We start from the raw sequence: 123,983 nt of genomic DNA, 5'->3' as shown, positions 1-123,983 counted from the left end.
AAAGTTATAGCTAATGGAATAAAAGGGACAGTAGCAACATGGATATGGAATTGGCTGAGCGACAGGAAGCAGAGAGTAATGGTTAATGGATGTTTTTCGAGCTGGAGGAAGGTTTGTAGTGGAGTTCCACAGGGGTCAGTGTTGGGACCCTTGCTTTTCCTGATATATATTAATGACCTAGACCTTGGTGTATGGGGCACAATTTCAAAGTTTGTGAACTGTGAGGAGGAGAGTGTGGAACTTCAAAAGGACATAGACAAGTTGGTGGAATGGGTGGACAGGTGGCAGATGAAATTCAATGTAGAGAAATATGAAGTGATTCATTTTGGTAGGAAGAACATGGAGAGGCAATATAAGATAAAGGGTACAACTCTAAAGGGGGTGCAGGAGGAGAGGACTCTGGGTGTATATGTGCAGAAAGCATTGAAGGTGGCAGGACAGGTTGAGAGAACAGTTAATAAATCATACGGTATCCTGGGCTTTATTAATAAAGGCATAGAGTACAAAAGCAAGGAAGTTATGTTGAATTTGTACAAGTCATTAGTTTGGCCTCAGCTAGAGTATTGCATCCAGTTCTGGGCCCCGCACTTTAGGAAGGATGTGAAGGCATTAAAGAGGGTGCAGAAAAGGTTCACAAGAATGGTTCCAGGGATGGGGAGCTTCAGCTACGAAGATAGATTGGAGAAGTTAGGACTGTTTACCTTGGAGAGAAGAAGATTGAGAGGAGATTTGATCGTGGTATTCAGAATCTTGAGGGTTCTGGACAGAGTAGATAAGGAGAAACTGTTCCCATTGGTGAAATGGTTGAGAATGAGAGGACACAGATTTAAAATAATTAGTAAAAGAAGAAAAAATGATGCGAGGAGAAACTTTTTCACATAGGGAGTAGTTAGAGTCTGGATGCACTGCCTGAGAGTGTGGAGGAGGCAGGTTCAATTGAAGCATTTGAAAGGGAATTAGACTGTTACCCGAAAAGGGAGAATGTCAGGAAGATATAATAATTTTCATAATGTTATTGGAATTGATTAGAAAGTAGAGTAACGGTGGGGTCTGTGTCTATGGGTCTAAGTGTGTGTGTCAGGGGAACTTAACTGAATTAAAGGCAACTCCTCTGAAGGCTTTGATATATCAGAAGATAAGCTGGGTTTGAAATGTTAAGTAGATAAACATGGGGGAAGTTTTAGAACGTGAGGTGTAAAGGGAACATTTACATTTTTAAATAAACCAGATTGGCTTGAATTTAAAAGAGGGGGTGTAATGTTTCACCTGGCCAGGAGAAGTTAAGAAACAGTGTGTTTATTTTTCCCAAAGATTACTGGTAAAATTGGTACTATGATAGATTTTTATTATTAGAGAGGTAAAGTCCAAAGACAGTGAAACAATGGGAATTTGTATTCAAAGGGGAAAATACGTATAAAAGAGAGAAAGCAGTCTGCAAGGGAAGGCATTCTAAGATCTAACCAGTGCGAAAAGCATCCAGCATCTAAGCCTCAAGCTGCCATCTATAGAACCGGAAGTTAAAAAAAATTCACTTTGAATTTGACTGTTCAGTGCATTGTGTCACTCTGCTTGGGTCTTTTAAAATCTATGTGTTTTTACTGTTGCTTTAACGGAGGTGTAACTGGGAGTTAGATTAACTGGGGGAACTAGGAGTTATCATAGTAGTAATTTGTAAACCTATGTATGTGCTTAAAATCATTTTTTATAATTTAATAAAGCTTTAATTTAGATTTTCAAGAGACCTATAAGACTTGGTGGCATTCTTCTTACCGAATTCAAAGCCCCCGTCTCGAAATAAATACAAATTGCAAATAGTTGTGGCAGCTGCTTCAAGTTTCCCTCTGGGATTTGGGCAATTTGGCATCTACCATCCACCTGCCATAACAAAATTGGAGGCTCATCCGGGATATATTTGAAATTCCTTGATTGGCTTGGAGTTGGTGAATCTTAAGGCTACAAGTACGAGAAGCACTTTGAATTCAGGATTTGGTATGAGGTTTTTGTTTGACGTGGTGAGACTGCAATATGGCTTTGGCAGTTGCTAAGACTTGCTTGGGAGTCAAAGTTATAACTTTGGCTGGCTTACAAAAGGCAATTAAAGTTAAGTTAATGGAATTGGCAGATAAATTACGATTGGGATTACCTGCAGGGGTGAGAAAATCAGGCATAATTGAAAGTATAGCACAGCATTTGAAATTGGAAGGAATGCCTGAGAGAACGAGTTCTCTGAGGGGTGGTTCATTGGAATGGGTTCAAAGTCAGTTGCAAATGAAAAAAATTGGAACTAGAGGCAGCAGAAAAAGCAAGGGCAGAAAAAGAAAAAGATAGGGCATTTCAAAGGGAGCAAGCGGAAAGGCAGGAGAGAGAAGGAAAACAGGAAAGGGAATTAAAAATGGCAAGGTTAGAGGAGGACGAGAGAGAAAAAGAGAGAGACGGAGAATTGCAGGCAGCTAAAAAAGAGACACCAGAGGTGAGGAAGGACTTATTTCCAGATCAGACCCCAGTGGAGAGATTTTTAAAATTTGTACAAACTCTTCCAAAGTTTGAGGAAAGAGATGTTGGAGCATTCTTTATTTCATTTGAGAAGATAGCCAAACAGATGAAATGGCCACAGGAAAATTGGACATTGTTGTTACAATCCAGGCTGGTGCACAGAGAACATGACGTTTATGCTTCAATATCAGAAGAAATGTCGGTGAACTATGATGTGGTAAAAAAGGCTATTTTGAGTGCATTTGAGTTGGTTCCTGAAGCATAAAGGCAGAAATTTAGGAATATGAGAAAACAGCCTGGGCAAGCTTTTATTGAGTTTGAGAGAGTAAAACAAAGTAATTTTGACCAGTGGATACGGGCATTAAAGATAGAGGCAATATATGCAGCTCTTAGAGGAGTAATTCTTTTGGAAGAATTTAAATATCCAATTCCTTCGGTAGTGAGAACTCATGTGGAGGAACAGAGGGTTAAAATGGTAAGACAAGCAGCAAAGATAGCTGATGATTATGAGTTAGTTCATAGAGCTAAACCTTTGTTTTCATCACCCTTTTAAATCAGAAAAGGATTGAAAGTGGGAAGGTGAAAGGAAGGTGGGTAGTTAGGGAAGAGACAGAGTAGGTGGAAATTCCCAGGAGGTATTTTCTCAGAATAAAAAGGAAGGTGCTGAGGGTAGAGGTGACTTTCGAAAATTGAGGTGTTTTCATTGTAATAAAGTTGGATACACAAAGTAAATTGCAGGGAAAATCTTTTGGAATTATAGGGGTGCAGAAAAGCACTAGAAGTAAAAGTACTGTGGGTTCTGAGGTTCAGGCGCAGGAAAAACCAATGGTTTATGTACAGGTAAAACAGGAAGAATCGGTGATAGGTAAAGAAATGGGAATGTGTTCACAATTTAGCCAAGACAGTTCTGAGGAGCAGGTTGCAAAAATGTTTAAAGATTTTGGCCTGAAATTTTCAGTCAGCATGCGGGGGCGGGCCCGAAACGCCAGCGCGTAAAATGACGCGCGATGTTTCGTTCGGCTCCACGACTGCCCCCACCCGCTCCCGCCGAGCCCGCCCACCGACTGAAAAATTCAGGCCTTTGTGTGTGAAGAGAAAGTCTTTCCATGTGTATAGGGTGGAATAGGTAAAGGTGTTAAAATGTTAAGAGGCATAGGGGCTAGTCAATCCTTTATGTTGAGGGATAGTGACATTTGTTGTTCAGAGGGAGTATTGCAGGAACAGGTGATAATAAGTGGGGTTCATGGAGATGCTAAACCTATTCCATTATGGAAGGTAAATTTAAAGAGTAAGTGGAAAACAGATGAGGTGATTGTTGGAGCAGTGGAAAATTGCCCATTTTAGGGGTTCCATTTATTTAAGGTAATGATATCATTGGGTCCCAGATGTGGGTGTTGCCTATGGTAGTTGATCAGGCTGTAGTGGTGCTTTCAACAGATGTATTGCAGAGAGAGCATCCTGGATTGTTTCCAGATTGTGTGATAACAAGATCACAGGCTCATAGGTTGAAAGAAGAAGAACAGGAAGTTCAAAGGCAGAGAGATGGTGTGGAAGTCCAATTAGCTGACACTGTGTTTGATAGCATTGTTCAGGAAGAAAGACTAGAAGACAATGCAGCGGAAGTGTTTAACTCAAGGTAGTTAGTGGAGCTACAGAAAAAGGATTTACATATAAGAGATTATATCAGATAGTTTACTTAGAAACAGAAGCAAAATATATTCCAGAATGTTATTACCTTAAGGGTAATGTTTGCTGGAGGGAGGTACATCAGATTGTAATACCATTTGGATATAGAAATGAGATTCTGAGAATGGCTCATGAAATTCCAATGGGCGGACATTTAGGAATTAAAAAGGCACAGGCAAAAGTAGAATTTTTATTGGCCTGGATTGCATAGGGATGTAGTCAAATTTTGTAGAACATGTCATATATGTCAGGTGATATGGAAACCACAAGCAGTGATTAAGCTGCCACCTTTAATTCCAATTCCAGCATTTGAAGAACCTTTTTCTAGGGTCATGATTGATTGTGTAGGACCCCTCCCTAAAACTAAAAGTGGAAATCAGTGCTTACTGATAATAATAGGTGTGTCTATCAGGTTTCCTGAAGCAATACCTTTGAGAAATGTTACAACAAAGAAAATTGTGGAAGAGTTAACTAAATTTTTTACAAGATATGGTTTACATAAATAAATATAATCAGATCAGGGTTCAATTTTCATGTCACAGCATAAGGAAATAATGAACAGTTTGGGGATAAAACAGTTTAAGCTAACAGCATACCATCTTGAGTCACAAGGGGCTTTGGAAAGATGCCATCAAATTCTGAAAACTATGATGAAGGTGTATAGTCAGGCTTATCCACAGGGTTAGCATAGGGGAATTGCATTCTTGTTATTTGCTATTAGGGATGCTCCTAATACATCAACTGGGTTTAGTGTTTTTGAACTAGTTTATGGTCATGAGGTAAGGGGACCACTGAAATTGATTCATGAGAAATTGGGTCAAAATTCAGAAACTACTCTCCTGGATTAAGTATCGAATTTCAGAAAGAGATTGGACAGAACATGTGATGTGTTATCACAGCAAGTAATGAAAGTGAAGGCAGGCAGAAAAGCTACAGCTTGTAGTTTTGCAAACGAGAAAGTGCTAAGATGGGTTAAAAAAATGAGGCCGTCTTTCTAAATTATGATGGTTCATTTTTTTTAATAAGGAGGGGGATGTCAGGGAGATATAATAATTTTCATAATGTTATTGGAATTTATTGTAAAGTAGAATAATAGTGGGGTATGTGTCTATGGGTCTGTGTGTGGCTTAATTGAATTAAAGACAGCTGGTCTGAAAGCTTTGATGTATCAGAAGATAAGCTAGGTTAGAAATGTTAAGTAGATAAAATGGGGGAAGTTTTAGAATGTGAGGTGTAAAGGGAACATTTACATTTTTAAATAAACCAGACTAGCTTGAATTCAAAAGGAGGGTTGAAATGTTTCACCTGGCCAGGAGAAGTTAAGAAACAGTGTGTTTATTTTCCCCAAAGATTACTGGCAAAATTGGTACTATGATAGATTTTTATTATTAGGGAGGTAACGTCCAAAGACATAGTGAAACAATGGGAATTTGCATTCAAAGGGGAAAATATGTACCAAGGGGAAAAGGCTGTATGCAAGGGAAGGCATTCTAAGATGTAACAAGCGTGAAAAGCCTCCAGCATCTAAGCCTCAAGCTGCTGTCTAAAGAAACTGAAGTTTAAAAAAAAACTCACTTTGAATTTGACTCTTCAGTGTATTGTGTTACTTTGCCTGGGTCTTTTAAAATATATGTGTTTTTACTGTTGCCTTAACAGAGATGTAACTGGGAGTTAGATTAACTGGAGGAGCTAGGAATTATCATAGTCGTAATTTGTCAGCCTATGTTTGTGCTTAAAATCATTTTTTATAATTTAATAAAGTTTTAATTTAGTTTTTTAAGAGACCCGTTAAGACTTGGTGGCCTTCTTCTTACTGAATTCAAAGCCCCCGTCTTGAAATAAATACAAATTGCAAATAGTTGTGGCAGCTGCTTCAAGTTTCCCTCTGGGATTTGGGCAGTTTGGCATTTACCGTAGAATCACAGAATCTTAATGGCAGAGAAGGAGGCCATTCAGCCCATCATGTCTGCACCGGCTCTCCAAATGAGCATTATGACCTAGTGCCATTGCCCCGCCTTTTCCCCATACCCTTGCACATTGAATCATCTGCCTGCCATAACAGAGAATGTGCAGGGCTATGGGGGAAGGCAGGGGAATGGTACTACATGAGTTGCTCATGCGGAGAGCCGGTGCAGACAATGGGCCAAATGGCCTCTTTCTCCACTGTAACAATTCTGTGATTCTGAGGTTCCTTCAGACATTTCTTGCCTGAAGTAAACTAAAGTACACTCTCTCCCTCCTTTCCCACTCGGTCTCTCACTCTCTCTCTCCTTTTCCTAATATTTCCTTATGGGGCTCGGTGTCAGTTTTTGTCTGTTTACCCTCCTGTGAAACACCTTCAGCTATTTTGCAATGGTAAAGGCACTCTCAAGTTGTTGTTGGTCTTGTGCTACTCGTGATACCTATCACTCACTAATGACAGTGATAAAGGGCAGCTGTAGCCCTTAAAGGGAACCACTGTACCTGGAGGTGAAATGCCATCTTTGCAATGGAAGCCCATAGTGGAATTTTGTTTTGTTCATCGGGTGTGAGTATCACCAGCAAAGCCAGCATTTGTCACCCGTCCCTAATTGTCTATAGGATGGTAATGGTGAGCTGCCTTCTTGAACCGCTGCAGTCCATGTTGTGTAGGTACACCTACAGTGCTGTTAGGGAGGGAGTTCCAGGATTTTGACCCAGTGACAGTGAAGGAACGGTGATATATTTCCAAGTCAGGATGGTGTGTGACTTGGAGGGGAACTTCCAGGTGGTGGTGTTCCTATGTATCTCCTGCCCTTGTCCTTGGTGGTAGAGGTTACAGGTTTGGAAGGCGCTGTCGAAGGAGTGCAACTTGTGGATGCTACACACTGCTGCCACTGTGCATCGGTGGTGGAGGGAATGAATGTTTAAGGTGGTGGATGGGTTGGTAATCACGTGGGCTGCTTTGTCCTGGATGCTTTCAAGCTTCTCAAGCATTGTTGGAGCTGCACTCATCTGGGCAAATGGGCAGTATTCCATCACACTCCTGACTTGCGCCTTGTCGAATGTGAAAAGGCTTTGGGGAGGCAAATTACTTGCCACAGAATTCCCAGACTCTGGCCCACTGTTGTAACCACAGTATTTATGTGGCTGATCCAGTTATGTTTCTGGTTGATGGAATGTTATTTGCATTGAAAATAATTAAACTCATCATTGTATAACCCCATTCAATGTCCTTGCGATCCATAGCTGCTACAGCTGCTTTGTGCATCATCTTGCCATCGGTTGGAGTGGCCTTGCTAATATTGCGATCATACTGCTGCCCGTCTCCTAAGTACTGCTTCCAACAAAGACAACAAAGCACTAGTGGCTCTCCCTGTGGCATTGCTTGGAGCAGGTTGGAAGATCAGATCTCTCATTTCTACTTGTCTCTGTAGTCTGCATGTGCCATGGTGCCATGCTGCAATCAGAAATGTGCCGTGGAGGGAGGGGCCAACAGATCGTGCACAAGTAGCATGGCAGCATGGGCAATCTTAAAGGGACCACGCAGTGCACACACCTGGACCACGCACAGCCATGGGAAATTAAAGGGAACATTGCTTAATGGTACATTATGCTCAAAATTTCCCTTCTGAAAAGCAACAATATGAACACAAAGAGTTAATTTGATGTAATGGTATACTGCAGTACTGCTGTGATCTTATAGTGTGGACCCAAAGTGGTGTCAAACAGACTCCTGGCAAGGGTCTCACAGCCCATGGCTTTAGTACATATGGCAGCCACCCCCCCCCCACCCCCCCACCCCCCAGCCCCCACCAATCCCCCAAATACTGCTCTTCTTGTATGGATGTGCACCCAAAGCACAATGGCAAGAGCACTCTTCAAGCTGACTACTTGCTTAAACAGTTTAAACAGTATTCTCATTTTCTATAAAATAGATAGATAGATGTACAAAATAGCTTGAGAACAAAAAAACTTAAAAAGCCCCTTTTGGTCACAGATGTTTCACATTGAGACTTGCATTTCTATAGCACCTTTCATGACCTCTGGACCTTCCAAAATACCTTCTGACCAATGAAAATACTATTAAAGTGTAGTCGCTGTTGTCATGTAGGAAATGCAGCAGGCAATTTGCGCACAGCAAAATCCCACACACAGTGAAGTGGTGATGACCAGATGATTTGTTTTTCGTGATGTTGGTTGAAATATTGGCTCAGGGAGTGGGGAAAAACTGCCTGAGAGGGGTGGCAGGTTTAACATCACATCCGATAAATGGCACCCCTGACAATGTAGCACTCCCTCAGGACTGCACTGGAGCTTCCCTTTAAGCTTCAGCCCACATTTACACTTCCCCACTTCTGCCAGCATGTCCCTTCCACATGATGCTCACATCAGCAGCTATGAAGGAATATTGGATTAATGTTGTATGCAGCCTTTGTTCCTCATTCATTCTTTTAATAGTACCTGCTGTGGTTTTCTATGAACCACCATGGCTATTTTCTTCAGATTTCAACGCTATATGTAGTTTCATTTCTACGTAGCAAGGACTGCTGTTTATTTCTATACCACATACAATGTACATTTGGAACAAAGCTGTTGGAGGGATGAACTGATACAGTTGGTAGAACACAAGCCTTTCAAGCCATGTAACTTTGGTTTCAATCTAAGGCACACTGATAGATTAAAGCTTTCTCCATCTGTTGACTTCAAGCTTTGTGGAATAAATTTTGCAGACACAAGGGCCAATTTGAAACCACCCCTCTCCTGCCTGCCTGATGCAAGTGGAAGGGTAGTTGCCCAAAAATGACATTGCTCGCTGGCAACCTGGGCTGGTGCCCTGAGATAAAATATAAAATGCAAATAGTGGTCCAATGGCATAGTTTACCATTCTGAGACAGACGATTTCAGCAATTATCAAAGGCATTCTTTTTATACCAAAAGACATTCTTCTGAAAGATAATTGACCCATTATAGATTTTTCTCGTTACAAACATATGAATTAGGAGCAGGAGGAGACCATTCAGCCCCTCGAGCCTGCTCTGCCATTTAATAAGACCAAGGCTGATGGGAACATCTCAGAATGGATCTTTTCAAGCACAAGAGAAAGGCATTCCTCTTCGTTGTTGACTATTACTCCAGATGGATTGAGGTTAGACGTCTTTATGGAACAACTTCAGTAGAAGCAGTCAACAATTCACTAAGAGAAATTTTTGCCACACTTTGTTATGACCAGTCCCCGGGCAAGGTTCCCCCAACTTGTTATGATCCCAGATGAGATACCCCAAATTGTTATGCTCCCGGGTAGGGAGGAATGAACTTGCTCCCTTTCCTTATTCAGCCCCCTTGGCTGGTCGTAACAAGGTTCAGTTAAAACGGATGCTTTCCCTCATGGATACCTTTTTGCAGCCCAAATGTATTTATGTTTTAAAAAGAGCCAATTTTATCAGGCTGTCGTGTCAGAGTGAGTTTATAAGCTGCTAAAATGCGAGAGAAAAATAATAAAAATACAACACGCATACACACAGATTGGAAATGAGAAGTGAGTCCAGAACCAAAAGTTATAAATATATATGAATCAGTCTTTGGGCTTGTCCGTGAGGAGTAGATAGTGAAATGTTGTGGCTGTTAAGTTGGATGATTCCGGTAGACCTGACTTTGGTTTGGAGATTCTTGGTTCTGCAGGTTAGCTGAAAGGAGTTGTCCTGTTTTCTTTTAGACTGTGGCTTTGCTGACTTATGACTTGCTTCCAACAATCAGAGGGGACCTTTTTTTACCTGAAAGCGCAGGGATTCCTAGCTGATGTTCTTCAGCTGTGATCTTCACAGCACACACTGACACAGCACACACTAGAACAACAGGCTACCACACAGAGACCAGGGTTGCAGTTGGCTTTTAACCCCTTTCCTTGTGTATTCCTGGAGGGGAAAAACAAACTTGTCTTTTGCACAGAAACCACTTTATTTTCAACTTATATCATGTCCACAGTCTGGGATATAACCCAATGGGAGATGGTTTCTGCTGAGATGGTAATCAGCCTCCATTATCTCCACAAGCACTGGAGATTACAGTTCAGTTTGCATTGCATCTCTTCCTTTGAAGCATCTCTATCTGAAGTGGGCTTTGACACCTTTTTGGTGCGCCATTCAAGAGAGAACATGGAGAACTTGAATCCTATACATCCTCTGAGAGAGAAGAGAACAAGGTCAGCGAGATTGGTGAAACCACCACAGCCCTTATCTCTGTGAGCCAGGAATATAGGCAGGGACTTCAGGGGAGATGTAAGAGAATGTAAATGGTAGTTATTAAGTCAGAGTCTTGGGGAGTGGGGTTGAGGGGGGGTGGTGGGCAGGGGGCAGGGGGATGTAGTATAAAGGGTTGATGTTAAATATGTAATTATATAGACTACATCATCAGTGAAGTAAGATCACATGACAACAGAGCATGGAGAGAGAGAATTCTATGTAGAGCCTCATGTGGCGTCTACCTTGTAAATAGTTAGCATACTATTCAATAAAAGATAGCGTTTGCTAACAGTATTGCCTCCAGCATTGTTTATAAGTATAGATCCACATCTACCACTTATAAGACCAAAAACAACAATAACAGAGTCTCATGGACAGGATGAACTCTGAGATGACATAAAGGGACATAGGAGAGAAACCAGAAAAAGGAATAAGTTCAGGGTTAGGGTGGTGGGGAGCCTTGCGGGTAGCCTGGTCCAGTGGCTAGTGGAATGGGGGTAAGTGGCAGGGACAGCTGAATCATAGTCTTAACCTTCGCAAGAATGTCTGTGAGCTCCTCTCATTTGTCGTTGGAGGTGAAGGAGACAGGGGAGAGGGGCTTTTAAGAGAAACAGTTTGCAGTGGAGAAGAGAAGCCAGGGGCCATCTTTCTATTCCAGGGTGATCCTGGAGATAATAGTTTTAGCAGTAGAGTGCAGGATGCTTAAGTGCTTTATGTGGTGCAGCCAGATCTGCTGATGAATGGCTAAACATGTTGATATCTGTTTTTCAAATCTAAGTCCCTTGGACTTAAAAGAGTAGAGATGAGGTCTATTGTGAGGAAACAACCAGGGTGAAAGAAAGTACTCATATTAATAGGTACTAGGGTATTAAGATAGGAGGTCTTGTAGTGCAGTGGTAATATCCCTGCTTCTGGGACAGAAGCTCCAGTTTCAAGTCCCACTTCAGGACTTGATGGCCACAGAGGGTGCATCCATAACTTGGCAAAACAGGTTAATTATTGAGGGCAGCAGATACATGGGAATACCACTGCCTGGAAATTCCCTTCCAAGCCACTCACCATCCTGACTTGGAAATATATTGCTGTTCCTTCACTGCTGTTGGGTCAAAATCCTGGAACTCCCTTCCTAACAGCACTACAGGTGTACCTACACCACATAGATTGCAGTGATTTAAGAAGGCAGCGCCTTCTCATGGGCAATTAGGGATGGGCAATAAATGCTGGTCCAGCTAGCAACGCCCACATCACGAGTGAACTAAAAAAAAGTCAATGGCAAAATGCTACAGTACTTTGCCAAGCATAATCATAGAGCAATCCAATGGAAGGCCATAGTTGTCTATGCCCTCTTGGGGCAGGGTACCAGGAGGAGGATATTAAGGTGGAGTTGAGAATGTGGTTGAGAAGATTGGTAGCTGCAGAAATGGTGAAGGGTGGGGCCTAAGGCTAGGCAGTTGGGAATTCTAAAGTGCAGTTGTAAGTGACTTGGGGCTGTCACAGGATGAAGTGGAACAAAAATAGAAAATGCTGGAAAAACTCAGCAGGCCTAGCAGCATCTGGGGAGAGGGAATCAGAGTTAACGTTTCGAGTCCATATGACCCTTCTTCAGAATGAAGTGGGCTGGGGGGGTGGGAGAAGAGCAGTGTGGATGGAGAGTGATGCAAGGAGCTGATCAGAGATGGCCACAGCGATATTCTTGACACACCAATGGGAGTGGAGAGAGACCATGTGAGATGGCAACACTGGTCGAGTGGCCATGATTGTGGGCAGAGGAGTTAATATGGAGGGGAGAGATGAATGGAGGATAGGCGGCCAATGAACACAATGGAGAGAAAGCATGATGAGTTGAGATGGAGCTTGAAGTCGCCAGACCTGAGAAGTGGCTTAATGCAGAAGTCTGGCACAGAAAACAGTGAAGATACCTCAGTGAGAAATGTGGTGTGGTACTTGGGTGGGAGGTGGAGAAGGAATGAAATAGAAAGAACTTGCATTTGTTTAGGGGTTATGACTTTGGGATATACCAAAGCAGACAAATTAATTCTTTGACAAAGCATAAGAAGGGGTAGACAGAGGTAATGTAGTTGATGTAATATATTTGGATATCAAAAGACCATTGATAGGTACTGCATTGTAGACTCATACTCAAGGTCAGAGTATGTGGAGTCATGGGACAATCAGCAGGATGGATAGCAAGCTAGCTAAAAAACAGGGAGAGTAGCGGTTAAGGGTGGTGACTCAGACTGGTCAAAGGTGGGAAATGATGTTTCACAGGGATCGATGAGGGTCCACAGCTATTAACCACATACATCAACAATTTCAGTTCAGGAAATGGAATCGCAATTTGAAAGCTTGTGGACAACACCAGACTTGGGGCAGTGGGGGTGGGGGCGGTGTTGGGGGGTTTGGGGGGTTAGTGCGATGCAGTTAACCCAGGAGGGATGTGACAAAATCCAGGAAGACAAATACAGAAACTTGCAGGATGGGCAAATCATTGACAAATAAATTTCAGTCTCAAGTGTGAGCTGGCGCATTTTGACTGGGGGAATAAGGGTGCCTCACACAGTATAAACAGTGATGGTGGAGCTTTAACCTGGATGTGCGGTGAGCTTGGGTATGGGTGGGGTTGGTGAAATCCAGCAAAATGTGAGTGTGCCAGGAAGCTGGGACCAAGCCGCTGACTTCCATGTGTAAGTTGAGCGAGTGAGAGTGATTCCATGCAAACGCCCCCATGGGGAGAGGCAGATTGCCCATCAGCTTACAGAAATCAAACAACTGGAGTGAAATCTCAGCACGCTTGTGGATTTAAACATCACTGAGGGAGCTGAATCACGCTCGGGGGAATACTGTCATAAACATTTAGTACCCACTTTCCAGTCATGAGAAAGAGTTTGTTCACACTATTTTAGCTGAGATGTTTACTTGCTACATTTTGAAGATTTTGTGGATCAAATCGGGATGGATTTGCCAGCTGGTCAGCCCAGAGGATTCTCGCTTAGAGATTTGCATTGTGCGAGCATGCAAGAGGTCATGGGTTCAAATCCCAGACAAGCCCTTCCGTCTTCTGGAGTTGAGATGAACGAGGTGCAATCTCATTGAAACCCACAAGGTTCTGAGGGGGTTTGATAGGGTGGACACTGAGAGATTGTTTCTGCTGGTCGGGGAATCTAAAACACGGGGGCAGAGTCTCAGGATAAGGGGCCGATCTTTTAGGACTGAGATGAGGAGAAATTACTTCACTCAAAGGGTTGCGAATCTTTGGAATTCTCTACCCCAGAGGGTTGTGGATGCTCCATCGCTGAATACATTTAAAGCTGGGATAGACAGATTTTTGGTCTGTCAGGAAATTAAGGGATATGGGGAGCAGACGGGAAAATGGAGTTGAAGCCCAAGATCAGCCATGATCGTATTGACTGGCGGGGCAGTCTCGATGGGCTGTGTGGTCTACTCCTGCTCCTATTTCTTATGCTCTTGTGATTGTGCTTTGGGCGTCTTAGATTGGGCTCAGATGATGAGCAATATGAGCATGAGCAGAGCCTGCTATTGAAAGCCCTGTAACCGAACATCAGAGAGTGGCACAGCAAAGGCAGAGTAGCTCATGGGAACGTTAACACCCAGGCATTGGTGGACCAATAACAAATGTAGGTCAGTGGGTACAGGAGTGACGGATGACCGGGATGGATGGAAGGTTTCAGGTGGAAGATCACCCAGGAGAACATTAGAATAGCCAAGGCTGGAGGTAACAAAAGCATGGGTGAGGGTTTCAGCAGCAGAAGAGTTGAAGCAGGGGAGGTGATGGGCGATGTTATGGATGTAGGGGTGGCAGTTTTCGGCGATGGGAGAGGGTATGAGCGTCGAAAGCTGAGTTCAGATTGCAAACAGTTTTTCTGCACCTGGACAGTGGCCAGGGAGGGCTGGAGTTGGTGGTGGTGGGGGGGTGGCGGGGCGGGGCGGAGGAGGCCTGGTGTTTAACTAGAGAGCCCTGCTCGTGCCTGAGCTCCCTGCACTCGCTGTTTGGAAGGTGAGGGTGGAGGGGACAGGGCTCATGCAGGAATCAAGCTCAGTTCAGTGGGTGATCCTTGGGGAGGAGGGGTGAGAAAGGGTTTCAGCAAGGACTAGGTTATCAAAGGTGGAGGCAAGAGAGCGGTTGGACAGATGGAAGGCCGCAGAAGGTAGTTGGGGAGCTGTTAGGTGCAGTTGTTCGGTGAGCGGGGCACAGCGTGGTGCCACTCACTGGCACAGCCTGGCAGCTGACTGAATAACTAAACAAATAGACCTCACCACAATGAACAGCTCAAGACAAGGCTGCCTGCACACTGGGCAGGAATACTCTAGACAATCACCATCCAGCGGGTATTCAGGATGCAGTTCCGTTAATTATGCAAAGTAGATCTGCAGGCGTTTTTGGAAAATCCATTTATTGGTTTTTTAAATTCAATACAGACGATTCAAATTTGGATGCAGCAAACCGTATGAAAAAAACATTTCTTAAAGAACAATTGACATGGACTACTTCATTGTATGAACGTTCACTAGAAATATATATTACAAAGCTTTGTGGTTTTCAATACAAGATAGGCACAAATTCACAGGAGCTTGGTGACAAAGTGTGACTGTTTCGCCCGAGGAAGGCTGAGGCTCTCACTGGGATGGCAGGACCTCGCTGAGACCAGTGCCAGGGCAGAGAGCTGGCACTGGCACTGGCACAGTCACTTCACGTTACAGGGTGGGCGGGCGGGATTGGGAAGGGTGGTGAGAATGCATGAACCCAGCGGGTGACAAGTTTGATTCAAGAGAACGGTCGTAAGCGCTGGCTACAGAGCCCTGGCACTCGGCGCTGGTGATGTAGTTACGGCAGGTCCGCAGCACCAGTGCAGACCCAGTGCCCGACTGAGCGCCCAAGCAAGGCTCACTCCGGGCCTGCGGCTTGGGCAGGCTGTGCGAGCTGGTGCGGGCTCAGTTTTCATTCGGTGAGTACAGGGGCCAATACAAAGTCGCCGTGCACTAAAAGAAAAATGAAACAGCCAAGAGGCCAGCAGGCCCGTGGGAGATCTGCCAGCGTCTGAAACGGATACTGATTTAGGGGCAATTTTTCAGTGGAACAGCAGCCCTGAGGGGGGGAGGTCACAGCTGGAACTTTAACCCCAGAGTTCTCTTTCAGCTGCCCGCTGACTTGATGTGCACTTTCCCTTTCTCACCCTGAGATTTCAAACTTTCACGAGCCGTTTTTCCGAAAAGAAGAAACATGTGTTTGAATCTCTTTTAACTGAGCTTAAAAGTGCAGGTGATGCAAGCGTCTTGGAACACACTTGTGCAACACCACCACCTGCTGGCAAGAGGGGAGCATGTCATGGCAATCTCCCCACAGCCGCCTCTCCCCCACCCAAAAATAACCGATGGCAAAAGAAAATGGCCTCCTTCAAAAGTGTAAACTTGGGGATTCAGATCAATTGCTAAGTTTAGGGATGGGCTTCCATTCTCTCCCCTTTTACTTGCCCAGTCCCACCCCAGTAAACGATTATGTGCGCGATTTGCCCACTATACCTGACGGCTGGTGTAATGTGGAAGTGCTGTTACGGTACTCTACGGTACAACATGAATATTGTAGATCATAAATAAACTATACAAGATTGCAAGCTACGCAAATAACTTTATTAAAACTGCAGTCAATGCTCAGGACAAACCCACACGGGGGGGGTGGGGGGGGAGGTGGCGGTTAAGAGGGTTTATGTACACAAAGTGTAAGTGCACCTTAATGAGGTGTGATTTGGGTTGTCACATTCAGTGTGAACTGATCGGTAAACCCGGTTGAAACCGATGTTAATGCGAAGTTTAATGGTCGTCGCTTTTTGGTTGATGTTAAGTGACTGCCTGTTTTAAACACAAAACGCTTTCAGTCGTGGGGACTCTACCCTCTTTCTCAGGCCAGGCCACATTGCTTTTGGGGCGCACATGGGCAGCGTTAACGATTAAGAGCCAAATCCCTTTCTTGGTCAGGGATTTGGGGGCGGTGGGGGTTGCGGTGGTGGGATAAGACACTGGGTTTTGGTGTTGTGTGTCCCATGTGTGTTTTGTAAGGATGGGGTTAATCAGGAAAAGGAGGAAGGACAACAGTCAGATGCTGAAGCAGGTTAGATGGCACGTGAAGAGCAAAACAGATTTAATGTTTAAGGTCGATGACCTTTTTGTTGGTTATCGGCCTGACACATCAACTGTTTCTCCCTCCATGGGCGCTGACCGGCCTGTTGAGTATATCCAGCACTTTCTGCCTCAGTTTTAGATTTCCAGCATCTGCAGTACTTTGCTTTTGTGGTAAGATGCCGGGGCCTACCTGGAGCATTAGCCCTTTATCGCAGCAACCCCCCGTGGTTGGTGGAGGGGCAGGAAGTTTTAATCTGAGGTGCTTGCCTCGGTGTCAAGTGATGCTCCCTTGGATCTTCTAGAAAACTTCGAGCTCCGCGGCTTGTGAAAAAATAAAATGATAAGTCCACACTTTGAAATGATGCCGCTTACAAAACATTACAAGAAACAAAATGGCTGAGGCAGTGCTAGCCTTAGCACAAGAGAAAGGAAGTGTGTGATCGTCTGGCAAGCTGTCGGGTTGCCAACACTGCGGGATTATCATGAAACTTCCCAAGAACTCGAGATTTACATTCCAGTGACCCGGGGAAAAAAATATTCTAGTGGCATTAGTTGTGTTTTTTTTTTAAAAAATGAAAATGATCTTCGAGCATCTTCCATTGCTAGTTGGAGATTTGAAAAATCAACATTTGACTGACAACCGAGTATCAGCCAATCACGTCATGAGTTATCTGCTCACTTTTCTAATTGGCGGGGAGGGCGGTGGCCTACGGGGATGGACAGGTTGCCTGCCAATCGGGTTGAGAGTTTGGCAGGAGTGGGCGGGTCCATCTGATGAAGCAGCCAGGGGCCTGTCCAAGCAGAATGTGGGCAACCCGAGCAGGTTTTCTCCTGGGGCCTAGCAAGCTTGAAATGCATAAATGGAAAATAAAAAGACAATGGTAAAAAATAATCGATATATATATTTAAAAAAAGCACCTTGTTTTACCCTTTTCCTGAATAACATAAAACTACGAACAGAAAGATATTCGGGGATCGACTTTATGTGAATTGCTCAGGGGAGAGCAGAATGCCGGATTTGAAGTCCTTAACAGATCCACTTGTAAAATCTGTTGAAGAAGCTGGTCTGCAGGATGTGGGAGTAGTCTGCGGCTCGATAGATGGCCGCCCTCTCCCCTAACCCTATCTGCAGCAGGATGTCCATGTCTACTTCTGGCCCCACGGCAATCACCGTGGGCACAACGTTGTACTTGCGCATGGAGTCTACCGCCTCACCGAGGCTCTTGTTGCCACTGGTGCCGTCAGTGACGAAGACAAAGGAGAGCTCGGCCCCTCGCCGGGCATCCTGGACCAGGTTGCGGATGCCATAGATGATGGCGGAGCCCACGCTGGAGGACGAGTCCAGGTAGCTCATGGTGGCCAGGGGGTTGAGGATGGCGGTCAGGTTGTGGCTGAGTCCAAAGACCAGCTGCTGCTCATCCTCGCTGCCGTATTGCAGGACGGCGATGCGGGCACGCATGGCATCACTGTTGCTCTGGGCCAGGGGCATGGTGGTTGCCACCTTCTCGACGAATTCCCGCACGTGCCGGAAGTTGGTGGCGCCCATTCTCTCCGAGCCATCGATCATGAAGACCAGTTCCACTGGGCGCTGCATGCACGGAGCCACTGCAAGTTCTGGAAAAGACACCAAGAGCACATTTTATCCGGCTCCGTCTATCTGAGCTCCTCCTCCCCCCCTACCCCTGCCTCCCCCAACCAGGGGAAAACCATAGAAATCCAACTGAGCTCCCTTGGGCCCTAGTGAGAAGAAAGAAAGAACTCACATTTATACATCGCCTTTCACCATCTCAGGATATCCCAAAGTGGTTTGCAACCAATGCAGTACTTTCCTGAATCGTAAAACATGGCAGCCAATTTGTACACAGCAAGCTCCCACAAAGGACAACGACCAGATGATCTACCTTGGTGTCCTAGCTCCAACCTTAAGATGATGTTTCCTTGTTTTTAAGCCTCCTCACCAGAGGAAATGGTTTCTCCATATCTAAACGGTCAAGGCCAGCACCGATATAATGTGTGACCCATTGATCCCAAAGCTTTTGTACATGCCAAAAATAAATTCTCCTCCTCCTCCTCCTGTCAGCTCGCCATGGTCTGGTCTCATTTCCCGGCCTAGCACCAATCTATCACTCTGTTCTTAAATTTTCAATTGACCTTCGACCTCATTGGGTTTTATGAGGGAGAGTGTTTCAAATTTCTACTACCCTTTGTGTGGAGACGTGCTTCCTGACATCACCCCTGAACGGGTTAATTCTAATTTTCACATAATGCCTCCTTGTTCTGGACTCCCCAACCAGAGCAAACCCTATTAATTCCTCCCAAAATCCCGATAGGCCTCAATCAAATCATCCCTAAACCTTCTATATTCCAGGGACTACAAGCCTAGTTTATTGTGACCTCGCCTCATAAACTAATTCTTTGGAGACCTGGTAACGTTCTGGTGAATCTGCACTGTACTCCTTCCAAGGTCAATATATCCTAAAATGCAGTGTCCAGAACTGTAGACAATACTCCAGATGTGGTCTAATCAGGGCTTTGTATAGATGGAACAAAACTTCCTCTCCTTTATATTCTACCGCTGCAGTTATAATTACGCTAACATTTCACTTGCCTTTTTAATTTTTGTTGTATCTGACCACTACTATTTTAGTGATCAGTGTACATGGACCCCTGAATCCCTTTGGACCTCCAATGCTCCTAGCCTTTTACCAATTAAATAATACTTGGATCATTTCATTTTTCATCCAAAACAGATGAACTCACACTTACCTGCATCGTTATCCATCTGCCACAGCTTTTGTCCACTCACTTAATCTATCAATGTCTCGTTGTGATGTTATGCTCTGGCCTACACTATTTCCCATGTCACCTCTCTCTGTTTATCAGCAAGCTCAGATATACTGTATGATTCCTTATCATGTTATCTAAGTCATTAATTAATATAGTGAATAGCTGAGGCCCCAACTCAGATCCTTGTGAACACTACTAGTCACTTCCTTCTCATTTAGTTGGGAGACGGTGGCATGGTGGGAGCGTCATTGAACTAGTAATCCAGAGGCCCAGGCTAATGTTCAAATCCCACCACGGCAGCTGGTGGAATTTAAATTCAGTTAATGAATCTGGAATTAAAAGCTAGTCCCAGGACCACAAAACCATTATCGATTGTCGTAAAAACCCATCTGGTTCACTAATGTCCTTTGCGGGAGGAAATCAGCCATCCTTACCAGGTCTGGCCTCCATGTGACTCCAGACCCACAGCAATGTGGTTCACTCTTAACTAGCAAGCCACTCAGTTGATGGGCAACAAATATTGGCCTTGCCAGTGACACCCACATCTCATGAAAGAATAAAGAAGAAAAAGAATCAAGCATTTATCCCTCACCTCTGTCTTCTACTGACCCCTAACCAGGGTAATAAGTTGCCATCAATTCCATGAGTTTTAATTATAGCCAACTGTCTCTTTTGTGGAACCTTATCTAATGCCTTCTGGACATCCATATAAACTGCATTCGTAGGCATTCCCCTGTCTGTTACTTTCACTACTTCCTCAAAAATTTCAATTAGGTTTGTTTAAGTGACCTGCCCACTTCAAATCCACCTTGGCTCTCTTGGATCAGCTTAAAATTTTCTGTTAGTTAATCCTTCATTAGAGATTCCGAGAACTTCCTTGCATCAGATGTTAAACTAATAGGTCTACAATTTTCTGATTTCTCTCCTTCCCCTTTCTTAAATAACGGAGTCACATTTGCAACTTCCCAATCTAAAGCGGGGCAATTCTTGAATCGAGAGAACCTTCGGAAGATTTTGGCTGACCGAACTGCCATTTGCTCACCTACTTCCTTTCAAACGCTGGTGCTGACCAGTAAGGAGAAGCTGACAGGTTGTAATCTATTCTCCTTTATAACAATGGAGTAATGGGAAGGAAGGTATGAATGTCCACACAGGCCAAACATGAGGTCTAAGGAACATCTGGAAAATAGGCATTGGCTTCAATTGGATTGCATTATGAGCAGTCCAGCTATTTCTACTTCGCAAACTGAGACACATCACCCAGGATTTGGAAGAAACAGATGTGCTCTCTCAAGGCATCTATACCATAGTTAATGTAATCCACTCATTACCCAGTCAGCGGCAACAGATTTAATCCCGAACAACACAGGCCATGGAATCGCCCTGTTTAACATTAAATTCGGGAATTTCACTTCCATTGGGAGAGTAGACAAGCCCTTCAGTGACTTCCCGACAATGACCACTTTGCTCCACCTCTTCCCCTCATGAGTGAAGGGCAGGGAGCAGTGAGAATGTGTTGGAATGCCTCCTCCCCTCAGGTTCACACAGGATGTCCATGGTTGGGCTCCAGTTGATTGCAGGGTGGTTTAAGAAATAAGGAGGGAGCTTTCCTTGCCCATGGTTGTTGGTTACCTGTTGCTCTCATTATAAAACAGAATGGATGAAACCAAGAAAGGTTCCAGTTGAATCCATAAACAGGTCCGTGGCTGTAGAAATAATCCCAAACAGGATCATCTCGCCACTCAGCGTCTCTAGAATCGTGCCCAGTCTCGAATGGCTCCGATTGTGTCTATTCAATACAACCCAACCCATTTCAGGTCCAAGCTTCTGAGCCTCAGGTTTTCTGCTCTTGATTGGGAGCTCTGTCACAGCATTATTGAAACGGAAACCTTTCACCTCCGCTATCCTCCTCCTTTCCGCTCATAGTGTGCCACTAGCCTTTTAACAAGGCCAGCTGGAGAACCAAGAAGACCCAAACATGGGTGGCAGGAATGCCATTGGTGGGAAATTCGCCAACTGAACCAACTAATCTGCGAGGCTGGAGAGCCAAGGAGATCCATGTCACACCAAGCCACCCGCCTCCTCCAGTGACATAGTATTCAGGCTCTTGAAGCCTGAGCAACTTATTGAACACTGGTTTGTCCTGTCTGAATTTTGTGGCGCGATTTGGGAAGAGGGCTCCTCCCCAGCACCACAGTCTCGCTGCTAGGTCAATCCTAGATCAGAACGCCAAGGTCGATTAATACCAGCAACATCAGGTATATGTACATCAGCAGGAACTTGGATTTAAACCAACTTGGATCTGAGCCTCTCCCCCAGGTTCCATGTACACTATAGGCCCCAAAAGCCTACACCACCCCACCCCTACACCCCCCAAACTCCACTCCTCGATGTACAACAAATGGAGTTGGGGCTGAGTTCAGTACAATATGAATCAAGAAACAAACTCAAAGCCTCTCGGAATACATGGCAGGTCTAACAGCATCACAAAAGGCGCAAGAGCGAAGGCAGGTTGACCGGCCTGTGTCAGAAAGGTGCCGATTCATCCTGACAAAACTCTGTGCATCAATGGCCAGCTGCTCATTCCCAGGGGCTGACCTGCCATGTATTTCCACCACAGTTTGTTTTATGTTTAGACTGTTTCGCAGTGCAGATTAACGAACCAACGGTTTCTGTAAACTTCACAAGTGCCCATCCCCCAACACAGAACTGGGATTGGGTTTACACGTGCGATATCATCGAGCACCAGTTCTTGGAGGGGAGGGGTTTGGAGTCTCGGTCACTAAGATCCTTGAATGAAAGCGTTTCCAAGCTGTGCAGGTGTGGATGGATTCACTAATGTCCGTGCGGGGCTATAGTCTAAAACCTGTTGCCTGGGTAAATGGGACGTCTACCAAATGGCCTGCCCCAAAACCATCCTGACTCTTAACCTGTGGCTCAGCGGGAGCACCTTTGTCTCTGAGTCACAAGTTGTGAGTTCAAGTCCCTCTTAAGCACATAATTTAGGCTGGCACTCCAGTGCAGCACTAAGGAAGTACTGCACTGTCAGAGGACCAACCTTCAGAATGAGATTTTAAACGAAAGCGCTGTCTGCCCTCTCAGGTGGACATAAAATATCTCATGTCATTATTGAGAGGAACAGAGGGGAGTTCCTCCTGATGTTTTGGTCCAATATTTATCCCTCCACTAACCTCACTCAGAACAGATTATCTGGTTGTTACCATATTGCTGTTTGTGGGATCTTGCCGTGTGCAAAATTGGCTGCTAGGTTTGCTACATTACAACAGTGACCACACTTGAAAAGTACTTCATTGGCTGGGCAGTGCTTTTTGATGTCCTGAGGTTAGGAAAGGTGCTATATGAATGCAAGTTTGTTCCTTCTTCTTTTCTATTAAAACATCAGCCAGCATCCGAGAATGAAATGAAACTTTTATTAAGTGATACATGTACATGTTTAAAAACGCATTAGAATGGCAGAAGTGTGCGTCACCTAGACAACATAGCAGCAGATGCAGGCTCCTCCTCTTAACAACAGCTGCTGAAGTTGGCGGAGAGATGGGAGGGGCATGGAGAAAGCCGGAAATCTGAAAACATAATCAGGAAATGCTGGGAACACAACAGGGGCCATCGGCATCCAGAGAAGAGGAATGCCAGGGGAACATTCCTGGGAATTTCCCTCATCCAAACTCAGCATCAATTAGGGTTGCCAAGCCTCCTGCTAAGACTAAAGATTAAGCTCCAGGACACTGATGTAAGCCACCAGGGGAAGAGAGTCATATAGAGTCATTACAAAAATTGTGTGGGTTTGTTCTTGTAAACTTTCTTTGAATAATTATAAAAATATTAGAGGTGAGATGAAAAGGGCTCTTTGCCTGAATGTCAAGCATCATCCAATGGGATACTCAAGAGCCTGCTTCCCAATTGGCTGGGAAGGTAGAGTGCAGGCTGGGAAGATGGACAAGTCTGGCAACCAATGGCAGGAGCCTGGAGGCAGGGCAGTTGGATGCAGGAGGCCAGATGGATGAAATCTCCAGGAATCCATCCAGAATTGGCAACCCCAATGTCAATTTGGAGGATTGCCAGTCGGCCTCTTCAGATACCGTGAGGTCTACTCAGTACTTCCAGCAATTTCTGCTTTTAGGAACAGGCTTTGCTTCACAGCCAGGCCAAGGCAAGTTTAGATTTCTGTTTCGCACCTCCACCCCATCTCTCTGATTTAATCGAAATGGACTGTTGTTTGGCCTAGTTTCCAAGAGATCCATCAGACAGCTCCTGTGGCCTTTAGGCTGCTAAATCTCATTCCCCTATCCCAAGCAGCAGATTCATGGATCCAGGTTTTATCTTTTGTGTGTGGTTTGGATCACACAATTCTATTGCAGGGGCTAAGTGAGCTGGATTAAGGAGTGCAAAAGGCCCCGGGAACGTCTCCTGGGACCCGAGCTAAACAAGCGGCAGTCTCAACGCAGCTGCACAAACCTCTGCATCCGAAGGGCCTTTCCTGACCCTTTGACACCCTCTAGCTTGCCCTGTTGACCAGCTGCAAATGGCCCCTGGTGACAGGATTCAAGGCTCAGGACAAGAAGCTGCGAGGCAAGCTGGCTTTTCATCGCCCATCGATAGCATGGGGTTGGTAGGAATCGGTGTGTTCCGTGGAGCATTAGCCACCACGGAGGCAGCACTCAGCCAATTCTCCTAGCACAACCCCATGGCCTTCTCAACATCCCCCGTTATATCGCTGTAGACCATTTTAAAAGAATCTATGAATAAGTCTGTCCAATTTTTTCGCTCGTCTCCGGTGGAGAACTTGGCCATCCCTGCGGTGTAAGCCATGGTCGCTACCAGTTTGGAGTAGGTGTCTGGGTTCTGAGCAGTTTGCATGGCTGATCTAAATTCCTGGATTGAGTGAAACCAGTTACCAGGGTAGGTCCCAGGCACAGGGAAGGGTGGGATAACTGGGTTTGCATCGTTACTGTTTAAGATATCTGAAAACGATTAAAAAGAAGAGTTTTAGGCTCGCTGACACTGGCTGGCAGAGTATACCATTCACTCAGTAACTAGCTAACCGGCCTAGTCTCCCTCAAAATTCTTTGCAGCCAGAACTGCACTTCTACAGCTAAATGAGGCCTTGGAACAGCATTGGAGCTTTTATAAATAGGAGCACAGAATACCAGAGCGGATCCCACTGTAGAAAGGACAAGAAAACAAGCAAGCAAACCTTGCATTTATACATTTTCCATCGCCTCAGAAATTCAGTGGCTTAGTGGTAATGTCACTGAATTAGTGATCCAGAGGCCCAGGCTGATGCTGGTCACTGAGCCACAGCTGACGCTGTACTTGTACTGAAGCAGAGAAGGCTAAGAGGAGATTTAATTGAGTTTTTTTTTAAATTACAAAAGGTTTTAAATAGAGTGAATGGGGAAAACCCATTTCCACTGGCTGGGGAGTCATTGATAGGCCATCAGTTTAAGATTGCCACTAAGGAGATTCAGCAGAGAGGTGAGGGCTGGAGTCAGAATAGAAAAAAAATTCTGATTATGGCTTTGCAGTAGCTGTGCATGCACAAGATTCTTTTGAAAACCACACTAGCTGCTTCTGAATAACTTTCCACACTCGGATCTTGTGTATTTGCAGTTGCTCCTATGTTGCCACATCCACCCCAGGGTTAATAAATTTGGCCTCACTACAGAGTCATTTCCATTAGAAATGGTTCTATAATATAAATTGGGTGCTCGTCAGGAAAGGTCCTTCAGCATAGTAGACTGCAGACCTCCCCTCCTACTTCATGTAATGCACACTTTGGCCCAGACATCACCTTTTTACATTGTGCTTGCTCGTGTCCACGCAGCACACTCCTCTAGTGCTGAATGGGTAGTCAGCTCCATGCACTTCCTTTTCACATAATGCCGAACACATCTTTCCATTCCTACAGTGCTCTCAGCTTGTTAAGTGTTTCTGTTTGCTCAGGGATTTGGTATGGGACTGATTCATCAATGCCACCCCAACTCTGTGCTGGTTAGTCAGGCTAACACATTGTCCTGACAACCATTCCCTCTGTGTCCACATGTCTAATATCATGGGCTCATCTGTCCATTCCAATAATGCTCCAAAAGCTATGTCTATCCATGTTGTCCCATTCACTGACAGTATGAAAGCCCAAATCTATCCTTGATGTCCACTCCACTGAAGGTTCAAGCGGTCATATCGATTCCATTAAAGGGTGTTGAAGATCTGCCATCACCACCCCCTCCCATTTGTGTTCAAAGCAAAACAGCAGTCAGGCCTTTGTGACCCCCATCATCATCTAGCAATATCCTACAGCCTGTGGCCAATCAACATTCAGAATTTGGACCAAATGAAATATTGGGAAGACCAAAGCCATCATTTCCAGTCCCTGCTACAACATTCATTCCACAGCCACTGTTTCCAGCTCTCTCCCTGGTAAACTGTGTGAACTGAACCAGACTGTTCACAACTTAGTGCCATATTTCACCCCAAGTTGAGCTTCTGACCACATATCCATGCCATCTCTGAGACCGCCTGTTTCCACCTCAGCCACATCGCCCGACTTTGCCCCTGCTTCAACTCAGCTGCCGCTGAAACCTGCATCCCTGCCCTTGTTACAGCCAGATTTGACTATTCCACCACACTTCTGGCCAACCTCCCACTTTCTACCCTCTGTGACCCTGAGGCCATCCAAAATTCCACTGCCTGTCTCCAAACTCTCATCAAGTCCCATTTACTAACCACTCCAGTGCTCGCTGACATACATTAGCTTCCTGTTAAGCAATGCCTCAACTTTAAAATGTTCATCCTTGTTTTCAAATACTCCCATGGCTTCACCCCTGTAATCTCCTCCAGTCCTACAACCCTCTGAAATATCTATACTCCTCTAATTCTGGTCTCTCGAGCATCCCCGATTTTAATCCACCAGTGGTGGTTGTGCCTTCAGCTACATAGGCCCCAAGCTGCTGAACTTGCTCCATAAACCTCTCTGTGTCTTTACCTCCCACTCCTTCCTTAACACACTTTTTATAACCTACTTCTTTGACCAAGCTTTTGGTTGCCTATCCTCATATTTCCTTACATGGCTCAGTGTTGTGCTTTGGGATATTTTATTACATTAGAGGTACTGTATGAATACAAGCAGTTGTTGTTGATCACACTATCCAGTGATAGCTCCCAATTCTACTATGGAAGGGCAAATATTGTGTACAAGGGTTTGGTCTGGACCAGCCAGTATTTCGGCAGCTACCAACAAGTGATGGCTCCTTAACTTTGACCACAGTTGTCTAGCGTTAACAGGCCAATGGCTTCAGAAAAAGTGGTTGGTCTTCTTACTGCCCGGTCAACACCGGTGACATGGCTGCACCATTTTGAAAGGGGCCTTCCACCATGTGGCAAAAACCCCTACCTCTTTTAATATGGGGTCCGAGAATCTACGATGCAAATCAGACTCGGATTTCTGTATCAGGTTGAAACTGTTTGAAGCCTGTGCCATTTACACTCTGCTGACCAGTTCCACGGGCAATGGAAGAGAAGAGGCCCAGCAGAGGTAAGAGGCAAATTATTTTTCTAGGCCCTTCAGGAGCAGGAGCATTCCCCCAGGGGCCCCAAAAATAACCTGGGCTGCAAATTGATAATTGCGGCCTACTTGAAGGCTTTCCGCCTGCCCACAAGGGCGCCTTTAGGAGCTTCTATTCTGCGGGGTTCAGGGGCAGACTGCAGCACCAACCTGTTTTTTTAATTTCTGGCTGAATCTTGTGATTAGATACCCAGAAACATGGAAGTGGGATCAGAGAAGGCCCCACCCCCTACCTCAATCACACGGCTCTGGCAAGTGCCACCCCGAGATCTCGGAAATATCCCCCGCTGGCTGATTGGGATAAACGTTGCTTTACATGAAGGAAGTTGGTGTTTCGGCACAATTGATGGCCCTCCCCCACTGGAATTGGCATGTTCAACTGCTCAGGGCTCCTGTACTTCTGTTCGTGACTCCTTTGTGACGCAGAAAGGCACAACTCAGAACAAAAAAAAACAGTGAAAACTGGGAAATAAGAGTACTAGTCCAAACTGTTTTATCTTATTGGGAATCATGACCTCATTTTTATTTCGCTTAAAAAAAAAAAGAATTTCAGTCTAAGCTTCTCTACACTTCCCTATCGGAAAGGGACCTCGATGTTTCTATTCCTAGAGTATTCTATTTTTTCCACCAAAGTGATTTAAAGTAGTTCCGTCAGGACAAGGCGCAGCTGTAAAGAGAGAGGCTTGGGGTACAGAAAGGCATTCCGTTATATTTACTTCCAGCAACAGTCTTAAACTTTATGTACAATCTACATCTGGTCTGCAACATATGGTCTAAATACATTCTCTATATGGTCTTAGGTACAGTGTATGCGGTGTGAATCTGGTCTGCCCATTGTCCATGTATAATGAATCAGCTCTCTGAGTGAGTCACCCGTGCAATGTGTTTTAGTGTGTTTGGAACTTACCTGTTTTACAGGGGAGATCAGGACAGATAATCTCAGGGTCTGAAAGGAAAAAAGAAGATATAAAAACGTTTCCGCTTGTAGTAAGAATCTATAAATAAATTGGAAGAGACAATAACTCATATCCTTAGTTAAGGTCATTTGATCCCTGCTTCTGACTCTCCTCTGAAAACCTGGAATGCTCCATTTCCTAACCAGGAAGACACAAAGTGATGGCCTGTTCCCACACTCCACACTTTATGAAGGTGTCTAGACAGGAAATTTGAACTGGTACCAAGATAGTTGTCATTTGACAATATTCCCGTCGTAGACTTGCACCATGTCCTGCAGTGCAGCTTTAAGATCATTGGGAATGATCCGCCATTTCCCGTTAGTTGTACTTACCGGGGCACAGCAGTTCCTCCATCTGGTCAATGAACTCTTCGGCCACCAGGTCTGCAAAGAGGTTCATCCTCTGCACCCGTCCGTCCTGCTCGCAGGCGATCGACTTCAGCGTTTCATCGTCCTGTTCCCTTTCAAACATGTCCCCGATGCCAATGGCATTGACGATGACATCGCCCTTGCACAGGGACTTGAGCAATGCGTCATCATCCCGTGGGTCGTGCCGGCCGTCCGTGATCACCACAGCGAAGACCTTCGCCCTATCGCGCTTGTTGGCTTTAATCAGCGTGTCGTACGCAAATTTGAGGGCAGAGGGGGTCCAGGTGCCGCCTGCTATCCACTCCAGCTTCTTCACTGCCTCTTTGAAGGTCGAGAGCGAGTTGATTTTTGGATCGTTCAGTTGCACAGCTTCAAATGTTCCATCGTGACTGTACTGGACTACGCCAACACGGGCTCCTGCAATTCACAAGTTAAATGCAAACCACAGTCAACTGGTCATTCCACTGGGAGCTTTACAGAGCAACACATACCACACTTGTAGGACTGGAGATATACGCAGTACAAGGTAAGAGAGGTATTTATAGTCTACCTGCAGGAGCTCATCAAATCCCTTTTATAGTGTTCACATTTGAGAGGGCGTCACTAAAAGGAAGGTTAGGAGACTAATAGCTCTCAAAAGAAGGGCTGTTATAGGCTGACCAATCACAGAGGGAGGGAGTGCTGCTGGAACTGGAGGGAGTGGGAGTTGGCCGTGGGGCATGAGTGTGAGCAATTAACATGATTGATTAACATGGGGTCAAACCGGGGTGCAAAGATCCACAATGGTTTCAGAGTGAGCTCATAGGAGTGTGCGTGGACGTGTTACTGGCTGTCGAGTGTTGATCCCCATTGTAGAATCTGAGTGCACATACAACCAAGAGTGAGTTTGTTAGGTGCAACTATTGTTTCAGCATGTTTAAGGTGAGGGTCGGTTTATGATAGGCTGTGGTGTGATTGTTAACAGATTCGAGGCTGTACCATGGCCGACATCCCTGCTCGGTGTGGAGAAGGGACAGTCATTCCAAAATAAAAAAAAAAATTGTGAACATGAGTCATGTCAAAAAAATAAACCTAACTGTGCACAGTGAGCTTCTGTATCTGGTCACCATCTTGAATCTGAGGGTAGTAATGGCTGCTAGTGTCAAACCTAGAGTTGCCAGGCAACTGTTACCTTAGTTACACCTCCTTCAGCTCCAGGCCTCACCGGTTCAAAAGTACATTATTTAAAATTTTGAAAGAAAATGCTCCAGCTGCATGCATTCAAAATTAAACATAAAAAAAGGTGATTAGAAAAGTCAATTTACATCCAAATTTTGGAGAAGACTTTCCTTTTCAAGACAGTTTTAGTGAAGAAAGTTTCCCATAACGCGGAATGGGAAGGAAGGTCATATAAGAGGGGCGACCTTTCCCTGAATTGCTGACCTGTATTGGATTTGGGATCCTTGGCTAACATGCCCAATCGGCTAACAGTATTGATGACAAAATTCTTTTCCAGGGTAAAGTTGGTCAGCCCAATACTCTCTGAGCTGTCAATCACGAATACAATATCCAGCGGCCCACACTGCTTTTCACAGTCTGAAACAAAGGAGAAAATGAGGAAAAAGGGAAGGGAATGGAAAATAAAGGATGTTAAATTGTACTCATCAACACTGTTCAGTTTTATACATCGCATGAGGAATCCTGTGGAGCGCTTTGATGGGCTTCAAGGATGCCAGCTAATACAAAGCCCAGACTGATTCAACATTAATTAGGCCACTTAGTAGAACAACAAAGGAACATAGGTACGTAAAAATTTCTGGATGAGAACAAATAGGGTTCATCTTGTTGGCCTTCTACCATCCTGCTAGTCGTAGGATAAAATAATATTGGAATTGACCAATCATGGCAATCAATCTCGATCGATTAGTTAACAACAGACCCAGATATGAGGAAAATCATCAGTGGTGGAAAGCTTGGTGAATCACAAGTCCAAAGTTACCCGTCCCTCCCAAGCTACACGTACCATATATTGTGACTACCCTTTGGGAGGCAGGGAAGGCTGAAAGGGGTTTCCTCGGTGTTGTTTCAACTCTAAGCTGACAAACCCGAAGGTTTGAAAAGGCGGGGGATAATCTGTCACCAGCTCAGTAATCCAATACCAGTTTCCACAGTTCTGGAGGGTGCCATTGATAATTGGCCACCAGATTTCTTCTTTCATGGGATCTGGGAGGCTGCGTCAGCCATTGGCAGCTGGGATTCATCTCAAATGGCTCCAGGAAAAGAAACAAGCCAATGGTCTGAGTTTCAGACAGGAAACCAACCAGTAATATATGCTAATGAGGTACATTCCGTGATGCCTCTAACTAGGAGGTTCCTAACCTATGATGTCAGAAATTAGATGAGTGGGTGTGCTTTTCCAGGAAAAGGATGTGAAAACAGACTGCTGCACACTCCTCGTGATTTACTGATATATGCTCCTATTGGGCATGGTTCCCTGCTGATATTTTTACTTTGTACTCAACAAGACCTCTGAGTGAAGGCCTCTACTTTGACATAAACAAATGAACTTACCACAACATCCACACGTCTCCCTGACATAACTCATCACATCACAGTCCTATAGAAAATGAAAATCCGGAGAAATTAGAGAGGAGGGAGACATCGCCCTTACCCTGAGGCCTTACCCAGCAATTCAACAAAGAAACAGCGGGAGAGAGCACACCATGAGGACTACTAAGAATTTGGGCATTCAGGATCCAGTTGATGGAGACAGTGAAGATGGCTCATTGACACTTTTTATTGCATCTGCCATCTGCAGCTGAAGGTGCGGACTCCAGGGCTGCCAACTCCAGTTGGCCGTATCTCTGGAAGTTCCATCACATGAAACTACCGCCACCCCTCCCCCCGCCACCACCAACCAAACCTTCATCCTTCCTTCAGGCAGACCGTCTTCCCACAGCCAATCAGAAAGGAAAGAGACTCTTTGCTACCCAATTGGATTGGTCTTGACTGTTAGTGAAACAGCACTTCCTCCATCTCTAATATTTTTAATACCCAATAGTTGAAAGGGTTCAAAGGAAATGAAAAAAAAAACACAAGCTTTTTCAATGACTATATGATTTTGTGTCCCAGTTGCTCACAGCAATGTCCAGCAGATTTTCTTTTTTTAATTCCTATCCTAGATGGTTGGGAATGTCTTAGATCCTGACCCAGGATAATTCTGATGACTTTTAAGTTAGACATGGCTCTGTATTAACACACTGGCACTACTGAGTTGACCAGTTAGTGTCCCGGGATCTTGAGTATGCACTTAAACAGAATGTGGCAACCGATTTCCCCCCTTCCCCACAGTTGCCCCATCTTCCCAGCTTGGCTAGTCACTCCTGAGCCTGCTTCCAGAGTCTTAGAGGCCTGTTCCTCCACCCTGCTCCCCTGGGGAGCTGCCTGCTACCGTCTGCAGTTCCCCCATGGTAATGGTGTGGTAATAAGGCTGAGCCTCAATATCGGGTGCACCTTGACCCTCATTGTTCAGGTAAGGAGTAGGGTTGCCAACCCTCCTGGAATGTCCCGAAATCTTCAGCAATTAAAGATTGATCTCGTGGACACTGCAGTGAGCAAAAAAAAAGAACTCCGGGAGAAATATCAGAGGGGCATTTAAAAATTAGTATTTTTCTTTCATTTCCTTTGGACAATTTTGTTTCTCACATTGCAAAAATATTGGAGTTGGGGAAAAATGGCAGCTCGACTTGACAGTCAAGAATCATCCAATCAGAGAAGAGGCTGATCGTTATGTAGTGTGGGAAGGCGGGACGCTCCAAAGATGGATGTGTTGGATGACCAATGGAGAGAGGATGAGGCGTCACTGGTAGCAGGGGATCAGGGACTGAACGCTCCTGGAATATGGACACCCAGAGTTGGTGATCCTCGTACGACCTCACCCGCCCTGGGCCAAGAAACAAGCTTGACAGACGATACTTACTGTTAGGCCAGCATCTCCTGGAGGTCCATTAGTACCCTGAAACCAAATAAAAAGAAACATAACTAGTTCAAAATAAAGATAAAAATCACCTGATCTGATAGAGTGCTCCTCATTTGCCATTACTAGATACTCTCCTAAAGATACCATTTGACTGGTCTAACTAGCCTTGAATAATGCACCCCCAGCCAACTCACTCCCCAGGTGACTGGAGCAATGACTTGGAGCTGTGGGGCTCTTGAGGGAAAGTAAACTTGTTCAATGATGTTTGGTAGCAAACTCGATTAGACCCTTGCTAAATTTGGAGGCTGAGTACATCCATCTATTTTCCTCATGCTCAGCAGGGGAGGGGCCTGACCCACCATATCCTACTTGGTAAATATGGAGAGAAAGCCTGAAGGCCAGAGCCTTCTGGCCAATGGCTGGTTTACTGAATAAGGGCCCCACTGAGCTTAGCCGGTTAGATGTTGAGAACTTTCCTATGTAGCTTCCGTCCATTATGACCCTAATCCTTAGGGATCCAGGCCTGAAGGATCCTGTGAGAACCACCTGGAGGTCTATGTGAGATCTGGATGACTGATTTTCTCTCTGTTCCCGGAACTTCTGGATCTACTACACTGAGACTTTGGCCAACTTGCACAAAAGGCCTCTTTTTGGGGAGAGTATTAAGGGATATGGAGCCAAGGCAGGTGGATGGAGTTAAGATGCCGGTCAGCCATAATCTAATTGAATGTCGGAATAAGCTTGATGGGTGAATGGCCTCCTTTGTTCTGAAGTTCCTAACAAGCATGCAAAGTGCTGAGTGGATCGTAGTTCATATCACTGTCCACTGTATATAAATTGTATATTCGGAGTCCAACAATATTCCAACAAATTTGTTACAATTTTCGTTCTCCTAACATCTTTGGAGAATTCTTAGTCCCCATTATCCACAGATGGTTAGGAATGTAGCTCAGGTTTTCTCATCTGCAGTTACCCTGCTCAGAGTGAGGACCATGGAACTGACCCCCAGACATCTGCAAATTGTTTTAATTGGTGGAGGGAGCATGATCATATTTCTTGTCACTATGGTTACGATTTCCATTTGCTGAATGTTTCACATTTGCACTGCAGATCTCAGCAGCTGTTTCCTGCAAATATTCAGGATACAATGGTGACATTTTTCTGGGCTGAGGGCCAACCATTTGAGCTGCTAAAAGGACCTCGAGAGAAGATATTACATCTTCAACTCAACAACCCAGGACCCAGCTCTCTTGATGGATGCGGATGCCTCTTCAGTGAGTGCTAGAGCCTTACACAGTCAGAAAAGTCCCAGGTTTGATCCCTGGCCTGTGCTGAGGCAGCTGACCTCAGCTCATGCAGTGGTGTGTGGATCAAATGTGGCCTTAGTTCTTTTGGGGTAGTGTGAGCCTTTGTTTTAGTGGTAGGATTCCCACCACCTCCGAGTCAGGAGGTATAAGGTTCACACTTACCCCTGACAGCCCAGATGAGTGGTCTTTGCGAATGCTGAACTGCAACATGACTGATCTATGATGTTCCCTCTTAGCTTGTTTTGCAGCCAGTTTGCTGCTTTGAACATCAGTGACACAACACGTGGCACTCTACAGAATACAGGCTGGAGAACTTTCAGCCCTTAGTTGGGTGTCAGACAAGCACTTACCTCCCTGCCTGGGTCTCCGGGGGGCCCTCTCTCTCCTGGCTCACCAATTGGTCCAGGATCACCCTAGAGGGAAGGAAAGGAGCAAGGAAAGGTGTAAGGATGGTTGGGTAAGTCATTACGTTGTCTGGAAGGGAATTGTTACAACACTGGTCATCACTTGATTGGATTCTGAGAAATGAGATTAAGTAATGAGAATAAGGAGAATACTTACTGGTTCACCAGGGATGCCCTTAACACCCTGCTCTCCTTTGTATCCCATTTCCCCTTTGATGCCCTGTTGAGAAAAGGACAATGTTAATATTGGACTAATTGAACTTTGCTCTTCATTAAACGGCTATTCTTCGTCCCAGCTTCCAACACAAAAGACTCTGGACACTTTCATCAAGCAAAAACATTCCAACAATCTGGTCGTTAGCACACTGCTGCTCATGGGAGCTCCCTCTGTGCAAATTGGCTGCTGCATTTCCTGCATCACAACAGTGACTACACTTTAGTTTCATAGACCTGTGCTCGTTTGAATTTCAAAGATGAAGGGGTAATCGTTTTGAGGCATTTAGGATGATTGAAGAATTGATAGTTTTCTCTATCTGCCCCAGTTCTTCTGGTGGGGAGGGGTCTAAAACAAGGGGACATGCCTTACAATGAGAGCCAGGCTATTCAGAGGTGATGTCAGGAAGCACTTTTTTCACACAAAGCAAGTGGGAAATCTGGAACTCTCTCCCCATTTAAAACTATCAAGGCTGTGAATCGATTGCAAATAACAAAGCTGAGACCGATAGATATTTATTGGGGAGAGTATTAAGGGATATGGAGCCAAGGCAGGTGGATGGAGTTAAGATGCCGGTCAGCCATAATCTAATTGAATGTCGGAATAAGCTTGATGGGTGAACGGCCTCCTCTGTTCTGAAGTTCCTAACAAGCATGCAAAGTGCTGAATGGATCGTAGTTCATATCATTGTCCACCCATAGATATCTTTAAGGACAGGGCTGAATGTTGTAGTTTCATTAAGCTGCATAGTTTCATTTTAACCTTGAGAAATGACCCATTTTGAAATGGACTATCTAAATATTCTGCTGCTAACAATCAGTTGTTGCCTTGTTAACCTGAAGGTAATGATGTATTTAGCTTTGCCATCACTGGTATTGGTAACACATAATTCCTCAACAGCTAAAGAAAGAATTTGCATTGTCCTGCACTTTTTATGGGATCAAGACATCCCAAAAAATGACTGTCAATTAATTACTTTTGACATGTAGCAATTGGTATATAGGCAAATTCAGGAGCTAACCTGCGCACAGCAAGGCCCCAGCTCCAAAAAGCAATGAAATAAATAGCCAGTTAATCTGTTTTAATGATGTTAGTTGAAAGATAAAGTTTGGCCAGGATTCTGGTCAAACTCTTTTGCTCTTCAAAATAGTGCCATGGGGCCTTTTGCATTCACCCGAGAAGGCAGACATGGCCCTGGTTTAATATGGCTCATCTGAAAGACGGCACCTCCGACAGTGCAGTATTCCCTCAGCACTGCACCAAAGTGTCAGTCTAGATGATGTGCTCAAGAACAACAGCCACTAGAATTGTACATTAATCAAAACTCTGATGAGAGGTCATTGGTATAAAGTGTTAAGTCTGTTACACGCTCCACAGTTGCTGCCTGACCTCCTGAATACTTATAGCACTTTCCCTTCTCACTCCAGATTTCCACATCTGCAGTATTTTGCCTCTCATATAAGAGTAGTTGTGGGTACAGTAGCATAGTGGTTATGTTACTGGACTTGTAACCCAGCGGTCTGGACTAATGATCTGAAGGCTTGGGTTCAATCCCACCACAGTATCTAGGGAATTTAAATTCTGTTAATGAAATAAATTATTAGCAGCAATGCTGACTATGAAACTGCCAGATTGTTGTGAAAATACATCTGGTTCACTGGTGAAAATCTGCTATCCTTCCTCAGTCTGGCTTATGTACAACTCCGGACCCACACCAATGTGGTCAACTCCGAAATGGCCTAGCAAGGTGTATAGCGATGGGCAACAAATGCTGGCATTTCCTGCAAAAGCTCACATCCTGTGAGTGAATAAAAAGGGAGCAAATAAACATCTCTAAGTTCAAATAACCTGCTCCTTTGTCATCGATCAAACCAGCTACTCATCTTCTCAGTATACCCCTTAATCTCCTGCCTCTCACCTGTACATGTTCTGCTCCTATTCTCTCCAAGTCTGGGTGGGGGAGAGGACCAAAGGGAATTCGGAGTAAAACTACATCAATCACTAAAAGTTGCAACTAAGGCTAGCAAGCCCATTTAAAGAAAGTAAACAAAGTGCTAGGCTTTGTAGCTAGAGGGATAGAATTGAAAAGTAGGGAAGTTATACTAAATCTGTACTGTACTTGGTTAGACCACATTTAAAAAGAGTACTGTGTACAGGTCTGATGGCCATATTATAAAAAGGATTTTTAAAAAATACGTTCATGGGATGTGGGCATCGTTGGTTAGGCCAGCATTTATTGCCCATCCCTAATTGCCCTTGAACTGAGTGACTTGCTATGTCATTTCAGTGGCCATTTAATAATCAACCACATTATAGAGGCACTGGAGAGGGTTCGGAGAAGACTTACAAGGATGATACAAGAAATATGTGGGTATAAATATCAGCAGATAAATAGGCTCAGTCTCTCCCCTCTTCAAAAATGAACGCTGAGGGTTAACCTAATAGAGGTCTTTAAAATGATGAAAGGTTTTGATAGAGTGGATACAGAGAGAATGTTTCCTCTTGTGGGGAAGAGCATAACTAGAGGCCATCAATATAAGATAGTAATCAGAAAGCTCTTAACCGAGCGGAAAGAACATGGAACTCGCTACTATAGGGAGTGGTTGAAGTGAATAGACTAGATGCATCTCAGGGGAAACTACGCAAATATATGAAGGAAGGAAACAGATGGTTACAATGATAGATTTAGATAAAAAAAGATGGGAGAAGGCTTGAGTAAAATGTAAACACCGGCATTGACTGGTTGGGTTGATTGGTCTGTTTGATGTAATAATACTATTACTTTAGCTCCTTCCTGAAAAAATTTAATTATGTTCGTTAGGCATGACCTACCCTTTACAAAACCATCTTGAGTCTCTCTGATCAGCTTAAATTGCTTGAAGTATTCCCCACTGCAGTTTTTAAACTAACAGGCTTATAATGCTATTTCTCTCACTTTTCTTAAATAGTAGAGTTGCGCTCGAAACTTTCCAATTGAAAAAGTCAATTCCTGAATCAAGAGTGCATTGGAAGATGAAAAACATTTGTGCCAGACAAGTGCCGGGCAATTACCATCTCCAACAAGAGAGAATCCAACTATCTCCCCTTGGCATTCAACGGCATTATCATCGCTGAATCCTCCACAATCAACCGGTGGGTGGAGAGTGGGTGGTTACCACTGAGCAGAATCTTAACTGGACCAACCATGTAAATGCTATAACGACAAGACCAGGTCAGAGGCTAGGAATTCTACAGCTAGTAATTCACCTCCTGACTCTCCAAAGCCTGCCCACCATCTACATGGCACAAGTCAGGAGTGTGATGGAATACTCCCCACTTGCCTGGATGAGTGCAGCTCCCACAACACTCAAGAAGCTTGACACCGTCCAGGACAAAGCAACCCAATTGATCAGCGCCCCATCCAGCACCTTAAACATTCACTCCCTCCACCACCACCGCTGCACAGTAGCAGCAATGTGTACCATCGACAAGATGCACTGTAGGAATTCACCAAGGCTCCTTTGACAGTACCTTCCACACCCAAAGTCTCTACCACCTAGACGGACAAGGGCAGCAGACACATGGGAACACCACCACCTGCAAATTCCCCTCCAAGCCACACACCATCCAGCCTTGGAAATACATCGCCATTCCTTCACTGTCACTGGGTCAAAATCCTGGAACTCCCTCCCTAACAGCACTGTGGGTATACCTACACCACATGGACTGCAGCGGTTCGAGAAGGCAGCTCACCACCAGCTTCTCAAAGGAATCAGGGATGAGAAATAATGCTGACCCAGCCAGTGATGAAAGCCCCTGAATGAACGAACGAAAAAACAAAATTCTGGAAACACTCAGCAAGTCTGGCAGCATTTTTTTTATTCATTCATGGGATGGGAGTGTTGCTGGCCAGGCCAGTATTTATTGCTCATCCCTAAAAGCCTTGAGAAGGTGCTGGTGTGCTGTCTTCTTGTTTTAGGTGAATGACCTTTTGTAAGACCTGAAACGTTAACTCTGTTCCTCTTGCCACAGATGCTTCCTGACCTGCGGAGCATTTCCAGCACTTTCTGTTTTTCTTTCAGATTTCCAGCATCCGCAGTATTTTGTTTTTGAGCTTTGGAATATTATGGCTAAAGCAATGGCGACTTCCCCACCTACTTCCTCCAAAACCCTAATATTTCTTGCAGTGCTGAGAGGAGAATGGGGCCGAGAATCGCCAGTGGGGCTGGGTTGCTATGGTGATGAGTTGAGGGGTTGGGACTGTAAAGACCACACCTCCTCCTCGTGTCTCAACATTGAGGTAAATTACTTGCTTTCTATCTTGTAGGCTGGCACAGGGCAAATCAGTCTTATAAGAAGGGGCCTCAAGCTGGTGTTTAGGGCCTAACATCTGCTTTAGGTGTGGGTAAAGGATGTTTTCCATTTGGCCTTACCCCAGATGGTGGGCAGCACACTTCTGGGTGGAAATATGCACAGGCTTTCTGTCTACCTTACAGAGGCCTTTGTGGTATGAGCTCCACGGCCAAAATTCTAAGTAAAAGTGCTTTAATGGGTGCTAGAATCTTGCAATGTCAATCTGAGTGCGGCAGGTCACAAACTTCTGTCTGAACAAGCTCTGAAGAAAGAGTTGAAATCTTCCCTGTCAATGGCTCCAATGAACTTACACTGTAGTTTCAATTTTACCAGATTATAACACCTCTTCCAAAATAAGATCAGCCAGAATGTTCGTCATAACAATGGTAACTTCCTGAACTTTTCTCATACCGTGTTTCACACTGGACCGCACAGCACTAATATATATTAACTCACGCACTGCTTTGAATTAACAGAGGCCTCACTCACCACATATCCATTTGGTCCTTCCACTCCCTCATCCCCCTGAAAAGCAAAGAGACACACAGTAATGCCCTTTTGTTCTGCCAGAGGTCACAGAGGTATTCACTGAGTGAAGAAACACATTGGAAGCCAAAGCTAATAGATTCAAATCAACTAAGAACAGAAACGGATTTGATTACTAAGCAGTCACGATGCTCAATCACTAAGAAAATTGATGCAATTGGTTGTTTAGAAATAAGAAAGCAATGGATTTCATTGGTCAGGAGCAATGGATTTCAATGGATTCATGACCATTGTAAGAAAAAATTGTAGCATTCTAAAAAGGACAGAAAGAGTAAGGGGAAAGCTGGGACCCAAATCAAATCCTCAGGAGAATTGATGTTAAATGTGTTGAAGTCTTGGGGCAGAATTTTCACCTCGGCAGGTGGGTGGGTGCCCAAGCTGCTCGAGCATGAAATGACGCACGACGACATCGGGCAAGCATCCCGGCATCAATGCGCAGTCGCGTGATAGTTCGGTCGGTGGGCACGCGTGGGAATTGGCAGCGCACCCGATGACAATTTGAAGGCCTATTAAGTCCTTAATTAAGTATTAATTAACTCAAGTTTTGCTGCCCATCCAACCTTATGGTTGCATTTTGCCTTTGCATTTTTTAGGAAGCCTCATCCACGGGCGGGATGAGGTTTCCAACATCAAATAAAAATGAAATAAAATTTTTTAAATTTCATTTATGACACGTCCCTATTCGCGTGACAGATTCACATGAGGGGACATGCTTTATATCGTTTTTAAAATCTTTATTTCTGATTTTTAAAACTCTTCATCTCTCCGAGACATCTCTGTGTCTCAGGGAGATTTACAAGCGCTCACCCGCGCGCATGCGCGAAATTCGTGCTCGCCCGCCTCCCCCCCACCACACAGGCAGCGCTGAGCACTGCCGCTCGTGTTTCACACTGGGCGGGCCTTAATTGTGAAATCACACTCCGGCCCCGAGTACCCCTGCCCCCGCCAAACCCACCTGACAAGGGCAAAATCCTGCCCTTGGTGTGTGATATTAATATCAAGCGATCAACATAGTTGTATGAAGTTCTGATTTCAATGTAAGTGATCAATGCCTTTGTTAAACTAACAATTTCAACTAGATCGGTCAACATGGTTGTTATTAATATCATAGACCAGATCTGCATCATTCTACTGATGGGCCTAGGTTCACTTGTTGCCTTGTAGGCCATTCTGAAACTGGGTTATTTAACCGTGAATGACTATTAAAGAGCCTCCATATGGTATGGAAGCAGCTGATGGGTCCAATCGGTAAACAGCATCTCCTAGTTTTGCACCAACTTTAAATGTGCAAATCAAGTTTAAATCACACCCTTGCCGAATTAGTTGATCTCAGTCAGGATTCCCTGCCTCCGAAAAACGTAAGGCCAGAGGAGCAGGAGTAATTGATAGCTCTTTCAAGGAGATATGACACAGGCATGATGGGTTGGATGTCATCCTTCTGTGCTACCTCATTCTATGAAGAAGGAGGGATTGCCAAGAAGAAGCCCTATTGGTCTACTGTCGGTTTCGTCACAGCAGAGACATTAATCCATTTGCAATGAAAAGATTAAAAGTTTTCACACTTAGGATGAATGCAACTCGTGTTCACACAGCATAATTAGACAGCGGAATTTCAAACCTTTAAATGTGCATTGCACGTGTTGTTAAAAAGCCCTTGGAGCTCCACCACTTGGTTTGTACTTGGTCCTATTTCAAAGTCAAGGGGCTTTCTGTTAGAAATGATTTTGTTCCATGTGCTTCAAGTGCTCCAGCCCCAGGCTGAATAAGCAGCTTTCAAACATTTTCAAAGTCTTATTTGTGAAAACAGGCAGAATAACATAAATGAGATGGGATGAAAATAAAACAAATGAGGAGTAAGATTGTGTACCTGCTCTCCTCTGGGTCCAGGGAAGCTGAATCCTTGCCTTCCTTTGTCACCCTTAAAATAAATTCAAGAAGGAAGTTACATCGACACCACAAAGCTATACATATGAAAGACGGAAAAACTGGTGTTTATAAAGCATCTTTTTGACCTCAGGACAATGAAATTGTTAAGGAAACATGGAGTCCATGAGGTCTAACTATAAAGGGACCGCTGGAAACCACCACCAAAAAGGTATGTTTTAAAACATTTACTTATCTGAATGTTGAGCTGGAAGGATCAGGCGTGTATCTTCCAGCTTCCTTGTAGTACTGAACACCAAAAGTCAGCCCCACTCGGCCCCCTCCCATCACTCCCCCTGCCTCCTGATCACTTTCTCTGTCTCCTAATTGATCGTCTCTTTCCTAATCACTCATCCCTCCCAGTATCATCCTCTCCCTTCAGATGCTTCCCCTCCTCTCCTGATCGCACCCCACCCCCCTCCCTGATTACCTCCTCTCTCCTTATCATCTTTACTTTCCTGAATATTTGACCCTTCTCCTGAGCTTCCACTCTCTACTGAAGAATCCGCCATATCCCGTCTACCTCCCCATCTCGACTGTCCTTCTCAATCACATTCTCCCCTCTCCTGGGACACACCTGAGGGCTACGGTCAAAAATTGAAATCCTCTCCATTAACGAGCAGCCTGCGGAGATCCAGTGCACATTAACAGCTCACCAGTCTCATGCAAGTGAGGCCTGCGGCCCAATACTGGGTGGGCCTTGTTTCCACCTGATCGAGTGCAGGGCCCATTCCTTATCCCCAATGTACAATGGCCTCTTGGTGTGAACCAGTTTCAAGGCAGATGTTATAACAACATGGTGGGGAAAAGGCCAATTGGGCTATCATGCTGGCTAACTGATAGATCAGTCTAAACATTCATCGCCCTTTGAGAAAGGAAATATTTCTGCAATTTGTGATCACCAATTTAATTTGCCTCTATAGTCTCGCTGGTCTGATATTTTCTTTAATCGTTCCTTATAGCTCATCTTCTTGATTATTGAAGTCATACCTCGCACAAAGGAAGGCGGTTGTGGTTGTTGGGGCAAGTCATCTGCCTCAGGACGTCACTGCAGTAGTTCCTCAGGGTAGTGTCCTAGGCTCAACCATCTTCAGCCGCTTCATCAATGACCTTCCCTCCAACATAAGGTAGGAAGTGGGGATACGCAGTGCCCAGTTTCACTTGCAACTCCTCAGATACTGAAGAAGTCCAAACCCACATGCAGAAAGGCCTGGGCTGGTAAGTGGCAAGTAACATTCACGCCACACAAATGCCAGGCAACGATCATCTCCAACAAGAGAGAATCAAACCAACTACCCATGACATTCAATGGTATTGCCATTGCTGAATTCCTCGCCATCAACAGTCTCGGGGTTACCATGGACCAGCCACATAATTACTGTGGCTACAAGAGTAGGTCAGAGGCTCGGTGTTCTTTGACAAACAACTCACCTCCTGACTCCCCCAAGTCTTTCCACCATCTACAAGGCACAAGTCAGGAGTGTGATGGAATATCCCCCAGTTGCCTGGACGAGTGCAGCTTCTACAACACTGAAGAAGCTTGACATCATCCAGGACAAAGCTTGAGTGGCACCACATTCACAAACATTCACTCCCTCCACCACTGATGCACTGCAGCAGCAGTGTGTACCATCTACAAGATGCACTGCAGGAATTCACCAAGGCTCCTTCAACAGCACCTTCCAAACCCACGACCACTACCACCTAGAAGGACAGGGGCAGCAGATAGATGGGAACATCACCTCCTGGAAGTTCCCCTCCAAGTCACTCATCATCCTGACTTGGAAATATATCGCCGTTCCTTCCCTGTCACTGGGTCAAAATCCTGGAACTCCCTCCCTAACAGCACCGTGGGTGTACCTATACTGCATGGACCGCAGCGGTTCAAGGCGGCAGCTTAAAGACGGGCAATAAATGCTGGCTTAGCCAGTGATACCCACATCCCATGAACAAATATATCAGAAAATAAATTGGGATCAGTCTGAAGAAGAGTCTTACAGACTCCAAACGTTAACTCTGTTTCTCTCTCCACAGATGCTGTCAGACCTGCTGAGCTTTTCCAGAATTTTCTATTTTTGTTTCAGATTTCCAGCATCCGCAGTACTTTGCTTTTATCTTGGGATCAGTCTTGCTCTTCTCCTCTCTAATACACACCCAGATGGGATATGAAACCAAGAGATTGATGGGGAGAAATATAACCAAAAAAAAAAAATTCCCTGAAGAAGGCTTCTTTGCCTCTTGTAATATAAACATTGAGGGCTCCTACCTTCCTCTTTGTGCTTTTGGCCAAATATAGCATTGCAAGAGTTGGCCACATGCATAGTCTCTTTTTAGCCATCTTACTTTTCAGTCAGTCATGGCTTTGAGCATGGTGCCCTGCACCATGTTACGATTCACTCTGACTTTCTTTAATTAGAGTCCGTATCTGTAAATTGACGATAGCAGCTTGCCTACCTTAGGACCTAGTGGTCCGGTATCACCCCTTGGTCCAACCTCACCCGCATCTCCTCGCGATCCCTGAGGAAGAGGAAAAGCAGATTTTAAACAAGTTGGAACTACAGGACGCCCGCCTGACACTCATTTGCCGGATGAGTTATCTCACTGGCAGAGAGCAGACGGCAGCCCGGGTGAGGTGAGACAATACGGAAAAGGCAGGCTCGGAAAGTTTCCCTTTGTTGTCACGGGCAAGCAGTGTCAGTTAAAGCAGGGCACCAAGGCGGTGTAGATACCTCCTCTGCCTCACTGCGTGCCTCACCTTCAGAAAGGATAACTCACCACCTTGTCAGTGTAACATTCCCATTTCTCAGTCCATGTGTCGGGTGATCCTTTTAAGTAACAGTTCCACGCATGTTATTGTTACTATATGGTTCATCTGTTCTGTACTTCGTGAATACTGGGTTAATGGGCATGGAAGGCCATGAGTTGGCATGGGGGCTACAAGGGGCCACAGGGGTCGGTGGGGGACATAAGTTGGCATGGCGAGCAGGTGGGTTGGGGGAGGGGTGGGGGTGAGAGCTCGAGGTCCTAAAAATGTCACAACTGAGATGAAGTCTCAGAGCTCCAAAGTGGACCTTTTAATCAGCCCGGCTTGGCATTGGCTGCACTGTAGCCACCAATGCTCAGCTTGGCCTGTCTAAGAGGTGGGAGCAACAAGCCAGGAAATTTCCCAACTCCAGCTACCCGCCTTGATAGCAAAGATATCCGGGCCATGGAGTCAAGAATGTTAACATCCTGACACAGGAACACTTGATGATAGTTCTGTTTAGAACTGAAGTACACCACCAAATGAGCAACCCCCAAATACCATGGCCTCAGTGAACTTCAGTTCTGGTGCCATACCAGTAAAAGGATTAGGTAATTTGTAAAACAAGTGCTCCCAAACCCTACTTGTAATGGCCAGACTTCGTTTAAACATGACAAAAAGGACACCTGAATTTCCGGCTCTCTGCTAGCCTTGTGCATTAACAAGGTTAGGGTAGCCAACCTTCCAGCATTATCCTGGAATCTTCAGGAATTCATTTCATGGACTATGGGCTGGATTTTCCGACTCCGCCAGTGTGGGCATCGCCATGGGCGGGGTGGGAAAATTTGGAGAGCCATTGGCTTTTAACAGCTCTCCATGTGTTTCCATTCTGCCCGTGATGATGCTGGCTGCTGGTGGGGTCAGAAAATCCCAGCCAATGTCGCGACAACTGAGGAGAAAAATCATAGGAATATTGAAAAATGTAGGAGCCTGTTCCCCGATTTCCTTTGGAAACTTCTGTTTATCAGTTGTAGGAATATTGGAGGTGAGGTAAAGAGCAGAGTGGGAGGGAGTGGGGGCTGGGGGGGGGGGTGCAGGCGGAGGTCATGCGATGAAACCACCGTGAAATGTCCAATCAGAGTTGGCGACCCTAAGTTGGTGCTCACTGCTTGTAGGGTCATAAATGGCAACTTACGTTCAAGCCTGCTCCTCCTGACAAGCCTGGGGCTCCTCTTGGCCCTGGGAGGCCGAAATCTCCCTGTGAACAAAGTGAAGATTTCAATGAGTGAGCAAGAAATGGAAGGGTTTCCTGCACTGACCAACATAAAACTCAGGACTGCCAGTGGAGTGACCACCAGTTCCAGTGTCAGCCAAAAAGAGAGGAAGGAGGCTTCCTTCCTCTTTAGGCCAAGGTCTCTATGACTGATCTTCAGTTTGGCATGGCAACACCATTAATAAAAAAAAACATTACATTCCAAGATAAACCCCAATTATTATAGTAAAATCAGGAGTAGCTTCCATTCATAGTAACAGGAGGTGGCCATTCAGCCCCTTGAGCCAGTTGCGCCATTCAGTTACATCATGGTTGATCTATAGCTCAACTCTATTTACTCATCTAGGTTCCATATCACTGAATACACTGGACTATAAAAAAAGTAAATCACCCACCCATCCCCCTTGATCCACCCACCTCCTCGCCAACCTCAACAGTTTTTTAGGGCGAGAATTCCGGATTTCCACTGACCTTTGTCAGGAAGAAGTGCTTCCTGACATCAACCCTGAAAGCCTGGCTCTAACGAGATCCCTTGATCTTCTATACTCAAGGGAATACAAGCCCAGTCTACATAACCTGGCCTTATAATTTAACCCTTTTGGCCCTGCTATCATTTTGGTGAATCTGCGCTGCACCCCACCCCCACCCTTAGGCCTGAGGTGCGGTGCCCAGAACTGAATGCAGGACTCCAGATGGGATCGAACCAAAGCTCTTTATAGCTGTCACTAAACTTATATTCCTGCTGCCTGAGATAAAGGCGAACATTCTATTCACCTTTCAAATTATTTTTTGTACATATCCTGTTTGGTGATTCTGCACTTTGATCCCCTAAATCTCCCTGCTCATCCAGAGCTCCCAACCATTTAGAAAATATTTATGAGATTAGTTATTAAATTATCATTACACTCATTCTCTGACATCACAAGATAGTCCATTACCTTTTCACCTTTCAATCCAGCTTCACCTGGCAATCCTCGCACACCTTCATTTCCAACATCTCCCTTTAAATGGGACAAGAACATGGTTAATAAGTCAAAAGGCATCAGGTTTTGGCAGTGCTTGCCACGATTGTAGTTATACCGTCACGCATGGGCTACTTCTGAGTCAGACATCTGCAACAGCAAAACCACCCTGTTCAATTCCCTTCCCAAATTCTGTGTTTATGCCCATTCATGTGCCAGGGCTGGCAAAACAGATTGGCTTCAACCCCGCTAAGTCCTGCCTTACAACCTTGGGTTGCGAACTCTGGGTGGATATATTCCTGGATGTCTTATCACATGACCGTCCGCCTTCAAATCCAATCCCCAATCCTCCTTCCACCTGCCCCTTCCACCAATCCCCCTTCCACCAGCCCCCCTTCCACCAGCCCCTTCCACCAATCCCCCTTCCATCAGCCCCTTCCACCAATCCCCCTTCCACCAGCCCCTTCCACCAATCCACCTTCCACCAGCCCCTTCCACCAATCCCCCTTCCACCAGCTCCTTTCTCCTATATTTCTAGAAGTGACAGAAGCGATCAAAGAAAATGGAAAAGAAAGATAATTGGTTTTCATGCCCCTATGACCTTTTCCTCCCTGGTGGCTTGCAGCAATATCAAGGAGAGTCCAGGGCAATATTGGAACATTGGGAGTTCTACAATAACCTTGCCTGGCGCGATGCCCATCAGCTACATTACATTGTAGCACTGGTTCTGGGTTTGTGGGGGTAGCTGCAACATCAGTGGGGAAGAACTGCCTGTGTCTGAGAAATACCACATTAAAGGGGCCAACACCACGAGCTGCCAAATATAAAGATTGCTGCCAATGGCAACAATGCCAATTATTCTGGTACAGCCTTGTTAAATCAATCGGTGATTCTGCCAATGGAAGTTTCCACGCTCCTGGGACAGGTTCGCTGGAGTTAATAGGGAATGTGGCTGCTGAACTCTCCTCGTGCAGGAAAACACCTCGAGATTTTACCTCCTTTTCTTTAAGCTCCTCTGCACGTTTCACTTACGTGTTGACAAGAAAGCTTTAGAAAAAAGTAACTCATGCTCACCTTTTCTCCCGGATTTCCTTTGGGTCCAGGATTGCCTTTGGATCCAAGGTCACCTCTGCGACCCTAATGTTCAGAACGAAGCAAAAAGTAAAGCAAGCTTAGAGCTTCCCACTGCATGGGACATGATGAGGCATGTGTCAGCCGAACAAGAGGCCTGACAGTACTGTGCATATGGGCTAATCCATCTTCCTTTTAATCCCAGTATCTGTCTGTGTGTGTGTATGTCAATATAGGGTGTGATTTTAGCTCGAAGTGAATGGGTTTTGAGTGAGATAAAATTGGGCCCATGGTATATATCTGCATGAGCCCAGGATCTCTCATTGACGCATATAAGACTCATGCATACACATGTGAGATATTTTATGCATTAGCATCACTGCTGTGCCTCTGTATGAGTAAACAATGTCAAGTGATGCTCTGTAAGCGTCTTAGCTTTTAGCTGCATTTCTAAAGTACATCTGGTGGTTTACTGGAAATAAACTACATAAATTTTACAAAGAGAATAAAAATTACCAGGTCTCCTTTGGGCCCAGGAGGTCCTTTGCCACCCTGTTGAACAGAGAATAAAGAAGACAACATCAGTTTGTAAGAAGCCAATGAATGACAGCTGATTGTTATTTATTTTATCCAATCCATTGTATTCTAGCCCCTACTCATGATACATTTCCTTCTATATTGGGAAAACAAACTGCAGCTAGGTTGAGCCATTTGTCCCATCCTTTCCCATCTGTTGTCTTACTTTTCCATCTTCAACCAAGTTTGACACAAGCTTAAGGAACAGTACCTTACCTTCCTGAGCACTGCGCAGGCCTCTGGTCTGAACACTGGGATTCAAAGTTCAAGGGTCACCGCCAGAACAAGCAGCAGAGCGCCACTCCTGGCCTCCCACTACCATGGATGCCAATCCCAACCCAAATACCGTGGACGGGGTCATTAACCTGTCTGGAGCAGATGCATTTCGCACCTTTGGAAGACACATCACCAACACCAGCCCCCAATTAGCAGGTTAAAGGAGGAATAGCACACAACTTCCACCCCACTTGAAGCATCTGGACCAGAGGAAAAAACGACTGCAGGGTTCACTGGCTCTAATGGCGTAGTAACCCTGCTACACAGTGAGGTGAGAAGCCTTCCACAATTAGTTGCCTTATTTTTGACAGGTCTGGGTCTTTTCTGGAGCTTCAGTGAGTCACATTGGCTCTTAGCTGGCCTAAGTTCCACTGAGGGCCTTCTGAAGGCATCAAAGGGAGGAATTCCTGGAGTACTTCAGGAAATGTTGGACATCCCTGCGTTGATGTGGTGGGTTTGGGCAGAATTTCCACCCAAGGCAAAATGGCTAGAACACAAAAGAAAATAAAATGGGATGGATTTCCTGGTCCCTCGCAGCTGGACCGCTGGCTGGAGATCTGCCCCAGTTGTGTCCTTGCCTGAACTGAAATGCGGGGACCATTGGGGTAAAATATTCCCCCTGCTTAGATTCAACCCATGAAGAAAGGTGACATGGGTTTTAATGGAAAGGGAAGCTGGGATGGAAAGTAGAACAAGCAGAGGATTCAAAAGCCCTAGCCCAGGATTTTACGTCCTGCGGGTGAGGACACGCCCGACCCGAACGGGCGTAAAATCGCACGAGATGATGTCATGCGAGCATCCTGACATCATCACGCACTGGCGCGATATTTTGTGATATATTATGCTACCGAACGGGAATACAGAGTGTAACAAAGGGGAGGTAGGGAGACAGAAAGAGAGAAGCAAATAGGAAGAGATTGGGAGGGAGAAAGAGAGGAATGAAATACAAAGGAAAAGGAAGAAACAATGAAAACAGGAAGACTACAGACTCTCGTCTGGATCTGGAAAAATTTATTAATTTTGCTTCCAATTTCCACCCCTCCATCATTTTCACGTGGTCCATCACTGACACTTCCCTTCCCTTCCTTGACCCCTCTGTCTCAATTTCTGGTGATAGACTGTCCACCAATATTCATTACAAGCCTACCGACTCCCACAGCTACCTCGACTACAGCTCCTCACACCCCGCTTCCTGTAAGGACTCCATCCCATTCTCTCAGTTCCTTCGCCTCCGTCACATCTGTTCTGATGATGCCATTTTCAAAAACAGTTCCTCTGACATGTCTTCCTTCTTCCTTAACTGAGGTTTTCCACCCACAGTGGTTGACAGGGCCCTCAGTCGTGTCCGGCCCATCTCCCGTGCATCTGCCCTCACACCTTCCTCTCCCCCCCAGAACCATGATAGGGTCCCCCTTGTCCTCACTTATCACTCCACCAGCCTCCGCATTCAAAGGATCATCCTCCGCCATTTCTGCCAACTCCAGCATGATGACACCACCAAACACATCTTCCCTTCACCCCCCTGGTGGCATTCCGCAGGGATTGTTCCCTCCGGGACACCCTGGTCCACTTCTCCATCACCCCCTACACCTCAACCCCCTCCCATGGCACCTTCCCATGCAACTGCAGAAGGTGCAACACCTGCCCCTTTACTTCCCCTCTCCTCACCGTCCAAGGGCCTAAACACTCCTTTCAAGTGAAGCAGCATTTCACTTGCACTTTCCTCAATTTAGTCTATTGCATTCGTTGCTCCCAATGCGGCTTCCTCTACATTGGAGAGACCAAACGCAGACTGGGTGGCTGCTTTTCGGAACACCTTCGGTCTGTCCGCAAGCATTACCCAGACCTCCCTGTCGCTTGCCATTTCAACACTCCACCCTGCTTTCATGGCCACATGTCCGTCCTTGGCCTGCTGCATTGTTCCAGTGAAGCTCAACGCAAACTGGAGGAACAGCACCTCGTCTTCCAACTAGACACTTTACAGCCTTCCAGACTGAATATTGAGTTCAACAACTTCAGATCATGAACACTCTCCTCCATCTCCAACACCCCCCCACCACCGCCACTTTCCGATCCCTCCTTTTCCAATAATTTATAATTCTTTTGCAAATATATTTTTCTTTCCCCTCCTATTTTTAAATTTATTTTGATCTATTGTTTCATCTCCACCTTTTAGCCCATTTCGATCCCTTCCCCCCACCCCACCCGCACTAGGGCCATCTGCCACTTGCTCGTCCTGCTTTCTACCCTTAATGTCCCCATTTGCACATCCTTCAGATAATATCACCACCATCAACACCCTTGTCCTTTTGTCTATGACATCTTTGGCAGTCTCTTCTTGGCCTCCACTTATCACCGGCCCCCTATCGAGCTCTACCTGTCCCACCCAGCCCCCTCTACCAGCTTATATTTCAACTCATTTCTACATGTCTTAGTTCTGATGAAGGGTCATACGGACTCGAAACGTCAACTGTATCCCTCTCCGCAGATGCTGTCGGACCTGCTGAGTTTTTCCAGGTATTTTTGCTTTTGTCCTAGATTTCCAGCATCCACAGTATTTTGCTTTTATATAAGACTACAGACTGAAAGGTTCAGAAAGTAAATAAGATAGAATACTACAGCTATATTCAGTTTTTGAGTGAAGTTCAAAGAGACAGAAACAAGACAATAAAGAGCAGTAAGAGAGAGTCAGGATCAGTTTGTGAGAATAGAAGAGAATCGAGCAATTAATAAATTAGAATGGAGAATAAAATGATCATAAATGTTGTACTACAGAATATCTCCACAAACACTCTAACAGCCTTTATTGTGACAAGGGATAGCTTCCTCCTACCTATCTGGACTGCCTGAACCCAGGGTCTAAGGTTCAACCACCAGTGTTGGAAGATGGTGCATAACCCAGATCCCACTGAACTAGTTTTGGTTTGGAATGTATAAAATTACCTTTGCACCCTTCTGACCCATTAGCCCTGGACGTCCAGCAGGTCCCAATGGCCCCTAAGAAAGAAGAAAAGAAAATTAATAAAAGCACATGACAGTTCTTCAATGTGATATCTACTGTAGCAATATAAATTGTACTTATACATAATTACATGTAACTCCAGTACGCAATCTACTCTATCAGGTATCAATCTATCACCCAGGCTGCAAAGCTTAAAATGACCCTCTCTTTAGGATGATCCTATTGTTTCCTGATTGATTGACACTTAGCTAAACACATTTCTGCAACAAAAGAATGACCAATCGTGTTACACCCAGATACTTTACACACAATAGTCATTAATGCTTTGGCCCTCTGTGATATCCCACCCTGACCTACCAGCAGAGGAGATCAGATAACGCTGTTTCAAGGTGCTCAAGTTCAGCAGCTCAGAGTGGAAGCTGAAGGATTGTGGACATATGATGCAAAACACAATGGATGGACAATGTAAAAGGAACATAGCAATAGAAGGAGGCCATTCAGTTCCACGATCCCATTGCACCATTCAACTATACCATGGCCGATTTGTACCCCAACTCTATTTAGCTGCCTTTGATCCATCTCCCTTGATACTCATACCGGACAAAATGTCTGATCAACTAGGTTAATATCAAGTGGTGCAGAAATGACATGAAATAATCAGATTATTTGAAGTCCAATCAGATTATAATGGAGTCCAACCTTGGGCAACAGGACTTCTTCACGCAGCATTCGACTTCCGACTCCGTTGGATTATAAGAGCTGCATATTACACCCTAAATTATCAGCAGATATTTGCTGTATGCAGCCATTGCCACATTCCCCCTGCACAGCAGTGGATATATGGAACACTCCACTCTAAGTCAGCCAATTCTATTCTAAACCATTGAAGTGTAACTGGGTGGTCCATCACTTATGAAAGAGACTGAAGGTTTACATAGGGAAAGGGAAGGGCCGCCAAACGCTTTGTGGAATATTATGCATGCCGTTTGTGCAGGACTCCAGGAATATCTTCTTAGCTATGTGATTAACACTAGACATCAGGATGAACTTTGAGAGCTGTTCACTTCTGTTCCATGTGATCAATAAATTTATACAGGAGAGTAAGAAGTTTTACAGTTTGATCCACCAGCGGTGGGAATTTCCTTGCATTGCCTCTGTCTCTCTCTCTCTCTCTCTCCTAAACCGTAACATTGACTGAAGACCCATTTACAAACAGAAAAGGGATTTTTGCCTGAACCAGTCATTCCCAGGTCAGGTCAGGTGAGGTCTAGAAATGTTAGATGCAGAGGTGCTGAGTGCCTTTACCCCAACCCGAACCCCCTGACTGCAAGGGTGACAATTTTTACACGTCTCACACAGTAGCTGTGCACCATAGCTTGAGCAAAACTAGCAACTTTAATGTCAATTTGCTCTTTGTACGTCATTAATTCAGAGCCATTAAGAGAGAGGATGAGACTCCTCAAACTCAATTGAGCACAAGACCTAGAGGGAGGAAACCGGTACTCCAAAGTTTTGGGTTGAAGCTAAACCCAGATCCCAAAGGCTGAAAGCCAATGTTTTATCAGACCAACTCATTCCAAGGACTCCTCTTCTCGCAGATTCCTGTGATGGTGTTGATTCTTTCAGGAGATTTGTAACTTACTAGGGAAAATCCACAACCTTGCAAGTGACATCTAATGGGCCAAGTGACCTTTCCGTGCTCCATTTCTTTGTTAGCTAATCCCTGCAGTTTCCCCAAAAACAAAGCCTGAATGGGTTAAAGTCACAACATGAAGCCTCTCCTCTTGTAGTGAGCACTTTAATTCATCAGCCTTTCTTCTGAAAGGGACCAAAAAGCTACCCCAGCACCTCATCCCCTGTGTCCTGAGCCAATACTTGTACAATGCTGCCTTCAGCATCTATAATAATCATCTGACATGTTATGTTAGGGGAGATGTTGCCATAATGGTAACATCACTGGACAGGTAATCCAGAGACACAGGCTAATGTTCTGGAGACAAGGGTTCAAATCCCACCAACGGCAGATGGTGGAATTTAAATTCATTTAATAGTATGGAATTGAGAAGCTAGTCTCAGTAATGGTGAACATGAAAGCATTGTCGATTGTTGTAAAAAACCAACCCATCTGGTTCACTAATGCCCCTTTAGGGAAGGAAATCTGCCGTCCTTACCTGGTCTGGCCTACACGTGACTCCAGACCCATAGCAATGTGGTTAAATCTTAACTGCCCTCTGAAATGGCTGAGCAAGCCACTCAGTTCAAGGGCAATTAGGGACGGGCAGCAAATGTTGGCCTTGCCAGGGACGCCCACAGAAAGAATAAAACAAACAATTCTGTCACACTCACTTTAGAACCATTGTCTCCTTGACTGCCGGGAGGTCCACTTCTTCCTGGTCTCCCAACATCTCCCTGAAAGAAAATACAGCATTATTTCAAAATTCTTCCACTGGGAAGATCCAGCTGGGCCTGATGGATCAGCTAGTGTTACATGGCTAGAAGATTGAATTGGCTCAATAGATTCTATATAAATAGTTCTTCCAGTGTGAAAGGGGCACCGAATTACATTTGTCAGAAACTGAACTGGACTAGCCACTTAAAAACTGTGGCTACAAGAGTAGGTCATAGGCTGGGAATTCTATCACGGGTAATTCACTTCCTGACTCCCCAAAGCCTGTCCACCATCTACAAGGCAAGTCAAGAGTGTGGTGGAATACTCTCCACTTGCCTGGATGAGTGCAGCTCGACATCATGCAAGACAAAGCAGCCCACTTGATTGGCACCCCATCCACCACTGGCGCACAGTAGCAGCAGTGTGTATCATCTACAAGACGCACTGCAGAAACTCACCAAGGCTCCTTCAACAGCACCTTCCAAACCCATGACCATTACCACCATGAAGGACAAGGGCAGCAGATAGATGGGAACACCACCACCAGGAAGTTCCCCTCCAAGCCACTCGCCATCCTGACTTGGAAATATATCATCGTTCCTTCACTGATGCTGGGTTAAGATCCTGGAACTCCCTTCCTAACAGCACTGTAGGTGTACCTACATCACATGGACTGCAGTGGTCCCAAAAAGCGACTTATTACCACCATCTCAAGGACAATTAGGGATGAGCTACAAATGTTGGTCTTGCCAGCAATGCTCATGAGCGAATAAAAAAACATAGAATTACATAGAATTCACAATATAGAAACAGACCATTTGACCAAACTGGTCTATGTATGGTGTTTCTGCTCCACACAAGCCTCCTCCCATTCTACTTCGTTTAACCCTGTCTGTATATCCTTCCAGGGTCTCCCGGTGCAACATGGTGTCTGTGGCTGTAAACATGGTCAGACAAATTTCCACTCTAAAGGAACCATAGCTTAAACAGTATTGGGCAGGATGCCCAAAGATACCGTCAGTTAGCTCAATTTCATTCTTGAGTCTTTATGGTGCTCAACAAGGTAAAGGGATTGCTTTGCTGAGAAACAATGGGAATCTCTATTATGGGTGAAAAACAGGGTGCAATGAGACCCAATTTTGGGGCATTAAAAAAATCCTCTTACCCAAGAACGCTTGATAAATGTCTGACCTGAAATTGGGTTAAGTTACTTTTCAGGCATATCTGGAGGCTGCCTAAAACATACATTTTGGCACCTTCCACACATAAATGCCTAATGCCCATTTCCCTCACAGAAAGTGGACATCGACAAGCAGGCCAGACAATGATGCCTTAATCGCTTGGGATTTTTCAGTGACCATTACAGCTCGAGAAGCAAAAGCATTTCCCAGTCTCCACAATGTTGCGGTTGATTCCATCCCCGCCCCGCACCAAACTTATGACCTGTACCAACCCCCTCTTCAGGAATTAACTTCAGTCTGACGCCAGCAAGGTGAACGGCCTGACCTTTGACATTTTCAGTTCGCAGGTTGCCACTGTGAAGGCCCAACAGGTAAGTGTTAGAGGCCCAAGGCCTAATTTCATGCTAGCCTCCAACCTCCTATTTGGGGCAAATGGTACTTATGAAGTTTGGGGTCTTAGGCCCAAAACCAGGCCCAGACAACAACGTGGTTTTGCTTTCTAACATCAGCATCAATTTTTCTCCTGGTCTAAGAGCAGCTGTGATGTGAGGTCACTGTAGGTTTCGACTGGAGAGTGAACCAAGCAGTTTTCGCCATCTGATCTTATCTTTGTGAGGTACTTGGAGCATGGTTGGACATAGAGTGGAGCTCCAATATTTCCGTATCTTAACTCTAGCCTCAGGAGAGCAACATCTACTGCTAAAATGGGAACTTTTCTATCAGCCATAGCAGCAGGCCTTCAACTTTGATGTTAGACAGCCAACTAAAACATGAGCCACATGTTTAGCACCTGTTGGTGGTGAATCAGGCTCCTCCTCCTGTGTGAATGCTCAATGGATAACTTAAGAATAAAACAGTTTGATTTTAAGCATGCACACACACCAACCTTAGGCCCAGGGTCACCAGAAAATCCTCGCTCGCCAGCTTCTCCAGGATAACCAGGGGCTCCCTATGAGCAACAGAATCACAGCCTCATTAAGACACAGCATACAGGGTAATGAATTACAAGCAGCAACTCTCTCAGTGCTAACTTTTTCGAGGAGCTGGTTAGAAATTCACAGCTGTTTGCTAAATCCTCGGCTACCAGTCAGCTGGGTGACATTTTGAAATGATCGGTGGTCGTCCAGCCATATCTTTTATTAAATATGATTGTTAACCTATTGGGGCCGTGAGGTTCTGAGCCCAGAGCCATTTGTTAGCCGTGTGCTGAAAGGCTTCTATTTCAATATCATCTTTCATGCCCTCAGCATGTCTTAAAGCTTCATGGCCGATTACTTTTGAAGCATAGTCACTGTTGTAATGTAGGAAATGCAGCAATCAACTTATGCATAGCAAGCTCCCACAAACAGCATTGAGATACTACCAGATAACCTGCTTTTTACTGGTGTTAGTAAAGGAATAAATATTGGTCAGGATACCAGGAAACCCCCTGCTCTTCTTCAAAATAGTGCCATGGGATCTTGAGAGTGCAGCTGATGTGGTCTTCACTTAACATCCCATCCAAAAGATGGCGCCTTTGACAGCGCAGCACTCCATCACTTGAGGAGTGTCAGCCTAGACATTTGTGCTCCAGGTTCTAGAGGGCAACTTGGAAACCCAACCTTCTGACTCAGAGACGAGTGTGCTACCTAGTGAGCCACAAGTGAAAAGGTGTCGTTTGCATCGGAGAGCTTGAGATTTGAGCGACAACAGCTACCGTGTTAAAGATTTTGATCTCCGAGGTTGGGGGTGGTGGGGGGGTGCCAGAGCTGTTTATGGGAGTCTGTGACCTGCTGTGTAAGAAGCTAGTTGAATGCTGGTGACCAGACCGATGTTAGTGGGCGGGGATTTTGAGCAGGATTTAGAAACTAGAGCACCTGCTCCTGCTGAATGATTGATGGTACCCAGGGGACTTTGGCTGCTGACAGCTAGAGGACTCATGAAGGCCTCCACCAGGTCTCAAATAATAGTTGCACACAACAAACTCCCACAAACAGCATTGAAATAATGACCAGATAATCTGTGTTAGTCGTGTTGGATGAGGGATAAATCATTTGGTTTACTCAAATTTACTCACCTTTCAGATACATGTTCACAACACACATATTCGCACGAGGAACAACAACAACTTGCATTTATATAGTGCCTTTAACATTTTAAAACGCCCAAAATGCTTCACAGGAGGGCAATCAGACAAAATATTGATTCCAAGCCAAATGAAACGTTAGAACGGTTGGCTAAAACCTCGTCAAAGAGGTAAATTTTCAAAGGAGCACCTGAAAGGAGGATAGAGAAATAGGAGGTGTAGAGAGGTTTGGGGAGGAAATGAGAGAGATTAGGACATGAATGGCTGAAGGAATAGCCACCAATGATGGCAGGAAGAGAGTAGGGGGGTTGTACCAGAGGCCAGAACTGGAGGAATACAGGATTTTTACAGGGTTGGAATGCTGGAGGAGGTTACAGAGGTAAGAAGGCATGAGGCAATGGAAGCATTCGGACACAAGGATGAGTATTTTTAACTTGAACAAATTGATAGACTGGGAATCATTGTAGATCAGTGTGCGTGGGCGTGATGGGTGGACAGGATACGTGTTAGGATACAAATGAGTCGAAAGTGAGAGATGGCAGTAGATCGAGGACAGGCCAGGAGAGAAACGGGATCGATGAATCCGTAGATAAAAAAGCATGGATGAGGATTTCAGTGACAGATGGACTAACACAGGGGCAGAGGTGGGAGATACTACAGAGGTGAAACTCTTGGTGATGGAGAGGACAAGGGGTCAAAAGCTCAGCTCAGGGTCAAATAAGACAATAAGGTTTCGAACAGTTCAGACTGAGACAAAAGCCAGGGGAGGGGGGATAGAATCGGTGGCGAGGAAATGGCGACTGTGGCAGGGGCTGAAGACAATGGATTTGGTTTGGCCAATGTTTAACTGGAGGAAATTGTGTCAGTGGCGTAGATGTGGAACTTGCCATCAGGTCTTCAGATCACATCCTCGAGAGGCAGCGTACAGATGAGTATGTCAAATGCATTCCAAATCCTTTTTGGCTTTAGTACCCTACAATTTTACCACATTAAAGACACTATATAATTGCAAAGTTCAATCAACAATGTTGAAAAGAGTAAAAGAGAAGTAGTAAATCAGGAAATAATGATTATAAAGTCAGATAACTGCTTCAAAGGAGAATGCCATGTAAAAGTAAGCTGGATTGGGATCTTACTGTGATGAACCTTGATTTCACCTCAGCAAGGAGACATTGGGGAACAAGTTAAACTGCCATTTAGAAGGCAGGAGAGGATAATTTGCAAAGTAGTGGTGCCCAAAGAGGATTTGGCAAGTCATTTTTGTCCTATCCTGGAATGTGAGAAAAATGTCAGATATGGAAAAGTGACCTGATGTTGGACTGGGTTGGGCTTACTAGAGACTGAAGAGTTGGTGAGAAGCATTTGGCATGGACAGGGAAACCAAACAAAAACAAAAATTGCTGGAAAAACTCAGCAGGTCTGACAGCGTCTGTGGAGAGAGAAACAGAGTTAACGTTTTGAGTCGGTATGACTCTTCTTTAGAACTAAAGAGAAGTAGAAATGTGGTGAAATATATACTGTTTAAGGGGAGTGGGACAGGTGAAGCTGGATAGAAGGCCAGTGATAGGTGGAGGCAAAGGAGAGATTGCGGAAGATGTCATAAACAAAAGGTCGAAGGGGTGTTGATGGTGGTGTTACTGGCTAAAGGACATGCTAATGGTAACATTAAGAGTAGAAAGCAGGATGAGCAAGTGACAGATGGCCCTAGTGGGGGTGGGGTGGGGGGGAGGGGACAGTGTGGGAGAAAAGATCAAAATAGGCTAAAATGTGGGGATAAAACAATGAATGGAAATAAGTTTTTAAAATAATAATAGAAATAGGTGGGAAAAAATATATATATAGAAATTTTTTTAAAAATATTTGAAAAACGGGGATCAAAAAGGGGTGAGGATGGAGGAGAGAGTTCATGATCTGAAGTTGTTGAACTCAATGTTAAGTCCGGAAGGCTATAAAGTGCCTAGTCGGAAGATGAGGTGCTGTTCCTCCAGTTTGCGTTGAGCTTCACTGGAACATTGCAGCAAGCCAAGGACGGACATGTGGGCATGAGAGCAAGGTGGTGTGTTGATATGGCAAGCGACAGGAGGGTCTGGGTTATGCTTGCGGACAGACTGAAGGTGTTCCGAAAAGCAGCCACCAGTCTGCGTTTGGTCTCTCCAATGTAGAGGAGACCGCATTAGGAGCAGTGAATGCAGTAGACCAAATTGAGGGAAGTGCAAGTGAAATGCTGCTTCACTTGAAAGGAGTGTTTGGGCCCTTGGACAGTGAGGAGGAGGGAAGTAAAGGGGCAGGTGTTGCACCTTCTGCGGTTGCATGGGAAGGTGCCGTGGGAGGGGGTTGAGGTGTAGGGGGTGATGGAGGGTGTCCCGGAAGGAACAGTCCCTATGGAATGCCGACGGGGGGCGGGGGTTGAAGGGAAGATGTGTTTGGTGGTGGCATCATGCTGGAGTTGGCGGAAATGGCGGAGGATGATCCTTTGAATGCGGAGGCTGGTGGAGTGAAAAGTGAGGACAAGGGGTACCCTATCATGGTTCTGGGAGGGAGAGGAAGGTGTGAGTGCAGAGGCGCGGGAGATGGGCCGGACACGGTTGAAGCCCCTGTCAGCCACCGTGGATGGAAAACCTCGGTTAAGGAAGAAGGAAAACATGTCAGAGGATCTGGTTTTGAAAATGGCATCATCAGAACAGATGCGACGGAGGCGAAGGAACTGAGAGAATGGGATGGAGTCCTTACAGGAAGCAGGGTGTGAGGAGTTGTAGTTGAGGTAGCTGTGGGAGTCGGTGGACTTGTAATGAATATTGGTGGACAGTCCATCACCAGAAATTGAGACAGAGAGGTCAAGGAAGGGAAGGGAAGTGTCGGTGATGGACCATGTGAAAGTGATGGAGGGGTGGAAATTGGAAGCAAAATTAATAAATTTTTCCAGGTCCAGACAAGAGCATGAAGCGGCAGTGAAACAGTCATTGATGCACCGAAGAAAGAGTTGTGGGAGGGAGTCTGAGTAGGACTGGAAGAAGGAATGTTCCACATACCCCATAAAGAGACAGGCATAACTGGGGCCCATTTGGGTACCCATAGCCACACCTTTTATCTGGAGGAGGTGAGAGGAGTTTAAGGAGAAATTGTTCAGTGTCAGAACAAGTTCAGCCAGACGGAGAAGAGTAGTGGTGGATGGGGATTGTTTGGGCCTCTGTTCAAGGAAGAAGCGGAGAGCCCTCAGACCATCCCGGTGGGGGATGGAGGTGTAGAGGGATTGGACGTCCATGGTGAAGAGGAGGCGGTTGGGGCCAGGGAACTGGAAATTGTTGATATGGTGTAGCGCACCGGAGGAATTGCAGATGTAGGTGGGATGAGACTGGACAAGGGGAGAGATAGGAAGATATGAGTTCCGTGGGGCAGGAACAGGCTGACATGATCAGTCTGCTGGGACAATCCTATGTGTGGATTTTGGGGAGGAGGTAGAAGCGGGCTGTCCGAGTTTGGGAAGCTATGAGGTTGGAAGCTGTGGACGGAAGATCTCCAGAGGAGATGAGGTCAATGACAGTCCTGGAAACAATGGCTTGATGTTCAGTGGTGAAGTCATGGTCCAGGGGGAAGTAGGAGGAAGTGTCTGAGAGTTGGCGCTCAGCCTCTGCGAGATAGAGGCCAGTGCGCCAGACAACAACAGCACCACCCTTGTTGGCAGGTTTGATAATAAAGTCTGCGTTGGACCTGAGAGAACGGAGTGCAGCAAGTTCAGAAGGAGACAGGTTAGAGTGGGTGAGAGGAGCAGAGAAATTGAGACGGCCAATGTCACGCCGACAGTTCTCAATGAAAAGATCAAGAGCAGGTACGAGGCCAAAGGGAGGGGTCCAGGTAGAGGGAGAATACTGGAGGTGGGTGAAAGGATCCGTTGAACAGGGGGAGGACTCCTGGCCAAATAAGTGAGCATGGAGACGAAGGTGGCAGAAGAAGAGTTCAGCATCGTGCCGAGCCCAGAATTCATTGAGGTGAGGGCACAAGGGTATGAAAGTGAGTCCTTTGCTGAGTGCTGAACATTCAGAATTAGAGAGGGGAAGGTCAGGGGGTATGGTGAGTACACTGCTGGGATTAGAAGTCAGGGTGGGGCAGGAAGGAGTGGAGGGTCCTGGATAGGCATTGGTATCAATGAGTTGTTGGAGCTTGCGTTCCTTAACACCTGAAAGAAAGAGACAAAAAGACAAAACCAAGCATCTGGGCGACGGATTTAGTGATCAAAGACACATGGGAGTTGACATCAGAGAAGGTATTTATGCCAAACATCAATAGATGAAGAAGGATTAAGGAGAGAGCTCAGAAGGGAAGAGATGATAAAGTTGGTTACACTGGCGAGATATGAAGGGAATGTAATTTGAAGCTAATTCCAAACAGGCTGAAAAGAGATCTTCTTGAATAAAGGGCATAAGGTAAAACCTCGATTTTAACACACTGCATTACTGAAGGTGATGAGAATCAAAATGGTTATCTAACTGTACAATTCTCCAAAATCAATTAATGATTAAGTTACCATGTCACCAGGGTCTCCTTTGCATCCTGGAGGTCCAATACGTCCAAGTTTTCCCTGAATTCATCAACACAAAAAGATAAATGTTTATTCCGATTCCTCTGAATGATCTAATCTTACCAGCAGCATTTATGTTCACTGTGCTACTTGATCTAAATTTAAACCCGATAAACATTTTGTCCTGCATTTTAAAGGTGTAACAACTGAGTACGTTGTATACACCATGCCATATGCTGTGTAGCACAGTTATAATGTATCATATGCACTGGAGATTTTGCATACTGTATAAGAGTTATAATAAGAACAGGAGAACATAAGAATTAGGAGCAGGAGTAGGCCATTTGGCCCTTTAAGCCTGCTCTGCCATTCAATATGCTTATGGCGGATCTTCTACAACTCCACTTCCTGCACTATTCCTTTATCCTTCAATTCCCTTAATACCCAAAAATCTCTTCATCTCAGTCTTGAATATACTCAATGACTGAGCACCCGCAGCCTTCTTGAACAGAGAATTGCAAAGATTCACAACCCTTTGAATGGAGAAATTTCTCCTCAGCTCAGTCCTAAATGGCTGACCCCTTGATCTGAAGCCGTGACCCCGTGTACTAGATTCCCCAGCCAGGGAAAACATCTTCTCAGCATCGACCCAGTCAAGGCCCTTAAGAACTGTGCGTGTTTCAATTAGATCACCTTTTATTTTTTTTAAAATTCCAGGGAATATAGTCCCAGTTTACTCAATGTCTTCCCACAGGACAATCCCTCATCTAAAGAACCAGTCTAGTGAATCTTCATTGCACTCCCTCTAGGGCAAGTAATTCCTTCCTTAGGTGAGGAAACCAAAACTGCACACAACACTCCAAGTGTGGCCTCACCAGTGCTCTGTATAATTTAGTAAGATTCCCTCACTCTAATGCTCCAATCCCTTTGTAACAAAAGCTAACATACCGTTTGCCTTCCTAATTGCTTCCTGTGATTGCATGTTAACTTTGTGATTCATGTAAACAGACACCCAGGTCCCTTGTAAATGGCTGAGGCTCAAGTGCTGATCTTTGCAGTACCCTGCTTGTTACAGCTTGCCAGCCTGAAAATGTCCTGTTTATTCCTTCACTGTTTCCTCTCCAGCAGCTAATCCTCAATCCATGCCACCTATCCCATGCATCTTAATTTTGTGCTATAACTTCTTTTTTTATTTCCCTTTCATAAATCCATGTCGACTCTGCTTAATCATATTATAAGAGAATGGTAGCATGATGGTAATATTACTGGACTAGTAATCCAGAGTCCGGGCTAATGCCTGCGGGACATGGGTTCAAATCCCACCTCGGCAGCTGGTGGAATTTAAATTCAATTCATCAATAAATCTGGAATAAAAAGATAGTCCCAATAATGGTGATTAGGAAGCTACCAGATTGTTGTAAAAACCCATCTGGTTCACTAATGTCCTTCAGGGAAGGAAATCTTCCATCATTACCCAGTCTGACCTACATGTGACTCCAGACCCAAAGCAATGTGATTGACTCTTAACTGCCTGTTAACTCTGCAATGGCCAAGCAAACCACGACAGAAATAACAGCACTGGGTGTACCTACACCAGATGGACTGCAGTGGTTCAAGAAGGCAGCTCACCACCACCTTCTCAAGGGCATGTAGGGATGGGCAACAGATGCTGGCCTTGTCAGTGCCGTTCACATCCCATGAATGAATAATAAAAAAGTTGTTTTTGCACCCTGTTGCAACGATCATTTTGTCCACTACTGATGTTAGGCTAACTGGCCTATAGTTCCCTGTTTTCTCTCTGCTCTTTTTCTTAAATAGAAGGGTTGTATTTGATACCTTTCAACCCTTGGAAACTGTTCTTGTAATATTCCTTAGATTCTAGGTCAAAATCAATGCATCCACTATCACTGCAGCTACCTCTTTTAAAACAATAGGATTCAGCTAGTCAGGCCCAGGGATTTGTTATGCTTAGTTCCATTAAATTCTCTAGTGCTTTTTCTTATCTACTCATACCGATTTCTTTAAGTTTCTCATTGTCACTAGGCCTTTGGTTCCTCATTCTTTCTGGAATGTGTTTTGTGTCTTCCACCATGAAAACAGTTACAAAGAAGTTGTTTAATATCTCTGCCATTTCCTTATCCCCCTGTGTGATTTCCTCTGTCTCTAATGAGCCCATGTTTACTTTCACTAATCTCTTCCTATTGATATACCTATGGAAATGTTTGCAATCTATGTTTATATCTATTGCTAGCCTACACTCATATTCTCTTTCCTTATTAATTTCTGGTCTTCCTTTGCTTAATTCTAAAATTCTCTCAACCTTCAGGCTTACTACTCTTTTTGGCAACATTATAAGCCTCTTCCTTTTATCTGATATTAGTTTTAACTCCCTTTGTTAGTCACAGGTGAACCACTTTTTCTATAGTGTTTTTGTGCCTTAAGGAATGTATCTTTGTTGCAAATTATGCATTAATTCTCTAAATGCTAGTCATTGTTTGTCTACCATCATATCTTTAATGTAGTTTCCCTTAGCTAACTCATCCCTCATACCTATGTAGATTGCTCTGTCTAGATTTAAGCCTCTAGTCATGGATTTAACTAAATCACTTTCAAACTCAATATAAAATTTGATCATATTATGATCACTCTTCCATAGAGTCCCCTTTACTGCAAGTCTGTGAATTAACCCTTTCTCATTGCACAATACAGATCCAAAAAAGTCTGTTCCCTAGTTGGTTCCTCAACATACTGATCTAGAAAACCATCCTGTATGCAGTCCGAGAATCAATCCCATCAATGTTTTCCACCTCTTGCTGCTTCTTAGCTCGATTCTACATCTTGTTTTTCTGAGCTAAAATCCTTTCCCTCTTTTCTCTTTACCTCAGCCTTTATAATCAGGGCTGCCATTCCCCCTTATCAATTTGCCCATCTCTTCCAAAAGCTAAGCATCTGGGAATATTTAATTCCCAGCCCCGGTCACTTTGCAACCATGTCTCTGTAATGGCAATTAGATTAAATTTATAATTTCTAGATGTGCTATTGATTCATCTGATTTGTTGCAAATATTTCACACAGATATAGTGTCTTTAGCTTTAAATTTTCCCTAACATCATCTTAGTCACTAATGCCCTGTTACCTTTGTAAGTCTTTCTGTCTCTTCCTGGCCCACTCTGCCTGTTTTTATCCAAAGTACTGCTCTGCTCTGAAGCCTTTACATTTCTTGTGTTGCTTTTTGAATTTACCCTTTCCTGAATCCACCTACTCTTCCTTTATTAATTCAAAGCCCTGCCTTAGTGCCCTAGTTAATTGGTTCACCAGACACTGGCCCCAGCCTTATTTAAGTGGAACCCCCATCCCACCAGAACAGCTTCTTCTTTTGCCCAATACTAGCACCAGAAGCACATGAAGTGAACCTTGCTTCCCTGACCACTCTTTCAGCCATACATTTAAACTAATCTGTTTCTCCCTCTGCCAATAATACATGGGTGTATTGTATTTATTATTTGTAACATTGATTTCCACTTTTTCAAATTGTTAAATATGGTGGGGAGAGTTCATGTGATTGGTTGACAAAAGTGCTTTTAGGTGTTCTTACCTAGATATACAATTTTCAGTCAGTCAGAGCTCTGGCTTCACAAACACCATTTCTCTACACAAAAAGGGTTTTCTCTGTGGGTGATGGGAAACAAATCTTTCTGAGTTCACTGAGGCGAGAGCTGGTAGTGCTTAGAGGTGGGCCATGTCCCTTTTCGAATCTTTACAAGCTCTCCCTAAGGTGTAGCTCGGTCAGATACATATTAAAGTGCCAAACACTATACCCCTGACCCCTGCACAGAACACCTCATGAACTAATGCAGCAAATAAACATGCCATTTCCTACACCCCATCAACCATCTTGGGTGGTCTCTGAATAAGGTGGCCAATTAAATGGTGAATTGGAGTCCCATTAGAACAGACGGGTGAAGCTGCCGAGATTCATTTCATTCATCTCCTCTACAACTGTCAAGAACACAGGAACAGGAGGAAGCCATTCAGGCCTACAAGCCTGTTTTGCCAATCAATGAGCTCATGTTCATCTGTATCCCAACTCCAATCAACCTACCTTGTCTCCACATTCCCTGATACTCTTAGCTTGGAAAAATGCATCAATCTCAGCTTTAGAATTATTAATTGAGATAGCATCCACTGCTTTTTGTATCAGAGTGTTCCACACTTCCACTGCCCTTTTGTATGACAAAGTTTTCCCCAACCTCTTTCCTGAATGGCCTAGATCTCATTTTAAGGTTATGTCCCCTTCTCCTAGATTCCCTCCCCAGCAGAGAAAAATGTTTCTCTATCCACTCTATCAAGAGAGTTTTGCAACCCATTCTGCTCCTATTAGATTTGAATCTAACCCCCTGATGTGAGAGGTGAGTGCCTACCCCCACTCCCACCCCTTCCTCAGGAGTATTGTATCACTCTATACTGCAAACTATATATTGCAAACAAATGGCTGTTCAGATCCCCCCAGCCCATATGGTTTCGAGGAGCCTACCTTCTGTCCATTAATCCCATCTTGACCTGGCAATCCAGCATTACCCTAAAGGATACAAGAGAAATAAAGGGATAGTGTCAGCGATATGTAGACAACAGCACAATTTAAAAGAGGAAAAATATTAAACTGAACTAATGAGAGAGAAAGAGAAAGTGTAACACAGAAAGAGAGATCTCACCTTCTTTCCTTCAATTCCAATCTCACCCTGTAATCATAAAAGAATCATGTTAATGACAATATTTGTAACATATTTATATTTAAGCCTGAGAAAGTTTCAGGAATGTGGACATGACGTTGCCCCTCCATTCTGCAGTGTTATTAAGGCACCTTTCATTCAATGAAAGTCTGAGGCCAACACATGCATGTGGGAACAACGCGACTACGGACAAGAAACTCCCAATGCTGAACTTTTCCCCAAATTCATTCATTCCAGCAAGTTCGGAACAACTCAGTTTGACCGGCCAGAGTTCAGCTTTGTGATGGGGGTTCTTTTACTTTCCCCTGGAGTTCAGAATTCCTCTGGGTTTCGAGATCCTGCACAACCTCCCGCGTCTTCCAACTGCGTGATGCTCGCTCCCAACGTAGTGAAGAGAAGGTGCCAGCACCAAGGTTTGATGGGACAGGAATCAGTACCAAGACGGTCGGTTGCTAAGGGCCTCAACTGGAGTCGGTTGACCTGATGCTCCATTATCGGCGATCATTCTGCTATTTTGTAATGGTCTGGGCAAGGGCTGAGCCAGATGGTAGGCGTCTTACCTGCACCAACTGGGGCGCGAGTGACATATTAAGACCCCAATTCTAATATTGCCGGACACACAGGCGGATCCTGTATGGACGACCCTTGAGCAGCCCGAGCAGCAGTTCTTAAAGGGCCGCTGCCGTAATGGCCACAACTTTTTTTGACACTACATTTACATATGAATGAGGAGCTGGAGTAGGCCATTTGACCCCTCAAGCCTGCTCTGCTGTTTGATGCAATCATGGCTGATCTGATTGTGGCCTCAACTCCACTTCCCTGCCTTCCCGCTATAAACTTTCACTCCCTTGTCAGTCAAGAATCTATCTAACTGCAAACATACAAATTGGGAGCAGGGGTAGACCGTCTGGACCCTCGAGCCTGCTCTGTCATTTGATATTTGCGGAGCAGCAGACGTGTTCCTCCTACTGCGTGCGGACTGTTGCCAGGTTGGGCTCACCTCACTTCCCTGCTCATCCTGCCCCAGGTCTCACCTGCACACGTCGCTGGCACCAAGGCCGCCTGTACCCCAGGACACAAAACCATTGAGCTGTCGTGAGATGAACATTCGCGTCCCCCCTCCCCCCACCCCCGACCCCCAACAGCTGACCATTTAGACCCAAACAAGACCATGGCCTCAAAATGGCAGCTGCCTTTTCCAACACCGGAACAGGCAGCTTGTCATTGTGCACCGGCACTTGGCCACTGGAAATCTAGCCAAAGGTTCCTGAGTGATCAGGCGTGATAGTCACTCGCTGCCAAAACTTTAAACCAACGGCTGCCCATTTGATACATGGAGCAGGAGGTTGGGCGGCAACATACCTGTTGATCAGGCCTGAAATAGGTGACATGGAACAGGAAATTTAAGACTATGATCTCCCACACCAGGACAGCCAGGAAGTGTGCCTCACCCAAAACTGAACCGGGCAACTCTGAGTCACATGGGGGCCTACCTGACACAGGCCGATTTGGTTGCTCAACTCGGGGCCCTATACCAGGTGTTGGCGTGAAACTGGACAGTTCCCCTAATTCTGGTGGCAGGCGAAAATAGGCCCAAGACCGTTGTGAAAATTTGGAATCTGTGGAGTCAGAAAGAGAAGGAGTGCTCCCCTGGCTGTCCCCACAAGACAATTGCAGGCCACAACCGACGGTCCTGACCTTTCCCCCTCTTCGTATTGTCTTGCCTCGCCCACCCCGCCACCACCAACCCCCTCCCCCCACCCACAACTGTCTCCCCCATTCAAAATCTGCAGGAAATTCAAGTCCCTGCTCCACATTGCTTTGCCATTGGATGGTTGCCTTGGGGTAGGGGGCGGGGGCGGGGGGGGTCCCGTGATGGACCTGCTGGTGATCGGCACCCTTAACACGCCCAACTTGCTCTCCGGATGCCCAGCTGGCATTCGTAGCTTACCCGTGAAATCCAAATCGGGTGCACTGTCACATCTGGTGCAGGCCACGTGCTGCCAAGGCCTGGGGGGAGCGTCTCTGGCTTGCCGCCCATTTTGAAACGGGGTGCAATGTCCCAGCCCAGGTTTCGTTCATCAAATCTTCGAAAACATGTCAACAACACCATCCAACTTCCAACCTCCCAACCCTTGTATCTGAACCTAGAGGTGGAGGTTTAAAAAGATTTCTTACCTTTTCACCCAACATGCCTGGATAACCCTGGGAGAGGGGGGAAAAAAAAGGAAATGACATTAGACCAACCAATCAGAGCAGAGGTTACTGGTATGTCTCAATCGAGTGAGCGTCAAGTGTCTGAGCTACGTATGGAGTTGTCAGAGTGATTTAAAGAACATGCTCATCAAATTAAGAGATGTCATGCTGGGGAATGGAGCACTTTTACTGTTTAGATACCCAGGGACCTGGGCACCAATCGGGCAGAGTGAATCACCCATCCATTGTAGAATCTGCCCAATTTACACCCCATTAAAAACAATGGAATGAAAATTGGGCAAGTTCTTCAACAGGGGTGAAGCCTATTCTGTCAGATTACCATCCTGGCAGTGACAGTGCCAACCTTACCCTCATGCCCAGTGCCAACCTTCACTCCCACCTAGGTCAGATGCAACATGCTGAAATGCCGAGTGTCGGGATTGTCTTCCTTCTCTGCATCTCTGACTGGCACAGCAGACTAAAGCGGTGCGGCTCTCCCAATAGTCATCGGGCCCAATGCTGCAGACACACTCTGGGGAGGGCCTGGTGCTCTATGGAGACTTGTATCCAGCATAAATGCCAGCATAGGGCTGGTGGGCTGAATGGCTTGTTGCTGTGCTGTCCAGCGTGCTCACATGCCAGGACTGGTCCTGCGGGCAGCCTGGCAATCACAGAAGACTAAGGTATTGGATGCTTTGGACAGTATTAACTACTGCCTGCTGCCCCTGCAAAACCCCACATTACCCAGGCTTTGGGGTTCTGCTGTGCAGTGGCAGCGTTGTAGGGGTGCAGATCCTGTGTGTTTGTTTTCTGTCCAGATGACCTTCTCTACTGTACTCGAAGAGTTGAGCAATCGCCAGAATGCAACAAACAGGACAGCTTCCCTTGCCTCAGAGTAGCATTCCCTGCAGTATCCACGTTAATTTTCTCTAACTCTCGAACCAGCCTGTGTCCTCCCTGAGTCAGGTGGTCAGGTTAAGGTGGAACCAGGGCTGTGCGTCATCATCCAGTGGGCTGGGGTTAATTCATATTTACGTATTCCGCCCTTGGGTCACTACACTGGAAATTCAAAGGCCTGGACTGAAAATCTAGGGCTCAAAATCCCAACCATGGCAGTTTGAGAATTTAAATTAAGGTAGGGAGCTATAAAAGTGACTACGAGCAATCAGACTGTTATAAAAACCCAGTTCATTTATGTCCTTTAGGGAAGGAAATTTGTCCTCCTCACCTGGTCTGGCCTATGTCCAATCCCACATCAATGTGGTTGAACTTTTAATGGTTCCAGTATCAAACTGGCTCACCATAAACAGGCAACTAGGGATGGGCAATGAATACTGGTCTTCGAGAGCTACCCGGATCCCGAGAATTGTAAAGAAAACAAAAAGGGGCTGAAATTATGGTGCATGATATTAGTGAAACATTAGCAACTGTGTTCCTTGTGTTCTATTTAAACCCATTGAATAAAAAAGCTGGTCAATTCCTCTGTGAAATTTCATGTACGTACGTATGGTGATCACTAACATATCACAGTGGGATTTCAACTTCAGCATTAGTCATATCTTTAATTGATATGATGCCTGATGCGTATGGCCTTCAACCACTTGGGACTGTCCTATTGCCGCTTCTGTCCACCTGCTCGCACTCCGCCCTCACCCCCTCCTCCTCCACACGTTGAAAAGCAGCCAGAAAGCAGGATAAGGGGCTGAGGCACAGGACGTACCTGTTTGCAGCCAAGAAAAACTCACAGACAGGACAGTTTAATCACTAATGTCCCTGGGATGCGGAGGGATATCAAGTTTGGGCTCCCCTCGGGCCTGCCTGCATTTTGTAGGCTGGGGATTTGAGTTGCTGGAACCCTGGGAGGCCCGACAAGCCCAGTGAAGCAGCCAACGAGCAAATGCATCTCTTACCTTAGGACCAGGGAATCCAATGGGGCCTTCGATACCTGGATCACCCTGCACGAGAAGAAAAAAGAATTTCATTCACAAATGTGAGAAAAAGCTGGTGTTTTAAAAAAAAGAATCTCAATAAAATGACACTTACCGGCCGTCCTTCTGGACCTGGATCACCAGCGTCACCAGTTCTTCCCTTTTCTCCCTGTAAAGACAAAGATTATATGATGTTTCTTCACATATCCATTTTATAAATGCAAGTCTTTCTATCGAATGACAACTCATTCACTTCCTTAGATATGTTCCAGAGAGCTTCATTTACAGGAAATTACTTGGAAGTCAGCTAGGCAAAGAAGTGGCCATTTTGCATTAGCTCTGTTCACACTCTTCACTGATTAACAGCTAGTTAACCTGTTGTCAGTGAAGAGGTGAGTATTGGCTGGGAGACCAATGCGAGCTAGCCTCTCCTTCGAGGAGTGCCTCGAGCTCTATTATCTCCATCCAAGGGGGCAATCAGGGCATGGTTTAACGCCCCATCCGAGGAACGACTCCTCTGACAGTGCAGCACTCCTTCAGTGCTGAAATATCATACATGTGCTCAGTGAGTATTGTCGTAGGGCTTGAGCCCACGACTTAACCTTTTAGGATGATGGGTGGGCCGCCCACAAAACTAAGCTGACAACTACTTTTTTTTTGAAGATTGCTTGTGACCATTAAGCCCTAGCTAATTATCTGTTCTGTTCTGAGCTCTTCTGGGACATTGTCCAGCTGGCCATTTAATACGTGTGAGCTTTGGACAGAGTGTGTCTACAGGCTGTTAATTCATAAGGGCATCACAGCTGAACACAACCTCGCCCACCAGCTACACTCAAAACAAATTGCAGGGTCCTCTTGCTGGCCTGGTAGGAGGGAATGGAGCTCCTCTTGGCCCCAGTGACTTGGCAACTGAGGCTGGGGTAGACTCAGCAGTGAAATGGGGGGGGGGGGGGGTGGGGGGTGTGGTGGCGGGGGGGAGTGGGCAGAAGGAATGCAGCACTATGGAGCTAACTGATGCTTTCTAAAATGCTTAAGCAGTCAACTCTCAGGAGTTCTGATGAAGACTTTCCACCCAGAGTAACAACCTAATATTTCACTACCAGAGGCTGCAGGGCCTAACAGTTGTTTCCAACATTTTTCCGTTGTCTCAGGGGCAAGTGAGGTCAATCTTATTGACACCAGGCACAAGACAGCAGGGGCAGGTGAGAGGGCCAAAGGCTTCCTCCTTCCCTCAGCCTCTCTGGTCCTGCTGACTACAGCCCCGCAGGGTTCACTGGACTGGGGGTCAGACAGAGAGGAAGTCTATTCCCTGCAGTGCACTGTGCCACCCCACGACTGTTCTTCTGGAGCAGGAGAATCTCGGCAAGAGGACTGGTCAGGAATCTCCACAGGTACCACCAAAATCAGGTGGGGTGGGGGGGGGGGAGTCGACTCACAAGACATCGGGTTCCACCCTGCCCTGATGACCAAGGGAGTCAGCGTGCAAATATCCAGCGAGTCGACGACACAAGCTTAAGCTTCTTCGTCTGGAGCCTAAAGTTCCTGTGTTGCTCTCAAGTGAAAAATAACAATGTTTGATTCTACTTACCTTTCGCCCTTTGAATCCCTTCAAGCCAGTGCCACCTGAATATTCCAGACACTTCATTTTATAGCACTGAAAGTCACAAGAGTGTCATGGTTAATGAAGGAAATGGTCCATCACCTGTCAATATTCAAACAAGGCCTAGATTCTTATTGAACAATCATCGCTCAATCACAAAGTGAAACTGAAAGCTCAGGCAAAAAATATTTTAGTCTAACCCGCCTTTGAATAGAAACAGTTACTTTCTACTGAAAAAAAACACTAAAGGGTGCCTCGTATCAACAACATTCAGATCCCCAAGCGCCAGGTCCAGGAAGCAGGGGACAGGTCTCCATTACTTCTGCGTTGCCCTGGGATTGCCCTGGAGGTGGTGGGGTGGGGGGGGCGGGGGGGAGGTGGTGGTGTGGTGTGGAGTTTGGCTGGCACCTGTAGGTCAGCGAGAGATGGTGGCATAATGGTAATGTCACTGGACTAGTAATCCAGATGCTCAGGTTACCACAACAGGTGGGATTTGAATTCAATGAATAAATCTGGATAATGAAAGCTAGGCTCAGTAACGGTGACCATGACAACTATCATCAATTGTTGTAAAAACCCATCTGGTTCCTTTAGGGGAGGAAATCTGCCATCCTTACCTAGTCTGGCCTACATGTGACTCCAGGCCCTCAGTAATGTGATTGATTCTTAACTGCCCTCTGAAATGGCCTAACATGCTGCTCAGTTCAAGGGCAATTAGGTATGGGCAACAAGCTTTGGTTTTGTCATTAATGTGCACATCTCACATTAAAAAAAGTATAGGTCTTCAGAGGCCTGCTCATAAGCATTGAGGGGGCCTCCAGCTCTCTCCCTTCATTCTCCATTTTGACAGCTAGCTGTGTTGCCAACCCTCCAGGATTTCCCTAGAGTCTCCAGGAATTGATAATCAATCTTCAGGAAACTCATTGGGACATTAAACAAAAAAAAAAGTGCTTCTCTTTCCATTTTCTCTAAGCATTTCATTTATAAGTTGTAAAAGTAGTGGAGGTGGGCAAAGGGCTGTTGGGTTGATAGTCAGGATTAATCAAATCAGGTAGGAAAATGTCTGTTGCTTTTACCAATTGGTTGCAAGGAGGCAGTGCGCCTGGAGGATCACCCAATGGCAGAAGTGTGGGGGTGGGGCTGTTTGCGGCAGGAGGTCATGTGATGAAACCTCCAGGAAATACACCCAAGCAGATTTGGCAAGATTAAAGCTGGGTGTCCACAAAACATGGAACTGCTGTTTACACCCAAGGCCCTGGAGGAAACCATAGCAGGAGACTGGAGGTAGCAAGTTCTAACTGCCCTCTTCCACCTCCCCTCCTAGGATGTTGAAGTCTTCCTGGCCTCCAGAAGCTCCCAATCACTGCAGCCCAACAAAAACAAATGTCCTCATTTTCCTGCCTCTTCTGCTGGTGCCAGGCACTGCCTCACAGGCAGCCCAGTAGTGGGGGTAGCCTCGGGCAATGCTTGTGGCCAGGGACAGGAAGGCTCTGTTGGTCTGGGCCTGGACTGGAGTCACACATTCAGTGAGGGAGTGGAAAGCAGGGACATTTTCCTTTAAGCATTTCCTTCATTGGGTCTTTGTCAGTGAGATTGCCAAGCTAGTGGTTATCAGCAGGACATTAGGAACAGTTTTATGACAGGGTCCGAAAGCCGTCGAGAGTTTCAGTGTGATTGGGGGGTGGGTATGAATTTAACTCAAACCATCTGGCATGAAACAGGTGGGATTGGATGAACCACCCAGTCTATTTTCCATAATGGGAGGAGGGGGCGTTAAAAACGGACAGCCAATCCAATCCCGCCAGAGTCCTGTTGGGCTGGTTAATTTAAAATGACTCACCTTTGATCTCATGTCAAAGCCCAACAACAATGGAGGAGCACTGGGTCAGATCTTGCTGCCGTGGTTACACCACGACACTGTGCACCCCCCTCCGCACACGAGTCTCGATTTAAGAAAATGTAAAAAAAAACTCCCACTTTCTCGATGAGCTTTGGGAGTTAAACCAAAACTCCCAAAGTAAATCAATAAAGTAATCACTAAACGCCTCAGCATGGGTGAGCAGTGTCCTATATCACACGGAATAACGTTTAATAGCAGCGCCAAACATGAAGTGTCACATGATCCCAACTTGATAACACTGAGTAGTTCCTTCTGGCTTTCTTTCCCTCTCTTACTCTCTTCTTTCTCCCTCTCCTGATTACTTTATCCCTGTCTGCTCCAGGTTCCATCGACAGCACGTATCTGAACTGTTCTGTTCCTTGGCTCAATTTGATACGCCAGGATTCCAGTCGGCCCATTGCGCTTGTTTTAGTACCAGCTCCACATCAGAACCACCCATGCTAATCCCATTTCCCCTTCCCTTTACTATTCCTTCTGTTAATATTTGTCCAATCCCCTTGTTCCTTGCGAGGAATAAATCATATTGCAAAACTACAGCAGTGTATTTCGAACTCTTACAGGCCAACTTTCCTGACTCCGATGGCTGTGGAGGTATCGTTTTCTTAGTTGGTGGGGGCCGCGGGGGAAGGGGAAGAGTCTGGTGAGCTTCCAGCGCATCCACCAGATGGCAGCGCAAGCCGAGAAAGTCGGTGCCAGAATGGCTGGTACAGTGGGACTTCCCCAGATCCCCAGTGCCCGAAGAGGTGGACAACATCCCCCTGGGGCACCCTGCCTCAGGTGCTGGATGGAACCAGGAACTGAGGTTGTCAAAACCTTTTCCATCCAAGTACGACATTCTGTCCAGTAAGCTACGAGGTAAATGTGGCTTTAAGGGTCACTTCCCTCACTGAATGTGCAAGAATTTACCAGCGCTGATGGACTGGATAGAAACATAGTTTAACTTGAGTAAAACAGCGTTGAACAGAAATGTAGTCACACTCACCTTATTGAAGGACTCTGTTTTCTGTAAAACATAAATTAGAGGAAAACTCAGTCAGCAGAGCTCACAGTAAAACAGCACCACAGACAAACAGGTCAGAGTTGAACATTACATCACCAAAGCATGTGGTCAGCACAATTGGTACTATACATTATAGTGCTAGAGTTGAGATTAGGTACAGTCCCAGCACCCCCCTTCCCCACCACAAACCTAAAAGGCGATGAGTGTTACACATGATACATCAAAATTTGAGTAATATTTTTAGGGCCCGTTGTTTCTATGGAAACGAGCTCCTCTCTGTAAGTGGGGTACTATTTGCTTTTGTTTCAAGCACTGGAAATGTAGGCCGAGGTTTTTCTGATCGGCACTGATGCTGGTCAACAGGAAATGATTTAATTCACTGCCTTATTCACATTCGGAGAGTCACATGGACACCTGTGCTTCCCATTCATGTTAAGCTGCACCTGGGAATGCAGAAGGATCCCAAGTTATTGAGGATTTTCTGCCCCCTCTCTTTCACTCAGTTGTGATCTTCAGTCACATTGTGCTTTCTTGGGCTGAAGAGTGGCTTTAAAATGGGTTAATATTGTACCTTTCAGATACCAAGACATGACTGATGTGTTCCTCACTGAACCACAGTGTTGAGGGGTTGATGCTTCTAAAGTTATGCCAAGTGCCATGAGCCAGACACTCTTGGGAGCTCCACACACAGTCTCAGATCGCCACATCCCTAAATAAAGAAAGAGGACATGCAAAGGCTGGCGGGGGGGGGTGTGCGCGCGGGTGGAGAACAGGTCCATCAACCCAACAGGATTGTCCTGGACTCTCCAGGAAGAGACAACCCCAGAGAGAAAAAGAAATGGCAGTGTTACGTTCTTCTCTTCGTCGTAAACATACCAATCACGTGACAAGGATTGGCGAAACAATAATGTGGGTCCTTTATTTGAAGAGGAGACTATAGACATCTGACTCCTACTGTTGCTGGTTAAAGACTGACAACACGGCATGGAACTAATTCATCACATCCTGTCGAGGTGATAATGAGTGACAGCAGTTTAAGATATGCCTCCTTAAAGGTAATTGTACCTCATATCACAACAGGCAGTATTAAAAAAAAACAAATTATTTCCTTCCTATGCTGTTGTTTATCAGTTAGAAAAGGATTAGGAGGATTAGGAAAGAAGAGGCTCTTTGGCTGATAATTAAGAATCACCTAATTGAATAACAAAGATTCTGTTCGCTTTCCACTTGTTGTGAGTGGCATAACAGCGTGAGAATGGGCATGTTGGACAACTAATGGAGGAAGAAGTTCATGTGGTGAAACCTCCAGGAATGCATCCAACTGGAGTTGGCAACTGTAGTGGATCGAAGAGAAGCCAGGAGTGACTCCATGTGTTAGGGAGGGAGGGGAGAGGGGAGATGAGGGAAGACCAATGGTCCAAAGTCACCACGTCGTGTCTCAAATTTCTCACATGTTTTATCCCCAAAATGCTATTTTCCAGAAGAGATCCATCGAATTTGTATGAGTGAGTCTGAACTAGCTGCTTCTATGGAGCTTGTTCCATCAAACACTTAAGAAGTATAGTCTCAATTTATCTGAGGCAGTGTATGTTAGATTGATCATTAAAAAGTACACAGAACCAAAAGAGAGAATAGGAGGGGCAAAGAGAGAGTATGAGAATGGATTAATGGCCAACATAAAACGGAACCTGAAAGTCTTTTATAAGCGTATAAAAAGCAAAATGGTTGTCAAATGAAGGGTGGAGCTAATTAGGGACAAAAAGGAAATTGTCTTGTGGAGGCAGAGGGCATATGGCTGAGGTACTTTATTCAAATAATAATGCTTGCAATGTCACAGTAGAGGAGGAGAAGGTATTAGAGAAACAGAATAGGGAAAAGATAGTTACAGTGGAGGTTCTTAAAAGCTTGGCAGCATTCAAAAATCTCCCAGTCCAGGTGGGATGTATCTCGGATTGCTAACGAAAGTAAAGGTGGGATAGCAACGGTCATGACCACAATCTTCCAACCCTCTTTAGGTGCTGGAGGACCGGAGTACAAATGTTGCACCCCTGTTCAAATAAAGAAGGAGGTAAAGAATAAACCCAGCATCTACAGGCCAGTGAGCCAGCGGGGAAACTTTGAAAGACAATAGTCCAGGCAAAGTTAATTGACACTGGGGATAAAATAGGTCAATAAATGAAAGCCAGGATGGATTTGTTAAAGGTAAATCATGTTTGACTACCTGACTGAGGGAGTAACGAGAGGGTTGATAAGGACAATGAGGTTGATGTTGTGTATTTAGCGTTTCGCAAAGTATCATATGACGGACTTGTTAGCAAAATTAAAGCCCATGGGATTAAGAGGAATGGCTTTATGGATATGAAACTAGCTAGAGGACAGAGAGGACAGAAAAGAACTGAATGACTGTTTTCTTAGACTAGAGGGAAATGTGTAGTTCCCTAGGATTTGGTATTGGGACCACTGCTCTTTCTGATAAATAGTAGTGACCTGGACTTGAATAATTAGAGCACAATTTCAAAATTTGCAGATGACATGAAATGCAGAACAGTAACAAACAGCATACAGAACCTTAGCTTTATATATATAGGCTTTACAACAAGGAAATTATAATAAACTTTTATAAAACAATGGTTAGGACCCTGCTGGACAATTGTGGCCAATTCTGGAACGTTTTCCAGGGGTGTGACGCTTCAGTTATATGGAGAGACTAGAGCAACTGGAGTTATTCTCCTTAGCTGAGAGAAGGTTAAGGGAAGAATTGATAGAGGTGTTCAAAGTCAGGGAGGGTTTTAGATCAAGCAAATAGGAACTGGTTGCAGTGGCAGAGGGTCAGTAGCAAGACACAGGATAAAGCTAGTTTAAAAAAAAACGGAGCTGGGGGGAATTTTGCTTTTGCACAGCCAGTTGTTATAATCTGAAAGGCTGACGGAAAATGCTTGAACAGGGAAAATTTGGAGGACCACAGAAAAGAGCTGGGGGTGGACTAAGTGCATCATTCTTTCAAATGGCTGGCACCAGCACAATGGGCTGAATGATCTCCTGCGCTGTATCATTCTATGATTCAATGACTCCATGAGAGATATGAAGAGGCATGTGTCACGTTGAACATATACTCAATTCAGTAAATGTCTCTTTCATGCCTGCAAGTTTGTTTGGAACAGGGAAATCTAGATGTCTGAATGAGGGGCACATAATACGTCACTATTCCTTACATCCCATTTCTTCCATCAGATCTTGGAGGTGACAGATACTAACTGGGTTACGGTTCCACACTCTACTCCTAGGTCAGGTATCCTTCAGTGTTGTCAACCCTACACGATTACCCAGGAATCCCCACTGAAACGTACAAGATTCTGAAGGGGCTGGATCCAGAGGGTTGTGGTTGCTCCATCATTAACTATACGTAACCCTGAGACAGACAGGTTTTTGGTCCCTCAGGGGATGAAGGAACATGGGGAGTGGGCATGGAAGCGGCCGAATTGAATGGCGGAGCAGGCTCGATGGGCTGCTTGGTCTACTCCTGCCCTTATTCGTGTGTTCAGGAATTTTAAAATAATCTCCTCGATGCTACTACGAACCTGGCAGACAAAGCACAGGGGCATTAAATAATTGCGTGTTTTTGTCATTTGCCTTGAATACTTTTGCTGAGTAATTATAAAAGTATTGGAGATTTTTTTTTTTTTAAAAAGGCTCCTTTAATGGATTGGGCATTTGACAGAAGAAGGAGGTCATGTGATAGAAACTCCAGAAATATATCCGACCAGGGCTGGGAACTCTGGGTTTAACAATGGTCAACATGTAGACTAAAGGTCGCTCTTCTCTGCCTCAATGTTGCACAATATAATATTATTGTGTCTGTTTTCTCGTCGGAGCAACACAAGTTGAAGCGAGATATGATGAACGTGTTTAAAATAATGAAAGAAAGAAACAGGGTGTATGGTTGCTGATTCCTGTGACTGAAGGCTCAAGACCACGGGACCATAGAAATAGGGCTCAATGGAGAGACTTGGAACGTGGAGCTGGAGGATCTCCTTCACACAGAGAGGGTGGAATTTTATGCCAGTGGGATTTTATGGTCCCGACGAAGTCAATGGGCTTTGGAATGGCTTGCCGCATTTTACAGCCACGTCCCCTCCGCAACGGGACCGTAAAATTCTGCCCAGACTGCGTGAGGTTGTGGAAATCAGTCCCAGGGTGAGCGGTTAAGACAAAAAGATTGTCAATATTCAAGATTAGATTGGATAGGTGAATGAAGGAAGAGATGGAGGACAGGAAGAGGCGAAAAAACATGATCAGAATTATTTGCTCGCGTAAAGAGCAAACGCAGGGAAAAAAGCACTCGAGTGGCATGTCACGGTCCTATATCTTATCTTCTGTGCACTGTCTGTTAGGTTACAAAATTACAAGTCAGTGTGAGGGAGTTTGGTGTTGGAGGTCATTGCGGGGGGAGGGTGGAGGGGGGCGGGGTGGTGTCAGAGGGAAGTCTGAGGTCAGTTTGAGGAGGGGGTTGGTGTCGTACAGAGGTCAGAGGTCAGTGTGAGGGGGGTCGGTGCTGGAGGGAGGTCGGAGGTCAGTGTTTTGGCGGGGGGGAGTTGGTGTCAAAGGGAGGTCGGAGGGGGTGGTCAGTGTCGGAGGGAGGTCGGAGGTCAGTGTGACGGGGGCTTGGTGTCAGAGGTCAGCATGGTCGGGGAGCTGTCGGAGGTCAGTGCAAGGGAGGTCAGTGCGAGGGAAGCCAGTGCGAGGTGTCTGGTGCTAAACAGTGTTATCTACATTTCAGTATAGCCCCTGTGGTTGGTTAAAGTCAGGAATTTCACTTTCATTTGGTCTCAAGTTTGACAGGGTCCCAGAAATAAATTCAGCCTCAATGCTGGTAAGGTTAAATTTAAAACAACATTAAAGGGATGATAATGTCACAGGAACAAGGTTGTGAAACCCTTCTTACTGGCAAAAGGGAATGCTTTGAAGAAATCTTCAACAGGATTCCACCACTAATCCTGTGTAATTATCAGTCAGGATGGAAAAGTCTTTGATCTGAAACATTGACATTCTCTCACAGATGCTGTCTGACCTGCTGAGTATTTCCAGTATTTTCTGTTTTTATCTCAGATTACAAGCATCCATAGCATTTTAGTTTTGTACTCATCTGTGACTTCCCCATCAATCTGCCCGTCCGTGACCCCTCACCCCTCCCCCGGGTCAAACTACCCATCCGTGACCCCTCACCACCCCTCCCCCGGGTCAAACTGCCCATCCGTGACCTCCCTCACCCCCTCCCCCCGGGTCAAACTGCCCGTCCGTGACCCCCCTCACCCCCTCCCCCCGGGTCAAACTGCCCGTCCGTGACCCCCCTCACCCCCTCCCCCCGGGTCAAACTACCCGTCTGTGACCCCTCACCCCCCCTCCCCCCGGGTCAATCTGCCAGTCCGTGACCCCTCACCACCCCTCCCCCCGGGTTAAACTACCCATCCGTGACCCCTCACCCCCTTTCCCCCTGGGTTAAACTGCCCGTCCGTGACCCCTCACCCCCCCCCCCCCCACCCCCCCACCCCCCACCCCCCCCCCCCCCCGGGTCAAACTACCCGTCCGTGACCCCTCACCCCCCTCCCCCGGGTCAAACTACCCGTCCGTGACCCCTCACCCCCCACTTCCCCTGGGTTAAACTGCCCGTCCGTGACCCCTCACCACCCCCCCCCCCCAAACCCCCGGTCAAACTACCCGTCCGTGACCCCTCACCCCCCCTTCCCCTGGGTTAAACTGTCCATCTGTGACCCCTCACCCCCCTCTGCGGGTCAAGCTGCCCGTCCGTGACCCCCCTCCCCAACCCCTCCGGGTCAAGTTGCCCGTCTGTGACCCCCCTTCAAGCTGCCTGTCCGTGACCCCCCCGTCAAGTTGCCCGTCCGTGACCCCCCGTCAAGCTGCCCGTCCGTGACCCCCCGTCAAGCTGCCCGTCCGTGACCCCCCCGTCAAGCTGCCCGTCCTTGACCCCCCCCAAACCCCGTCAAGCTGCCCGTCCATGACCCCCCCATCAAGCTGCCCGTCCGTGACCCCCCCCAAACCCCGTCAAGCTGCCCATCCATGACCCCCCCCGTCAAGCTGCCCGTCCGTGACCCCCCCAAACCCCGTCAAGCTGCCCGTCCATGATTGCATTTGTTCTCACTTTAACAACAACTGCATTTACACAGTGCACCTTTTAACATAGTAACACTCCTGGAAAGTGCTCTAGGATGTTTTATCAAACAAAATTTGATCCATCAGCAGATATTAGGGCAGGCGACCAAAAGCCTGGTCGAAGAGGTAGGTTTGAAGCAGCACCCATCAATGGGAGGGCAATTAAAATTAGCGATGTGCAGGAGGGCAGAATCGGAGGAGCGCTGAGGTCTCTGTGGGTTGGAGGACTGCTGGAAGTTCTAGGGACAACAAGGGGTGAGACTGCGGAAGGATGTGAAAACAGGGATGAGAGGTTTTAAAGTCAAAGCATTGCTCAACTGGGGGCCAATGTCATGTCAGCCAGCGCAGGGGCGATAGAGGAATAGGAATGGGGTTGAGGAAGTAGGAGGTGGCAAGATGAGCTCGGAGAGGGCATGAGAAACTGGAGAAAGATGCAAGTTTAAAGGGTAAAAGGGGCTTAAGAAAAACAATTTGTAGCAGAGAAAAGAAGTTGGGTGGGTCAATCTTTACATTCCAGGTAGATCCTGGGAGCATTGGGCAGAAAGCAATGGTGCTTTACGTGGTCCAGTGAGGTCTGGTGGTGGGCGGCTGAACCATTTGTCAGCCCGATCTGTTTCAGTTTGCAGCCCTTGGGTGTGAGGGATGAGGGCCAGACAAGGTGCAACAAGAGTGAAAGATTATTGGCTATAATGGGACTTGGGATCAAAGGTGGAGGTCAGGATGTGGTCGACTGAATCGGTAGCTGCAGATGTTCATGGTGAATGGAGGATTAAAAGCTGGATAGCTCGGACTTTAAACTGGGAGAGGACAGACACAGAATGAAGTAGGGTTTGAGGAAGGGGAACCTGTGTACAGAGAGAGGTACAGAAGTGATCAGATATGATCTTATCTGTGTGCAGCATTAGTCAATAATATTTGACCATGTGAAGTTGTTAACACTTAACTCTGTAGGACTTTCAATCCTTAACCTGATAGGACTGTCCACGCTTAACAGAGCAGAATTGTAAATTATTAATTGTGATGAACTGTCAATTATTGACTCTGTAAAACCTATCCAGGTATAAAATTGCAGAACTGCCAAACCTTAATGTTGAACAGCTGCTCATCTTTAACTTTGTAAAATTATCAATTCTAAACATCATAACATTGTTAGTATTTATACCTGGAGAAGGATCCATCCTTAAACACGCAGAATTATCAATATATAATCCGAATTCATGTCAATCCAATCAATCCCACAGACCAATCAATCAATCCGTAACCCCATAGACCAATCAATCCGTAACCCCACAGACCAATCAATCAGTCCGTAACCCCACAGACCAATCAATCAATCCGTAACCCCACAGACCAATCAATCAATCCGTAACCCCACAGACCAATCAATCAATCCGTAACCCCACAGACCAATCAATCAATCTGTAACCCCACAGACCAATCAATCAATCCGTAACCCCACAGACCAATCAATCAATCCGTAACCCCACAGACCAATCAATCAATCCGTAACCCCACAGACCAATCAATCAATCCGTAACCCCACAGACCAATCAATCTGTAACCCTTTGGAACAATCAATCCTTAATCTGGATGCCTTCTCATTCTTTAACCCTGTAAATCTGGCAATCCTTGACCCTGTACAACTGTCAAACTGTAATGGTGCAGAGTTTAGAATCCATAATCCATGTGACATGAGCTATCCTTAACTCTAGCATTGTCAATGCTTCTTCCACTGGAATGAATTCAGAACTCTGTCCACCTGTCGCTCCTCAACCCTATACAGCCACCGCGCCACAAACCCTATAGAACAGCAGCACCTCGAACCCTATAGAATCGCCATGCCTCAAACCCTATAAAACTGCCACACCTCAAACCCTATAGAACCACCATGCCTCAAACCCTATAGAACTGCCGCGCCTCAAACCCTATAGAACCGCTGCGCCTCAAACCCTATAGAACCACCATGCCTCAAACCCTATAGAACTGCCGCGCCTCAAACCCTATAGAACCGCTGCGCCTCAAACCCTATAGAACCACCATGCCTCAAACCCTATAGAACCGCTGCGCCTCAAACCCTTTAGAACCGCTGCGCCTCAAACCCTATAGAACAACTATGCCTCAAACCCTATAGAACTGCCGTACGTCAAACCCTTTAGAACCGCTGCGCCTCAAACCCTATAGAAGCGCTGCTCTTTAACCCAATAGAACTGTCACTCCTTAACCCAATAGAACCGTCGCTCCTTAACCCAATAGAACCATTGCTCCTTAACCCAATAGAACCATTGCTCCTTAACCCAATAGAACCGTCGCTCCTTAACCCAACAGAACCATGGCTCCTTAACCCAATAGAACCGTCGCTCCTTAACCCAATAGAACCATTGCTCCTTAACCCAATAGAACCATCGCTCCTTAACCCAATAGAACCGTCGCTCCTTAACCCAATAGAACCATCGCTCCTTAACGCAATAGAACCATCGCTCCTTAACCCAATAGAACCATTGCTCCTTAACCCGATAGATTCACCGCTCCTTAACGCAATAGAACCATCGCTCCTTAACCCAATAGAACCATTGCTCCTTAACCCGATAGATTCACCGCTCCTTAACCCAATAGAACCATCGCTCCTTAACCCAATAGAATCGTCGCTCCTTAACCCAATAGAATCGTCGCTCCTTAACCCAATAGAACCGTCGCCCCTTAACCCAATAGATTCACCGCTCCTTAACCCAATAGAACCGTCGCTCCTTAACCCAATAGAACCGTCGCCCCTTAACCCAATAGAACCATTGCTCCTTAACCCAATAGATTCACCGCTCCTTAACCCAATAGAACCATCGCTCCTTAACCCAATAGAACCATCGCTCCTTAACCCAATAGAACCGTCGCTCCTTAACCCAATAGAACCGTCGCTCCTTAACCCAATAGAACCGTCGCTCCTTAACCCAATAGAACCGTCGCTCCTTAACCCAATAGAACCGTCGCTCCTTAACCCAATAGAACCGTCGCTCCTTAACCCAATAGAACCGTCGCTCTTTAACCCAATAGAACCGTCGCTCCTTAACCCAATAGAACCGTCGCTCCTTAACCCAATAGAACCGTCGCTCCTTAACCCAATAGATTCACCGCTCCTTAACCCAATAGAACCATTGCTCCTTAACCCAAGAGAACCATTGCTCCTTAACCCAATAGAACCATTGCTCCTTAACCCAGTAGATTCACCGCTCCTTAACCCAATAGAACCATTGCTCCTTAACCCAATAGAACCATCGCTCCTTAACCCAAAAGAACCGTCGCTCCTTAACCCAATAGAACCATTGCTCCTTAACCCAATAGAACCGTCGCCCCTTAACCCAATAGATTCACCGCTCCTTAACCCAATAGAACCATTGCTCCTTAACCCAATAGATTCACCGCTCCTTAACCCAATAGAACCATCGCTCCTTAACCCAATAGAACCATCGCTCCTTAACCCAATAGAACCATCGCTCCTTAACCCAATAGAACCGTCGCTCCTTAACCCAATAGAACCGTCGCTCCTTAACCCAATAGAACCGTCGCTCCTTAACCCAATAGAACCGTCGCTCCTTAACCCAATAGAACCGTCGCTCCTTAACCCAATAGAACCGTCGCTCTTTAACCCAATAGAACCGTCGCTCCTTAACCCAATAGAACCGTCGCTCCTTAACCCAATAGAACCGTCGCTCCTTAACCCAATAGAACCATTGCTCCTTAACCCAATAGAACCATTGCTCCTTAACCCAATAGAACCATTGCTCCTTAACCCAATAGAACCATTGCTCCTTAACCCAATAGAACCATTGCTCCTTAACCCAATAGATTCACCGCTCCTTAACCCAATAGAACCATTGCTCCTTAACCCAATAGAACCATCGCTCCTTAACCCAATAGAACCATCGCTCCTTAACCCAATAGAACCATCGCTCCTTAACCCCAATAGAACCGTCGCTCCTTAACCCAATAGAACCATTGCTCCTTAACCCAATAGAACCGTCGCCCCTTAACCACGGAGAACTGTCTATCCTTAACCTTCTGGAGTAATGCAGGGAGGCGACGGCGTAGTGGTATTGTCGCTGGACTAGTAATCCAAAGACCCAGGGTAATTCTCTGGGGACCTGGGTTTGAATCCATCACAGCAAATGGTGGAATTTGAATTCAATAAAAATTTGGGATTAAAAGTCTGATGATGATCATGCCAATTGTTGCAAAAACCATTGAGTTCACGAAGGTCCTTCCCTCCCTTTAGGGAAGGAAATCTGCTGTCCTTACCTGGTCCAGCCTACATGTGACTCCAGACCCACAACAATGTGGTTGATGCTTAAATGCCTGCTTAACAAGGGTAATTAGGGGGTGGGCAATAAATGCTGGCCTAGCTAGTGATGCCCACATCCCATGAATAGAAGAAAAGCTTAATCTGAATAATGTTCAATTTCTAAACCAGTAGAACTATCAATCCCTAATGCAGCAGTTTTGCCAATTGTTAACTCTGTCAATCCTTAAATCTGTTGAACCTCACTCTTGAACCCAGTAGAATGTCGATGTTTAACCTCATAGAGCAGTCAATCCTTAAACCTGTTTCCTCAGTGCTGCACTGGAGTGTCAGCCTAGATTTTGTACTCAAGTCTCTGGAGGGGGACTTGAACCCACAACCTTCTGACTCAAGAGCAAGAGTGCTGCCCACTGAGCCTATCTGACACAGCTCAGGCTGGCCACTGCAGCAGCTTATCTGATCGGGTTGCACCTCCTGGGCACTTAGCAAAACGTGAACAACAGAGCTTCTTCTCTACAGGAAGGTTTTGAGAGTGAAGACCCCCTACAGTCCCAAAACCTGTGACACTTATTGGCTGGGAACAAAGCCCTGCCCATGTGCAGGTATGCAGACTCTCAGCACACAGTATAACTCTGATGTTACCAGCTATCCAGAACTACTACGGCAAACTAATCGAACAGCACACAACAAGAAGCACTTGCCTTTATACAATGCTTTAACGTAGCAAAACACACCAGAAATACTTACAGTTTAAGACAGGAATATAGCCAGAACATAAGGTTTCTTTTAATCATAAGGTCCAGTTGACACATAGAAACCTGAGACCCAATAGATCATCAAGATAAAATCCACAGCTTAATATAAGACCATAAGACATAGGAGCAGAAATTAGGCCATTCGGCCCATCGAGTCTGCTCCGCCATTCAATCATGGCTGATAAGTTTCTCAACCCCATTCTCCCGCCTTCTCCCCGTAACCTTTGATCCCCTTCCCAATCAAGAACCTATCTATCTCGGTCTTAAATACACTCAATGACCTGGCCTCCACAGCCTTCTGTGGCAATGAATTCCATAGATTCACCACTCTCTGGCTAAAGAAGTTTCTTTATATGCTTACAACAAAAAATATAGATGCTTTGAACCAAACTGAACTCACCATAACTTGAATGATTCGATCAATTGTCCTGACTGGCCGTGCACTATCAGTTGCAGAGGTGGCTGTGTAATTATTTCGATAGAGCTCGTGTGGCAAGTTGGCAATGGCCTTGAGGACCTGCTTGTAACTCAGCACATCTCTGAAATCATCAATCGACACAGCAAACACCTTGATGCCAGCGTCCCTGGCCCTCTCCGCCATGGCCTGTACGGTGCCGCAAGGGGTCCCTGTCACGTGACCATCAGTGATGACGATGGCAAAATGGATCCGGGAATCGGACCGGGATTGCTGCTTTATATTGTCTGTCATATCTTTCAAGGCACAGTCCGTGAAAGTGCCACGGCCAATGTAATCAATGCGGTCCAGGGCAGCGAGGAAGTCAGCTTTGCTGGAGGTTATCTGGCTGAATTCTTCCACCCGGTCAGAGAAGTGCAGGCCCCCAAACTCCCAGGTGATTTTCACCTTGTTCTTGAACGCTCCATTCACCACCTTGTTCACAAAGTCCGTGGTGAAGGATTTGATGTGGCTGACCAGGTCGCCTTGGATGCGGGTCTGCAGGGCCACGCTCTCCGAAGTGTCAAGGACAAAGTACACACTCACCGGGCATTCCTGCTTCCCTGAAATGCAGCCAAAAAAAAAAACCCACAAAACAAAAAGTTCAGAAAAATCTTTTTTTTTTAAGAAAAGGATCTGGAACGTGCTGCCTGAGGGCGTGGTGGAGGCAGATTGAACCATGGCCTTCAAAAGGGAATCGGATAATTATCTGAAGAGAAAGAGATTTCAGGGCTACGGTGAAAAGGCAGGGGAATGGGACTAGGGGAGTTGCTCTTACAGATAGCCAGCACAGATATGACGGGCTGAATGGCCCCCTTCTGTGCTGCAACCACTCTATGATTCTATAAAAAGGTCTTGATGACTGAAGGAATCTCAAAGGGCAGAACGTTCCCCCCACCACTTATATTGAGCGCACTGCCATTAATGTGAGCTGCCCGCTGTTATTTGGAGGATGTTGAAAGGTAACCACCAACACTGTGATCCCTTGTGGGCTCTTCTGCTCAGACATGGACTGGGCATGGGGGTGCAATTCTTGCTCAGTTCCTGGGGAGCAGAAGCACAAAATGCCAGCCTGTCAACCAAGAGAGGATCGCTGGGGAGACGCAGACATTAAGAAGAGAGCACCACAACATCGGAAAATACTGGACAACATTAATGAGGTGCAAAGCACTGGCCACCGATAATGGTGCATTTATGACCTTTTAGTCTTCTGCCTTTGTAATTGACTCAAATAATACTGGCAAATGCCCAGTGTTATTGGTCAAATTTACATACCATCTAAACTTGCAGTGGGGTTTATAAACCCTTTGGGCTGCATGCTAACTGTGACTAAAAGGTGGGCTGAGGGTGGAGGTAGGGTTTGCTAATCTATCTGCCAGCTTCCCTCTAAGGGGCAGTGGAGTCAGCGCCAAAGAAAGGTTAGGTGGGAGATTACGAGCAGAAACAAAAACACAACACAGATCACAAACTGATTTCATATGCGAGCAGTTTTCTTATTCTCAGGATACGAGCACCACCACTGGCAAGACTGACATTTATTGCCCATCCCTAATTGCCCCTTGAGAAGGTGGTGGGGAGCTGCCATCTTGAGCCGCCCGCAGTTCATGTGGTGTAGGTACACCCACAGCGCTGTTAGGGAGGGAGTTCCAAGATTTTAACCCAGATGCAGGAATGGTGACATATTCCCAAGTCTGGACTGTGTGTTGCTTGCAGGTGATGGTGGGGTGGGGGAGGCAGGGGTGGAGGGATTTCTTTCATTTCTCTTTGAACCCATTTGTTTATTAGTTTAAAAATATTGGAGATGGGTTTAAAGCCAGGGTTTGGCAACCCTGAGAAGGAAAGGCAGCAAATTTATCATCCGACAACTAACTATAGCCGAGGTCAGTCAACTGTGGGCTGCAGTTTCTCAAGGTAAAAGCAGCTTGAGAAATGCCCCAGAGAAAGCCTGGGGGGAAGGACTTTGGTTGCGAGGAGGATGTACTTTGGTTGCATGGAATTGGCCATCAAGTGCTCCACCTTGTGGTCTGGAGAAGAACTGGAGCAGCCCATCCACAAAAAGGTCAATAATAACTGATGGGCCTGGGCTTTGTACTGAAACCAAGGCTCTTTTGGTTGGAAGCTCAGCCTTCTGATTGGCAGAACGACTAAAATTTGCAGCTACCTCTGGATGACTGTGTATGAGCCAACCTGCAGTAGCTCCCTGACCATTGAAAGTTACTGCCCAATTAATTCATCCTTTTATGGGATGTGTTTGCATTTGTTGCCCATCCCTAATTGCCCCTTGAACTGGCTGGCTTGCTAGACCACTTCAGAGGGCAGTCAAGAGTCAACCAAATTACTCTGGAGTCACACGTTGGCCAGACCGGATAAGGACGGCAGATTTCCTTCCTTAAAAGGCATTAGTGAACCAGATGGGTTTTTACAACAATCAATGGTCACTATATACTGAGACTAGCTTATTAATTAAACAAATTTAAATTCCACCAGCCGCCATGGTGAGATTTGAACCCACGTCCAGAGCATTAGCCTGGGTCGCTGGATTACTAGTCCAATGACATTACCGCTACGCCACCACCTCCCCCTAAACCATTCTTAGCCATTTTATTTCAAATGTCTTCCCTCACCACTCCACTTTTCTAAAGGCACAAGAGTGGATTTTCAACTTGTTGTGCAAAATTATGACTGTTGTTCACCCCACCGTAAGAGTAACTTGATAGAAATGAAACTTGGGCATTTCTGATGAGGGCGGGAGTAGGGGTGGGGGTGTGGTGTGGGGGTGGCGATCCACACGGCCAGTTCCACACGCAGCCAGCAACGACACAAAGAACTGCTCTGGCCTGTACCAGTTGTCCTGGGAATCAAACTAGCATCTTCTGGCCAGTTGGCCTTGGCACCACACAGGGCACTGACATTGCCTTCACCCCGCATGGTTTAATGCTTAGGGCTGAGGGTTGTCGGTGGGGGGGGAGGTGGTGGGCGCGTGGTGGAAGAACACCTAAGTGAGCAAATTCAAAGCAATGCGCCGAGACCAACAAAGCTCAGGGGTTCCTCTTGTCCTACCTGTACACCCATCTGGACTAGGAGTGGGCTGGTCCGGCCTGGAATCAATCAACTGACTTCTGACCGGGTCAACAAGTCCCCAGGCAAACAGCAGCAACGTGAGAAACGTAGGGAGCATTTTCTGTCTGCAGGTCAGCAACCACACCTGGTGAACACAGCAAAATAAGCGTGTCAGAGTCTGGAACAAGGAATACACTTTACAATGCAACAACCACCACTTAAATTTGTTCAACACCTTTAATGATCGTTCAAGGCAATAATGCTTCATAGATTGAGGAGCGAACGGAAATAAACGCCCTTCAAGCCGAAGGAGGAGATTTTAGGAGGGTGACCAAAATGCCGGTTCAAAAGTGGTTTTTAAAAAGCGTCTGAAGGTAAGAGAGAGAGAGGTGGAGAGGTGTAGGGAAGAAATTTCACAGCTTACAGTCTAGACATCTGAAGGGAGGGCTGCACGCAGTGCTAAAGCACGAGGTCAAAGGAGGACTGGAGACTTTGGAGAGGGAGAGAGCAGGGTTGGAAGAGGTTATAGAGACTGGGAGGAGCAAGGCCATGAGATAATTTAAACTCAAGGATGAGAATTTTAAATTGGAGGTGTTGGGAAACCTGGCGCCAATTTAGGCTGACACGCACAGTGGTGATGGGTGGATTGGGCTTGGTAAGCAATAAGATACAGGCAGAAGAGGTTTGGATGAACTGAAGTTCACAAGTGATGGAGGATGGGAGGTCATCCAGGAAAACATAGGCATGTGACAAAGACCTGGGTAAGGGGTTTCGACAGCAGTTGGGGCTGTGGGAGGGAGAGATGGGTGAAGTTGGAAACTGAAATTAGGTGGTCGTTCTGACGGAGAGGGTGTAGGGTTGGAAGCCTGGAAGGTTGGAACCAGTTACGGGAGAGAATTTCTTCACAAATTACTATTCCAAACAAATCTACCTCTTTTAATGGCACTAGACACCTTTAATAGGAAGCCTCACTCTTCCTCTGGGTGATTTGACGCAATTCCTTAACACAATCTTTCTATTGACATTTTTAATTGAAGAATGAAGAATTGCTTTTACTTAGTATAGTGCTCAATAACTATTGAGACATTACTACATTCTTTGTGAAGCAGGCAATGTGAACATTGTGGTATCTTTCCCTTCTCACTGTGGCACAAGCATCTAGCCAAAGTTAGCAACTTCACTCCATTGTCTAATGGGATGTTGTGACAGGACCCACCAATTCCCCTGTGCACACTACCGCTCTGTTGGGTAAGTACTCCCCTCATAGCCATCGACAAATTACTACAGAACTGCAATGAAAAGGTTGATAGGCAGGAAAATGCAGCAGCCAACATGCAGCAACACCATGCCATAGACTGCACCCACTTCTAGGTCAAGTACAGCAATAGATTACATGGAATGGAAATTGGGAGAGATTTCTCTCGAAGCTCAGCGAGAGAAGATCTACTGGGGGCACGGCTTACCCAGTATGCAGAGCGGTTGCAAAAGCCCTCTATCCAATCACCCTCAGGCCATCGCCTTAGCCTTCCTTGTTTTCCGTCGCTCTAGAAATGGCAGCAGTTACCCCCACAACCCACGAGCCTGCCAGACCACCATTTTCTGGTGAGATAGCGAACCCAAGGGCGAGTCTCACTTTTTGTTGTAAGTGTGGCCACGTTGTGCTATTAGTAATAGAGTTGATTTGCAGACACTTCTAGGGTGGAAACGTTAAGTTTATTTACAACATACTCCTCCATCTCTACACTGACAGCTGAGGCAGCCCGCGCTACTCTCCTATTGGTTACTACAGATCAAGTGATCTTTCCTAACACGTATTATTCTTGAAGGTGCATTACACACTAAATAAAACCATAATTACTACATTCCTCCCCCTTTAACTATACATATTATACTTACAAGCATTTATTTTGAAAGACAACACAATATTTTCACTGGGTAAGGACTTTGCAAGTTCAGTCTTTCAGGTGGTTTCCTGGTACAAGAGGAACGTCGCAGTTCCACAACTTCAGATTCTTTGTCAGGAACCTCCTTTTCCGGTGTTGCCTGAACATCAGGTGCTTCAGTGGGGACTTGCAGTTCTGTATCCTCAACTCTTCCAGGAACATCAGACATGTCAGTCCTGGGTTGAGTATCCTCAACAGGAAACGCAGACCCAGTCATGATCGCTAGCAGAATCAAATCCTGGAGATCTGTTTCTCTCTTCCTTAAACGGTCCACATGTTTACGGATGATCCGACCTTCCACCTCCACATGGTAAGATAGAGGTCCAGTCTCGGCCCTTATTTCACCCGGTAACCACTTTGGTCCTTCCCTGAAATTTTTTACGTATACCGGCTCCCCCACAGTAAATTTCCTCTCAAGACTATGCCAATCGTTTCTGGTTTTCTAGCTTCCCTGACTCCTTTTCACCTTCCCCTCTAAATTTGGTATTATGAAGCTCAATCCCGTACTGAGACGTTTCAACAATAATTCCGCAGGTGTGACACCTGTTGTTGTGAGGGGTGGTCCTGTAATGAAAAAGAAAGCGTGCTAGCTTGGTTGCCAAGGAATCACCAGTTAGCTTTGTCATGCCTGCCTTGAACATTTGAACCACCCTTTTGGCCAGTCCGTTTGAGGAAGGGTGGTATAGTGCAGTTTTCACAAGTGATACCGTTTAGGCTGATAAACCGCTGAAACTCAGCACTCGTGAATGCCGTGCCATTATCGGAAACTACTTCTGGTAGTCCGTGAATGGCAAAACTCTGACGTAGTTTCTCAATTTTAGCGGCCGATGTTGGTGACTTCATCTCATATATGTCTAACCATTTTGAATGGGCATCAACAATGAGCAGAAACATTGTTCCCAGAAAGGTCCAACGTAGTCAATGTGTAACTGCACCCAGGGTCTACCCAGCCACACCCATGGGTGTAACAGAGCTGTCACTGGCAACTTTTGCAGTTGCTGACATTGCACACAGTGCTTTACTAAGCTCTCTATTACACCATCCATCCCAGGCCACCATAGATAGCTGCATGCCATGGTCTTCATTCGGGAAATTCCTGGATGGGCACTGTGTAGTTCAATTAAAAGTGGCTCCATTCCCTTTGGAGGAACTGTCACTCATGCTCCCCACAATAAGATGCCATCCTGGTTGGTTATTTCATATCTTCTGTTGAAGTACGGTTTCATTTCATTAGATACAGTCTCCTGTGACCAGTCATGTAGCACTTGTTCTTGTATTTGAGATAGGACTGGGTCCCATTTTGTCCAGTCTCTGATCTGTCGAGCACGTACCAGCGAGGAATCTAAGAAATTTAACAGTAAAACAAGTTCCTGTGGAACTGGGATGTCCTCATCATTCTCCTGTAAAGGCAAACGACTAAGGGCATCAGTATTTGCGATTTGATTGTCAGGCCTATGTGCATTCGTATGCTGTCAGAAGTAAGGCTCATCGTTGTGCTCGTGCTGAGGCTATGGGTGGTATAGTCTTGTCCTCACTAAACAATCCTAGCAATAGTTTGTGGTCTGAAATGATTGTAAAATGGCGGCCGTGTACATACTGGTGAAATTTCTTGACACCAGAGATGACGGACAGGTCTTCTTTTTCTATCTGCGAGTGTCCCTTTTCCACTGTGGTGAGCGTTCTTGATACGTAACCTATTGGCCGTTCCATACCGTCGCCCATCCAATGAGAGAGCACTAGTCCCATTCCGTAGGGAGATGCGTCACATGTCAGCACCAATTCTTTCACCTGGTTATAATGCACTATTAGATTGGACGAGTGCAACAATTGTTTCACCTTTATGAAAGCTTCTTCCTGGGGTGCCTCCCAAGACCAACATTGGTTCCTTTTGAGTAGAGAATGCAGGGGGGCCAGGAGTGTACACAAATTGGGTAAGAATTGCCCATAATACCTGATCATTCCTAGGAATAATCTGAGCTCTGAGGTGTTCTTTGGCGCAGGTGCCTCTCACTTACTCCTCAATTGGGTGGGGGCCCTGTGAATCTACCCGGTGACCCAAATAGATTACCTCCCTCACTTGGAACTTGTGTACTTGTCTTTTTTTAAATGCACTCCAGCTTGCAAGAAACATTTTAAGACTTCTAAGTTTGCCAAATGCTCTTTTTCAGTTAATCCTGTCACCAATACATTGTCTAAATAGACTACAATCTGAGCAGTCCCTGCAGTAAGCTTTCCATTGTTCTCTGAAAGATTGCACAAGCGGAGGAGTCACCGAAAGGCAACGGTGTATATCGGTACAACCTTTTGTGGGTATTAATTGTGACAAATTCCCAGGAGGCATTATCCAACTCTAGTTGTTGATAAGCACGACTCATGTCAAGCTTTGTTTGCATTGTTCCTCCTGCCACCTTGGCATACAGATCTTCGATTTTTTGGAATGGGATGACTGTCTAGCTTAGCTACTTTATTAACCGTCAGTTTGTAGTCTCCACAAATTTGGACACTTTGGTTGGGTTTAAGGACGGGGACCATGGGTGCTACCCATTCTGAGAACTGAACAGATTGTATAAGGCCCAGTTTCTCTAGTCTGTTCAGGTCAATGTCGACCTTTTCTCACAGAGCATATGGCACAGGTCTCGCTTTCATGAAGCGAGGGGTTGCTTCCAGATCCACATGAATCCTGGCCTGCAGGCCCCAGATTTTCCTCAGTTTGTCCTTAAAGACAGTGGCGTAGTTTCTAAGTAGCTCTGGTAGCTCACTTGCTCTCAACTGGAAAATTTCAGCCCATTCAAACTTAATCTCCTTTAACCAATCCTGCCCAAGGAGGCTTGGCCCTTCACCTGCTACCACCATCAAGGGTAGCTTTGCCGATTGGCTTCCATAATGGACAGTTACTCTGCTTATGCCTTTTACTTGAATGTCTTCACTTGTATTTGTTTTTAGCTTAGAAGCTGTTTGTTCTAAGCTTAATTGCTGCTCACCATTATTCAAATATCTGAAGATATGTTCCCCATTTACTGTAGTGGAAACTCCTGTGTCCACTTCCATTCTAACAGGTTTGCCATTTACTTTCACTGTGACAAATATTGGTTCTGTCTTTCCAACTTTCGATTAAACAACGAGTACATGTTAGAATTTACTTTTCCAGGCTCTTCTACATTATAGATTTCATTGGCTTCCTCTTTCCTTGCATTGCCTCATTATATGTCCATTTCTGTGACAATAGTAACATTTGATTTTTAAAAAAAATACCAATCGCTAAAAGACTTATCATTTCCACCAATATTAAAATTATTCTTCAATCTCGCTGCTAAGTTATTTTTCTTTATTCTTCGGCTAGCGGGGCTGTTTCCCGCTTCCTGTCAGAGTCTCGCTTTTTCGTGTGACTCCCACTTGAAGTTTCCTGCCTGATGTGGAGGACGGTGCCATTTTGCATACCCTGTATTGCTTTTGAATGTCTTACTGTGCTTTCCATGGCCAGCGCTATCTCTCGCACCTTCTTGAAACCCAGATTCACTTCGGACAATAATCTTTTCTGAATGGTGTCCTCGTTCACACCACCCACTAAACAATCTCTGAGCATGTTGTTCAGAGTCGTACTGAACTCACTATGTTCCATTAGCTGCTTCAAATTTTCCACGTAGCATGCAAGTGTCTCACCCGGGCTCTATTTCACAAATTAAACCTGAACCGCTGCACCGTGACTGAGGGCTTGGGTTGAAAGTGACCCTTCGCGAAGTCCACCAATTCATCAAAATTCTTCGAATCCAGGGCACTGGGTGCCATCAAACTTCAAATCAAACCATAGGTTTTACTCCCACAAGTGCTCAAGAGGATCGCTAGCCTCTTCTCTTCCCCCGTAATCTCGATCGGTTGGAAAAAAACAGTGAGGCGTTCTATGTATTGAGACCAATCGTCTGTGGCTGGTTCAAAAGGATCAATCCTCCCAAGGTGTGGCATTTTGAGAGGGGATAACTTCTTCAATTATAATGGAGCTCGCTACTTCCAATCACTGGGCGAAGTACAGTGCCGATTTCTTTCTAACTTGATTTCTTCTGTTCAATCCTGTTTTAACCTCGTTGCCAGTTTGCTGTAGGGTGGCCAAGTTGTGCTATTAGTAATAGAGTTGATCTGCAGACACTTCTAGGGTGGAAACGTTAAGTTTATTTACAACATACTCAGCAGCAACTACATGTATGCTTTCAACTCCATCTCTACACTGACTGCTGAGGTAGCCCGCGCTACTCTCCTATTAGTTACTACAGATCATGTGATCTTTCCTAACAATCATTATTCTTAAAGATACATTACACACTAAATAAAATAATTACTACAGTGGGAGAATTGGTGGTCCCTGACACATCACGATGGGGATGTCCCATCAGGAGAAGGGGACTAGTTGTTGTCACTAGCTAGATTCTTGTTGTACCACAGAGAAAGAAAAGATACTACGGTCTTAACCTTAAACACATGTCAAACAACTAAAAGCATAATTTCAACATCAGTATTAGTGGAATGTAATAATGAATATAGATTATATCTGTGCACTGGAACCAGGACAATGTCAGCGTGTACAAATCATTGAGATTTCCCCTCTTAGTTTACCTCTAGTTCCACAGTGGAAGCAGGCTCCTTCAGCTCTCCTGTCCTGTACACAAGACAATCTGGTGAAAGTGCATTTATATAGCGCCTTTAACATTGTAAAACGTCCCAAGGCACTTCACAGGATTCTCAGACGGAAACTGACACCAGGGCACCTAAGGAGAGATTACGCAGGTGACCAAAAGTTTGGTCAAAGAGGTCCATTTTAAGGAGTGTCGTAAAGGAGGAGAGAGAGGTAGACAGGTTTAGAGAGGGAATTCTAGAGCTTCAGGCCCAGGCAGCTGAAGGAACGGCCACCAATGATGGGGCGAAGGTAAGCTGGGGTTTCCCAAAAGGCCAGAATTGGATGAGTGTGGAGACCTTGAAAGGGTGAAGGACCAGAGAAGGTTTTGCAGAAATAGGGAAGGGGCCAGGCCACGGAGACATTTGAAAACAAGGACAGGAATTTTAAAGTTAAGCCGACACAGGACAGCAAGCACGGACACAATGGGTGAAAGGGAATTGGTACAAGCTCGGATAAGGGCAGCAGTGTATTGGATAAGCTGAAGTTTATTAAGGAAGCAAGGTGGGAGAGGCCAGCCAGGAGAGCACTGGAATAGTCAAGTCTAGAGGTAACAAAGCTGCGGGTTAGGGTTTCAGCAGCAGATGAGCTGAGACCGGGGAATGTTACAGAGGTGGAAGCAAAGCTTTGTATGTTGCTGGGTTGGTAGAGCAAGCCTGCTCTGCTGGTTGACCTGACCAGCTAGGCCCTGATGCCAAGTGTATCCTATGTGTGTGTGTCAGTTCACTCCCTCACCTCCATATTTCTTAGAAATTTACAGCCAGAATCCCTTGCTGCCCAGTAGAGATTGACAAACCAGCATAGAAACTCCAGGAATGGGATCTTCCTAACTCTTTGATATCATTCGTGGATTTCAGAGACAGAGAGAGGCAAAGGCAGACAGAGAGCGAAAGACAGACAGAGAGAGAGAGAAAGAAAGAGACAGACAGAGAGAAAGAGAGAGAGAGAAAGGCAGAGAGAGACAGAGAGTCTTCTCTCGTATGCAAATCCCTTCATGGCCTCACCTCCCCTCCTGATCTCTGTAACTTCCTCCCACCCCACGAACCCTCCAAGCTCTCTCTGCGCCTCTATAGTAGTCTGTTGTACATCCCCGATTTCCTCTGTCCCATCATTGCCAGTGCTAGATCATAAAATCTGGAATTCCCTTCCTAAACCTCTCCAGCTTGCACTCTGTCTCCCATTTTTTGTTGCTTTTGTTGTACTCTATAGACCAAGGTGGGCTGCTCCTCCTGAGTGTCTGGGGAGTAGATTGAAGTAAAGGACAGCAGACAAGCAGTCACGTATTGTGATAAGACAGTGTGATGGGAGGCTGGTGGCCAACAGACAATCTGTGGCAGTGTTAATGAAGGTCCAAAACTGCACAGACAATCATTGACTGTTGCTCATTGGTTGCTTGCTGGAGGTGCCAGCCTATCCTTATTAGCAGGATTAGGAGCCTGCAGGAGTTGTCGAGTAGCAGGTATAGCAAAAAGCTGCCACCCTCAACAAGAAAGCTAGGTTGAAGGGGGAGGCGAATGGTGTATGCTCGGCCATTAGGGTCCACCAAAATCCATGACCAAATGTCCAACCCCATCTTGTTCACCCCCTCCCCTCCAAGGACAGAATCATCTGCTGCAAATCAGAGGAATGGGCTTTTAAAGAGTGCCTGAGAGTTACAAAGCAAGTTACAACCATCCAAAAATCAGCAGAGGGACCATTGGTTGTGGCACATCCTGAAGATCAAGCAAATCGAAAGAAAGAACGAAAGAACGAATGACTGACTTGCTTTAGCACTTCAGAACATCCCAAAGCACTTTAAAGCCAGTGAAATATCTTCAGCGTGTAGTCACTGCTGTAATGTAGGAAACGCATTAGCCCATTTGCACAAAGCAAGCTCCCACAAAACAGCAGTGAGGTCATGACCAAATCATCTATTTCTTTTTAGTTGTGCTGGTTAAGGGATAAATATTGGTCAGGACTTCAAGGAGCCCCCTCCCTTCTTCAAAATAGCTCCAGGGAATCTTTCACCTCTACCTGAGAGGGCAGATGGGGCTTCGGTTTAACGTCTCATCCGAAAGATGGCACGTCCGACAGTGCAGCACTCCCTCAGTACTGCACTGGTGGGAGCGTTAGCCTAGATTTTGTGTTCAAGTATCTGAAGTGAGATTTGAACCCACAACCTTCCGTCCCAGAAGCAAGAGCGTTGCCACTGAGGGATGGCTGACACCTCCCCAAGAGGAAAGGGACAAGTGCTGCTTCCCTTTGAAGATTTACAATGGGACAAGGTTTGAACGGCAGTGTTTCTCAGTTACAAGGCCCTCAGGAGTATGCAGCATGCCCCACTCTTTCGGGACTGCAGGGCTATTGCATCACCTAAATGCCCAGGTTTGACCCAGAGTCAGCCCAAACTGATGTGCTACTAAGTACTCCTCCCTGGTCTACGCAAGGAGGCAGCATGTCATAACCTGAAGGTGAGCCAAATGAATGGAAATAAACAGGACAGCCAGTGCAAAACTCAGTTCACTGACCCAGGACGAGTTGAGGTTATTGTGCTGCCACCCTACATCATCTCACCCCATCAACATATCCTTCTATTCCTAGCTTCCCCTTAAACGCCTCAAGTACTCCTCAGTAAAGAGGCTTCTCCTGATGCCCTATTGGATTTATCAGTGACTATCTGATATTTCTGTCTCCCCCACAAACAAGAATTTCTTCTCTATGTCTATCCTATCAAACCCCTTCATAGCTTTAAATGGCCCCCACCAGAGCTTCCGTCAGGCCTCTCGGATCTAGATAAGAGCCGCAGTCCGTTCAATCTTTCCTAGCGGCTAGGACCTCTCTGTTCTAGTATCATCCTTGTAAATCTATTTTTGCGCCTTCTCCAGTGCCTGGAGACCCAGTATGGGTTCAGCAGTAACCAGCGAGTGAGAGTTTTAAGGCTCACTGTCAAAACCTATCCCAGTATAGGTTCATGACAGGAGATAGACCTCAGGCATATTCACCAGGAGCTCAGAGATACAATGGGCTCCTTCGGAGACTACGAGGATCCGTGTAAGCCTTGAAGTCCAGGAATTGAGGTTCGACGTTTGCTGCAACCATCTGAGAGGTGCCACAGAGGCAGGCAGACTGGGGCGAGGACAGAGCAGAACTGGGATTAAACTGAAGGACACTAGCTCTCACTGGCTGGGCATGGTCAAGGATTGAATGAAGCTCCATTGAACATAAGGCCTTCCCCTCACTCCCTGAGCTCCAACATCAAACAAGGCTAGTAGGAGCACCGAGGAATTGGGAGGACACCAATACCACCAGACCCCAATGCAACATGGATGAAGAACAGTAATACCCAGCCAGGGTGATAGAAGATGACAGTGTACAGCTCCATGTCACCCGTCCAATAGCGGGCAGGAGGGTCCCATGCGAGGAATCAAGGAGGTCCTTCCTGAGCAGCAGGCCCCTCCCATTCCCCCTCCCGACACACACACACACACACACACACACACACAACAGGACATAAAAATAGAAACAGTGAATCTTCCGCTGGTTCCAAAAACTATAAGACCACCATTCCCCAGAATTGGCCTAAGAGGTGGAGCAAGAACATTACTTGCAGCAGATGCTGGAATAGGCCCAACAAGAGCCCACCCCAGCCCCCCAACAACAGACGTGAACTGCCACCCAGGTAAATAACACTCTAGAAGTGGGCCGGAACACAACAGAGAAATGGATTTATTGGAGTCTGTTCAAGGGATGTACGATCTATCCTTTGAGAGCCAGGCCCCTGTCAGAAACCTACATCTTTTGAGCTACAGTCTGACAGAGGGGCTGAGGATCTCCCCAGTTACTAGTGAGAAATGGACACCAGCTGCTTCAAGGTTATTCTTGGGAGAGAGGCAACCGAGAAAGGTTCTCCCTTTACAAGAGAAACAAGAGGGCCAATATGGTAAAAGCCTCAGAGGAGATACAGTGCAGGAGGGGCAGGAGCAGGCTCTCAGTACCGTTTATTGACCCACCTGATCAGGCCAAGGGTCATGTCAGCTTCCTGAAGGCCAACAACAGGGGACTTGCGACAACCTCTGTGAGGTCTGAGATCGCATAGGACCACGTGGGCAGGAGGAGACCACTCAGCCACTCGAGGCCCAGTCAACTACATCATGGCAGACCTGTGTTCTTAACTCTATGTACCAGCCTTGGATCTGTATCCATTTTTATGAGGATGTGCTTTTTCAAAGATACAATTCCCAATTTTTCCTTTTTTGGGCTCGATTTTTTTTTGAAAAACTGGGACCCTCTAAGAAACAGTGACGAAGCTGCCCAGACCGGCTACAATATATATAATCTCACATTCCACCAGGTGGGATAAAGACACTCAACCCCCTGGGGGGCATGAAAAACCCCATTGCCTGTTGGCTTCACACCATCCTGAGATTTTTCAAATGTTTCTGAAATTAGGCATCAAAATACAATTACCTGTTCTGAAACAATAACTGCAGCTGACATGAACTAGTGGCATTTCTCTGGAATTTACAGCCAGCAGGGTACTTTAAGGACAGTTTGCCAAGCAGGAGAGAGAGAACAAAAGACAATGCTGTACTGAAACAGACTGCTGGAGCTGCATTACCCTCTCTGTCCCTCTCTCTCTCTCTCTCTCTCGTAAGTGCAGTGCCCGGTTTTGCAAAGTGACCATCCTGAGAAGGGAAATTTACTGTGCACTGGGAACTTTTGGGAATAAAGTGTGGAAATCTGCTCCATACAATTGCATCCAGGAAGCCAACTGAACAAAATAACTGCAACGTAGAATCACCACATCAAGACTAGCCAAGGAACAGCTAACTGTATATTCCTCTGTTTTATTTTTCATGAACTGTAAAAATCCTATAAACCTTACTCTGCTATCTGTTCTGGGGCTTGGGTGCGTGCGTGTGTGTGTGTGTGTGTGTGTGTGCACGCCCAGGCAAATGTGTGTCACGCATGAATGGTGTTTGTGGTTTACCTAGCTTTTTTAATTCGGGAAAGAGTTTCAATAAACTTATCTTGTTCTTTGCTTAACCTAAGAAAACCTGTCGGAATAATTATTTGCAATCCGTAGTGTAAATAGTGAGACTCTCACTGAATCGGCAAAGCTCATCCTTTTGAAATTCTGAAAGAAACCCTGTTACAGTCGGACCTGGGCGTGGGAGAATAGAGGAGTCATTTCACCCCTCCTAACGCAGTCCTAACATCATTAATACTCTTACCTCCCAAAACAATCTATCTGAAATTTTCAAGTGAACCCAATTTTTCTTGGGTGGGTGGAGGGGGGCGGGGGGGGGGGGGGTGAATGGGCAAGTTTGAGATTTCCAGTACCCTTTATGTCAAGATGTTGCTTCCAAACGTGACCCCTGAACAACCTAGCTCTAGTGTTAAGGTTAAGCCCTCTTGTTCTGGACTCTGCCACCAGAGGAAACAATTTATCTCTATCTAGTCTGTCAAGTCCTTTAATCATTTTAATTCCTTCATTTAGGGAACGACAGTCTAATCTATGCAATCTGTCCTCATAATTTAACCCTTTCAGCCCCAATTCAGAACAGTCAGACTCTCTGGGCTTAAGTCAATGACAAGGCTCATCGAGGAGTCTAATGAACATGCACCAGGGTTGTGTATCTGGCTTACATACATTGCAGCAATATCCAGAAAGACTCTTAGCTAACTGAACTGTACTTGGCTGAAACTGACCCTAAAGACAGAGGGCTGGATATTGCTGTGTTTGGGCGAGGGAATGGGGACAGGGGTTAAAAGAAAAAAAAAATCACCACCGTGAGAGTAAAAGGTGCAAGCCAGAAACTGGAATGGTACCTGATGCCCAGGTACCCATCATGGGCAAGTCAGCCATATCTCTCACCTCACTCTCACCTTTCAGTCAGAAGGTTGCAGGTTCAAGTCCCACTCCAGAGACTTGAGCACAAAATCTAGACCGACACTCTCAGTGCAGTACCGAGGGAGTGCTGCACTGTCAGAGCTGCCACCTGTTGGATGTGACGCCTTGTCTTGCCTCGCAGCTGAGCATAAAATATTCCCTGCCGCTATTCGGAGGGAGAGCAGAGGAGTTCTTCCAGTGTCAATGGTTATCTTTCAAACAAAATCACTCAAAACAGATTTACCTCAATGCCACTTGTGGGATCTTGCTGTGCCCAAATCAGCTGCTGTGTTTCCTACATTATAACAGTGACTGGACTTCAAAAATTGGGACGTCCTGAAGCCATGAGAGGTGCTATATAAATGGAAGTTCTTCCCTTCATGTCAGCAGGGCCAACCAGCTGGGGCCGGAAGTGTCAAGCTGACTCCAGGTTCCTGAGCATGCCTGTGTGGTCCCAACAGAACCAGGCCCCACTCGCTGACTCTGTCGTGGATACACATTTGGCCGAGCACCTACTCACAGCCATGTTGCCTGCTGGCATTATTTGCATTAGCTGCCACCCCGCGCATATCACCCGCTGTTCTTAACCCACAAGGAAGACTGTTCTGAGTCTACTGAACACACAGACTCCTGCCAGGGCGTTACTGACCCACCTCGTCTTCTGAACCGTGCCCCGGTCTGCTCTTGTAACTCTTTCGAGTTATCAACAGATCGCATGTAACTCTTTCGAGTACATTCACAGTTCTCGGTTTCCGGGAGTGGGACATGAACCCACAACCTTCTGATTCAAAGGCGAGGGTGCTATGGACTGAGCCACAGCTGACACCTCTAAATGGATATCGGGACAGCAGCAGCCGATTACAGGCATAAAACCTAATTGAGGCGGGGGGCATGTCAGAGGCAAGGGTCCCTCAGTCACACTGGCAGTGTCCCCTCACAACCAATATTAGACCTGGGGGAAGGAGTCCGGATATCCCAAACTCACCCCTCTGCCAAGGACCCCACTGATCGTGTTCACATTTGAAACTTCCTTATCAGTTTGCAATGACATCCCTAACAACACGGTACTGTAAGCAAAATTACAGCTCCAGAATTAATAACTAATAGAAATACTTCAACAATCAAAAGAATATTAAATGAACAGCCCTCGCACTCTGTTCCTGCAGGTCATAACGAGTTAATAAAGTACCGTACCATAATAAATGACATGACTTGGAGCTGCATTGCACAGTGAAGACACTAGAGGACGCAGAGCTGCAGGGAATGTTCCTCCTGCAGCCCAGAACAATTGTTTTAATATAAGCCAAAAACATTTAAAAAAAAATAATTGTTCCAAAATGCTAAGCTGCAGATCCACAGACACGGAGTGGCTTGTTGGAGTCGTACATCAGGAATCAGCCCCTTCAGTCTGGTATAAATTCAGATTTTTAAAAAATAAATAAATAAAGCTTTAACAAGGAAAATGTGCATGGTCTCGACTTCCATGCAGTTACAGCTCATCACAGTCATTGCCAAGAGGCTTCACATTCGGAACAATTGTTTCATTGCTTTTCTAGATGTTGTATTTTGGAATTGAAAGAGCAATTTCAAAGGCAAAACGGGGGGGATAAAAAAAAAACACTGGCCTGGCCATTGGGTGAGAGTTACTGCAGCAGGACACTTGCAGCTTCGCCTCTACCCAAAGGCATTGCAGCATTTTGCACAATTAACCAATCAGTCTTTTCAGGTGGGGAACACGGTCCCGCTTTAAGAGAGCGGCACCGTAACTGACATCGTCCAGCGGTCCTTAAAGGGTTAACGAAACTGATAAATGGCACATCTGTAATTGGTAAAAAAAAAGTAATGCGAAGCCTTAAAACATTACAGCGTTCAACAGGACAAAAATCCAGACATGCAGTCAACATTCATTTTTTTTTAAATATTAAAAAAGTAAAACGGTATTGGCGCCAGTAAGATGTGGGTTCAAAATTGTGATTAAACTGATCAATTTGATAGAAGAATTCTTAGCTCCGATCTCATCCCACCAATTTATAAATCTCCCCTTCCACTTTGTTTTTTGGGAGGGGGTTAGTAATTGCTTGTAAATCGCTTGAGGCTAAAATCTTATATATTTTTTTACAAACTTTTTTTCTAAGTTTCGGAGCCACACAGACCAGAACAAAGTTTACTACCTGCCTTAATGGTCTGAACTTTCCCGTGAAAAGACGCCGAGATCTTCAAAAAAAATTAATGTTCCTTTAGCAGTCCGTCCTGGCCCTTTCTTTTCCACATGATCCACCAACAGCTAAGACGAGGAGTGGGGAACAGTGCGATTTTTTTGGGGATTTTTTTTTTCAATGCAAGTGAAGAGGAATGCACCCTGCTTAGAGTTGGGCGTCTCTAGACTGGGAGGAACTCAGAAAGTAAAACTCTGTCCAACTCTCTCGCAACGCTCCCGAACTGCTTTCCAAGTCCCATTCCAGGTCCTCCTCTCAAACCCCCCTTCCAGGGTCCCAATCTTTCCCTGGCAATTCCAGCCTTCGCTCATTAAGCGGCGCTGTCTCTCCAGTCATTCGCCCACAGTCAGCACCCATTGACAGCTGAGAACGCACTCCTTTCCATCATTGGCTTCAATAACCCCCCCCACAACACCGCCTTCCTGGGTATTTTTTTAATGTCCCCGAACGGATACGGCGAGATCTGTTGCTGGAAAATTTCTTCTGCAGTTTCTTAAAAGTCATGTGGTGTCAGTATTCAGCTGATTACAGGAATATGCAGGCAGCAAAGCAAAATTTGCTTGGCCAGTGTTCCGATTAGACCTTATGATTATTATCATTATTTTTAAATTTAAGAACTAACTGAAGCGTCGTCACCTCTCAGTTCTAGTATCATAGAGTCTTACCGCACCACCGAAAGTTCCCATTCAGGCCATCGCTCTTTGAAAACCATTTCAGTCCCATTCCCCTGCACTTTCCCCTCCTCCCCCCCGCACCTCGTCAATTTTTCTCTTTTAAGTATCTGTCCAATTCCCTTTTGGAAGTTGCTATTCTTGAATGCACCCCTGCCTCGCTTTCAGGCCGTGCATTCAAGGTCAGAACAATTCACTGTGTGAAAGATACTTCTCACCATCTTAAGATAAAAAGCAAAATACTGCTGGAAACCTGAAATAAAAACAGAAAATGCTCCAAAAACTCAGCAGGTCTGGCAGCATCTGTGGAGAGAGAGAGACAGAGTTTCTTTCTTGAGTCTGTATGACCCTTCTTCAGAGCCCTGAATGGCTTGCTAAGCCATTTCACAGGGCAGTTGCTGTGGGCCTGGGAGTCACATTCAGGCCAGACCAGGTAAGAGACAGATTTCCTTCCCTAAAGAGGGAGGTGGGTTTTTACACCATCACTGACACTAACTTTATGTTCCATTTATTTATTGAATTTAAATTCCACCAGCTGCCATGGTGAGACTCAGCCTGGGGCTCTGGATTACTATTCCAGTGGTATTACCACTATGCCACCCTCGTTACCAACCTGGATACCTCTTTCTCCCCAACTACTTTATGAGAACCCACTACATAATTTTAAACACCTTGATTAGCAGGTTAGCATTTTTTTAAACTGCAGCTGATTTCCTCAGATATCCCCAAGTTAAATTCCATTTTATTGCATTGGATTCTGAAATATTTCCTGGTGTCTGGCTAATTCTCTGATACTTCCTGCCTTGGGTGGAAATGATGGATCAGTACAACTGGCAGGATATATGCCAAAAACATAAGGTCCTGATTTCAGGGACTTGCTATGAAGATGGAGGTTTTGGCCAACCAGTGTGCATGTGTGTGTGTTTGCATGTGTGTGTGTGCGTGTGAGTGAGTGTGTGTGTAAGAGAGTGTGTGTGAGAGGGAGTGCGCGTGTGTGAGAGTGTGCGTGTGAGAGAGAGAGTGTGCGTGTGTGAGAGAGTGTGCGTGTGTGTGAGAGAGAGAGATTGTGCGTGTGTGTGAGAGAGAAAGTGTATGTGTGTGTGTGAGAGAGAGTGTGTGTGTGAGAGAGAGTGTGCGTGTGTGAAGAGAGAATGCGTGTGTGAGAGAGTGTGTGTGTGTGAGAGAGAGAGTGTGCGTGTGCGAAGAGAGAGTGCGTGTGTGTGAGAGAGTGCGTGTGTGTGTGGGAGAGAGTGTGTATGTATGAGAGAGAGTGTGTGCGTGTGTGTGTGCGAGAGAGCGTGTGCATATGGGAGAGTGTGTGTGTGGCAGGTGGGTGGGGAGAATGGTGGGGATGAGTGAGGCAATTGGTGATCATGTGATGACACCTCCTGGAATACAACCAACCAGAGTTGGAAGTCCGACCTTATCCATCATTCCCAAGGTAGATATGAATGAGGCAGGCCATTCAGCCCATCTATTTGAAAACTACCGCAACAGTGTCCAAATCTCCCTTAAGTGAATCCAGGGGTTATGAGTCGGCGACGCTGACCAAATCTCCATTCCCTATGCTGATTGCTCCCCATGTCCGAAGAACATACTGACACCAATTCTAAATTTCTCTCAGGTTTCCTAGTAACCTGTGCATTTGAGCTGTAGAATGAGCCTGATCATTATATTTCATTGATATCCATAGGCTGACAGCAAGTTTAATTCAGGTTTTTCAGTAATAAATGTGGAATCCGATTGATGTTATGACCAGAAGTAGGAAGGGTGCCTGGTGCATCCTGACTCTAGTTCAACTGGAGTCCATGCCCTTATTCCAATTCCTGCTGGATCTACCAAAGTTTCTAAGACTATGGTTTTGCCAGCTTTGTCTCAGTTAGCAACACACTCATCTGAGTCAGACTGACCATGGTTTCAAGCTCCAGGATTGAGCACATCACCCCAGCTAACAATTCAGTGCTGTACTGAGGGAGTGCCACACTGTAGATGGTGCTGTCTTTCTGCTGGGACATCAAACTGAGGCCCCATCAGCCGTCTCCTGTAAATGTAAAAGATCCCATGGCACGCTGTTCCTGAAGAAAAGGGCAATTCTCCCTGGTGTCCTGACCAGCATTTAACCCTCCATTAACCCCAAGAAAGAACAGGTCATCTGTTCATTGTGTGCAAATTGGATGCTGTGTTTCCTACATTACAACTGTCACAATGCTACAAAACAGCTGCTTTGGCTGCGACACCCTTTAGAATATCCTGAGGTCATAAAAGACTCTATAGATGTACAAGTTTCCTTTTCTTACTTGGTGAGAATTCACCCCACAATGCAAACTTAACCAAAGGTTAAATGAACATGCCCTTAAGTGGAGGAGCTGGCACATAGAGTACTCACTTAAGCTAACCAGTCACAATTACCATGTGGTGGAAATTGTCATTGTAGATTGGTGTGAATGAACATTCCCCAAGGGACACAACTATTCTTCCTTTCTCTCAGTCTGTCTTTTTTCCTAATCTCCGAAAGGGCTCGCACCTCAATAGTCTTCAGGAACTGGGCGAGCAGTTAAGCAGTGTTTTAAAAATTCTTTCATGGGATGTGGGCTGGGTCAGCATTTTTATTACCCATCCCTAATTGCCCTTGAGAAGGTGAGGGCGAGCTGCTTTCTTGAACTGCTGCACCTCCATGTGGTGTAGGTACACCCACAGTGCTGTTTTGGGGGGAATTCCCAGCATGCATCTGCTGCCCTTGTCCTTCCAGGTGGCAGAGGTCATGGGTTTGGAAGGTGGTCAAGAGCTGCCAGTGGACTAGCCAATGCCCTGCGCTTGTAGAGTGGCAGCAGAAGCCTCAGGCCAAAGGTGACTGTACAAAGGAACTCTCCATCAGGGTTTCCTCTTCATAGTGACATATTCCTTTGGTCATTTGGACCAAGATCCATTGAATGGAGGAATAGCATTGAATCTGATTGGTCATCTCTAATCGCCCAGCTTTAAAGGATACCAAATACATGAATCATAAGCACATTGTGGAAACTTTTTCCTTGTTCAATGTAACTATATCTGCTGTGTCACTCAGCAGGGTGTCCTGTGTTATATGTCTGAAGCTGGGTCCAGCTGTGATAGCCGTGACTCAGTAGATAAAGCTGAGTGGATTCACTTCCCACTCCAGAAATTCAAGTTGAAAGGTTTAGGCAGACTGATTGATGCTCCAGTGCTGTACTGAGGGAGCCTTTGGATGAGATACTAAACTGGGGCCCCTTGTCCCTGCTCAGGTATTTTTAAGAAAACAACGGGAGTTCTGGTCAATATTTATCCCTCACTGCTACATTATTATTTGTGGGAGCTTGCTGTGCGTGAATTGCCTGACGCATTTCCTATATTACAACAGTAACTACATTTCAAAAGTACTTCATTGGCTGTGAAGTGTATTGGTTCAGCCTGAGGTCATAAAAGGTGCTATAGAAATGTAAGTTATTTCTTTAAAGATCCTTATCGTGTGCAAAAGTTTCCATTTTCGCTTCTGCAGCCTTGGTCAGTGAGAGGATCCATCGATCTATTGAGATAAGTTTTGTCACTATAAGCTGTGGCCCTGGGAGTTTGCTAGGTTATAGTTTACCATGTGAATATTGTACAGTTCATAAAGTACAATGTGCCAGCTCAGCTGTCGGCTGACTGAGGAAAACAGTATTCAAGGGCCAGGATCTCACACCTGAGACTGAGGCCATGGTTTACCAGGCAGCAGAGTGATCCCTGCACTCCTATATGCTTCAGAGACTTGGACAATCTACAGCAGTGTCTCAAAGCCATGGAGAAGTACCACCATGCATGTGGCAGTATCTGCAGATCGCGCATTAGAGTCATCAGCTATCTCAGATCCCATCGAACTGGAGTGGAAGCAAGTCATCCTCGACTACCTAAGAGGAAAACCAAGTAACTGGGCAGCTGGGAATCCTCAGCTTTCCCTTACATCTGTTGTGGAGGCAGGCGGTAATTTATTAAATTGTAAATGTGAGTAAGCAATGAACACTCCCCACAGACCAGAATCTTGGATGGCTGGTCAATGCGCTGCAGTTGAGTAACCAGTAAAAACAAAGGTTCCCAAAGTGAGGCCGGATAATTTTCTAAAATTAATCTTTAAGTGTTACACAAGCAACCAAGGAAAGGAACTTCACAAAAGGGCAATGAGTGAATCAGTATGTATACTATCGCTGTAAAACATTCCACACCATGGATCATCTATACATAGCAATGCTTGCCAAAGTTTGTTTTGCTTTTAAAATAAATATCTTCAATAGATGTTAAAATTGATAGATCAATGGACTCCATTGACCATCACAAATGAGTTAAGGAAGTTAGTAAAATATCTATTTACAGACTATTGAATTTGGGAGTGATGGATGATACTTTAAAGCCTTTGAGATATCTTAGATTTCCTATATCCTTGGGTCAACATGACTGTACAGGACATGGCAGATCCATGTAACCTTAGGGTAATGTGACTGTACAGGTAACTGTAGATTCCCATACCCTTGGAGTATGTGACTGTACATGTAATGGTGGATCCCTGCATCCTTAGAGTAATGTGACTGTACAGGTAATGGTAGATCCCTGTATCCTGGGCTAATGTGACTGTACAGGTGAAGGTAAATCCCCATATCCTTGGTGTAATGTGTCTGTACAGGTAATGGTTGATCCCCGTATCCTTGCTGTATTGTGACTGTATAAGTCATGGTAAAGCAAAAGCCTTCATCTAAGGCTGACGCTGCAAATTAGCTGATAAATTGTGTTCATGAGAGAGGAATGTCACCAAACCCCCAGGAGGAGACTTCAAAGATATCAGTGACATCCTAAAAGAGGGGGATGGGGAACATCATGGGAATAGGCATCTTATTGAGGTTGGCAGAGCAATGAGCAACTTGGAAGTATGTTGCTAACAGGTGGCATTATCTTCCTCCAAATTGGGAAGCTGGGAGGTAAGATTATTGATTGATTTGGAGGGAGGTTTGGTCTGGTGCTATCATTCCTTTGTTACCTCCAGACTTGGCTATTCCAACATACTCATGGCTGGACTCCCATTTTCTATCCTCCATAAACTTGAGACTATCCAAAACTCAGCTGTCCATGTCTTAACTCGCACCAAGTCCTGTTCCCCTATCGCCTCTGTGTTCACTGACCTACATGGCTCCCCGTCAAGCAACATCTTGCTTTTAAAATCCTTATCCTTGTTGTCAAATCCCTCCATGGCCTCGCTGCCCTCCCTATCTCTGTAATATCCTCCAGCCCTATAATCCTCTGAGATATCTGCTCTCCTCTAACTCTTGATTCATTTGACCCTTGTGTGGCTCAGTGTCATATTTTGTTTCATAATGTCCCCGTGAAGCTGCTTGTGGCATTTTATTATTAGTAATAAAATATAAGCTGTTGTTGTTAAATCTTTCAACAGCTAGGTATTAGAAGAGAGTATTGAGTCAGTGGAATGTGTTACTGGCTGGTCTGGTGAATGCTGACTCAGTGTCTGCCTTCAAGTGATTGCTGTATCGGTTCCTGACTAGGACACAGGTAGCATCATGCAGAGGTTAAGTCTCTTTGCAAATAAAGCTTGGTCCATGTGATCTCCTGGTCTAGTTGCGATCACCTGAGAGGGTCTGAGAGGAATTTTCCACAACATTTTCCCCCTAATTGGCCGTGGTCTTTTGTTTTTTTTTGCTCCTTCCTGGAGATGACAATGCTGGCAGTGGGGTGGTGTGGCGAAGTATTTAGTCATGATGCCGCGGCCATTGTGTGCATAGGAACACAGGACATCGGAGCAGAATTAAGCCAATCCAGCCTTTGAGCCTGCTCCGCCATTCGACAAGATCAAGGCTGCTCTGATTGTGGTCTCAACTCCACTTTCCTGTCTGACCCCATACCCCTCGACCCCCTTGTCTATCAAAAATCTACCTAATTCAGCCTTGAATTATCTCAATGCCCCAGCCTCCACTTCCTTCTGCACAAACGACCCCCTGACAGAAAAAAATTCTCCACATCTTTATTTTAAAAATCTTATTCTTAAAATGTGCCCTCTGTCTACACAAGAGGAAACATCCTCCCGGTATCCAACCTATCAAGTCCCCTAAGGACCTTTTATATTTCAATAAGATCACCTCTCATTCTTCTAAAATCCAATGGATATAGGCCCAAACTGTTCAAACTTTCTTCATAAAATAAGCCCTTCAGCTCAGGAATGAGTCAATTGAACCTTCTCTCAACTGCTTCAAATGCAATTATATCTTTTTTCAGATAAGGATACCAAAACTGTATACAGTATTCCAGATGTGGCCTCATAAAGGCCCTGCACAGCTGCAGTAAAACTTCCCTACTTTTATATTCTATTCCCAGCATTCCATTTGTCTTCCAATCACTTGCTGTACCTGCATACTAACTTTTAGTGATTCATGTACCAAGACACCCAGACCCCTCTGTAACACTGAGTTTTGCAATCTCTCTCCAGTTAAATAGTATACTGCTTTTCTATTCTCCCTGTGTGGAGAGTGTGATGACATGCTCTCCACTTGTCTGGATGAGTGCAACTCCAATAACATTCAAGGAGCATGAGACAATCCAAACAAAGCAGCCCACTTGATTGACCCCGTTCCCCCACCCCCATCCACCACTTTAAACATTCATTCCCTCACTACCTATGCAACCTGGCTGAAATGTGTAACATCTACAAGATGCACTGTGGCAACTTGCTGAACCTCTTTTGATAGCACCTTCCAAACCCACGACCTCTACCACTGCGAAGAATAAGGGCAGCAGATGTGTTGGGAACACCACCGCCTGCAAGTTCCCATCCAAGCCACGCACCCCGATCCTGACTTGGAGCTATATCACCGTTCCCTCACTGACGCTGGATCAGAATCTTAGAACTCCCTCCCTAACAGCACTGTGGGTGTACCTACACTAGATGGACTGCAGCTATTCAAGATGGCAGCTCACCATTACCTTCTCAAGGCAATTAGGGATGAGCAATAATTGTTGGCCTAGGCCGTGATGCTCACATCAATGAACGGATGAAGCAAAAACGTGCATTATTTTAGTGTCTTCCATGAAGTAAAACACCCCCAAGACATTTCACAGGTGCATAATCAGACAGAATTTGACAATATATGAAGGTTTTAGGGCATTTGGTCAAAAGTTGAACGAACTGGGTTTTAAGGCACATCTTAAAGGAGAAGAGAGATGTCAAAAGGCAAGGAGGCCTGGGGTAGAAATTCCAAAACTTAGGGCCTTGCCAGCTGAAGATTTGGCCACCAATGGTGGAGCAAAGAAAATCAGGGATGCACAAGAGGCCAGAGTTGGAGGAGAGCAGTGATCTCAGACGGATGTAGGACTGGAGGAGGTTGCAGAGGGTAGGGAGGCGTGAGATCATGAAGGATTTGAACACAAGGATGTGATTTTGAAAAGCGAGGTGTTATTGCACCAGGGGCCAGTGTTGGAGAAGACAGCCAAAGAGAAATTCATGAGAAAAAGCATTAGGGAGGAGGAGGCTTAAGCTATCCGATCCAAATGAAACCTCTTTCCTATTTGGGATGTCTTTGATAAACGTCATTTCATGGGAAAATTTGTTTCATATTAAAAAGTTAAATCTATTCTGCATATAAACTACTTTCATGAAGATGATAAACATAAATAGAAAACATCTGGCTACAGCGAAATATTTCATTCAGTGAGTAGTTGCCACCAATAGTTTCTGTCTTCAGTTAAGAGTTGGCTTATGAGGAATTTTTTCCATTCAAATGAGGTTAAGTTGAAAAAAATTCTGAAACTAGTGCCAACTAGGACATTTTGGCAGAACAATCCTGTGGTTTGTGATTTTATCTGGAAATTACAGATTGTCATGAATTGAGTTCTGCTGTATATTCTTTCTCTGGTTCAAGGGAATCAGTTACTCTTTTAACTCAATGAGAGCTGTCTCATACAGCCCTTTCTGGATGGTAGTGGGAATGAGAGCTGTAAGGTTGGAGCCCATTTCTGACTCAGAAAACCCCAGTTTTTCACAAATGTACCTCTTCAATCTGTCTGTCTCATGTTGGACACCAGCTGAGGCAAAGCTCAGATCAAACCATTGAACTATTTTATTCCATAGTAATGTGAATGGCCAGGACAATGATTCGACTTGGTTCAATTAGTGCTACTTATTCTTTCATGGGGTGCGAGGGACGCTAACAAGACCAGCAGTTGTTGCTCAAACCTAATGTCCTCAAACTGAGTGGCTTGCTGGTCCATTTCAAAGGGCAGTTAAGAGTCAACCACATTGCTGTAGGTCTGGAGTCACATGTAGACCAGGTAAGGATGGCAGATTTCCTTCCCTAAAGGGCATTAGCGATCTCGATGGGTTTTTACGACATTCAATGATAGTTTCAAGGACTAGCTTCAATTCCAGATTTTTTTTATCCTCAATTGAATTTAAACTCCATTAGCTGCAGTGGTGGGATTTGAATCTATGCGCCCAGAGCATTAGCCTGGGACTCTGGGTCATTAGTCCAGTGACATTATGCCATCATCTCCCTGTAATTTATTGCTGATGAAAGCAGTGAACATGCTATGGTACCCCAGTGTTTGGCTTAACCTTCATCCTGATCTCTTTAAGCCTGCCTCCTTTGGGGCCTTTCTGACTTAGCTGCTGCTCTGTTGCAAAAGCTCGGCCCTTTCAAATGCCCGTACCTCTCTTATTCTTCACTGCTTCACAGACAGATGAAGTTCGGAATCTTTCTGACACAATGGATGAGAGATGTTATCTCATTACACAGACAACTCTTTAACCGGTTTTGTTGAAACTCAGGGCAAAAGAAAACATTTTTTGCTTCATTAGCATATCATCCACCTTTCATCCTGATGTGCCTTTTTATTAACCCATGAAGTCACACGCTGCTGTCATAAATCTAGAATTAAAAATGAAATCCTTTCTGCAGACCAAAGGTTATACATTGTAAAAGATAAGAACATAAGAACATAGGGAAATAGGAGCAGGAGTGGACCACACAGCTCCTTCAGCCTGCTCCATCATTCAATACGATCATGGTTGATCTGCTGCCTGAACTCCATTTTCCCTCCCGCTCCCCATATGCCTTAATTCCGTGAGAGACCAAAATTCTGTCTAGCCCAGCCTTAAATGTATTCAACGATGAAGCATCCACAACTCTCTGGGGTGAAGAATCCCAAAGATTCACAACCCTTTGAGTGAAAAGCCTTCTCTTCATCTCAATCCTAAATGATCAGTCCATTATCTTGAGACTGTGCCCCTGTGTTCTAGATTCCCCAGCCAAGGGAAACAGCCCCTCAGCGTCTATCCTGTCAAACCCCTTCAGGATCTTAAACCTGATACTGTTAAAGGGGTAAGGAGAGGGACACTCATCAAATACAGTGACTTAACGGTGATAGTTAAACTCGTTGCTGTAGAGTATGAAGCATGGCTGGTAATATCGGAGTTATACCCGAGGCTGCAACTTGCAGTCTGTCTGCCAAGAATGAATTCTGTGTGTGCTGAATCCTGCTTAATGGCGACTATTTTCAATATTAGAGAACAGTCAGCATATGCTCTTTCCTATAATGTTCAAAAGCCTCCATGCTAAGTTTACAAATCAAGTGAATTATTTGAGCACTTTCAATCTTGACTTTACGCCAAAGCGCAGTTATCTCTGGCTAGCACTGGACACAAGTAAGATGGTCTTCTGGAAGGGAAGTTGCTGCACTCTGAGGCAGAAGTGACAATCTAACTGCAAACAGGCACATCGAGCTGGGATTTTCACCCCAATGGTGGGAGTGGGGGTTAGTAGGGGGGGCATTGTTGTGGTATGATGTGCATACACCTTTAAGGGGCATATCTTAAACTACTGCCAATCCTTACTGGCTCAACAGGATGTGATGTATTAGTCCTATGACTTGTAGAATGTCTGAGAGCAGCAGACAGAGATTAGACGTACTATACTTAGCCTTCTTGTGAATATTAAATGTATATAATCTTATCTTCAAATGAAGAACTCACATTATTGTTTTACCAATCCTTGTGCATGATTAGGATAATAGCAACATAGGACTTAGGAGCAAGAGTAGGCTATTCGGCCCTTTGAGCCTGCTCAGCCATTCAATAAGATCATGGCTGACCTGGTTGGGGTCTCAACTCCACTTTCCTGTTTGAAACATTATTTTATCAAATGGATTGAGAGATAAACATTGCCCAGGGAACCAGGGAGAATTCTGCTGCTCTTCTGCAAAATAGTGCCATGGGATCTTTTACATCCACCCAATATGCAAAGGGAGCCTTGTTTTAAAATCCCATATGAAGGACAGCACCTCCGACTGTGCAGCACACCCTCAATACTGCATTGGAGTGTCAGCCTAGATTTTTATGCTCAAGCCTTGGAGAAGGATTCGAACCCAAGGACTCGGGGACATGTGTGTTACCAACTGAGCCACAGCTGATGCTAAAAGTCAACATGGCTCAAATCCACCCCTGCCACAACTCCATGTTCCACTGAGACCCTCACCCATTTATCACCTCCAGGCTAGACTATTCCACACTCTTCAGACTAGCCTTCCATTTTCAACCACTTTCCTGTACTCTATCCACACTGTATTCTATCCCACACTGTACCTTATCCTGCACAGTACCCTATATATAGACTGGGTAAACCAAATTAACAATAATACCATGGCAGATTAATTCCTGGAGTGTGTAAGCGATAGTTTTTTTGGACCAGTATGTTGAGGAACAAACTAGGGAACAGGTTATCTTTGATTTGGTATTCTGCAATGAGAAAGGATTAATTACTAATTGTGTTGTGCGCGGTCCTTTAGGTAACAGTGACCATAACATGATAAAATTCTTCATTAGGATGGAAAGTGAAGTGGACCAACCTGAAACTAGGGTCCTAAATCTAAACATAGGAAACTATGAAGGTATGAGGTGTGAGTTGGCTAAGGCAGATTGGGGGACTTCATTAAAAGGTGGTGGGGTAGGCAATGGCTAATATTTAAGGAACAACCATATGCATTACAACCGTTATACATTCCTTTCTGGTGCAAAAACACAACAGGAAAAGTGGCCCAGCCATGGCTAACAAAAGAAATTAAGGACCGTATTAGATCCAAAAAGGAGTCATATAAAGTCACCAGAAAAAGTAGCAAACCTGAGGATTGGGGCAGTTTAAAATTCAGCAAAGTAAGGCCAAGGAATTTATTAAGAGGGGGAAAATAGGATATGAGAGTAAACTTGCAAGGAACGTAAAAGCGGACTGTAAAATATTTTATGAGTCTGTAAAAAGAAGAGGATTAGTGAAGACAAATGTCTTAAATGGGAGAAAATATAATAGAGAACAAGGAAAAGGCAGAGCAATTAAACAATTACTTTAGCTCTGTCTTCACGGAGAAAGACACAAATAACTTCCCAGAAACGCTAGGGAACCAAGGGTTTAGTGAGAAGGAGGAATTGAAGGAAATTAGTATAACTAAAACAATAGTGCTGAAGAAATTAATGGGACTGAAAGCCAATAAATCACCAGGGCCCGATAATCTACATCCCAGGCTACTAAAGGAGGTGGCCATTGAAATAGTGGATGTGTTGGTTGTTATCTTCCAAAATTCTGTAGATTATGGAACAACCCAATAGATCGGAGGGTGGCAAATGTAACCCCAGTATTCAAAAAAGGAGGGAGGAAGAAAACAGTGAATTACAGACTGGTTAGCCTAACATCAGTAGTAGGGAAAATGCTAGAGCCTATTATAAAAAATGTGATAACAGGACACGTACAAAATATCAACAGGATTAGAAAAAGTCAACATGGATATATAAAAGGGAGATCATGTTTGACCAACCTACTGGAGGTTTTTGGGAACGTAACTAGCAGAATAGATAAGGGAGAACCAGTGGGTGTGGTGTATTTAGATTTTCAGAAAGCTTTTGATAAAGTCCTACATAAGAGGTTAGTGTGTAAAATTAAAGCGCATGGGATTGCGGGGTAATATATTGGCATGGATTGAGAATTGGTTTGCAGACAGGGAACAGAGAATAGGAATAAATGGGTCTTTTTCGGAGTGGCAGGCGATGAATAGTTGGGTGCTGCAGGGATCAGTGCTTGGACCCCAGCTGTACACAATATATATCAATGAGTTGGATGACGGAACCAAATGCAATATTTCCAAGTTTGCTGATGACACAAAACTTGATAAGAATGTGAGTGGTGAGGAGGATGTTAAGAGGCTTCAAGATGATTTAGACAAGTTGAGTGAGTGGGGAAATACATGGCAGATGCAGTATAACGTAGTTAAGTGTGAAGTTATTCACTTTGGCAAGAAAAACAGAATGGCAGAGTATTATATAAATGATGATAGATTGGGAAATGTTGATGTACAAGGGGACCTGGGTGTCCTTGTACACCAATCACTGAAAGCAAACATGCAGGTGCAGGAAGCAGTTAAGAAGGCAGATGTTATGGTGGCCTTCATTGCGAGAGGACTTGAGTACAGGAGCAAGGATGTCTTACTGCAGCTGTACAGGGCCTTGGTGAGACCACACCTGGAGTATTGTGTGCAGTTTTGGTCTCCTTACCTAAGAAAGGATATACTTGCCATAGACGGAGTGCAGCGAAGGTTCACCAGACTGATTCCTGGGATGGCAGGATTGTCGTATGAGGAGAGATTAGGCCGACTAGGCCTGTATTCATTGGAGTTTAGAAGAATGAGATGGTATCTCATTGAAATGTATAAAATTCTGACAGAGATGGACAGACTGGATGCAGGGATGGTATTTCCCGTGGCTGGGGGGTCTTGAACAAGGAGTCACAGTCTCAGAATACAGGGTAGGCCATTTAGGACTGAGATGAGGAGAAACATCTTCACTCAGAGGGTGGTGAACCTGTGGAACTCTCTACCACAGAAGGCTGTGGAGGCCAAGTTACTGAATATATTTAAGAAGGAAATAGATAGATTTCAAGACTCTTAAGGCATAAAGGGATAAAGGGAGAGAGCAGGAGTGGGGCGTTGATGTACAGAATCAGCCATGATCATATTGAATGGCGGAGCAGGCTCATAGGGCTGAATGACCTAATCTTCCTCCTATTTTCTATCTTTATACTTCTCTATCCCGCACTGTACCCTGTCATACACTGTATCCTATTACGCACTGTGCCCTATCCTGCACTGTACCCTACCCCACACTATACCCCATCCCACACTGTATCATATCCCACAATGTACCCTATCCTGCACTGTACCCTATGCCACGCTGTAACCTATCCTGAACTGTATCCTATCCCACACTGCCCCTATCCCACACTGTACCCTAACCCGCACTGCACCCTAGCCCTCACTGTATCCTATCCCACGGTGTACTTATCCCGCACTATATCCTATCAAGTACTCTAACCTATCCCACACTGTAGCCTATCCTGCACTGTACCCTATCCTGCACTGTATCCTATCAAGCACTCTAACCTATCCCACACTGTAACCTATCCTGCACTGTACCCTATCCTGCACTGTATCCTATCAAGCACTCTAACCTATCCCACACTGTAACCTATCCTGCACTGTACCCTATCCTGCACTGTATCCTATCAAGCACTCTAACCTATCCCACACTGTAACCTATCCTGCACTGTACCCTATCCTGCACTATATCCTATCAAGCACTCTAACCTATCCCACACTATAACCTATCCTGCACTGTACCCTATTCCGCACTGTATCCTATTGGACACTATACTCTATGCAGCACTGTACCCTATTGCACACTGTACCCTATACCACACTGTGTCCTATCCTGCAGTGCACACTATCCCGCACTATATTCTATCAAGTACTCTATTCTATCTCACAGTCTATCCTATCCCATTAACCTGCATGGGCTCCCGATTTCCCAAAGCCTTTGATTTAATATTCTCATCCTTGTTTTCAAATCCCGCCATGACCTTACCCCTCTTTATCCCTATAATCATCCCCAGCCCCATAGCCCCGGCACCCCCACAAACCCCCTGAGCTTCCTTGAGCTCTGGACCTTCTGTGTTCTCTCTTCTTTTGCCTCACCATTGGTGGCTGTGCCTCCAACAGCCGAGGGGCCTAAGCTCTGTGACCCCATGCTTAAACATCTCCACCCCCTCTCCTCCTTTAAGAAAACCCATCACTTCAACCAAGCTCTTACCCATATTCCTGCTTTGGCTCAACCATTTTTTTAAAATTCCAAGTATATCTCTGCAAGATGCCTTGGGATGTTTTTTTCTGCATTGAAGCGACAATATACATGTGGTTTGTTGTTGAAAATATAATTCCTTTGAAGCTCAATTCCGAATTCCCTTGTTCCACAATGCACAACCCTGAGGAACACAAAGAACCAGCCTGCAGCTTGTGGTGAACAATACGTTGGCAAGGTGACTAAAACAGCAACCACTCCCGACTGCCTACTGAATGGGTAATCGGCAGTGTTTCAATATAAACTTTAACTGTTCCCCTTAATAGAGTGCAAGGTAACTCCAGCACTGTTTGATTTACAGAGCAAACATGTCAGAAGCCTGCTTAATAGCCCATGAAAGCTAATGAGCTACAGTCCCATTTCTCATTAACTTTGGATCATTTTAGAGCCTTGAGAGGGAAAGAAAATCACCGTTAAAGTTGCATTGTAATTCCAGCTCAGGTTAATATGAGAACGTCTCCAGTTAGATCTCTGAAGGCGGAGGGGCATGTTAGTGGGATGGTGAAAAAGGCATATGGGATACTTGCCTTTATTAATCGAGGCATAGTTTACAAAAGTAGGGAGGTCATGCTGGAGTTGTATAGAACCTTGGTGAGGCCACAGCTGGAGTACCGTGTGCAGTTCTGGTCGCCACATTATAGGAAGGATGTGATTGCACTGGAGGGGGTGCAGAGGAGATTCATCAGGATGTTGCCTGGGATGAAACATTTAAGTTGTGAAGAGATGTTGGATAGACTTGGGTTGTTTTCGTTGGAGCAGAGAAGACTGAGGGGTGACCTGATTGAGGTGTACAAGATTACGAGGGGCATGGACATGGTGGATAGGGAGCAGCTGTTCCCCTTAGTTGAAGGGTCAGTCACAAGGGGGCAAAAGTTCAAGGTGAGGAGCAGGAGGTTTAGGGGGGATGTGAGGAAAAACTTTTTTACCCAGAGGGTGGTGACAGTCTGGAATGCACTGCCTGGGAGGGTGGTGGAGGCGGGTTGCCTCACATCCTTTAAAGAGTACCTGGATGAGCACTTGGCACATCATAACATTCAAGGCTATGGGTGGGTAAATGGGATTAGGTAGGTAGGTCAGGTGCTTCTCACGAGTTGGTGCAGACTCAATGGGCCTCTTCTGCACTGTGATTCTGGTCATTGCTTCAGATGCTGGCACTGTTCCTCACCCATGGGTGGGAGGTTGAGAACCTACCACAGAACAAGCCTATCTGTGTGCTCCTGATGGCTGGTGCAATTACATCAGCCATGGGCAGGAGTTTGGGAACTGTTCTTTATTATTTCAGGGGATGTGGGTGCCATTGGCCTTTTGATTGCCCTTGGACTGAGTGGCTTGCAGCTTGCTCAGCCATTTCAAAGTGGAAGAGCCAGCCAACCACATTGCTACTACATGTGGGTCTGAAGTCACATGTAAGCCAGACCAGGTAAGGATAACAGATTTCCTTCAGGAATTCAGTGAGCCAGATGGGCTTTTAACAACAAACAATGATAGTTAGTTTCATTGCCACTATGACTAGTTCTATATTTATTAGTTGAATTTAAAGACTACCAACTGCTATGATGGGACTTGAACCCTTGTCTCCAGAGCATTAGCCTGGGCTTTGAGATTACCAATCCAATGACTTTACCACTACACCACTGAGCTATACAGCTACTGTGTCTGTACCGGCTCTTCAAAAGAGCTGCCCAATCAGTCCTACTTTCCTGTTTTTTCCCGCTGGCCCTCCAAAATTTTTGCCTTTGCTGTCACTCTGGTAAATTGCACCCTTTCTAAGGCCTAGGTGTCCTTCTTGAAGTGCGGTGCCCAGAAGTGAACACAAGTGAAGGCCTGGCCAGTGACTTATCAAGTTGGTGCATTGTGGGGCTAAAGAGGCACAGGCAGGCCTACCTACACCTCTACCACTCCCCTGCTGAAATAAACCATCATGATTCGTGAGACAGGCACACCAGAAACCAGCACCAACTTAGAATAATGCAGCAGGGTAACTAGCGGCATTTTAGATATACCAGAATTATGCCAGGGCTGAGGGAATTCTGTTTTGTGCAGAAGCTAGAAAAACTGGGTGTGTTCCCCTTGGGACAGAGTAGTTTAAAGGGAGATTTAATAGGTGTTATCATGGGTTTTGATAGAGTGGATGGTGAAACAAGAGGTCTTGTGGCAAAGTGGTAGTGTCCAAAGCTCTGGGTTCAAATCCCATTTCAGGACTTGATGGGCATAGAAGGTGTATCATAATGTGGCCAGACAGGTTGATTATCAGCCTATAAATTCTTCCAGTGTCCCTGATGGCAGGCAGTAAGAGTAGGGGAGTTTCCTAGACAGCCATACAGTGGAAGGTAATGGTAAACCACTACAGTACTTTGCCAAACATAACCATGGATCAATTCAATGGAAGTCCATGGTCTCCAATGCCTTCTTGGGGTATGGTACCTGAAGGAGGGGTAGATAGTGAGCAACAGTTTGCATTGCAAGGAGGCACAGAACCAGAGAAGAGATGAGGAGAATGTTTTCTATGCAGCGAGTTGTTCTCTAGAATGCAGTGCTTGAAAGACAGATGGAAGCAGATTCAATGGTAACCTTCAAAAGGGAATTGGACATACATCCAAAAAGGAAATATTTACACAACAAAGGGGAAAGGGGGGGTTGGCAGTGGGAGTAACCGGATAGCTTGTTCAAATGGTCAGCATAGGCACAAGGGCCGAATGGCTCCCTTCTAAACTGTAGCATGATTCTAGTGAGCTAGTTTCAGCTTTCAGAGGAAAAGGTTTTGTTGGAAGGTGAGGCGAGGGTGCGCAATGCAGGTGCCTTTTATCTGTGGGTCCTGGGTTCAAGTCTAGCTCAATGAAAGGAGACAAAGGTTCTGTTTCTGTGCTGAGTGGTTCTGCCTGTCAGAATATTTCTTTCATCTGCTGGACTTTGTCTGAAATCCAACCCATTGAGAATATCTCTCTTCATAAGAGAGAGACTGGGTGGCAGGCTGGCTTTGGGAATGTTGCCCTCGTAATTTTGCAGTGTAGGTTGGAATCTAGGCCAGGCAGGAGAGGAGGAAATTTCCATCCCTCGAATGGTCGTTAAAGTCAAACGCCACTGAACACCGCAACGCCTAAAGAAAACAGAATCTAAAATTCCAGCTTCCCACAAAATATCCCACTGGAGGTGGGGACTGGGCAGTTGTGTGGCAAGGGGAGGTGGATCAGGGGTAAGCTAAACAAGATGCTGCATTCTAAATTTAACATAACTTGGGAATTATAGCACGGGGCATAAAGGGTTAATATAATGAGAATTTTATTGTCAGCATAAACCAAACCACAGGCCTATATGAACAGGCCTTCCCTTTAATCTGGAGGAAGTGCCACTTTGATTAGAAACATGTGGAGTCTGACAGCCCATACGGTTCCCTTTAACTGTTGGATGAGAATGGTTTTGGTTAGTACAATATTCAGATCAGCACGACACAACTCAATTTGAGGCCTCAGCTGACTTGATTTAATATAATTTAGCTTTAATTTGTGTAAAAGAAGAGTGAATTGTCCCCAAGCCAAAGCCCATCTGTTGTGCTGTGTCTAGTAATGTAATGTTAGCCTGTTTAATTATGTTAAGTCTTAAGCCAGTCATGTTGCTTCACATGAAGTAGTAGAAGATTCGCTTCTAACACAAGGAGGCAGGAGTTTGAATACCCAGGTAGAAATTCTGTTTGCCTGACCTAGAGAACAAGTCTCAGCCGTGTCTCCATGAGCACTCTCACCTCTGAGTTTGAAGTTTGTGGGGTTCACTTGGTCTCACTGCAGAGACTTGAGCACAAAATATATATTGATGCTGCCGTGCCACACTGAGGAGGGTGCTGCACTATCAGAGATGCTGCCTTTCAGGGTGAGATGTTAAACTAAGACCATGTATGTCCTCTTGGATGGATGTACATGATCCCCTGGCACTATTTTGAAGAGCAAGGGTGTTCTCCCCCAGTGTGATATTTATCTAAAACAGATTATCTCACATTGTTATTTATGGGATCTTGCTGTGCACAAATTGGCCACCGTGTTTCCTACATTACAACAGTGGCTATACTTCACAAAGTACTTCATTGGCTATAAAGTTCTTTGGGACATCTTGAGGTCATGAAAGGTGCTGTAATATGTCTTTTTTTTAACTGGGAGGTAACATTGGTTGGAGCCTCTCTGTGTGGCAGATATTACAATCCAAAAAATGAGGCTCGATTACAATTTGGAAGCAATATCGAGACAGAGGACCAAATCTTCCATGGAGTGGCAATCACCGTCGGACTGCCACACTGCGCCTATTGTCTTACCTGAGTGCAGAACTGCACATTTCTCACCCAGACTTCCGACCCAGGCCTCCTGAAGGCCTTCGGTGTAGTGTGGAAGCGTCAGGGGAAGTGAAGCCACGCCCCCTTTTAAACGACACTAGCTGCTGTAATTCGGTACGTTTAAATGTCCCAGTCACTTTGACAAGCTAGGAGAGAAGGTAAGTGTGTAAGGTAAGTGAGTGATGGGTTAGGGTGGGTTGGGTGGATGGGTGGTGGTGTCTGGTGATTGGGGGTAGGGTGGGTGAGGGGGTAGGGTGGGTTGGGTGGGTGGGGGGGTGGTGTCTGGTGATTGGGGTTAGGGTGGGTGAGGGGGTAGGGTGCTCTGGGCTAGTCGGGTGGGGCTGCACTGGGGAGTTGATGGGGGTGGGGGGGGGGGCCTCTCTAATATGGTTACCCCAGGAGATAGAACTGGTTTTAATCCTTCTAACTTTTCCTGGGTAACTATCTTGGTAAGAGAGTCAGAACCATCTGCAGTCTCCAACTTTAAATCAGAGTTTCAGAGGCTTCCTGAGGCAGGATAATTGCACAAAGGCAGTTGAAATTTCCCGGGCAATTCCCGTGCAGTCCTTGCATGGGGACCTCCGAGGGGCCCCCCCAGTGCATCTTCTGGGGTACCTCTGGGGTACGACCCTTAGAGAAACAGGAGATCTGGGCCAGAGTCACACATTTCCCCACCTGCTAAGCTTGGTGAAGGGAAGAACTGCAGGCATTCACATCTAACAGAACACAACAACAAGATTAACAGGCCCCTCAACAAGCTAGAGTGTGGTGAAGAATGGGTAGTCTTAGCACATGCTTAAATTGGATCCGGCATCTGGTAGGGTTTTTCCTGGATTTCTTTTCTCTTGGAGTTTGTTCTTTTATTTATTATTTATTTTGGAAAACTGTGGCAATTATAGTTTGGATAAACATAGGACTGTAGATGTAACAATAATCCTGTGTTGTAAGATGACATGATCTTTGTAAACCAATGAGTCAACAGTGCAGGGAACCTCTAGAAGAGAGCTCTTTAGTTATACAGTTGGATGCACACATGAAGCTGCTGCTACTGTTTTGTAAAATAAGTTCAGTGTTTCCACCAAGAAAAGTTGTCTGGAAAAT

At 45.5% G+C, this 123,983-nt stretch overlaps 1 protein-coding gene across 3 annotated transcripts; it reads right to left on the bottom strand.

Moving 5' to 3' along the window:
* Nucleotides 1-14,774: 14,774 nt before the first annotated feature.
* col6a2 (collagen, type VI, alpha 2) lies at nt 14,775-103,753 on the bottom strand. 3 transcript variants are annotated; one of them, XM_078551562.1, is made up of 29 exons: nt 103,634-103,753; nt 88,985-89,129; nt 85,871-86,487; nt 74,242-74,262; nt 71,348-71,413; nt 69,875-69,928; nt 69,742-69,786; nt 67,814-67,840; nt 65,618-65,644; nt 65,440-65,484; nt 60,912-60,965; nt 55,211-55,273; nt 53,101-53,163; nt 50,736-50,789; nt 47,457-47,492; nt 46,944-47,006; nt 45,846-45,908; nt 44,830-44,892; nt 43,346-43,408; nt 40,836-40,886; nt 38,912-38,947; nt 34,034-34,096; nt 33,823-33,885; nt 32,166-32,201; nt 30,758-30,803; nt 29,630-29,782; nt 28,172-28,624; nt 27,791-27,829; nt 14,775-18,128 (listed from the first exon to the last, which is right to left on the bottom strand). In XM_078551562.1, exons 2-29 carry the CDS (start codon nt 89,100-89,102, stop codon nt 17,542-17,544), a joined length of 3,069 nt encoding a protein of 1,022 aa, XP_078407688.1. In that variant the 5' UTR covers nt 89,103-89,129; nt 103,634-103,753; the 3' UTR covers nt 14,775-17,541. The 3 variants fall into 3 exon arrangements, with proteins under 3 accessions (XP_078407688.1, XP_078407689.1, XP_078407690.1); XM_078551563.1 differs by lacking the exon at nt 103,634-103,753 and adding an exon at nt 90,448-90,564; XM_078551564.1 differs by lacking the exon at nt 14,775-18,128 and adding an exon at nt 22,713-24,283.
* Between the last annotated feature and the right edge of the window lie 20,230 nt (nt 103,754-123,983).

Source organism: Cetorhinus maximus, chromosome 11 (assembly GCF_964194155.1).
Source record: "Cetorhinus maximus chromosome 11, sCetMax3.hap1.1, whole genome shotgun sequence".
NCBI classification, from domain to species: Eukaryota; Metazoa; Chordata; class Chondrichthyes; order Lamniformes; family Cetorhinidae; genus Cetorhinus; species Cetorhinus maximus.
This window is presented reverse-complemented; position numbering and strand designations above follow the sequence as displayed.

Excerpts from the sequence above, each read along its gene's own strand:
- col6a2 (XM_078551562.1), bottom strand. The coding sequence starts at position 89,102 with ATGCTCCCTACGTTTCTCACGTTGCTGCTGTTTGCCTGGGGACTTGTT. Across the intron at positions 65,645-67,813 it reads CAGGCATGTTGGGTGAAAAG|GGTGAGATTGGAATTGAAGG; the intron begins GTAAGAAATCTT and ends TTATGATTACAG. Across the intron at positions 60,966-65,439 it reads ATGGGATTAATGGACAGAAG|GGAAAACTTGGACGTATTGG; the intron begins GTAGGCTCCTCG and ends TGATGAATTCAG.